The sequence below is a fragment of the Carica papaya genome, chromosome 1, assembly GCF_054855325.1.
Source record: "Carica papaya isolate Zhongbai chromosome 1, ASM5485532v1, whole genome shotgun sequence".
Taxonomy (NCBI): domain Eukaryota; kingdom Viridiplantae; phylum Streptophyta; class Magnoliopsida; order Brassicales; family Caricaceae; genus Carica; species Carica papaya.
In genome coordinates this window covers 23,706,265-23,838,264 of record NC_142309.1, presented here as the reverse complement: position 1 = coordinate 23,838,264, position 132,000 = coordinate 23,706,265, and the positions used below count along the sequence as shown (strand labels likewise).

General features: G+C 36.1%; 3 protein-coding genes and 1 long non-coding RNA gene across 8 annotated transcripts; 1 reads left to right on the top strand and 3 right to left on the bottom strand.

The window, feature by feature from the left end:
* The first annotated feature begins 64,416 nt into the window (after positions 1-64,416).
* LOC110816782 (uncharacterized) lies at positions 64,417-84,460 on the top strand. The gene is made up of 5 exons (XR_015821010.1): positions 64,417-64,949; positions 65,150-65,342; positions 72,231-72,292; positions 77,200-77,270; positions 84,043-84,460. It is a non-coding gene; the product is annotated as an uncharacterized LOC110816782 (long non-coding RNA).
* Positions 84,461-88,193: 3,733 nt separating this feature from the next.
* Positions 88,194-89,252, bottom strand: LOC110819592 (uncharacterized). Its single transcript, XM_022048835.2, has 2 exons — positions 89,029-89,252; positions 88,194-88,858 (listed from the first exon to the last, which is right to left on the bottom strand). Exons 1-2 carry the CDS (start codon positions 89,136-89,138, stop codon positions 88,321-88,323), a joined length of 648 nt encoding a protein of 215 aa, XP_021904527.1. The 5' UTR covers positions 89,139-89,252; the 3' UTR covers positions 88,194-88,320.
* A 2,890-nt stretch (positions 89,253-92,142) lies between these two features.
* Positions 92,143-115,401, bottom strand: ASG2 (transducin family protein / WD-40 repeat family protein). 3 transcript variants are annotated; one of them, XM_022048848.2, is made up of 21 exons: positions 115,031-115,092; positions 114,730-114,792; positions 112,228-112,288; positions 103,184-103,261; positions 102,360-102,494; positions 102,150-102,257; positions 101,868-101,996; positions 100,062-100,177; positions 99,868-99,985; positions 98,905-99,010; positions 98,554-98,696; positions 98,286-98,456; positions 98,098-98,208; positions 96,908-97,019; positions 95,638-95,990; positions 94,619-94,709; positions 94,108-94,203; positions 93,961-94,031; positions 93,760-93,884; positions 93,104-93,246; positions 92,143-92,468 (listed from the first exon to the last, which is right to left on the bottom strand). In XM_022048848.2, exons 3-20 carry the CDS (start codon positions 112,249-112,251, stop codon positions 93,135-93,137), a joined length of 2,199 nt encoding a protein of 732 aa, XP_021904540.2. In that variant the 5' UTR covers positions 112,252-112,288; positions 114,730-114,792; positions 115,031-115,092; the 3' UTR covers positions 92,143-92,468; positions 93,104-93,134. The 3 variants fall into 3 exon arrangements, with proteins under 3 accessions (XP_021904540.2, XP_088077751.1, XP_021904549.2); XM_088221625.1 differs by lacking the exon at positions 112,228-112,288 and having other exon boundaries at positions 93,104-93,180; positions 115,031-115,401; XM_022048857.2 differs by lacking the exon at positions 112,228-112,288 and having other exon boundaries at positions 115,031-115,399.
* A 9,476-nt stretch (positions 115,402-124,877) lies between these two features.
* On the bottom strand, positions 124,878-128,173 carry LOC110825464 (transcription factor bHLH145). 3 transcript variants are annotated; one of them, XM_088221622.1, is made up of 4 exons: positions 128,018-128,173; positions 127,182-127,748; positions 126,829-126,964; positions 124,878-126,731 (listed from the first exon to the last, which is right to left on the bottom strand). In XM_088221622.1, the coding sequence occupies exon 4, from the start codon at positions 126,712-126,714 to the stop codon at positions 125,632-125,634; it is 1,083 nt and encodes a 360-aa protein (XP_088077748.1). In that variant the 5' UTR covers positions 126,715-126,731; positions 126,829-126,964; positions 127,182-127,748; positions 128,018-128,173; the 3' UTR covers positions 124,878-125,631. The 3 variants fall into 3 exon arrangements, with proteins under 3 accessions (XP_088077748.1, XP_088077749.1, XP_088077750.1); XM_088221623.1 differs by having other exon boundaries at positions 127,182-127,788; positions 128,018-128,170; XM_088221624.1 differs by lacking the exon at positions 126,829-126,964.
* Between the last annotated feature and the right edge of the window lie 3,827 nt (positions 128,174-132,000).

Below are 132,000 nucleotides of genomic sequence, written 5' to 3'. Positions count from 1 at the left end.
CAGTTTAAATGTATTATGGTATCTGGTTTATTTATTCTATGATTTTGAATGCATGTATCACTGCTTACTTCACCACTATTTGATTTTGGGAATCTAAGATATGCTTGCTTTGTTGGATACACATTACTTATTTATGTATTCATGTTTGAGTTGGTAATGGAGACTAAGGGCAAATAGGAATGGGATGAGATTTGATAAATGGATAAGATGACAGCTTCACTAGGTATCTTGAGAGATGATGAATGGACTGGGTTCATAGGGAACCCTACCGTGAACGTTGTCTCATACCAGACGGGGTATGGAGACTTGGTCTTTTGGCGCCCATACCAGACGGGGTATGGGGACGGCTCGCTTCACCCTTATACCGGACGGGGTATTGAGGTTTATTATTTTGACGCTCATACCGGATTAGGTATGGGGACGACCCTGAAATTAAGTTCGTTAAGGGGAATGGTTCACGTGTAGCGGGGACCCCTATGGATCCCCATGGATACTAGTAGGCTAATAAAAAAAAGGACAATTATTGTTTGATGCTTTGAATATAAAAGTATGATATGTGCTATGTTACAGATTATATATGAATTCATAATATTTATAATGTTATTGTTTCCATAGGTTGTTTTTAGAAATCTCACTGCGGTAAGTGGATGGTAAATGGTTTGATTATTGATAAATGAATTTGTTTAAAATTTGTGTTTCATTGGTCGTTTTTGGTTTTATACCAACCTTTGCTTCTGTGACGATGATATAGTGTGATGTCCTTAATGGGCTAGTGTAGCTCATTCCTTATTTAACCATTTCAGATCAGGAGGACCTAGTTCCTGAGCCCGATCCACAAGAAGACGGCGAGTAGATGCTAGATACCTTATAGTTCTTTTATTTTTCTCATTTCTCATATTTCTTTTAAAGAACTTATTCCATAATATTGTTTAGTACTTTTAAGTTATTGTGTAAGGGATGTTAACCTTAATCTTTTATTTCGCTTCTACACTCAAATTATTATATGTATTTCCTTTTGAATTTTCGGGGCCGTTACACAATAAGTCTTTTCATTCAACGACATTAATTTACGTATACTTTTTCTTTTATTTACTATTTAATCACTAATGACACGTACGCCTGTATCTCAAACAACTCAAGAGTACGAAATTCATATTTCAGAATACATACGTGAATAAACTCATAAATAAAAAGAGTAAAATAGAGTATTAGAATAATAATTTCAAACGTCACAATATGATGAATAAACAATAAAACGAATGAATCAAGGCGAAATTAAATATAGTAGGACGTGATAATAAAATGGAATGGAATAGGATACAATGACTCAATATGCATGATTAATATATTGATTATAGATAGATATAAAGCAAGAATAATGGGAAACATATTATGCTAACTAAGAAGACATAGATTAAGGCAAAATAGAGTGAGGTAAATTAAAATAGAATAAGATAAATAAATAGACAAACTAAAGTGATTGTAGAAATAACTAACACAATTAAACTAGTGATGAATATAGATAGATCGATTACTATATCCATCAACAATCTGTATTTAATTAATCAGGAGGATCCCCAAACCATTTATAATTTTTTATTTATTATTGATTTAGCTTTAATTTAATAGAAACATGAAAAAAGATGAGGGATTCTTACACTGGGTCGGTGTCCAGGACACTGCCTTTCTCACTACAATTCTCAACGGTTCCCGGTTCTTAGGTTTCTTGGATTTTTCTGGTAAGATTAAAAATGTACATCAAAACAACATAAAATATGCAAGGAATGGCCAAAAAGAGGCAAAAAATCTCACTAGGGATCAGGTTGGGGTTCCAGTGTGGCGGCGCTACTGTGCCCCGCCACCTAGTCCTCCTTCTCCGGCACTACTACCTCTCGACTGAACCAATTTTGGCCGGTTCTTGGTAAAAATTTGTTTAAATCGTGGCTAGGAGGGTGTTCTATGGAGGAAAGAGGAAAATTTTAGCCTTACCGGGTGGTTTTCAATCTCCAATGCGGCGATACAACTGTGATCCGCCGCCTCTCTCTCTCCGGTTACGGTTATCCTTGATTTTTCCTGCATTAGAGTTAGTTTAGATGACTTAGAGTAAGAAAATAAGGAGAAGGGGAAGAAAAATTGTGCTTATCGGCGCGTTTTGGGTCTTTGGCACGGTGGCGTCGATGTCCCTTCGGCGGCCGAGCTTCTCCTCCAGTTGCCCTTCTTTTTCTTCTCCGATTAGTGTGTCGACTAGGGTTTGAGAGTCAACTGAAGAGAGGTTTAAATACCTTTCTTCGATCGATTTGATTCGTTCAACCTAGGAGACATGAAGGCATGCGGGCCGTTCGATCGCGCTTGTTTAGGGAATCCATATGGGTCGTTGAATCGAGCCTATTTAGGAAATCGATCTAATACATCTGCGTGCACGGGAGTGGTCCTAAGCCATCCAATCAATCTGACACGCAAATTACCAGCGTGGAGACCGTGTTGATGCGACACATCCCGATTCACTGTGCTGCTTATGTGGCCATCCTATGTAGCCCGTTTCTTTTAATTTATAAAGTGACCTCACTTTTTTTAGTTTTCTTTCAAGTGTGCTCCTTTTTATTTACACATTGACATTGATTCCTGAAATTTGGTTCAAAAATGTCCAAAATGCATATTTTTTCTTTAATAATTATTTTTGCACATTTTTAATAATAAAAAAATATCAACTATTATTATTTAAGAAAATTTAAATTTTTACTACCACAAAATTAATTATTTCAAACCCAAAATGTTACATTTTATCTACCATAAAATATTTTTTTTATTTAAAAATATAATAAATTTATTTACACTTGATCCAGTTTAACCACTTAGATTCAATCAACTTATTAATTAATTAAATTATTAATTTTATTTAATTAAATATTATAAATTAACTCCCGGTAATTATTAATGTACAAAAAGGAAAGTAGCTTACTCATGCTAAAAGATTAACTAGATATTTTACTGTAATATCTTTTATCAATTCCATGCAAATTCAAACTTGTAATTATATATGTAGTGAATCAAAGTCAAACAATTATTTACTATACATATGATTATATTAAAGTGGGAACATATATGGTTAAATTATAGAAGGTTTAACGGGTTAAGGATAATTTTAATGAAGTGGACCTTTTACCACCTACTTTCTGCCATGTTAGGTTACCTAATTTTTTCACTAATATTATACTACTTCAAACCTTTTTTTTTTTTTTGAAAGAACAAATAAAGTTTAGATACAATTTTAATATGATGTAATTACTCAAATTAAAAAAATTTAATCGTTCAAAAATAGTTCTTTTGTCCATTAATATAATAAATTTATCGAGATTATAAGTTAATTATTATAATCATATTAATGCATTAATAAATTAAATTATTAATTTCATATAATCATACATTATAGACTTATCATTATTAGCATATAATACATTTATTAAATAATAAATTTTATATTTTTAGTAAAATTTGAACTCATAATTTTTAAATAAAATATAAAAAATTTATGTTATGTTGTTCTACTTCTTCTGTAATACCCAGGCCGAAAATTGACTCGGAATAATTTTTTTATTAATTTATTTATAAAATAATTATGTTAAAATAATAATTTAATTTATTATATTTTAATTTTATTGAATTTTTGAGAAAAAATGAATTAAGGACGAAATTGAAAACAATCTTGAGAAAAAAGGGTGAAAATTCAAAATTAGGAGGTATTTTTGAAAGATAAATTAGAAACATGGGGTCAAATACAAATAGAGAAAATTCGGCCACATGGGACAGTCCAGTCAGCAGCTACGACGAACTAGGGCGCGTTGCATGGCAAAACACGCTGACATCGGTGTCACGCAAGCAATCTGCGTGCCCAGCGATCCGACGACCCAGGATTGGTCTTGCATGCATGGACGACCCAGATATATTTTTTCTTTAGACTTGATCGGACGGACAAGATCAAATATGATGAACAGACAAGATTCAACCACACCATCAGCCTAAATGAAAAATGATCAAATAGTTTTTCTTGCTCCACGTCAACGTAAATGAATGACACGGATCGAAGGTGAGAGGAGTATTTAAACTCCTCTTCGCAAGGGAACCCAAAGCCGTTAGACCCCGCCGAAGAAGAAGGCCGACTGCAGATCGCCGCCGCACCAGAATCACCGTCGATCGCCAAAAAAGGTAAAATCTCCCCTTACTAGCTCGAAATTCGATTCTGAGCCTCCTATGGCCATATCGGAGTAAGAGGAACGACAGGTGAGCCGAAAACTGCGGGTAAAGCCTAGCAGAGCCACCGTGGCAAAAACTCTAAAATCCTTCTGATGAACCCCTTTCCGTTTTTCGTTTCACGCAATTCTTTGATCATTATGTTCACCCTTCCTTTCTATGTAGATTAGCTGAAGAAGAGTCTTTAGCCGCGAAGGAGAACACGCAGAGTCGCCACACCTGGAGGACCCCCCTGTTAGTAGGTTCGATTTTAAGTTTTTTAGTTTTTCTGGCCAACCGAGGCTTTCTAATGTATTTTTTCACAGGGATGCATATAAAACTGGCCAAAATTGGCTAGGTCAAGGCAAACCACCATTCACGGCATCGAAGCACAACGCCGACACTATGTTGGAACCCTAAAATTGGTCGAAAAGAGTTTTTAACATCGATTTTGAGTTTGTTTTGAGTATTTTTAGGCGTGTGATGAGTATTTTGAATTTTTAAAGAAAAAATTTAAGAAATCTGGGACCCATTAGGAGGCATAGTGGACAGTTTAGTATTTCAAAATACCGATCCAAGTAATGATCTCTCACCATATTTCTTATTACGGTAAATGGAGGCTTAATAATTGATAATTGTGTGTTTTGTAAAAACCAGAAAAACCCTAACAATAATTACAGGTCATTAGTGAAGCTGAAAAATTGGTCAGTGTACGTTTGCCCTAGGTTTGTATGTATTGTATATTTATTTTCTTGTACTGCCTAACTTGCTTATTGTTCTGCTGCATGATTTAGGTTATCACATTTAATTAATTTTTCGTTATTAATTGCCTGATTGTAATTCTTATATGATTGACTGAGTTGAAAATAAAGGCCCTTAGTACATTTCTTGATTATTAAAGTATGAAATTGTATTGTTTACATAAATGTCGTTAATTAATTTATGAATATGATATGAGAGGTTGGTATGCGCTTAGTGTTTATTTTTTTTAATGAAGATCTTTATGGGAAAGATTTACTGGGTATCCTAGAAAATGACGAACGGGTCCGGTACATAAGGAACCCTATCGTGAACGTTACCTTAGTCGGATGGGGTTGGGAAGTCCCATATCGGAAGATTTTGGGGAGATATGGTTTATCCTCATACTGGACGAGGTATCAAGATGATGGAATATTCGGCACCCATTACTGGATGGGGTATGGGGACGGCCTGTAACGACCCCAGAAATTTTAAAAGAAATAAATTATAAATTTAATGCGGAAGCGAAATAAATAGTTAGGGTTTACATTCCTTACACAATTATCGAAAGTACTAAATAGGGTTTTCGAGAATGACTGTTTTAAAAGAAATAACGAAAAATCCAAGAAATAAATGAAAAATAGATAACTGGGCATCCTACTCGCAACCCTCTTGTGAATCGGACTCTAAATCCTGGTTCTCTTGATATGAAATGGTTAATGGAAGAATGAGCTACACTAGGCCAGTAAGAATATCACGCTACTCACCGACACATAAATGAAGGTTGGTAGAAATCATAAAAATAACTAATGGAGCTCTTAATTAAGTAAAATCATTTATTATAAATGAAATTATTTACCGTCTACTTACCGAAGCGAGATTTATAAAAACAACCTATAGAGTCAGTAATATAACATATATCATAACTTCATATGCAATCGGTTGGAATACTAATTTTCTCTTTTATCACCTTACTGGTATCTATGAGGGTCTATTGGGATGTCCCCACCACACGTAACCATTTCCTTTAATATTTTTAATTAACAGGCCGTCCCCATACCTTTTTCGGTATGAGTGCTAAATTACTAAACATCGATATCTCATCCGGTATGAGTGCCAAATTACCAAACCTCGATACCCCGTTTGGGATGAGGCAATGTTCACGGTAGGGTTCCCTATGTACCCGGTCCATCCACCATCTCCCAAGATATCTAGTAAGACTGCTATTTCATCCATTCACTTAATCAAATAATCTCCTGTTTACCTTTAATTTCCAGTTTTTCAATTCAATCGTAATCACATAAATCAAGCAATACATGCATTCAAACTATAAAATCAATCAATCAGATAATATCATGCATTCAAACTGTAAAAATCAATCAACATGATCAACAATAAATAACTTCCAGTTCTGACTCCATTAGTAACCTGTAATTAATTATGCATATTTTCTAAATTACACAAAATACCGTATTATCATTAATTAGACTTCGATTCTATAATAGAGAATAAGGTGAGAGATTCTTACTCAAATTGATGTTCGAAATGCTAAACTCTTTACTGCGCATACCGGCAGTCCCCAGGTTCTCTAAATTTTTCTTTAGGGATTAAATCGCGCTTTAAGTACCTAGAAATATCACAAAAAATCTAAAATCAGTGTTAGGAACCCCTTTTTGGTCAATTTTAGAATTCTAGCATGACGGCTCCGCCGTGCTCCGACAATGACACCGTCACCTGCAGTGACAGTTTGCCTTGATCGGTCGTTTTCGACCGAATTTGGCTGGTTTTGTACCAATCCCTGGAAGAAAATACGTTAACGGGTTTCAGTTAACTGAAAAAATTGAAAAATCGAAACTCACTGGCGACAGGTTTTTCTAATGCGGCAGCTTCACCGATTCACCTTCGCAGTTTGGTGTTTTACATCGGTCAACCTGTAGAGAAGGAAAGAATAATTATAATGGTGGAAGAATTACACAGAATGAGAATCGAGAAGGGCCTCATAGGAGGTAATTTTTGTAATTTCTCATGGCAGCGTCGCTGGGCTTTGCCTGCGGTTTTTGGCCAATCTACCAGTCCTTTTGGTCCAATTTAGCGACAGGGGTGTTTAAAATCGAATTTTGAGTAAAATTTTTTATCTCTTTTGGCGGTCGAAAGTGGTTCTGGCGCGGTGGTAGCGGTGGTCGGCCTCCTTCCTGGTGGCTGGGTCTTCTTCTCGGGCGGGGGGGAGGGGGGAGGGGTCTGGCGGTTAGAGTTAGGGTTTGGTGTAAAGAGAGTTATTTATATCCGTCCTCTTATAATCTATACCGTCCATCGCGTTTGATCTGAACCGTCCAATCACGATTAAATAGAGAGTGAATCTGGATTGTTTATTGCGATTAAATTTGACCGTTCGATCGTGTCTGGGGAGGGAATGGATCCAGACTGTCCGTGCGCGCGGGAACGAATCTAGACCGTCCAATCACAGGCATGCAAATCGCTAGCATGGCCTCCCGTGTGGCATTGCGTCAGCATCCCTTGCCACGTAACGCGCTCTGATTCGTCGGGTTTGCTGACTAGGCGTCCTACGTGGCATAATTTTTTTAAATTACGTTTCGATCTCCAGTTTCTGAATTTTCTTTCAAAAATACCCTTAGAATCCAAATTTTCACCCCTTTTTTTTGAAATTATTTTCAATTTCATCCTTCGTTTAATTTTCTTTATTTTTATACTAATTTATAATTTATAAAATTAAAAATTAAATTTTATACATTAAATAAAAAATTCAAAAATTATATTTATACACTAATTTAAAACATTTTAAAATTAATTAAGGGTATTACAACTCTCCCTATCTTAAAAAAAAAATTAGTCTCTCAAATTTGTCCCTCTCCCACTCAATCAAAGAATTGGGGATATTGGGCTCTGAAGTCTGATTCTAGCTCCCATATGGCCTCTCCCGTTGTGTGATTCTTTCATAGGACCTTAACAAAGAAAATTTTCTAGTTATGGAGTGCTCTGCTCTTTCGGTCCATAATGCTGACCAGTACTTTATCGCAGGACAGATCCTCTTGGAGTGAAAGAGGCTCGTGAGCCAAGACGTGGTCCAGGTTGTACTTGAGTAGCATGGATATGTAAAATACATTATGGACCCTGAAACGTTTTGGAGGCAGTGCCAGTTTGTAGGTGGTGGTGCCAATTCTGTCTAAGATTTCAAATGCCCTAATAAATCGAGGATTTAGTTTCCCCCTCTTGTCAAACCTACGAATTCTCTTGAAAGGAGTGACCTTAAGGAACACTCAATCACCTTTCTCAAATTCCAAATCTCTCCTCCAAGTGTCTGCATAACTCTTCTACCTGCTCTGAGTCGTTTGAATATTCTTCCTAATCTTAACTATTTTAGCTGTAGTCTCCTCTATGAGATCTGGGTCGAACAGTTTCCTATTACCCACTTCTTCTCAACATATTGGCAATCTACATGGGCAGCCACACAACCCCTCGTACGGAGCCATGCCAATACTTTCTTGGTAGCTTTTATTATAGGTGAACTCTATCAGGGGTAGATGGTCATCTCAATGGCCTCCGAAGTCAAGAACACAAGCTCAGAACATATCCTCAAGTTTGCGGATCGTCCTTTCTAACTATCATCGGTCTAAGAGTGAAATGCAGTACTAAGGGACAGTTTTGTTCTCATGGCTTGCTGAAAGGTAGACCAGAACTGAGAAGTGAACCTGGGGTCCCTGTCGGACACTACTGTCATTGGTGCTCTATGTAATCTGACTAGCTATTGGATATACATTCTTCCTAACTTATCTAAGGGGTTGGTCATCCTGATGGCCAAGAAGTGGGAAGACTTGGTAAGCTGGTCAACAATTACCCAGTTGGCATCATGTCCTGAGCATGCCCTAAGCAATCCTATCACGAAATCCATTGTGATATATTCCCATTTCTACTCCATAATTAGTAATGGTTGAAGTAGCCCGCTTGGGCATTGATGCTATGCCTTGACCTGCTGATATACCAAACACTTAGAAACAAAGTCACCCACATCTCTTTTTATCTCGTTCCACCAGAATCGGGGTCGCATACTTTGATACGTCTTGGTGCTTCCGGGATGCATGACAAACTTTGAGTTATGGGCATTTGTCATGATGTTCCTTTTTAACTTACTGTCACCTGGAACACACACTCTGTCCTGAAATCTAAGCAACTCATCGACAGAGACTCGAAATTCTGGATTAACTCCTTATTTTGCATCTTTTTTGAAAGTTGCTAAGGTAGAATCGACAGACTGAGCTTCTCTTATTCTTTGGATCAACTTAGGTTGAACAGTCAGGTGGGCCAAATATGTGACTCTCTTCATGTCCTAAAGTCGTACCTGTTGTGCGGCCCCTATTACCCTACATTCTGAAACCATTAAGTGAGCTAATGTGCCTGTATTTTTCCTACTGAGTGCATCGGCTACCACGTTTTCCTTACCCAGGTGATATAGGATGTTGCAATCATAGTCCTTGAGGAGTTCTATCCACATTCTTTGATGCATATTGAGATGTTTTTGAGTGAATATGTGTTTCAAGCTCTTATGGTTAGTATAGATTTGAAAGGTATCCCCATAAAAGTAATGGTGCCAAGTCTTTAAGGCATAGATAATTGCGGCAAGTTCTAAATCATGGGTGGAAGAATTTTTCTCATGACTCTTCAACTACCTGGACCCATAGGCTATGACCTTTCCATGCTGCATTAAAACACAACCCAACCCTAGATAGGAGATATCACTATAAAATGTATATCCACTCGATCTATTCGGTAAGGCCAACATAGGTGCAATAGTCAACCATTTCTTTAGTTTTGAGAAACTTCTTTCACAGTCCTCGTTCCACTCAAACTTGACATTCTTCTTTGTGAGCCGAGTCAGAGGAGCGGCTAGACTAGAAAATCCTTCCACAAACCTGTCATCCCCAGGAAGCTACGAATTTCCTTGACCGAGGTCAGTTTTTTTCAACTGAGCATGGCTTCAACTTTTTTGGGGTTCACTAACACTCCATCCTTTGATATGATATGCTTTAGGAAACTAGTCTGCTCAAGGCAGAACCCACACTTACTCAACTTTGTATACAACCTCTTCTATTTGAGAACCTACAAAATCTGAGTCAGATGGTGAACGTGTTCCTCTCTATTTTTTTGAATAAACCAAGATATCATCTATGAACACAATGATGAATTGATCCAGGAATTGTCTAAAAACACTATTCATCAAATCCATGAAGATGGCTGGAGCATTAGTTAGTTCAAATGACATGACCAACAACTCATAGTGTTTGTACCAGGTTCGAAAGGCTGTTTTGGGAATGTCTTCTACCCTGATCTTTACCTGATGGTAACCTGAACGCATGTCTATCTTGGAGAGAACCTGGGCACCCTGCAACTAATTAAAAAGGTCATCGATCCTGGGAAGGGGGTACTTGTTCTTGATCATGACCCTATTCAGACCTCTGTAGTTAATATATAATCTCAACGTCCCATCTCCTTTTCTTGCAAATGTGAGTCCGATACCACAAGAAAACACACTATATCAGATGAATCCACTGTCCTGTAATTCATTGATCTGTTTTCTCAATTCCTCAATCTCAACACGACTCATGCGGTAAGGAGCAACCGAAATAAACTGGGTGCCTGGCTGAAGGTTTACGGTGAATTCGACTTCTCTGTCCACTAGTAGTACAGGTAGTTCATCTGGGAATACATCTGGAAGTCTTAGACTACTGGAATCTCTTGAATACAATTTTTTTCTTGGGTTTGCCTAGTTAGAGAAAACAGCCGGGTTAAAGTACTTGATAATAAGAAAATTTGTCATGGAGAAAAAAATGTTAAAGAATTTTATTAATTTGTAAATAACTCCTCATTAGGAGGGTTGAATACAACCTTCTTACGAAAACCTTCGTACGAAAACAATCTATGATGGCGTGATACGCCATTAGCTAGTTCATTCTTAAAATTACATCAAAGTCTCCCATGTCAATTTCTATTAGGTCCACACTCAAATTTTTATTTACTATATCTATGACACAGACTCTCTATATAACATCTCCCAGTAGTGTCATACTCCCAAGAGTAGACATAAACAATACATAATCAAGTTTTTCAGGTAATATATTTAATTTTGATGCAAAAACATGTGAAACAAATGAATACGAGGCACTAGTATCAATCAAAACATGTGCAAGATGGTTACAAATAGTGTACGTACCCTTAACCACGTCTGGGTTGGCTTCTATATCCTGCTGAGTGAGGTTGTAAGCCCTGCCCTGGATAGGAGGTTTGTCTTGGTTCTGATTCTTCGGGCACTCCCTTACATAATATTGGGCTCTATCACATATGCGACAAGTGTTGTTAAGGCGATAGTAGGTTTTGGTCTCCATTATCCTTGCCACAGTGCTGACAGGTCCTACCGTATCCTGTTGCTGGAACCTGAGGGGGAGCCTGAATCATCGGTCTAGGTCTCTTGTTTTATTGAACAGGTGTAGTAGGTGCTGGTCTGCAGTGTGGAGCCAATGGCCTAAGGTTCCCTACTGCTGGAGGGAAAATATGAAGGTTCCTCTCCATTAATTGTGCATTGGCTAGAATAGTCGAGTAAGTACTGAGCTTGAACACATACAACTGCTATCTGATCTCAGGACGGAGACCCCACTCGAACTTTCTTGCATTCCCGCCTTCATCCATCATGCTCTCAGGGGAATACCAGCCCAACTCTAGGAACTTTCGAGCATATTCTGATACACTTATGTCCTTCTGGACCAAGTGACTGGAACAGGCAGGGTAGCCAGCTTGAGTTGCCACCAGCGGCCTACCTCTCCCACCAGCATGTAATTAAGGGTATTACACGGCCAATTAATTGATAAATTTAGATATCTGGTTCACGTGTAGAGGGACATCCTTATGGATCTCTAGGGGTACTAGTAAGTAGGTAAGAAAGGAAAATTGTCATTTTTTGTTCACTTATGCGTGAAATTGAAAAGCTGTATACATATTTGTCTTCATATATTGATTTGTGGAAAACTCATGACGGTAAGTATGAAATAAATGGTTTTCTTCATGATAAACGAATTTACTTAAATTAAGAGCTCCATTAGTTGTTCTGTGATTTTTACCGACCTTTATTTTCCGTATAAGTGATTAGTATGATATTCTTACTGGACTAGTTTAGCTCATTATTCTATTAACCATTTTAGATAAAAAGAATCAGGATCCAAATCCCGAACAGTAAAATGATTATGAGTAGTTTACCTCTCGGACTCTTTCAAGAGCTGGTGGAGGTTAACCCCTATGACATTTATGTATTTGCTTTAAATCATTTATTTGCTTTTTTTTACGAGTCACTGCAGTAGAGACATTTCTGTAACCTTATTGGGCATTCTAATTTACCGTGTAAAGAATGTAAATCCTAACATTATTATTCCCTTCTGCATTTAAATTATAAATTCATTTTCTTCAAGGTTTGGGATCTTTACATCTTCAACTTGAATTGGTTAAAATTATTAATGTACACTTAATACACATGTGGCTCAAAATCTAAAAGTTACAATACACATACAGACACATATATAAAATATGTAATATCTTTTATATATGAAAATCAAATAATGAAAGTTAGGTTAAAGCCTATAATGATGCACCCAATAATTTATATATGAATTAAAAATTTAATTATTGCCAATTGTAAAAGAATTCATCGTCCTAAATTAACAGGCGAATTCTTTCTTGTTAGAAAGTCTACATCATGGACCACACTCCGTCTACTAGGGTAATGACAAGAGCATACTTAATTAAATCATATAAACTCGAGTTAAGTAAAATAACTTAACTTTATTAATTATAATAGAGTCGCAGAACCGTTACATCTCTTAAATGTAAAATATAAACATATGTACGAGACTTTAAATTTTCTTACTTATATTACTAAATAAAAGTATGAAATAATAACCTTAATATCAGAGTCTATGTAATATCCGGACTCGAAAATTTGTCCAGGATTAATTTTAAAAAAGATATTTTTATAAATTAATTTAATTTAATTTTATTAATTTATTAAAAAAACAGATTGAGGATGTAATCGAAAATAATTTTGGAAAAAAGAGTTAAAAATTTGAGTTCGATGGGTGTTTTTTTTTAAAAAATTGGAAACAGAGATCAAAGTGCAAAAGAAAAAAATTCGGCCACGTAGGACGGTCCAGGATCGATCTCGCATGCGTGACTATCTCGAATTTGTTCCCTCCTTAGGCGTGATCGAACGGACGAGATCAATCACGATAATCGGTCCTGATCGACGCAGGATGGGTATAAATACTTCATGTCACATGGGAACCCAAACCGTAGCCACCAACCCCCACCGAAGAAGAAGAAGCAGGTGCCGGAGAAGGAGGCCGACCACCGACTGCCGCTACTGGCCGCCAAAAAAAGTAAAAATTCCCCCTACTCCCTCAAAATTCATTTTTAAGCATCCATGTGACAAAATCAGAGCAAGAGAGACGGCGAGGAGCCGAAAACCATGGGCAAAGCCTGGCAGAGCTACCACAACCAAAATCTAAACATCCCTATGATGAGCCCCTTCTCACTTCCCGTTTCACGTGATTTTTCAATCATTATTTTCACCATGTTTTTTTGTAGCTTGGCCGAAGAAAGAATTCCATCAGCGAAGGAGGACTGGCAGAGCGGCCGCACTCGGAGTTCCCCCCCACCAGTAGTTCGATTTTCATGATTTTCTAGCCAATCAAGTTCCGATAACGTATTTTTCTACAGGGATACATGCAAAATTAGTCAAAATTATCTAAGTTGAGGCAAACCACCGCCATGAGCGATGAAGTCGACGCCATCGTACTGGAATTCTAAAATTGGCCGGAAAGAGTTTTGGACACCGATTTTAGATTTTTAGAGTATTTTTAAGTATATGACGAGTGTTTTGGATTTTCATAGGAAAAATTTAGGAAATCTGGAACCCGTTGGGAGGCGTAGTAGACAATGCGACGTCTATAAAAATCGATCCAGACAAGGATCCCTCACCTTATTCTCCGTTATAGTAAATTGAGGTTCAACGATGTATAATTTCATATTTTTATGAAAAATTAGAGAACCTTAAAAGTAATTACAGGTCACTAGTGGAGATGGAATCGGTTAGTTCACGATTGTCCTGATTTCTTGTTTATTTTTCTGTACCGCTCTATTTGCTTGTTATTATATGGTGTATGTTTTTAAAATATATTTTCTATAGCCTTATCAATTTATCCGATTTATTCGGTTATATACCGTCAGTATAAATATAGTTTAATTGATCTATAAATATAATATGAGATATTAGTGTGCGTGGTTAGTTATTTTATTGATGAGAATCTTTATGTGGAAGACTTACTAGGTACTTAGGAAAAGGTAAACGTGGCTGGTATATAGGGAACCTAATTGTGAACTTTACCTCAGTCGAACGAGATTGGGAAGTATCTTACCGGGAAGTTTTGGGAGATTTCACCATCATACCAGATGGAATATTGATGCAATAGAATGTTTGGCACCCATTACCGGACAGGGTATGGGGATGGCCAGTTAATTGTTTAAATTTGATATTAGGTTCGTGAGTAGGGGGACATCCTTATGAAACCCCAGGGGTACTTGTAAGCAGGTAAGAAAGAAAAATTATCGTTTCTTGTTCTCTTATGCATAAAAATAAAAAGTAGTATGAATATGGGTCTTTATAGATTATTTTTGAAAAACTTGTTACTATAAGTACAGAATAAACGATTTTCTTTGTATTGAATGAATTTACTCAAATTAAGGGCTCCATTAGTTATTTTATGATTTTTACCAATCTTTAGTTTTCTGTATCTGTGATTAGTGTGATATTCTTATTGGACTAGTATAGCTCACCATTTCATTAACCATTTCAGATAAAAAAAACTAAGATCTAGATCCCAATCAGCAAGAGAGTTGTGAGTAGTTCACTACTCGAACTCCCTTCAAGTGTTACTGAAGGTTGTCCTAAGAGGCTTATTTATTCTTTCTTCTTTTTATTTCCTTAATTACCGTATATCTTTTAGTAAGGATATTCCTGTAACCCTATTGAGCATTCTAAATTATTGTGTAAGGAATATAAATCCTAATTTATTAATCGATTTCACATTTAAATAATAAATTCATTTCCTTTAAAGATTTCGGATCTTTATAGTCTAACTTCAGAAATTTCTTCCGTATCACCACTCAATTTGCAGTGCTACATTCAGTATCTGGAGGGTGATATGGGTGATATAATGTAAAGGCCGAAGGCTCAATTTAATGAATATATCAAATTAGTAAAATAATCGCGGAAACAATTAAGAGTTTAGGATTTACATTTCTTGTAGAGTAAATCAGAATGCCTAATAAGGTTACAAAAATGTCCCTTTAACAAAGTTAAAATGACATAAATAAAAAAATAACTAAAATCCTATAGGGTTAACCTCTGCTGGGCAACTCTGGTGGGATGCGGGAGATAATTTTTAGTGGCAACCTTCTTGCTGTTCAGGATCTTGATCTTGGTCTTCTTGATCTGAAATAGTTAAATAAAAGATATTAGTTACACTAGTTTAGTAAGAATGTCAACACTTAAAACCAATGCAGAAAACCAAATGTTTGTAAAAATTACAAAACAACCAATTGAGCTATTTTTCTTTTTTTTTTTTAAGGTAAAATCATTTAATTTAAAAAAAAATGTAAGTTCCACACTCATATTTTAAGTTCTTCAATTTGACTTGTGAAGACAATAATCAAGATAACAATTCATTATACATTCTAAGAAATAATAATAGTCACGTTTTATCTTTTTACCTACCTATCAATACCTCTGAGGGTTTATAGGAGTTCCCCCTAGATATGGACCGAATATCCAATTTATTAATTAACCAATCGTCTCCATACTCTATATGGTAGGGTGTGTCATATGTACTACCGCCTCAATACTTTTTCTCGTATGAGGGTGAATAAATACTTTCCAACCCCTTCCGGTATGAGATTTTTCAGTCCCGTTCGACTGAGATAATATTTAGGTAGGATTGTCCTATACACCAGGTCCGTACACCCTTTTTCATGATATTCGGTAAGCCTTTACATACATGTTCACATCATCACCAGCCGCCAATCACACATAACCACCTCATTCCATATTTATAGAATAATAGAACAACAATTAAATCGACAATATAAATCGATACTTTAACAATTAAGAAAAACAACGTGATTAGGGCATTTATTTCAAATCAATCAATAGATAGGGATATGGTTAAATAATCAATAAACAAGAGGAAAAATAAACCTATGAATTAAAGTGCATGCAGTAAGTAACAATAACAATCTAGCAATGAACAATATAAATAAATAAGTAATTCGTATTGACCGATTACCGGCTCTACTAGTAGCTTGTATTAATTAATTAAGAGTTTCTAATATTCACAAATTATACCGTTTTTATTTATTAAACTTTAATTAATCGTAACAGAAGAAAAGGGTGAGAGATTCTTACTCCGGTTAGTATTTGAAACATCATAATTTTCACTGCGCTTCTTGGCGGTTCTTGGTTTCATGAGTATTTTATGCGAAAATTGAAAACACGTGTCATGTATTCTAAAATACTCTAAGAAGACCAAAATAAACATTTTTTAAATTTTCTCGACTAGTTTAGGGTTCCGGTAGGGTGCTGCCGCCGTGCTCTGGTGCCGGCTCCACTGCACACAGTGGTGTTTCCTCTTGGTTTTGGCTGGTTTTACACGTAATCCTATAAAAAAAGGGTTGGGCAGCCTCTGTTGGCCGAAAATATAGAAAAAATCGAAACTTTACCTGCGGGGAGTTTTACAGTGTGACAGCTCCGCCGTTTCTCTCTCGCAGTTAGAGGTTCTATTTGGTCAACCTACACTAGAAAAGGATTAAGAGCACAATGGTAGAAAAAATTGAAGGGAACAGGAAACAGAAAATAGCTCACCAGAGCAGTTTTTGGGTCGCGGTCGCGGCGGCTCGGCTAAGCTCTACTCTCAATTTTCGTCTTCATTTTTAGCTTTTTGGCTCCAATATGGGTGTAGGGAGGCTTGAAATCAAATTTCGAACGAAAAGATGTGTGGCAGCGACGACGGTCGATCTCTTTTCGGCCGCCTTTCTTCTTTTTCTCTGGTGAGGGTTAGTGCAGCTAGGGTTAGGGTTCCCTAGGATGTGACACTTAAATAACCCCCCCCCCCGAGTGTCGATCTTGGGCCGTCCGTGGAGGGACACATGACCCTCTTCCATATGTTAGATCGCTCTTATTGGGGAATAAATATGGACTGCACGATCGAATTAAATCTGACCGTTCGTGCGCGCGGGAGCAGATTTGGGCTATTGGATCTTTTGGCACACAGATCACTTACGTGGCTTTTCGTGTGGATGCATATCCATGTGCTTGCCACGCGGCGCACGATGACTGACCACGTTGCTGATGCGGCGGTCCACATGGACAAAGTTTCATTATTTTTACTTTTATCCTAATTTTTTAAATTTTTTTTCAAATAAGTCTTCCTTTATTTCTACTTTGGTCTTGATTTTTGAAAATATTTTCGAATGCATCCAAAATACAAGTTTCTTCAAAAATTCAATAAAAAATTAAATTAAAAATTTAAAATTTATTTCATTATTATTTATTAAATTATCTCATGCCTAAATTTCAGGCTCCAGTGTTACAACTCTCCTCCCCTTAAGAAAAAATTTGGTCGATTAAATTTTTTGCTCTTTCACTAGTCAAACAGTTGAGGGTACTAGGCCTTGAAGTCTTATTCTAGCTTCGAAGTAGCGTCGTCCTTCGAGTGATTTTGCCATAAGACATTGAGAAAAAAAAAATTCTCTACTGTAAAATACTACACTTTTCCAGTCCAAAACACTTACCAGTATCTCCTCGTAAAATAGATCCTCATGTAGTGGAAGTGGCTCATAAAACAAGACATATAAAGAGTCTGGATTATACTTGCGTAGCATGGACTCTAGATAGCTCTAGAGGTAGTGCTAGTATGTAGGCGGATGTACTAACCCTATCTAAAATCTCAAACGGTCCGATGAACTGGGGGTTTAATTTTTCCCTATTTCTAAACCTTTTGATATTCTTAAAGGGGGTGGTATTAAGGAATACTCGGTCACCCTCTTCAAATTCTAAATCTCTCATTCAGTTGTCTACATAACAATTACCCATATTGCATTATGTCCCGAGCGTGCTCTAGGCAACCCTGTCATAAAATCCATAGTAATATGTTCCCACTTCCACTTTGAAATTGGTAATGGCTGAAATAGCCCGCTTGAGCGTTTGTACTTTACCTTAACCTGTTGACATACAAGACACTTGGAGACGAAATCGACAATTTTCTTTTTCATCTCGCTCCACCAGAATCGGGATCGCATACTTTGATATATCTTAGTACTTTCGGGATGCATAGTGAACTTTGAGTAGTGAGCCTCTATCATGATATCTCTTTTAGTTCACCGTCATTTGAAACACATACCCTATCCTTGAACCCAAACAATCTATCGGTAAAGACTCAAAATTTCTTATTTATACCCTATTATGTATCTTTTTTGAGAGCTACTAGAGTGAGATCAGTTAGTTGGACTTCCTTTATTCTCTGAATCAATTTGGGTTAGACAACTATATGGGCCAGACATGTGGTCCTCTTAAAGTTCTGAAACTATATCTGTTGCGTAACCTTTATTACCATGTATTTAGAAATTATTATGTGAGCCAACATACCTGCACTTTTTCTATTGAGAGCGTCAGCCAACACATTACCCTTGCCTGAGTGATACAAGATTTTACAATCGTAGTCCTTGAGGAGCTCTATCTAACGCCTTTAATACATGTTGAGATCCTTTTGGGTGAATATATATTTTAAACTCTTATGGTCTCTATAAATCTCAAACATCTCCCTATACAAGTAGTGATGCTGGGTCTTCAAGGCGTGGATATTAGTGACAAGTTTCATGTAGGGCCCAATAATTTTTAAATTTTATTTATTTATTTATTATTATTAATTTTATTTTTATTTATTTTATTTTAATTTAATTTAATAAAAATAAAAATAAGAATAATTGTAAAATTGGGTAAAAATATTATTTGAATTTAATTGAAATTGATTTTAGAAAAAAAGGGGTGAAAATTTGGATTCTGGGGGTATTTTTGAAAAGAAAATCGGAAACCGGAGGTCAAAACACAATTTAAAAAAATTGTGCCCCGTCAGCGCCACGTCAGCAGCCACGTCAACAGCCCAGTCAGTAGCCCTGGCCAACCAGGACCCGCCGCATGGCAAGACCACGTCGACCCGGGAACGGGCCACGTGGGCAATCCACGTGCGCGCGATCGGACGACCCAGATGCGTCCCCGCGCGCACGGACGACCCAGATTAAGCGTGCGCACGGACGGCCCAGATTTAATCAAACTGGACGGCTGTGATCAAAAGGCAAAAGGGTATAAATAGAACCCCCACACTTGACCACAAAAAACCCTAGCCGCCTGCCCTCGCCGGAGAAGACGAACCAGACGCCGGAGGAGCTGGCCGCCGCCACCCGCCGCTGCACTGGGGAGTTTTTCGATCGCCGATCGAGGTAAGTTTCATACCCCCAGCTCGTTTTTCAATGCTGAGTTTTCCTGTGGCCAAATCGGAGCCAAAATCCTGGCCAAATGATCGCAAAACACAGCCAAAACCCAGCGGCGTCGCCGTGCTGAAATTGCGATATTGGCCGAAAGGGGCCCTCGGTCTAATTTGAGATTTTTTGGGACACGTGCAGGTACCAATAGTACGTTTCAGTTCCCCGAAAAAAATTCAAGAAAATTAGGGATAGCCTGCAGGCGCACTGTAGAGCCGTATTCGGACCCCGAAACAAGTAAGGACCCCTCACCCTATTTCCTATCACAGTATTAAAGTTCAATAAATGATAAAACAGTATTTCATGAATCAACAGATGTGTGAAATTGTTTAAGGTCGCTAATGGAGCCCGAGTCTGGTGTGTTTGTCTGTTAGCCGTTGTTTGACATATTTTACAGTTTTAAATACAGTATGAGGTCTGATGTTTTCATTTCATAGTTTCGTGTGCATATATTACTGTTTTATTGATTATGAGTTGAATGACTGAGAACCCGATGTTGTATGTTGTCTTGTTTGACATAAATTACTGGTTTGCTTGTTTGTGTGTGATTTGCTGATGCTGACTGAGGAAAAAGGGGAATAAAAGGTTATGTAAATTGATAATTGTATAATGTGGTCAGCCTAACTAGATATCCTGGGAGATGGTGGACGGACTGGGTCCGTAGGGAACCCTACCGGGATTGTGGTCTCTCATACCGGACGGGGTATGGGGACGGCCCTGGAATCTGATTACAAGTGTTAAGGGTTCACGGGTAGCGGGACCCCTATGGATCCCCATGGATACTAGTAGGCTAGTAAATGAGGAAAAATATGTTGTGTAATGATTGAATTGCAAAGGTGTGATAAGTATTATGTTATACAGCTCATATGATTTCATGATAATGATAATGTTACTGCTTTCGTATATTGTTTTATGAATTTCACCGAGGTAAGTGGATAGTAAAGGTTTTTATGTTAATAAACGAGTTTATTGTAAATTATGCTCCATTGGTCCTTTTGTGTTTTCTACCCACCTTTACCTCCGTGACGGTGAGATAGTGTGATGTCTTTACTGGGCTGGTGTAGCTCATTCCTTTTTTAATCATTTTAGATCAGGAAGACATTGTTGCCGAGCCCGTTCCGCAGGAAGACGGCGAAGGGGACGCCTGAAGACTCCGTAGTTATATTTATAGCTTTTATTTTCGAGTTTCTCTTTTAGTTAGTTGTTCTTTTATACTTTGAGCACTTTTTGGTTTTAGTGTAAGGGATGTTAATCAAATTTTTATTCCGCTTCCGCATTTGACTTTTTTAATACACATATTTCATTTAAAAATTTCGGGGTTATTACAGTTGGTATCAGAGCCGCATTTCCTCGGACCCATCCCTTACACAATAGTGCCTTAGAGAAATGCTCACTGATAGATCGTTACTCAACTATTCTTTGTGAATGCAGGTACACGAAAATGAGGAAAGGAAGGGCCCCACTAAACCGAACGGCCCAAGATAATTCGCTTCGAGAGGATTTAGACAGACTATATGAGATGGTGGAAGCTCTCGTAGCTGCCCATCAAAGGCGAGAGGAGAGAAGGGAGTTACCCAGACCTCCTCCGCTATCGCAGGTTGAGCCCCCGCTACAGCAGGCTGATCCCGAGCCACCCCGGCAGGAGCCTGCTCCTCCACAGTACCACCCGGCACCACAGCTGCAATACGACCTGGTACCACAGCCACGGTACCACCAGGTACCGCCACAGCACATTCTAGTACCCCCACCCCATAGCAGGTGCCACCTTAGGGTCCCCCAGTTCACCCTCAGCCGGCCCCAGTCCCTCTACCTCAGGACCCCGCTCCTTCCTTGATCGACCCCGACTTCATAGAGAGGTACAGAAGACTGAACCCTTCTATTTTTGCAGGGGGATCCTCTTTTGAAGAGGCCCAATACTGGCTGGCAGAGACTGAGAGAGCTTTCAAGACCTTGGGAGTAGTTCCTGAGCAGAGGGCTGCCATTGCCTCCTACATGTTGGTAGGGGAAGCAGTACGCTGGTGGGAGCTCAAGCGGACCACCCTGCCTACACCAGCTACTTGAGAGCAGTTCTTAGCGGCCTTCCACGCAGAGTATCTCCCTAAACACATCCAACACCTAAAGGAAATGGAGTTTGCTCAATTGGTCCAGGAAAACATGATAGTGTAGGAGTATGCCCGTAAGTTCCTGGAGCTGGGCCGACATGCCCCGGAGATATTGATGGATGAGGGCCGAAAGGTCAAGAAATTCCAGTGGGGTCTCCGTCCGGAGATCAGACAGCACTTACTGGTAATGGAGCTCAAGACATATTCAGCAGTCCTGGCAAAGGCGCAGATCATAGAAAGGAGCTTCGACACCCACCCTCAGCTAGCGGGGAGTTCCCGACCCTCAACCCCGCTCCGCAGGCCAGCACCTACCGCGCCTATCCAACCCAGTAAGAGGCCCAGACCCGCCATCCAGGCCCCTCCTCAGGCTACGGGGGCAGCACGTGGGAAGATCTGCCAACACTGCGGCAGGGATCACGAGGACCGACCCTGCTACCGCCTCAGCAACACCTGTCACATATGCGGCAGTGCCCAGCACTATGCAAGGGAATGCCCGAGGAACCAGAATCAAAGAAGGCCTCCAATCCAGGGCAGAGTTTACAACCTTACCCAGAAGGATGCCGACGCAGACCCGGACGTGGTACATGGTATGTATACTATCTCTGGCCACATTGCTCATGTTTTGTTTGACACTGGTGCATCACATTCTTTTGTTTCACATGTTCTTGCTTTTAAAATTTGTGTATTACCTGATAGACTTGATTCATTATTGCTTGTATCTACCGCTGGGGGGAGACATTGCTAGGAGAGGTTATCTACAGGGCATGTGCCGTGGAGATAGCGGATAGGAAACTGAGGGTAGACTTGATAGGGTTAGACACGGGGGATTTTGATGTAATCCTAGGAATGGATTGGCTAGCGGCGTGCCACGCCACCATAGACTGCTTTAACAAAAAGGTTGTATTTAATCCTCCCAATGAGGAGCCATTTACAAGTTAATAAAATCATTTAGTATTGATTTTCCCTGATGGTAAGTTTTCTTAATTCCCAGTGCTTTAATCTTGTATTTTCTCTAACTAGGTAAACCCAAGAAAGAAGTTTGTATCCAAGAGATTCCAGTAGTCCGAGACTTTCCAGACGTATTCCTGGATGAACTGCCCGGTCTACCAGTGGACAGAGAGGTCGAGTTCACCATAGACTTACAGCCAGGTACCCAACCCATCTCGGTTGCTCCTTACCGAATGAGCCGCATTGAGATGGAAGAACTAAGGAAACAGATCACTGAGTTACAAGACGGTGGTTTCATTAGACACAGCGTTTCCCCTTGGGGTGCTGGAGTTACTTTTGCAAGGAAGGGAGATGGAACGTTGAGACTGTGCATTGATTACAGATGGATAAACAAGGTAACAATTAAGAACAAATATCCTCTTCCCCGGATTGATGACCTTTTCGATCAGTTGCAGGGTGCACAGGTCTTTTCTAAAATAGATCTACGATCAGGCTACCATTAAGTAAAGATAAGAACAGAAGACATCCCCAAGACGGCATTCCGAACCAGGTATGGACACTACGAGTTCCTGGTCATGTCGTTTGGGCTAACCAATGCCCCGGCCATCTTTATGGATCTAATGAACAGGATCTTCAGAGAGTTCTTGGATCAATTTGTCATCGTGTTCATCGATGATATCTTAGTCTACTCAAAAAGTAAAGAAGAACATGTTCATCATCTTGCCTAAGTCCTACAGGTCCTTAAGGAAAAGAAGTTGTATGCAAAGTTGAGCAAGTGTGGATTCTGGCTTGAGCAAACCGCCTTCCTGGGACATGTTATATCGAAGGAAGGGGTATCAGTGAACCCCGAAAAGGTTGAAGCGGTACTTGGTTGGGAAAGACTGACAACAGTTAAGAAAATTCGTAGCTTTCTGGGGATGGCAGGTTATTACCGCTGGTTCGTCGAAGGGTTCTCTAGCCTAGCAGCTCCTCTAACCCGACTCACAAAGAAGAATGCAAAGTTTGAATGGAATGAGGACTGCGAAATGAGTTTTTCAGAATTGAAGAAGCGACTGACTACTGCACCCGTGCTGGCTCTACCAAGTGGATCAGGAGGGTATACAGTTTATAGTGATGCCTCATATCTGGGCATGGGTTGTGTCCTGATGCAGCATGGAAAGGTTATAGCATATGGGTCCAGACAGCTAAAGAATCATGAGAAGAACTATCCTACCCATGACTTGGAGCTTGCCGCAACCATACACGCCTTGAAAACCTGGCGCCATTATTTGTATGGAGAGACCTTTCAGATCTATACCGATCATAAGAGTTTGAAGCACATCTTCACTCAGAAGGATCTCAACATGCGTCAGAGAAGGTGGATGGAACTCCTCAAAGACTATGATTGTGATATCCTATACCATCCAGGTAAGGGCAACGTAGTAGCCGATGCCTTCAGCAGGAAAAGTGCAGGCACCCTAGCCCATTTGATGGTTTCAGAATGCAGGTCAATTGGGGCCACGCAGCAGGTTCAACTGCTAGATCTGAAGAGGGCCACATGTTTGGGCCACCTAGCAGTCCAACCCGAGTTAATCCAAAGAATAAAGGAAGCCCAGTCAGTCGACCCCGCCCTAGTAACCCGTAAGAAGGATGCAGAACAGGGAGTGAGCTCAGAATTCCAGATCTCTGCCGACAGATTGATTCGTTTCAAGGACAGAGTGTGTGTCCCAGACGACAGTGAGTTAAAAAGAGACATCATGACGGAGTCCCATAGTTCAAAGTTTGCCATGCATCCGGGAAGTACCAAAATGTACCAAACTATACGACCTCGGTTCTGGTGGAATGGGATGAAGAGAGATATAGCTGACTTTGTATCTAAGTGCTTGGTATGTCAACAGGTCAAAGCAGAACATCAGTGCCCAGGTGGGTTACTTCAGCCTTTACCGATTCCAGAGTGGAAGTGGGAACATATCACCATGGACTTCGTATCGGGACTACCCAAGGCACGATCAGGACATGATACTATATGGGTAATTGTTGACCGACTCACTAAGTCTTCCCACTTCCTGGCCATCAGAATGACTGATTCGTTGGACAAGTTGGCAAGAATGTATATCCGGGAGATAGTTAGATTGCATGGAGTCCCAGTGACAGTGGTATCCGACAGGGACCCCAGATTCACTTCTCGGTTTTGGAATAGCTTCCAGCAAGCTATGGGAACAAAGCTGTCTCTTAGTACTGCATTCCACCCCCAAACTGATGGACAATCGGAGAGGACAATTCGTACGCTTGAGGATATGCTCCGAGCTTGTGTCCTTGACTCCGGGGGCCATTGGGATGACCATCTACTCCTGATAGAGTTTGCCTACAACAACAGCTACCAAGCAAGTATCGGCATGGCTCCATATGAGGCGCTATATGGGCGCCCGTGCAGGTCACCGATTTGTTGGGAGGAAGTAGACGATAGAAGATTGTTCGGCCCGGAGTTGGTAGAGGAGACCACGTCCAAGATAGTTAAAATCAAGAAGAACATTCAGACAGCTGAGAGTAGGCAGAAGAGTTATGCAGATACCCGGAGGAGAGACCTAACGTTTGAGAAAGGCGACCGTGTGTTTCTTAAGGTCACTCCTTTCAAGGGAATTAGTAGGTTCGGCAGGAGGGGAAAATTAAACCCCAGATATATTGGACCCTTTGAAATCTTAGACAAGATTGGTACCGCTGCCTACAGACTAGCACTGCCTCCCGAGCTCTCCCGAGTTCACAACGTGTTTCACGTATCTATGCTACGTAAATACAACCCGGACCCTTCTCATGTCTTGACTCATGAACTGCTTCCACTCCAAGAGGACTTGTCTTATGAAGAAGTACCGGTCGGTATCACGGACCGAGAGAACAGAATACTCCGCAACCGAAAAATATCATTTGTAAAGGTCGTGTGGCAGAACCACACGTCCAGGGAGGCTACTTGGGAACTGGAATCAGAATTTAGAGCCCAGTATCCCCATTTATTCGACCAAGAGTAAGAGGCAAATTTGGGGGACCAAATTTCTTTAAGGGGGGGAGAGTTGTAACGCCCAAAAATTTTTAAAATTTTTATTTATTTATTATTATTAATTTTATTATTATTTATTTTATTTTAATTTAATTTAATAAAAATAAAAATAAGAATAATTGTAAAATTGGGTAAAAATATTATTTGGATTTAATTGAAATTGATTTTGGGAAAAAGGGGTGAAAATTTGGATTCTGGGGGTATTTTTGAAAAGAAAATCAGAAACCGGGGGTCAAAACGTAATTTAGAAAAATTGTGCCCCGTCAGCGCCACGTCAGCAGCCACGTCAGCGGCCCAGTCAGCAGCCCTGGCCAACCAGGACCCGTCGCATGGCAAGACCACGTCGACCCGGGAACATGCCACGTGGGCGATCCGCGTGCGCGCGATCGGACGGCCCAGATGCGTCCCCGCGCGCACGGACGGCCCAGTTTAAGCGTGCGCACGGACGGCCCAGATTTAATCAAAATGGACGGCTGTGATCAAAAGACAAAAGGGTATAAATAGAATCCCCACACCTGACCACAAAAAACCCTAGCCGCCTGCCCTCGCCGGAGAAGACGAACCAGACGTTGGAGGAGCCGGCTGCCGCCACCCGCCGCCGCACCGGGGAGTTTTCCGACCGCTGATCGAGGTAAATTTCATTCTCCCGACTCCTTTTTCAATGCTGAGTTTTCCTGTGGCCAAATCAGAGCCAAAATTTTGGCCAATCGGCCGGAAAACACAGCCGAAACCCAGCGGCGCCGCCGCGCCCCTCCTTGTTTTTTGCCTCCGATGAGGCCCTTCCCGGCCTCCGTTTGATACAATTTTTATATCACCGTGATCACCATTCTTTTCCCTACAGGTTGATCGGAGCCAAATCACCAAAACACGAACCTCGCCGGAGAGCCGCTGCACCCGAGAGCACCGCCGCCGGTAAGCTTCGGTTTTTCGTAATTTTTTGGCCCCTCGAGGGCCCTAGGGTTGTTTTATCACAGGGATCGATGCAAGTGTGGCCGAATTCAGCCGAAAACGACCGAAAACGGCCAACCCGAGGCGAATCGCCGACGTAAGCGGCGGCGCCGTCGCCGGAGCACGGCCGAGCCGCCGTGCCGGAATTGCGATATTGGTCGAAAGGGGCCCTGGGTCTAATTTGGGATTTTTTGGGACACGTACAGGTATTAGTAGTGAGTTTCAGTTCCCCGAGAAAAATTTAGGGAAATTAGGGACAGCCTGCAGGCGCACTGTAGAGCCGTATTCGGACCCCGAAACAAGTAAGGACCTCTCACCCTATTTCCTATCACGGTATTAAAGTTCAATAAATGATAAAACGATATTTCATGAATCAACAGATGTGTGAAATTATTTAAGGTCACTAATAGAGCCCGAGTCTGGTGTGTTTGTCTGTTAGCCGTTGTTTGGCCTATTTTACGGTTTTAAATACAGTATGAGGTCTGATGTTTTCATTTCATAGTTTTGTGTGCATATATCACTGTTTTATTGATTATGGGTTGAATGACTGAGAACCCGATGTTGTATGTTGTCTTGTTTGGCATAAATTACTGGTTTGGTTGTTTGTGTGTGATTTGATGATGTTGACTGAGGAAAAAGGAGAATAAAAGGTTATGTAAATTGATAATTGTATAATGTGGTCAGCCTGACTAGATATCCTGAGAGATGGTGGACGGACCGGGTCCGTAGGGAACCCTACCGGGATTATGGTCTCTCATACCGGACGGGGTATGGGGACGGCCCATTTCACCCTCATACCGGACGGGGTATGGGGACAGCCCTGGAATCTGATTACAAGTGTTAAGGGTTCACGGGTGCGGGACCCCTATGGATCCCCATGGATACTAGTAGGCTGGTAAATGAGGAAAAATATGTTGTGTAATGATTGAATTGCAAAGGTGTGATAAGTATTATGTTATACAGCTCATATGATTTCATGATAATGATAATGTTACTGCTTTCGTATATTGTTTTATGAATTTCATCGAGGTAAGTGGATAGTAAAGGTTTTTATGTTAATAAACGAGTTTATTGTAAATTATGCTCCATTGGTCTTTTTGTGTTTTCTACCCACCTTTACCTCCGTGACGGTGAGATAGTGTGATGTCTTTACTGGGCTGGTGTAGCTCATTCCTTATTTAATCATTTCAGATCAGGAAGACATTGTTCCCGAGCCCGTTCCGCAGGAAGACGGCGAAGGGGACGTCTGAAGACTCCGTAGTTATATTTATAGCTTTTATTTTTGAGTTTCTCTTTTAGTTAGTTGTTCTTTTATACTTTGAGCACGTTTTTGGTTTTAGTGTAAGGGATGTTAATCAAATTTTTATTCCGCTTCCGCATTTGATTTTTTTAATACACATATTTCATTTAAAAATTTCAGGGTTGTTACATTTTAAGTCGTGGTTGAGATAATTTTTTTCATGATTTTTCAACTGCCTAGACCCACAAGTTATGAATTTTTCGTGCTACATTAGAACGTAATATAATCCTAGGTAAGAAACATAATTGTATACTGTATATCCATCTGTCCCACTTGGCAGAGCTAAAACTGGCATGGTAGTCAGTTGCTTCTTGAGATCTGTAAAGCTCCTTTCACATTTATCATTCTACTCAAACTTGACATTCTTCTTCGTAAGTTAGGTCAGGGGGTAACTAGGCTTGAAAATCATTCTATAATCCTACAGTAATAGCCCGCTATACCTAAAAAGCTTCAAACTTCCTTAACCGAAGTTAATTTCTCCCAACCTATTACTGCCTCAACCTTTTTGGGATTCACTGACACACCATTCTTTGATATTATATGCACTAGGAAAGTAGTTTGCTCAAAGCAAAACTCACACTTATTCAGTTTTGCATATAGTTTCTTTTCCCTGAGAACTTGTAAAACCTGAGTCAGGTGCTGAACATATTCCTCTATGCTCTTTGAATAGATCAGGATATCATTAATAAATACTATGACGAATTGATCCAAGAACTACCTGAAGACCCTGTTTATCAAATCCATAAAAATGGTAGGTGCATTAGTTAACCCGAATGACATGATGAGGAACTCATAGTGCCCCTACCGAGTTTTGAAAGTTGTCTTGGGGATGTCCTTCGCCTTGATTTTTACCTAATGGTAACCCGAACGCAAGTCAATCTTAGAGAAAACTTGAGCACCCTGTAACTAATTGAAAAGATCATTGATATTGAGAAAAAGGTACTTGTTCTTGATTGTTACCCTATTCAATCATCTGTAGTCAATACACAACCTTAAGGACCCATCATATTTTCTTGCAAACGTGACTCCAGCACCCTAAGGAGATATACTGTATTGGATAAATCCACTATCCTAAAATTATTTAATATATTTTCTCAGTTCTTCAATCTCAATACGACTCATACGGTAAAAGGCAATTGAAGATCTATGATAAATTCAATTTCTCTATCCACTGGAAATCCTACTAGTTTATCAGAAAATACGTCCGAAAAATCTTGGATCATAGGAGTCTCTTGAATGCAAATTTTTTTCTTAGACTTACTTAAAGTAAAAAAGAACAACTGAGTTAAAGTATCATATAAACAATGCAGTTACCACAAGAAAATAATATCTAAAACTTTTATTAATTTGTGAAGGACTCTTCATTGGGAAGATTAAATATAAGCTTCTTATGAAAATAATCTACAGCAGCGTGATGCGCTACTAACTAATTCATTCTCAGATTATCAAAATCTCTCGTGTCTAGTGTTATCAGGTATATACTCAATTTTCTACTTACTAGTTCTACAATACAAGGTTTGTATATGACATTTCCTAATAGTGTCCCATTCCTGGGTATGGACACAAACAACATAAAATCAAGACTTTCAGGTAATACATTCAATTTTTTTAAAAAAACATGTGAAACAAAAGAATGTGAAGCACCAGTATCAATTAAAATATGTACAAGGTAATTACAGATAGTGTATGTACCCTGTATCATGTCTGGGTTGACTTCAACATCCTATTAGGTGAGGGTATAAGCTCTACCCTGGATTGGAGGTCTCTGTCTAATTCTAATTCTGCAGACATTTTCTCGCGTAGTGTTGGGTACTTTCACATAGATGACATGTGTTGTTGAGACGATAGCAAGGTCAGTCTCCATGGTCCTTGTCACAGTGCTGACAAGTCTTGCTGCGTCCTGTTGTCGGGGCCTGAGGAGGAGATTGAGTTGCAGGGCTAGGTCTCTTGTTTTGCTGAATTGGTGTAGTAGGTGTTGGCTTGTGATGTGGAAGTGTGGCCCTAGAATTACCCACTATTGGATGAAAAATGTGGAGGTTCTTTTCTATTAGCTGTGTCTTGCCCAGAACTTCTGAATAAGTGCTGAGCTCGAATACATATAGTTGTTGTTTGATCTCAGGATGGAGGCCCCACTCAAACTTCTTTATTTTTCTGCCTTCGTCTATCATGCTATCAAGAGAATATCGACCCAACTCCAGATATTTTTAGGCAGACTCAGACACAGTTACATCACTTTGGACTAGGTGTGCAAACTTTATCTCTTTTAAATGTCAAAGGTGTTATGGAAGGTATTCTGCATTAAAAACTACCAAGAACTGTTCCTAGGTTACCATAATGGGTAGGGTGTCCTGCTTCAGTTGCCACCAACGACCTGTCTCACCTACGAGCATGTATGATATCTTGTATCTTTCAATGTAGTTTAGATTCATCACGGATGGAACTAAGTCCTGTTAAAGAGGAATTGAATTATGCTGAGAAGGGACCGGGTGACACTATGGTGGCACCTAGTTATATGGTGGGGGCACTGAGTTGTATTGTGGCGGTGCCATATGATATGATGGAGGATTAGGGTTGTATCGTGGTGGCACTGAATCTTCCCGTTATAGGGGTGGCTCATACTGTGGCAGTGGTGGAGGGTCAGGTAGCTCCCTCCTTTCTTCCCTATTTTGCTGGGCAAAGATGAGTCTCTCTATCATCTTGAAGAGCCAATCGACATCCTCTCGAAGCAACCCATCTCAGGCTGCTCTGTTTAGTGGGGGCCTTCCTCTCCTTATGTCTTTGTGCCTGCATTCACAAGGAATGGTTGAGTGCCGGGTTGTATTGAATGATTCTAACCTTTATGTAAGGAATAGTTCCAAGGAATACGGCTCTAATACTTACTATAAAGGCCTAAGGCTAAATGAAAATGAATATATTGAATTAGTAAAATAATAGCGGAAACAATTAAGAGTTTAGGATTTACATGTTTTACATAGTAAATCAGGCTGCCCAATAGAATTACAGAAATATTCCTTTAAGGAAGTTAAAATGATGAAAATAAAAAGAAAATAACTAAAATCTTATAGGATTAACCTTTACTGGGCACCACTGGTGGGATGAGGGAGGCAACTTTTAGTTGCAACCTTCTTACTGTTCAACATTTGAATCTTAGTCTTTTTAATATAAAATGGTTAAATAAGGGGAAGGAGCTACACTAGTATAGTAAATATGTCAACACTTAACACTAATACAAAAAACTAAAGGTTTGTAAAAATTACAAAACAACTAATGGAGCCTTTTTTTTTTTCTTTTTATTGCTAAAATAATTTAATTTAAACAAACATAAGTTCTATACTCACCTTTTAAGTTCTCTAATTTGACTTATGAAGATAATAATCAAGATAAAAATTCACTATACATTTTAAGGAATAATAATAGTCACACTTTACCTTTTTACCTACCTATCGGTACTTCTGGGAGTCCATAGAGATTACTCCTACACGCGAACCCAATATCCAATTTATTAATTAAGTGACCATCCCCATACCCCGTCCGGTAATGAGTGCCAAACATACCACCGCCTCAATACCCCGTCTGATATGAGGATAAACAAATACTTCTCAACTCCTTTTGGTATGAGACTTCTCAGCCCTGTTCGATTGAGGTAATGTCCATGGTAGGGTTGCCCTATGCACCTGGTCCGTACACCATTTTTCATGATATCCGGTAAGCCTTTACACACATGTTCACATCATCAACCAGCCACCAATCACACACAACCACCTCATTCCATATTTACAGAACCATAGAAAAATAATTAAATAGGCAATACAAATTGATACTTTAACAATTAGGAAAAAAAAAATGTGATTAGTACATTTATTTCAAATCAATCAACAGATAGAGATACAGTTAAGTAATCAATAAACGAGAGGGCAAATAAACATATGAATTAAAGTGAACACGGTAAGCAACAATCACAATCTAGCAATGAACACTATATTTAAAATAAGCAATTCGTGTTGACCGATTACCGACTCTACTAGTGACCTATATTTAATTAATTAACGGTTTCTAATATTCACAAATTATGTCGTTATTATTTATTAAACTTTAATTAACCATAATAGGAGAAAAGAGTGAGAGATTCTTACTCTGGGTCGGTGTTCGAAACACTGCCTTTTTTCACTGCACTTCCTAATAGTTCTCAGGTTTCCTGAGTTTTTTTTGTAGAAATAAAAAACACATGTCACATATTCTAAAATACCATAAAAAGGCTAAAATAAATATTTTTTAATTTTCTGGCCAGTTTAGGATTCTGGCACAGCGCCGCCCATGGCGGTGTTTCCTCTTGGCCTGGGAATTTCTGACTGATTTTGGCCAGTTTTACATAAAAACTTATAAAAAAACTAGGTTAGCCAGCCTCTGATGGTCAGAAAAGGGAAAAAACTAAAACTTTACAACATGAGGTTTTCTGGTGTGGTGGCTCTGCCATTCCTTTCTTGGGGCTGGGGGTTTTCTTCAATCGACCTACACCAGAAAAGGATTAGGAGTACAATAGTAGAAAAATAAAAGGGAACAAGAAATGAAAAATGGCTCACTGGAGCAGTTTTTGGGTCGCGGCTGCGCTAGTCTGGCCGAGCTCTGCTATCAGTTTTTGGCTTTCTTTTTGGCTTTTTGGCTCTGATATGGGGGTGGGGAGGCTTGAAATCAAATTTCAAATGAAAGGGAGGAAAATTTATCTCTTGGGCGTTGGCGGTGGCTCCAGTGTAGCAACGACAACGGTCGGTCTCTTTTCGGGCGCCTTTTTTCTTCTTTTTTGGCTGGGGCAAGTGTGGCTAGGGTTAAGGTTTCCTAGGATGAGATGTTTAAATACCCCTTGTGTTGATCTGGGCTGTCCGTGCAGGGACACGTGACCCTCTCCTATATGTTGGATCACTCTTATTTGAAGAACAAATCTGGACCGCACGATCGGATTAAATTTAACTGTTTGATCATGCCTGAAGAGGGAACAAATCTAGATCATTCGTGTGCGTAGGAGGAGATCTGGGTCGTTGGATCTGCTGGCACGCGGATCACCTGTGTGGCTTCCCGCGTGGACGTGTGGCCACGTGTCTACCACGCGGTGCACGACGACCGGCTGTGCTGTTGGTATGGCGGTCCATGTGGTCGAAGTTTGATTATTTTTATTTTTACCCCAATTTTCCAGATTTCTTTTCAAATATGTTCTCCTTTATATCTACTTTATCCTTGATTTTTTAAAACATTTTCAAATGCATCCAAAATACAATTTTCTTCAAAAATTCAACAAAAAATTAAAATTAATTTTTTTTAATTTATTTTATTATTATTATTAAATTATCCCGAACCTAAATTTCGGACTCGTGTGTTACAAATAAAATATCCCAATAAGTGATATTATGAAATCATAACATAGTACATGAAATATATAGTTTCTTTACATATAACAAAACATATATCGTATAATCTTTCCAAACAGATACGAATCAGAAGACAAATGCACAAATCAGAAAAACATATTCGTGTTGTATACTTTATCACTATTATGGAGGATCAATCAGTTACTATACATTATGTGTAGGTATAAATACTTATCACTGATTTTCCATATACCTGAACACGGAACGACATACATGAGTATCTTGAAACACTGCTATCCCCGAACACGGAACGGTTAGGGCACGCAGATAAGACTGTTTCTCTATATACCCAAACAAGAATGGTTATGTATGGGTACATACTTATCACTTTGCTAGTACACCTGAATACGGAACAGTTATGTACAACCAGATTGAAGCCTAACATAATGCAGGTGCTTCTAGAATAACTTCTTTCCATAATGAGTGATGCACACATATTAAAATCATAGTTCTAAAACACAAAGCGAAATAACACTTATATCGAAGTAAAACTTTAACAAATACTTACTTAACAAATATGTAAGATAAATTAAACACTTGCATATTTTTATATTAAAAATGCGTGAAATAATTCAAAACTACATAGACTATGAATCCATAATATCTACTTACCTTAGGTCCTTAGTAGTCGTAATCTTAATTCCAGAAAAATTTCGACTTTATTTATGACATTTTTATCTCAAAAATTTGTCAGAGTTTTAGGATGATTTTTGGTCATTTTCTTGATTCAAAAATATTCAACTCAATACTCAAAAACTAATTCCAAAAATCAAAGAGAAACTGAACTTGAAAACTTAAGAAAAGACTTACCTTTTTAACGGTTTATAACCTCCTTTTGATCGTGAGTATTCCTCCTCTTCTATTCTTCTTCCTCAGCTCTCATAAATTTAGCAGAGTTTTACAAAGATTTTTATCTAAAACTTCAAAGTACTCTAAAAAATCACATATTTCGTATTCTCTCTTCTTCTTTTACCTATATGTTTCTCACTATTTTTCTCTCATTCGAAATGTCTCTTCCTCCATTCTCCCATCCCCTATTTATAGGAGTGGGAAGTCACGAGAGAATGGTTATCACTATTTCGTCATATAATTTTATCTAAAATTTACCACATTTCATCATGTTATTTTACCTAAAAGGTTATCGCTTTTCATATGTCATTTTATCTAAAAGACCTTTTCACATGCTACTTTATCTAAAAGGTTATCACTTTTCACATGTCATTTAATGTAAAAGTTGTTACTTTTTTTGATGTCACTACATCTAAAAGTGACAACTTTTCACATGTTATTTAATTTAAAAGTTTTCATTTTTTATTATATCATTTTATCTAATAGTTACCATTTTTCATTATACCATTTTATTTAAAAGGTTTCCACATTTTTTCATGTCTCTTCATGATTATTCTAACTCTTTCATTCTTATCAATCATTTTACTGTTTGATTTTAAATTATGTTCTTAACCTTATTATATATCTTCAAACACATATAAAAATTAAATTAAATATATTAAATATAAAAAATTAACTCGATAAGATTTTCAAGCAATCACAGTCTAAGACTTCAAATTGATATCATATTAGTATATATCTATATATATATATATATATTGTGTAGTTACGGGGGATAATGCATGTTTTCCTCCTAGTCTACTTAACAAATGGTGATCAATATTATGTCAAAGACTAGTGTAATTTTTAGGGGTTTAAACTTTATTTTAATTTAAATTAAAAATAATAAGTACAAGTATAATCGATAATATTTAGTTAAATAATTATTAAGAAATAGATAAAGTGGAGAATTATTTCTCGAGGGAGATGGAGAATTATTTACGGCTTAACAAATGTGATAAAACTTGGTTTCGGCTTATGGGTTGATAGTATTTTTGGTGTTTTTATTTATTTTTTCTGCTTCCTCATATAAAAAAATATGTAATATTATTTTACTTGCAAACTAATAAAATTATTTTAAAATAAAAACAGTGATGTGAGGTAGGACTAAAATTAAAAAATTAAAATAATTTATTACAGATATTTTCTTCTGTTGTTACGTAATTTAAATAAAATGATTTAATTATTCTTTAAATTATTATAAAAGACAAACCATACAAAAAATCTCATAATTCTATAAATTTAAAGCAAAAAACTTGAAGATAAATCTTCCGTAATATAGTTGTAATGTGACCAATTACAAATTTCTTACATGGGCATTCACGATCCCCCATATATATATATATGTATGTATATATTATATTTATGATAAACCAATATGTAACTTGTAATTTTGGATCAACTCAATCAAATTTGATTTTCAAAGAAATAAAAATTGATTTCACTTGTAAGAGAATTAAAGAGAACCAATTTCATTGATGGGTCAACAAATAATCAACACACTAAAATTAGACACAATTATTGTAGGTCGACTGACTGTCCTTGGCTAGTTGCCTCAAAAGTATGCAACTACAGCATTTTTATGTTCACATATATAATATACACACACACACACACACACATGTTCTTTCTCTCTCTCTCTCTCTCTCTCTCTCTATCTATATATATATATATATATATATATTAATATCCACAAAACAATCATTCCAAACTTTCTGCATCACTTGATTCAATTACTTTTTTTTTCTTTCTAAAAAGTAAATAGCTTCAATCATTTTTCGGTCTAATAAATGATAAATATGACAAACGGGAAAATAATAAATGGCATTATATTATGTATATAGTTTGGCCCCATAACCTAAAGCTTCAAAGAATCTTGCATGATGAGGCATTATGTTCCTTTTAGGCACTTTGCTACTTGCATGCATATATAATAATAACAATCACATTATATATAATGGCGCTAGACTGAAAAAAGTACGGCGTCGTTTTTGTATTATATAACAAATCTAATGCAGTAAAACATAATCTGGCCATATATATATGTATGTATATATAGTATACATGTATATATAATATATATCTAAACCATACATTGAAAAGTATAAATGTGCTTAATTTTGAGAAGAAACTATATATATAGTCCGAATAATCAATGATTGGGCAAAAGCCCAAATAAGCAAAGAGAAAAGGGTTTGGAAATTCAAGTTCTATAGAAAAGATGGGCTTTGTTAAGCCTCAAACAATCAGTGTATAAATAAGTTTGTTTATAAGCATTTAAGGATTACTAAAAGCTCCTAAAAGTTATGACATTTTAAGGGGGGAAAAATAATTTTGATGGAATTCGATTTGTATATTATTTCAATTTTACCAATTTAAATTTATCTTTCGGGTCAATTTTCATTCTCTGAAAATAATTTTCTTTTAATTTTAGTTAAGTTAAATATAATAAATAAATTTAAAAGGTAAATAGAATATATATGCATACATAATTTACTATTACTATTCCCCATTCAACTAATGAGTGTGTATCCGGAATATTTTGGCTCTTGGGTGACTTGATCAGACGAAAAAATCACTTGAAAATGCAAAATTATGTTTTCCAAGGAAAAGAATGTAAATATATATATATATATATATATAGTAAATTTACACACTAATTAATTAGATAATACACATGTAATAATTATAACATAATAAAAATAATATTTAAATAAAAATACATACTAAAGTATAATTTGACTCAAATAATAATTTTTTTTTTTTTTTGCAGTTTTATCAATTTGTGCATTATTAAATTTTTTTGTTATTTTTAAACGACAAATTTGGACAATAGATTATCTATTAGATTAGAGTTAAAAAAAAAATAAGAATTTTAAATAATTGATTTTTACTAAAAATCTTTACTATCATACTACACCTTTTTATCTTATGAAGTTAAAGTAACTTAGTATATTTAAACATAATAAACGTATAGAATATGAAATTAAATATTATAAATTAATTACTGTTAATATATATTATAGTTATAACTAATAAATTTTATATATTTATAAATATTTAAATTTATAATTTTAAAATAGAATATAAAAATTTTAATACATATAATAGGCTTATAACGATGATTTATGTGCTTTTGTGTACAAATCATGTGCATTTAAAAAAAAAAAAAACACATATATAAGAAGAATTTTTGGCACCTATTCTTGCAAAGAAATGGTTGCCGCACTCTACGTGATTCAATAGCGAGCTTAATTCTTTTTTAAAAGATGTCAAAAATATGACAGTCCAATTTATATTAAAAGAGGTATTCACAATTTATAAATAGAGCATACTGAAATTTTTTTATTATTTATTGATTTTTTAAAAAATAAAATTTGATATATTTATTAATAAATTATACATGTATATTAGTTATGATACAATAAAAAATAACTTAAACGATGTTAAACAAAATTATCATCTAATTAAAATTTATAATTTTGTAATCATATTATAAATATTATTAACTCATAATACACTATATATTGATAATTAAATGAATACAAATAGTGCTTTATAGAATAGTAAGTAAAAATTCGATTTTATTAAATTAAACATTATAAGTCGATTACTTTTAACATATATCACCGATAAATTTTAAATATTCATAGATATTTAAATTTATAATCTTAAAATAGAATATAAATTTTTTTAATATATATAATAGGCTAATAACCATGATTTATGTACCTTTGAATACAAATAATATGCATTTCTAAAAAAAAAAAAACCACATATATAAGAAGCATTCCTAATATCTCTTATTGCAAAGAAATGATTGCTGCACATATATATGATTCAACATCGAGTTTAATTCTCTTTCAAAAGATGTCAAAAATATGACAGTTTAACTTATAGTAATAGAGGTATTCACAAATTTATAAATAGATCATACTGAAATTTTTTTAATTATTTATTAAGTTTTTTTAAAAGTAAAAGTTGGTATATTTAGTAATAAATTATACATGTATATTAGTTATAATACAATAAAAAATAACTTAAACAAAGTTAAACAAAATTATTATTCTATTCAAATTTATAATTTTTAATCATATTATAGGTATTATTAAATCATAATATACTATATATTGATAATCTAAATGAATACAAATAGTACTTCACATAATAGTACGTAACAATTCGATCTTATTAAATTAAATACTATATATAATATCCGGGTCCGAAAAATAGTCCGAGATAATTTTTTCTTATTAAATTATTTTATTAGAATAATTATTTTATTTTTTTTTATTTTTATTTAATTAAAATTTTGAGAAAAATTGAATTAAGGATGGGATTGAAAGTAATTTTGAGAAAAATGGGTGAAAATTTGAATTTGGAGGGTATTTTTGAAAGAAAAATTAGAAATATAGGGTCAAAGTATAAAAAAAATCGACCACTTGGGATAACCCAGTCAGCAACCCCGACAAAACAAAGTACGTCATGTGTCAAAATATGATGACGTTAGCGTCATGCGAGAGCCCATGCGAGCGATATGCGTGCCCAATGATCCAATGGTTCTGGTTCGATCCTGCGTGTGTGAATGGCTCAAATTCGTTCCCTCCTTAGACGCAATAAGGTAGATAAGATCAATCGCGATAAACGACCTAGATTCACCCACATAATCCGCCTAAACAAGCAAAGATCGGACAACCCTTATCCCTCCACATCGATACAAATAGATGGTCTAGATCGACGCAAGATGTGTTATATACCTCACATCGCAGGGGAACCCAAATCCCTACCTGCCAGCTCCCGCTAAAGAAGAAAAATCAGGCGCCGAAGAAGAAAGCCGATAGCCGACCACCGTCGCACCGGAGCCATCGTCGACCGTAAAAAAAGGTAAAATTTTCTCATACCCGCTCGGAATTCTATTTCGAGCCTCCCTGTGGCCATATTGGAGCAAGCGAGACAATAGATGAGCTGAAAATTGCAAGCAAAGCCTGGCGGAGCCGCTGCGGTCAAAACTTAAAAATCTCTCTGATGAGCCCCTTCCTGCTTTTCATTTCATACGATTTTTCGATCATTGTGTTCATCGTCCTTTTTTATGCAAGTTAGCCGAAGAAGGAACCCCAGCTGTGAAGGACGACTGGCAGAGCCACCGCACCAGGAGACCCCCTGCCGGTAAGTTTGGTTTTTTTTTTTTTAAATTTTTTGACCAACCGAGACCCCTAACGTGTTTTTCTGCAGGGATACATGTAAAACAGGCCAAAACAGGCCAAAATTGGCCAAAAACAGTCAGGCCGAGGCGAACCGCCGCCATGGTCGACAGAGCCAGCGTTGGAACACGGTGGCGGTGCCGTGTCGGAACCCCAAAATTGCCTGAAAATAGTTTTGGACACCGATTTTAGTTTTTTGAGTATTTTTAAGTATGTGACGAGTGTTTTGGATTCCGCAGAAAAAATTTAGGAAACTCGGGCAACATCTCAAAACACTGATTCGGGTAAGGATTCTTCACCCTATTTTCTGTGGCTGTAAATTGAGGATTAATGATGTATAATTCTGTATTTTTGTGAAAATTTAAAAAACTCTAAAAATAATTACATGCCACTAGTAGAGTCAGAATTAGTTAGCTCGCAATTGTCCTGATTTCTTATTTATTTTCCTATACTATCCTACTTGCTTGTTATTATATTGTGCATTTTCTTAATTTACAGTTTATATGGTCTTATTGATTTATCTGATTTATTCGGTGATCTATTTACTCGATCCTTATTATGATAAGCTCTATTGTTTGCATAAATATCGTCTAATTGATCTATAAATATAATATGAGATATTGGTATGCATTTGTTGGTTGTTTTGTTGATGAGAATATTTATGTGAAAGACTTACTGGGTACTCAGGGAAAGGATAGACGGGACCGGTATATAGGGAAGCCTACTGTGAACATTACCTCATTCTAACAGGGCTGGAAAGTCCCTTATTGAGGAGGTTTGGGAGTTATAGTTCACCTTCATACCGGACGGGGTATCGAGATGATGGAATATTTGATGTCCATCACCGGACGGAGTATGAGGACGACTAGTTAATTATTAAAATTAGATCCCTCATACTAGACAGGGTATCGAAGCGATGGAATATTTGACGTCCATTACTGGATGGAGTATGGGGATGATAAGTTAATTATTAAAATTAGATATTAGATTCACGAGTAGGAAGACATCCCTGTGGACCCCTAGGGGTACTAATAAGCAAGTGAGAAAGAAAAATTATTGTCTCTTGTTCTTTTATGTGTGAAAATAAAAATTGATATGGATATGGGTCTTCATAATTTTTTTTAAAACTCATAACAGTAAGTATCAAACAAATGTCTTTAAGTTAAATGTATTTAATTAAAGCAAGAGCTCTATTAGTTGTTTTTCTGATTTTTACCAATATTTAGTTTTTCGTATATGTGATTAGTGTGATATTATTACTGGGCTAGTATCAAACAAACGTCTTTAAGTTAAATGTATTTAATTAAAGCAAGAGCTCTATTAGTTATTTTTCTGATTTTTACCAATATTTAATTTTTCGTATATGTGATTAGTGTGATATTCTTACTGAGCTAGTATAGGTCACCCTTTCATTAACCATTTCAGATCAAGAAGACTAAGATCCAGATCCCGATCAACAAGAGAGTTATGAGTACTTCACCACCCGGACTCTCTTTAAGTGCTAGTGAAAGTTGTCATAGAATGCTTATTTTTTTGCTTTTTTTAATTATCGTTTGTCTTTTAGAAGGGACATTTCTGTAGCCCTATTGGGCATTCTAAATTATTGTGTGAGGAATGTAAACTCTAAATCTATTATTCGCTTTCATATTTAAATTCTAAATTCATTTTGTAACATGCTAAACCCTAATGTCAGTGGGTACGGATGTTAGCACAATACTTCCAACTAGTGGAACAGATAAATATTAAATATACAGTGGAACTACACTTTAATACATATTTTTTGTGATAGAATAATTATTTATTTATAAATAATTGATGTATCTAAATTAATTTACAGTATTAAAATAAAAGCTAATAAAGTTTTTCTTCACCATCTTCCATTGATCTTGAACTTGTTCCTCGTCTCTTTTAACCTGGATGGGAGTAAATTGAGGTTAGTTTCACGAGGTCAGTAAGAAAAAAGATTCTATAACGGAGACTTATGTACATACATTCACACAATATATAAAATATAATAATTTTTATCATCAAAGAAAATGTCAAACAAGTATCACAATCAAAATACACAAAAAAATAAATCATCACATAAAATATATTCTAATCCTCACTCTTTTAACCTTTTTTATTCTCATTTTAAATCACACTCAAGGATTCACAAATTCCTCAAACCAAAACAGATTTACTCACACACATATATCACTCCACTCGAATTTATAATTTCACATTATTTAGTCTTTTAAAGCTTAATTAGGCTACCCTCGCGCAATGCCCGTTATATTGTTATGGAGGAGAGGCGAAATTGATCCCCCCATCACATGGATAACACACACACAAAATCTTACATTGGCCATAACAATTACGTTTGCTAGGTGACCCACTCACAAATACCTATCCACGTCTGGAATAAGTTTCAAAATCTATCCATGTGCAGGTTCACCATACCTGCTGAACTTAAGCCACACACGCACCCTCCCCTCTTCGATTCACGACTAACGAATTAAGTGTCTTATTTACTCTTCACAGTTTTCGTATGATTGCCTTCTTAGTGGCTTATTCAATCTATTTCTCTAACCAACTTACACTTCTCAATTTCTTTGGTGTTTGTTTTGTAGATTTATTTAACTTATTTAGTTTCTTATTTAAAAATTTAAAATCTATATTAATTTAAGGTCTTAACTTCTACACATAATATATGATATCATCACGCACATCAGAACTATACATTTTAAAACACTTTCTAAAACATCCTGTACCAGATCACACAACTAGCACAAGATACTCAAATTCTTTGCGCAACTGTACCAGATCACACAACAAGTACAATGCACCGTATATCTGCACAAGATCACACAACTAGTGCAGTGTACCCAAATTTCATATGTACACACACTCGTTATACATTTCACATGTATAACATATGTATACACATATTAATACACACATATATATATATATTACAATGTAGATATGTATCTTCACTATATGTCTCAAATAGAATATATATTTATATTCACACACACACAATTTCTACATATACATACGCACACGTTCATACTTAAACATGTACGCACAATCACACACAACATATCATATATATATTTATTCACATATCAGTTATGTTCTTATCAATTCATATCTCATTTATCGTATATTTTTTTATATATACACAACATAAACACAAATAAATACAAATTAAACATACTAATTATATTCCTAGTATATTACACATACATTTAAACATTCACACACAATGCACAATACATATACACATTTACACAAACATATAATTTATGTCTTCGTACGGAATACACATAATTCTCACCTATAGTGTGATTAGAAAAGCTTTGGAAATCCTTTCTAACTCGACCTATGGTCTTCTTGAAAATTCGAATACCATTTGGATAATTTTTGTCATTTATAATAGAAACACGTATATTAAATTATGAATAATTTTGAAAAATATATTATGCGAAATTAGGAATGAATTTTACCTTCAGACATGCAGTCCCGGTTGCTAGTGCCACCACGTGTCATTATATGCGTGTCACCGAAAATTTCAGGCGTTGATGATTGAATCAGCGCGCGTTGTCACATGCGGCGCACCAAAATCATATTTTGTCGCCACCCCTCTATTGGGTAATCTGAATCATTGTGTAAGGTATGTAAACCCTAACTATTTATTTCGTTTTCGCATTAAATTTATAATTTATCTCCTTGGAGTTCATGGACCTTTATAGTTAGAATCAGAGCCGCGTTCTTCGAAACCATTCTTTACACAAAATCCTTAGGAAATACCAAAAACCATGAATTATCACAACTGTTCCTTATGAAATGCAGGTACAGATATATGAGAAAAGGAAGACCCCCATTAAACCGAGCAGCCCGGAAGGGTTCACTTCAAGAGGATTTCAACCGGCTGGAGAGACTCATCGCTGCTCAGCAGGCCCGGGAGAAAAGGAGGGAGCTACATGACCCTCCCCCACTGCCACAGGTTAAGCCACCCTGGTATGACCCTGCTCCTCCATATTACCATCCAGTACTACCACAGTATGATATGGTGCCCCAGTCACAGTACCACCCGGTACACCATAGTATAGCCCGGTGCCCCAACCGTATCATCCAGCACCACCACAGTACAATCCGATGCCTTCACTGTATCATTTAGTACCACCACAAGGCCATCCAGTCCATCCTCAGCACAATCCAGTCCATCTTCCACAGGACCTAGTTCCTCCCATGATGGACCGAGGCTACATTGAGAGGTATAAAAGACCAAATCTATTTACTTTTATAGGGGCATCATCCTTTAAAGAGGTCGAGTATTGACTGGCTGAGACAGAGAAGATCTTCACGACTCTTTCGGTGATTCCTGAATAGAGGGTCATACTGTCCACCTACATGCTGGTGAAAGAGGCAGGCTGCTGGTGGCAACTCAAACAGGCCACCCTGCCAATTTCAGCCACTTGGGAATAATTTTTGACAGCCTTTAATGCAGAGTACCTTCTAGAGCATTTCCGACATCTAAAAAAATAGAGTTTGCACACCTGGTCCAGGGTGACATGACTATATCAGAATATGCTCAAAAGTTTATAAAGCTGGGTCGGTATTCCCCTAAGAGTATGATGGATGAAGGCAGGAAAATAAGAAAATTCGAGTGGGGTCTCCGTTCTGAGATCAGAAAGCAACTGTATGTGTTTGATCTCAGTACGTACTCAACTGTTTTGGCCAAGGCACAACTAGTAGAGATGAACCTTCGCATTTTCCTTATAGCAGCAGGGAACCTCAGGCTCTCGGTTTCACACTGCAGACCAGCACCTACTGCATTGTTTAACAGAATAAGAGACCTAGGTCGATGACTCAAGCTCCCCCTCAGATTCTAATAACAGGATGCGATAGGATTTGCCAGCACTGTGGTAGGGAGCATAGGGACCGACCCTGCTATCGCCTCAACAATCTTACTGCATATGTGGGAGTGCCTGAGAAACCAGAACCAGGCCAGACCTTCTATCCAGGGTAGGGCTTACAACCTCACTCAGCAAGATGCAGAAGCCGACCCAAACATGGTACAAGACAAACTTAAGAAAGAAATTTATCTTCAAGAGATTCTGGTAGTTCGAGACTTTTTGGATGTGTTCTTGGATGAACTACCTGTCAATGGACTGAAAAGTCAAATTCACCATAGACCTTCAACAAGGCACCCAACCCATTTCGGTTGTTCCTTACTGAATGGGTCGCAATAAGATGGAGGAGTTGAGGAAATAGATAAATGAATTATAGGATAGTGGATTCATCCGCCATAGTGTGTCTCATTAGAGTGCTAGAGTCACATTTGTAAGAAATGGAGAAGGGAGATTGAGGTTATGTATCAACTACAGAGGTTTGAACAGGGTCATGATCAAGAACAAGTACTCCCTCCCCAGGATCGATGACCTTTTTGATTAGTTACAGGGTGCCTAAGTCTTCTCTAAGATAGACTTGCATTCAAGTTACCATAAAGTAAAGATCAATGTAGAAAACATTCTCAAAACAGCTTTTCGAACCAGGTACAGATACTATGAGTTTTTGGTCATGCCATTTGGACTAATCAACGCACCAGCCATCTTCATGGATTTGATGAACAGGGTTTTCAGACAATTCTAGGATCAGTTTGTCATTGTATTCATCGATGATATCTTGATATATTCAAAAAGCAGAGATGAACACGCTCACCATCTGACTCAGATTTTGCAAATTCTTAGAGAGAAGTTGTATGCAAAGTTGAGTAAGTGTGGGTTCTAGCTCAAGCATACTACCTTTATAGGGCACATCATATCAAAGGATAGAGTATCAGTAAACTCCGAAAAAGTTGAGGCAGTGGTTGGCTGGGAAAAATTGACATCGGTCAAGGAGATCTGTAGCTTTCTGGGAATGACAGGTTATTATCGCAGGTTTGTGGAAGGGTTTTCTAGCCTACTTGCTCATCTGACTTGGCTTACAAAGAAGAATATCAAGTTTGAATGAAATGAGGACTGTGAAAGAAGTTTTTTAGAACTAAAGAAATGGTTGACTACTGCACTTGTAATGGCCTTGCCGAACAGGTTGGGTGAATATACAGTTTATAGTGATGCCTCCTACCTAGGGTTGGGTTGTGTTCTAATGCAGCATGGGAATGTCATAACCTATGGCTCCAAACAGTCAAAAAGTCATGAGAAAAACTACCCCACCCATGATTTAGAACTTGTTGTGATTATCCACGCCATGAAGACTTAGCACCATTACTTTTATGGGGAGACCATTCATATTTATACTGACCATAAGAGCTTGAAACATATTTTCACTCAAAAGGATCTCAACATGCATCAAAGAAGATGGATAGAACTCCTCAAGGACTATGATTGCAACATCTTATTTCACCCGGGTAAGGGCAACGTGGTGGCCGATGCACTCAGTAAAAAAAGTGCAGGTATATTAGCTCACTTGATGGTTTCAGAATACAGGATAATAAAAGCCACACAGCAGGTCCGACTGCAGGACCTGAAGAGAGTCACCTATTTGACCCACCTAACTGTTTAACCCGAGTTGATCTAGAGAATAAAGGAAGCTCAGTTCGCCGATTCCATCCTAGCAGCCCTCAAGAAAGATGCAGAAGAGGGAGTAAATTCAGAATTTTGAGTCTCTACCGATGGGTTGCTTAGATTTCAGGACAGAGTGTGTGTTTCAGGTGACAGTGAGTTAAAAAAAGACATTGTGACAGAGCCCCATAGCTCAAAGTTTGTCATGCATCCTGGAAATACTAAGATGTATCAAAGTATGCGATCCCAATTTTGGTGAAACGAGATGAAAAGAGATGTGGCCTACTTTGTTTCCAAGTGTTTGGTATGTCAGCAAATCAAGGCAGAACATCAACACCCAAGCGGGCTACTTCGGCCATTACCAATTCCAGAGTGGAAGTGGGAACATATCACAATGGATTTCGTGCAGGATTGCCTAGGGCACGCTCAGGACATGATGCCATCTGGGTAATTATTGACTGGCTCACCAAGTCTTCCTACTTCTTAGCCATCAAGATGACCGACCCCTTAGACAGGTTAGGAGGAATGTATATCCAGGAGATAGTTAGGTTACATGGAGTACTAGTGACAGTAGTGTTCGACAGGGACCTCGACCCCAGGTTCACTTCTCGGTTTTGGTCTAGTTTCTAACAAGCTATGGGAACGAATTTGTCCCTTAGTACTGCATTCTACCCTCAGACCAATGGACAATTAGAAATGACGATCCGCACACTAGAGGATATGCTCCAAGCTTGTGTTCTTGACTTTGGGGGCCATTGGGATGATCACTTACCCCTAATAGAGTTCGCCTACAACAACAGCTACCAAGCAAGTATTGGCATAGCTCCGTACGAGGTATTGTATGACCATCCCTGCAGATCGTCGATCTGTTGGGAAGAAGTGGGTAATAGAAAATTATTCAGCCCAGATCTTATAGATGAGACTACAGCCAAAATAGTTAAGATTAGGAAGAACATTCAAACAGGTCCGAGCAGGTAGAAGAGTTATGCAGACACTTGGAGGAGAGATTTAGAATTTGAGAAAGATGATCGGGTTTTCCTTAAGGTTCTTCATTTTAAGAAAATTAGTAGGTTCGACAAGAGGGGGAAACTAAATCCCTGATTTATTGGGCCATTTGAAATTTTAGATAGAATTAGCACCGCCGCCTACAGACTGGCACTGCCTCCAGAACTTTTCAGTGTCCATAATGTGTTTCATATGTTCATACTACACAAGTACAACTCAGACCCCTCTCACATCTTGGCTCACGAGCCTCTTTCACTCAAGGAGGATCTGTCCTACGAGGAAATACCGGTCAGTATTGTGGACCGAAAGAGCAGAGTACTCCGTAACCAAAAAATTCCCTTTGTTAAGGTTCTATGGCAAAATCACACATTGGGAGAGGCCACATGGGAGCTATAATCAAACTTCAGAGCTCAATATCCCCGACTATTTGATTGAGTGAGAGAGAGACAAATTTGAGAGACCAAATTTCTTTTAAGGGAGAGAGAGTTTTAATACCCTTAATTAATTTTAATGTAATTAAAATTAATGTATAAATTTAATTTTTTAGTTTTTAAATTTTTATTTAATGTAAAAATAAAAAAAAATTAATTGGAGGATGAAATTGAAAATAATTTTGGGAAAAAGGCGTGAAATTTTAGGTTCTGAGAGTGTTTTTAAAAGAAAAATCGAAAACTGGAGGTCAAAACGCAATTTAGAAAAATTGTGCCACGTAGGACGCCCAGTTAGCAGCCCCGGCGAATCGGAGCACGCCGCGTGGCAGGCACGCTAATGCGGTGCCACACGGGAGGCCACGCTGACAATCCGCGTGCCTGCGATCGGACGGTCTGAATCCATTCCCTTATCAGACGTGATCAGACGGTCACGATTAAACGGTCTATATTAAATCGCGATAAATAGTCCAGATTCACTTCCTATTTAAAGGCGATCGGATGATCTATATCAAATGTGATGGACGGTCCAGATTAAAAGGAGAGAGATATAGATAACCCTCTTCACACCAAACTCTAACCCTAACCGCTAGACCCCTCCCCCCTCCCCCCCCCCCCCCCCCCCCCCCCCGCCGACAGGAGAAAAAAGCCATTTGCTGAGAAATGAGTCGACCGCCGCCTGTTGCCATGCTAGAACTGCCTCTGATCGCCAAAAGAGGTAAAATTTTCTTCATTCACTCGAAATTCAATTTTAAACACCCCCATGGCCAAATCGGAGTAAAAGGACTGGTAGATGAGTCGAAAACTACAGGTAAAGCCCGGCGGCACTACCGCGGAAAAAAACAAAAACTGCCTCCGATGAGGCCCTTCTCGATTCCTGTTTCGTATAATTTTTTCACCATTGTAATTACCATCCTTTTTTCTACAGGTTGACTGAAGCAAAACATCCAACTACAAAGGTGAGTCGGCGGAGCCGTCGCACTAGAGAACCCTGTCGCATGTAAGCTTCAATTTTTTTGATTTTTTTCGGCTAACTGAGGCCTCTTAACATATTTTTTCATAGGGATTGGTATAAAATCGGCCAACTCGAGACAAACTGCCGCCCGGAGCATGGCGGAGCCACTGTGCCGAAATTCTAGAGTTGGCCAAAAAGGGTTTCTAATACTGATTTTTGGGTTTTTTGGGGGTATTTCTAGGTGCTTGAAGCGTGTTTTAATCCTTGAAGGAAAATTTAGGGAACCCAGGGACCGCCAGTAGGCATAGTAAAAAATTTAGCGTTTGGACACTAATTCGAGTAAGAATCCCTCATCTTATTCCCTGTTATGGAATTGAAGTTTAATTTTAAATAATATGGTATTTTGTGAAACTTAAAAAATATTCGTAATTAATTACATATTACTAATGGAATCGGAACCAGTTACTTATTATTGTTTGCTATGTTTAACTGATTGTCTAATTTTACAGTTTTCGAATGCATGATAATACACTGAAATTGGTATGATGATGTGATTGTGTTTTCTTGATGCATGTATTACTTATTTTATGTGATTGCAGTTAAATTGAGAAACTGGAAATTAAAGATAAACAGAAAATTATTTGATTAACTGGATAGATGAACGACAGCCTTATTGGATATTCTAGGAGATAGTGGACGGACTTGGTACATAGGGAATCCTACCGTGAACGTTACCTCATACCGACGGGGTATCGAGGATTGATAATTTGGTGCTCATACCGAACAGGGTATGGAGACGGTCTGTTTCACCTTTATACCAGACAGAAAATTAAAGGATTGTATCTTTTGGCGCCCATACCGGACGGGGTATGGGGATGGCTCGTTATTTAAAAATGTTGAATAAGTTCATGCGTAGTGGGGACATCCCTATGAACCCCCATGGATACCAGTAGGCTGATAAAAGAGAAAGTCGTTGTTCTGACTAATTGAATATAATATTTTAATATTATTTATGTTATTGACTTTATAAGTTGGTTTTTTGTAAATCTCGCTATGGTAAGTATGCGGTAAATGATTTTATTGATGAAAAATGAATTTATTTAAATTGAGAGCTCCGTTAGTTATTTTTATGATTTCTACCAACCTTCATTTCTGTGTCGGTGAGTAGCGTGATATTCTTACTAGGCTAGTGTAGCTTATTCTTTTATTAACTATTTCATATCAAGAGGACTAAGATTCATAGCCCGATCCACAAGAGGGTTGCGAGTAGGATGCCTAGTTGTTTATTTTTCATTTATTTCTTTGATTTTTGGTTATTTCTTTTAAAAGGGTCATTCCAGTAGCCCTATTGGGTTATCTGAATTATTATGTAAGGAATGTAAACTCTAACTATTTATTTTACTTCTATACTAAATTTATAATTTATCTCATTTGGAGTTCACAGGTCATTACATACACTCGTCGGGGGTCCATGAGTTATCTACAAACACTACCTAATAGTGCAACCATGGACATCGACTTTTTCCATCAACAACGATACGATGACCTTTGTGGTAGCATGGGTGAAACTCCTTGGGCTTCCACTTGGATGGGAATTTATCTCCCAGTCGGTACATTAGCTCCCAATGGGAAAGTATTTCTCGCTCCCGAAAAATTTTCTCTCAGTTAGGAGATTTCTCCCCCCCGCCCCTTAGGAACTACTTTCTTATCTTAAAGGAAATTAAATGTTTTTTTTTCCTAAGAGCTTGACTGCTGTCATTTGACTCTACAGGGTCAATAAAAGGTTAAGGCTCTTATAGTTTTCCTTAAAACCTGTGAAGTTCGACGACGGTGGTTGGTTAAGTATCATTGTCTGTTAACTTCATAGTGAACCCTTAATTGGTTGAGTTCTAAGTTTGCCAGAAAATAACTTATGTGTTTTTTATCACTAGGTTTGTGGAATACAATTTTCCTATTTTCTATTTGAAAAATGTTTCAAAGAAAGTCCAAAGCATTTCTTAAGTGTCATTCTCCTAAATTCTATTGGTCTTACGCCTCCTAAGGTTCTTATGCCTCCTAAGGTTCTTATGCCTCCTAAGGTTCTTATGCTTCATGTTCGAGGAACGTATGCTCTGATACCACCTGTAACATTTCAAATCTCAATGTCGGTGGGTACAAACGTTAGCACAATATTTTTAACTAGTGGAATAGATAAATATTAAATATGCAGCGGAACTACACTTTAATACACATCTCTTGTGACATAATAATTATTCGTTTATAAATAATTAAGGCATTTAAATTAATTTATAATATTAAAATAAAAGCTAATAAGGTTTTTCTTCACCATCTTCTATTGATCTTGAAGTTGTTCCTTATCTCCTTTGACCTGGATGGGGGTGAATTGGGGTGAGCTTCACGAGGTCAATGAAAAAAAAAATTCTATAACGGAGACTTACGTACATACATTCACGTAACTTATAAAATATAATAATTTTTATCATCAAAGAAAATGTCAAACAAGTATCACAATCAAAATACACAACAAAATAAATCATCACACGTAACATATTCTAATCCTCACTCTTTTAACCTTTCTTGTTCTCCTTTCAAATCATACTCATGGATTCACAGATTTCTCAAATCAAAATGGGTTTACTCACACACACATATCACTCTACTTAGATTTATAATTTCACATTATTTAGTCTTTTAAAGCTTAATTAGGTTACCATCATGCAATGGCCGTAATATTGTTATCGAGGAGAGGTGAAATGGATCCCCCCATCGCATGGATATCACACATACAAAATCTTACATTGGCCACAACAGTTACGTTTGCTAGGTGACCCACTCACAAACACCTATCCACGTCTGGAATAGGTTTCAAACTCTATCTATGTGCAGATTCACCATACCCGCTGAACTTCAGCCACACACGCACCCTCGCCTCCTTGATTCATAATTAACGAATTAAGTGTCTTATTTACTCTTTACAGTTTTCGTATGATTGCTTTCCTAGTGGCTTATTCAATCTATTTCTTTAACTAACTTACACTTCTCAATTTCTTTGGTGTTTGTTTTGTAGATTTATTTAACTTATTTAGTTTCTTATTTAAAAATCTAAAATCTATATTAATTTAAGGTCTTAACTTCTACACACAATTAAATACAAACATACACACAATATACGATATCATCACGCACATCAAAACTATACATTTCAAAACACTTTTTGAACCATCCTGTACCAGATCATACAGCCAGCACAGGATATTCAGATTCCTCGCGCAATTGTACCAGATTGCACAAGTACAGTGCATCGTACATCTGCACCAGATCACACAGCTAGTTTAGTGTACCCAAATTTCATACATACACACACTGGTTATATATTTCACATGTATAAAATATGTACACACACACATATATATATATATATATATATTATAATGCAGACATATATCTTCACTACATGTCTCAAACAAAATATATATTTATATTCACACACACAATTTTTATCAATTCTGTTCATATCAATTATGTTCTTATCAATTCATATCACATTCATCGTATATTTTTATATATATACACACACATGCGTAACAACATATATATATATATATACACTACATAAACACAAACAAATAAAAATTAGACATACTAATTATATTCCTATTATATTACACATACATTTAAACATTCACACACAATGCATTATACATATACACATTTACATAAATATATAATTTATGTCTCCGTACGGAATACACATAATTCTTATCTATTGTGTGATTAGGAAAGCTTTGGAATCCTTTCTACCTCGGTTTACAGTACTCTTGAAAATCCGAATACTATTTGGATCATTTTCCTCATTTATAATAGAAACACATATATTAAATTATGAATAATTTTGAAAACTATATTACGCGAAATTATGAATGAATTTTACTTTCGGACATGCGGTCCCGGTCGCTAGCGCCACCATGCGTCATCATATGTGTGTCACAAAAAATGTTAGGTGCTGATGATCAAATCAGTGTGCATTGTCACATGCGGCGCACCAACATCATATTTGGTTGCCACCCCTCCATTTTTCTTCCATAATTTATTTATTTCTCTTTTTTTTCGTCCTTTTTTTTCTTTTGTTTATTTTTTTCTTTCTCTTTTTTTTTCTTCATTTTTCCCTTCTTTTTCTTTTTTTTTTCTTTTTTTTTCTTTTCTTCTTCCTTCTTCTTCCACATGGCTTTTCCCTCTTCTCTTCTTCTTCTCTCCCTTTTATTTTTCATTTCTTCTTCTTCTTTCTTTTCCTTTCTTCTTCTTCTCTCTCTACCCAACATGATTCTTCTCTTTCTTCTTCTCCTTCTTCTTTTCTGCCTTTTTTTCTTTTCTTTCTTCTTCTTCCCCACAGTTGCTTTCTCTCTCCACCACCACATATGCCATGGCTGTCGTGCCTCATTTCTTTTCTCTCTCAGCTGCTGTGTCGCGTAACATGGCGAGACCCTTCTCTCTTGGTCATCGATACCGCTCGACCTTCTCTCCTCTTATTGTCGCATCTATCTCTTCTCGATCTCTCATCTATTTCTTTTTTTTTTGTTATTTAATTACATTTATATATTTACCACTGCTTGGATATTACACATTTTATTTAAGGTTTCGGGAATTTACAGTTGGTATCAGAACCGCGTTCCTTGAAACTATTCCTTACACAGACTTAAAAACACCGAATACAAACTATCGTTTAACTCTTCCTTGTGAAATGGAGAGTACCTCCCAGAGCACCTCCAACATTTAAAGGAAATGAATTTTGCACATCTAGTCTAAGGTGATATGACTGTGTCGGGGTATGCCCGAATGTTTCTAGAGTTGGACCGATATTCCCTTGAGAGCATGATGGATGAAGATAAGAAGTTAAGGAAGTTCGAGTGGGGCCTCCGTCCTGATATTAGACAATAACTATATGTGTAACGGCCCCAGAAATTCAAAATGAAATATATATAATAATTTGAGTGCCGAAGCGAAATAAAAGATTTAGGTTAATATCCCTTACACAATAACTTAAAAGTACTAAACAATATCAAAGAATAAGTTCTCTGAAAGAAATACTAGAAAGGAAAGAAGTATAAAGAAAACTATAAGACATCTAGCATCTACTCGTCGTCTTCTTGTAGATCAGGCTCGGGAATCAAATCCTCCTTATCTAAAATAGTTAAATAAGGAATGAGCTACACTAGCCCAATAAGGACATCACACTATTTATCATCACGGAAGCAAAGGTTGGTAGAAAATTAAAATAACCAATGGAGCAGTAGATTTAAACAAATTCATTTATCAATAATCAAACCATTTACTGTCCACTTACCGCAGTGAGATTTATAAAAATAACCTATGGAAATAATAATATTATAAATATCATGAATTCATATATAATCTGTAATATATCACATATAAATACTTCTATATTCAAATTATTAAACAACAATTGTCCTTTTTTATCAGCCTACTAGTATCTATGGGGATCCATAGGGGTCCCCGCTACACATGAACCATTCTCCTTAACAAACCTAATTCCTGGACCGTCCCCATACCCCGTCCGGTATGAGCGTCAAAATAATAAATCTCAATACCCCGTTCGGTATAAGGGTGAAGCGGGCCGTCCCCATACCCCATTCGGTATGAGCGCCAAAATAATAAAGTCTCCATACCCCGTCCAGTATGAGACAACATTCCCAGTAGGATTTCCTATGGACCAGGTCCGTCCACCATCTCCCAAGATATCTAGTGAGACTGTCTTCTTATCCATTTATCAATTCACACCCCTTTCCTATTTTTTTTTCTTAGTCTCCATTACCCATTCAAATATGAATATTTAAACAAGCAACGAGCATCCAACAAGGCAAACATATCTTAGATTCACAAAATCAAGCAGTAGTGAAGTAAACAGTGATTCATGCATTCAAAACTATAGAATAAATAAACCAGATACCATAATGCATTTAAACTGTAAAATAAATCAAACAGGAACTGACAAAGAAATATGTCTGATTCGAGCTCCATTAGCAATTGTAATTAATTATGTATATCTATTTAATTTGTACAAAATACAGTTTTATTATTTATTCAGACTTTAATCCCATGATAGGAAATAGGGTGAGGGGTCTTTACCTGATTCGACATCGAAAGCTGAATTTTCACTGCGCCTACAAGCAGTCCTTGTATTCCCTAAATTTTTTTTCAGGAACTGAAACGTGCTTACGGTACCTACACATGTCCCAAAAAACTCAAAAAATCAGACCCAAAGCCTACTTGGCCAATTTCGGAATTTCGGCACAGTGGCTCCGCCGTGCTCCGGCGGCGATCCGCCTCGGGTTGGCTGTTTCTGGCCATTTTCAGTCGAATTCAGCCAAACTTGCATTGGTTCCTGTGAGAAAACACCCCTAGGGCCCTCGATGGGCCGAAAAAACACAGAAAACTGAAACTTACCGGCGGTGGGGCTCTCCAGTGTGGTGGCCCCTCCAGCTCAAGCCGCGGTTTGGTGTTTTGCTCCGGTTAACCTGTAGAGGAGGAAACGGTGGTCACAATGGTGGAAAAATTACATTGAACGGGAATCGGGAAGGGCCTCATTGGAGGCAAAAATCGAGACAACTCGCGGCGGCACCGCTGGGCTTCGATGGCTTTTTCCAACCAATTGGCCTGTGTTTTCGCTCCGATTTGGCCATAGGTGGGTTTAGAATCGAATTCTGAGCCAATGGGAGAATTTTTACCTCATTTGGCGGCCGAAAATTGCTCCAGTGCGGTGACGAGTGGCGTCGGTTGGCTCCCCGGCAGCTAGGCTGTCTTCTCCGATGATGGGCTCTAGCGGCTAGGGTTAGGGTTTGGGTGCGGATGAGATTATTTATAACCATCCACTTTTAATCTGAGTCGTCCATCGCGATTCAATCTGTACCGTCCGATCACGATTAAATAATAAATGAATCTAGACCGTTCATTGCGATACAATCTAGACCGTCCGTGCGTTCAATCTGGGCCGTCTGTCCACGTGCAATTTGGGTCGTCCGTGTGCGCGGGAACAAATCTCAGCCGTTCGATCGCGCGCACGCAGATCGCCCACGTGTCTCCCTTCTGCGTGGCCTCCTGCATCAGCATCTCTGCCACGTGACGTGTCCTGGTTGGCCGGGGCTGCTAACCGGGCAGCTAACGTGGCATAATTTTTCTAAATTACATTTTGACCCCCTGGTTTTCAATTTTTCATTCAAAAATACTCCAGAACCCAAAATTTCACCCATTTTTCCCAAAATTATTTTTAATTAAATCCCTAAATAATTTTTACCCCTTTTTATTATTATTATTATTATTATTATTATTTTCATTAAAATAAATTAAACTAAATTAAATTCAATATATTATTACATAATTAATCATTATATTCATATAATATAAAAAATAAAAAATAAAAAGTAAAATTAAGGAAAAAAGAAAGGGTTGGGGTGTTACAATATGTATTCGAGCTCAGTATTTGCTCATCCATTTTGGTCAAGGTATAACTAGTGAAGAGGAACTTTCGCATCTTTCCTCCAGTAGTGGAAAATCCAAGACCCCCAGTTTCACACCCCATACCAGCACCCATTGTACCGGTTCAGTAGAACAAGAGGACTATGCTAGTGACTCAGGCTCCTCCTCATGCTCCGGTAACAAGATGCGGTAAGATTTGCCAGCACTGTGGTAAAGATCATGAGGACCGCTGCTATTGTTTTAATAATACTTGTTGCATATGTGGGAGTGTCCAACACTATGTGAGAGAGTGCCCGTGAAATCAGAACCAGGTCATACCTCCTATCTAGAGCTGAGATTACAACCTCACTCAGCAGGATGCTGAAGCCAACCCGGACATGATACAGGGTAAATTTAAGAAAGAAGTTCGCATTCAAGAGATCTCAGTAGTCCGAAACTTTCCGGATGTGTTTTCTGATGAACTACTCCGACTGCTAGTGGACAAAAAAGTTGAGTTCACCATAGATCTTCAATCTGACACTACGCCTATCTTAGTTGTCCCTTACTGCATGAATCAAGTTGAGATGGAAGAAGTAAGGAAATAAATCAATGAATTACAGAATTACGGATTCATCAGCTATAATGTATATCCTTGGGGTACTAAAGTCACATTTGTAAGAAAAGGGGATAGGATGTTAAGATTATGTATTGACTATAAGGGATTGAACAGGGTTACGATCAAGAACAAGTACCCTCTCCCCAGAATTGATGATCTTTTTGACCAGTTGCAGGGTGCTCGGGTCTTCTTCAAAATAAACTTGTGTTCTAGTTACCATCAGGTAAAGATAAAGGCAGATGACATTCTCAAAACAATATTCAGAACTAGGTATGGACATTATGAGTTTCTAATCATGCCATTTGGACTAATCAACGCACAAGCTATTTTTATGAACTTGATGAATAGAGTTTTCAGACACTTTCTGGATCAGTTCGTCATTGTATTTATCGATGATGTTCTGCTCTATTTAAAGAGTAGAAAAGAACATGTTCACCACCAGACTCAAGTCTTGTAGGTTCTTAGAAAGAAGAAACTGTATGTAAAATTGAGTAACTGTAGGTTCTGCCTCGAGCAGACTACCTTTCTAGGGCACATTATATTAAGAGATGGAGTATCAATAAATTTTAAAAAAGTTAATGTAGTACTTGGTTGGGAGAAATTGACCTCGGTAAAGGAGATTCGTAGATTTTTAAAAATGGTAGGTTATTACCGCAAGTTTGTAGAAGGATTTTCTAACCTAGTCGCTCTTTTGACCCAGCTCACAAAGAATAACGTTAAGTTTGAATGGAACGAGAATTGCGAAAGGAGTTTTACGAAGCTTAAGAAGTGGTTGACTACTGCACCCGTGTTAACTTTACTGAGTGGGATGGGTAGATATACAGTGTATAGTGGTGCCTTCTACTTGGGGTTGGGTTGTGTTTTGATGCAGCATGGCTAGGTCATAGCCTATGGTTCTAGACAGTTGAAGAGTCACGAGACCTGGAGCCACTACCTGTATGAAGAGAGTTTTGAGATTTATACCGACCATAAGAGCTTGAAACACATATTCACTCAGAAGGATTTCACCATGCATCAGAGGCATTGGATAGAGCTCCTCAAGGTCTACGACTACAAAATTTTATATCACCCAAGTAAGGGCAATGTGGTAGCTGACGTGCTTAGCAAAAAAAATACAAGTATGTTAACTCATCTAATAGTTTCTGAATGTAGGGTAATAGGGACCGCACAATATATGCGACTTCAAGACTTGAAGAGAGTTACATGCTTCGCCCACCTGACTGTTCAACCCAAATTGATCTAGAGAATAAAAGAAGCCAATCAACCGATTCCACCATAGCAACTCTTAAGAAGGATGCAAAACGAGTAAATTCAGAATTTTAAGTTTCTGCCGATGGGGTGCTCATGTTTCAAGATAGGGCGTGTGTTATAGATGATAGTGAACTAAAGAGGGACATCATGACAGAGGCTCACAGCTCAAAGTTTGTCATACATCCCGAAAATACTAAAATATATCAAAGTATGTGACCCCAGTTTTGATGGAACAGGATGAAGAAAGAGATAGCTGACTTTGTCTCCAAGTGTTTAGTATGTCAACAGGTTAAGACAGAGCATCAACGTCCGGTGGGCTACTTCAGCCATTACCGATTCTGGAGTAGAAGTGGGAATATATCACAATGGACTTTATGATTGGGTTGCCTAAGGCCTGCTCAGAACATGATGTTATTTGGGTGATTGTCGACTGGCTCACCAAGTCCTCCAACTTCTTGGCTATCAAGATGACCAACCCTTTGGACAAGTTAGCAAGAATATATATCCGGGAGATAGTCAGGTTACATGGAATTCTGGTAATAGTGGTATCTGATAAAGACCTCAAGTTCACCTCTCGATTTTTGTTTAGTTTTCAACAAGCGATGGGAACGAAATTGTCCTTTAGTACTGCATTCCACCCTAAAATTGAACGACAATCAGAGAGGATGATTCGCACACTAGAAGATATGCTTTGAGCTTGTGTTCTAAACTTCAGGGGCTATTGGGATGATTATCTACCTTTGATAGAGTTCACCTACAATAAACGCTACCAAGCAAGTATCGACATAGCCTCCATACAAAGCACTGTATGGTCGCCCCTGCACATCACCGATCTGTTGGGAAAAAGTGGGTGATAGAAAGTTGTTCGGTCAAGATCTTGTAGAGGAGATTATAGCCAAGATAGTTAAAATTAGGAATAATATTCAGACAGTTTAAAGTAGGCAGAAGAGTTATGCAGACACCTAGAGGAGGCATTTAGAATTTAAAAATAGTAATCGAGTGTTTCTTAAGGTCACCCCTTTCAAGAGGATCAGTAAGTTTGGCAAGAGGAAAAAATTAAATCCCCAGTTCATCAGGCCATTTAAGATTTTAGACTGAATTGGTATGACTGTCTACAGACTGACACTACCTCTAAAGCAATCCATGATTCATAATTTGTTCCATGTATCCATGCTATACAAATATAACTCAGATCCCTCACACATCCTGTCCCATGCACCTCTTTCACTCAAGGATGATCTATTCTATGAGGAGGTACTAGTAGGCATGGTAGACTAGAAGAGCAGAGTACTTCGCAATCGAGAAATTCCCTTCGTCAAGGTCCTATGATAGAACCATACGCAAGAAGAGAGCCACTTGGAATTTGGAATCAAGCTTCAAGGTCCAGTACCCTCAGCTGTTCGACTGAGTGAGAGAGTGACTAATTTAAGGGATCAAATTTTTTTAAGGGGGGAGAGTTATAATATCTAGGCCCAAAAAGTGATATGAGATAATTTCTTCTTATTAAAATAATTATTTAATTTAATTTATTTTTATTTAATTAACATTTTGAGAAAAAATAAATTAGGGACGAGATTGAAAATAATTTTCGAAAAAGTGATGAAAAATTGAGTTCGAATGGTGTTTTTGAAAGAAAAATTAGAAACAAGAGGTCAAAGTGTAAAAAGAGAAAATTTGACCACATGAGACAACCCAGTCAGCAGCCCCGATGAATTGGGGCATGCCATGTGTAAAAACACGCTAATATCGGTGCCACGCGGGAGGCCACGAAAGCAATCCACATGCTCAGTGATCCAATGGCCCTGGTCGATACTACGCACGTGAATGGCTTATATTCGTTCTCTCCTTAAGCGCGATCGGACAGACGAGGTCAATCACGATGAACAATCCAGATTCTCCCATGCAATCGACCTAAATAGGCAAAGATCAGACGGCTCTCCTCACTCCACGTCGACATGAATAGACAGTCCAGATCGACGCAAGATGGGTATAAATACCTCGCATCACAGGGGAACCCAAACCCTTGCCACCAGCTCTTACCGGAGAAGAAGAACCAGGCGCCAAATAAGAAGGTCGACCGCCAACCGCCGCTGACCGCCAAAAAAGGTAAAATTTTCCCTTAATCGATTGAAATTTGATTCCGAGTTTTCCTAAGGCCATATCAGAGCAATAGGGATGGTGGGTGAGCTTAAAACTGCGAACAAAGTGCGGCAGATCAAGGTGAACTGCCGCTATGGACGACAGAGCCGACATCGCTGTGTCGGAACTCCAAAATTGACCATAAAGAGTTTTGGACACCGATTTTGAATTTTGAAGGTATTTTTAGGTGCGTGACGAGTGTTTTGGATTCTGTAGTACAAATTCAGAAAACTCGATACCCGTTAGGAGGCGTAGTAAACAAAGTGATGTCTCAAAACATTGATTCGGGTAAAGATCTCTCACCCTATTCTCCGTTGCGGTAAATTGAGGCTTAATGATGTATAATTTTGTATTTTGGTAAAAATTTTAAAAATCCTAAAAATAATTACAGGTCACTAGTGGAGTCAGAACCGGTTAGTTCACAATTATTCTAATTTCTTATTTAGTTTTTTGTATTGTCATACTTGCTTGTTATCATATTGTGCATGTTCTTAATTTATAGTTTCTATGGTCTTATCGATTTATCTAGTTTATTCGGTTATCTGGTTACTCGATCCCTTGTTATGATAAACTACATCATCTGTATAAATGTCGTCTAATTAATCTGTAATATAATATGATATATTGACATGTGTTTGTTGGTTGTTTTGTTGATGAGAATATTTATTTGTTTTTTTTTTAATTACCGTTTGTCTTTTAGAATGGACATTCTTGTAGCTCTATTGAGCATTCTAAATTATTGTGTAAGGAATGTAAACTCTAACTCTATTATTCGCTTCCTTATTTAAATTATAAATTTATTTTCTTTAAGGTTCCAGGTCTTTATATTATAAGTTGATTACTATTAGCATATATTATAGATATAAACTGATAAATTTTAAATATTCATAAATTGTAACACCCCAAGCTCGGAATTTAGGCTCGGGATGACTAAATTTACATTAATAATAATTTTAGAAATTTTTAATTTTAATTTTTTTAGAATTTTTAAAGAAATATGCATTTTAGATGTATTTGAAAATAATTTTCAAAAATCAAAGACAAACTAGAAATAAGGAATGATCTATTTGAAATGAAAATTTAAAAACTGGGGTAAAAGTGTAAAAATAAAAAAATGGTCATGTAGGACAACCATATCAGCAGCACGACTAGTCGTCGTACGACATGTGGCAAACACGCAAATATGCATTCAACATGGGAGGCTACACAGATAATCCACGTGCCAACTAATCCAACAGTCCAGATTCACTCCTATGTGCACGAACAACCCAAATCCATTTCTCCTTCAAGTGCGATCGAACAGTCCACGTGCCTTCAATCGAAAGGCTCTAATTCGCTTCCCAAATAAGCTGGATCTGGTGGTGGAGATTGGACCACGCAGCCCTGAAAGAACGACTCAGATCGAAAGCGGAGAGGTATTTAAACCTCTCTACCCAGACCCTCAAAACTTTAGCCGCCAAGGAGGACTAGAGAAGAAGAAAAAGGGCTGCCGAAAAGCGAACTAGTCACCAGAGAAGAAGACCAACCACCGTAGTCGTTGCACTATTGACCAAATCGATGCCAAAAGGTGGGTTCTTTCTTCTCGTTTTTATGTTTTTAGAATTTAAACCACCCCAAACCTTTATCGACACTGAAAAATCAATAGAGAAGTAAAAAATGGAGGGTAGAGCTTGGTCGCGCCGCCGCACCCAAAACTGAAAAACCCCTCTGATGAGCCGAATCCTCTTCCCGTTCCCTTCCGTTTTTCAACCATTAGTTATCTAGCATATTTCGATGCAGGACAACCGAAGGAGAACCACGATTGCATGGGAGGGACAGCAGCGCCGTCGCACCGAAAACCCTAAACCGCTGGTAAGTTTCGATTTTCCTCATTTTTCAACCAATAGAGGCCACCTAACCTCAAATTTCACAGGTTTTCGCCCAGGGCCAGCCGAACCCAGCCTGACCGATATGAGGAACCACTGTAGGTGGCAAAGCCAACTCCATCATGCCGAAATCTGTTAAACTGGCCCCTTGGAGAATTTTGACATTTTTTGGCCTTTTTTTTTGCATATTTTCATTATATTTAATGTATGTTTTAGTTTTCATAGAAAAATCCAAGAAATTGGATATCCCTTGATTTCTGCCATTATGATTGGTTAAATAAATAATGAACAAACAATTTTAAATGTTTGAGATCTCTCGATTAATTTAAGTATAGGTCCTCGATGAAGCTAGTAACCGGTCAGTATATACTTGTCTCTATCTCATCTGTATTGCCTATTTGTTGTTCTTTTGCTTTAATTTCCTATTGTTACTTCATGCACTTTAATTTATTGATTTTAATTGCTTTTTTGTTTATTTAGTTTACTTAACTTTTTTCATCCTTACCCGTTAATTCAGTTTGAAACAAATATCTTAATTATGTTCTTTTGAATCATTAGGTCTTAATTTTTATCTCCTACTAAATGATCGTTCTATTTTTCTGTGATTATGAAATGAGATTGTTGTACGTATTTAGTGGCTAGATGGTAATGGGAACTTGTATGTGTATGCAACGTTATGAAAATTAAAGGGGCTTACCTGGTATCTTGAGAAATAGTAGACGAACCTGGTACATAGGGTAAACTCTACTATGGATATTACCCTCAGTCGAATGGGGTTGAGAAGTTCCATACTATAAGGAGTTGAGAATTATTTTGATTACACTCATATTGGACGGGGTATTGAGACGGTTGTATATTTGGTTGCCATTACCGGACGGGTTATGGAGACGACCAGTTGATTAAGAGAATGGATACTCGGTCACATGTAGTGAGAACCCCCTATGGATCCCCATCAGCATCGGTAAATAAGTAAAAATGTAAAGTTTGATTGCTGCTGGTCTGTTAGAATATATGATGTGTATTGTTATTCTAGTTATTTTCTTCATAAATGGTATATGGAAACTTAAAGGTGAGTAATTAATAGATGTTTTCAAGTGAAATGAATTTACTTAAATCAAAAAATAATCTTCATTAGTTATTTTATAATTTCTACAAACCTTTGATTTTTCCGTATTGGTAGTAAAATATTGATATTCTTACTGATTTAGTGTAATTCACCTCATTATCAAATTAAACATATTAATTATATTTCTATTATACTACACATATATTTAAATATTCACACATATACACATTTACATAAACATATAATTTATATTTTCGTACGAAATACACATAATTCTTACTTACAGTGTGATCAGAAAAGCTTTTAGAATCATTTCTAATTTGTTCTATGATCCTCTCAAAAATTCGAATACTGTTTGGATAATTTTTTTCGTTTATAATAGAAAATATATATATTAAATTATGAATAATTTTAGAAACTATATTACATAAAATTAAGAAATAATTTTACTTTCAGACACGCGATCCTGATCGTCAATATTATCACGTATCATCACACGTATATCACCAAAAATATCAAGCACTGATGATTGAATCAGTGCGTGTTGTCGTATGCGGCGCACCTCATATTGGTCGCCACACTTCCATTTTATTTTCCTTCATTTTTTTTCATTTTTCTTTTTTTCACCTTTTTTTCTTCTTTTTCTTCTTTTTCTTCCTTTTCTTTTCTTTTCTTTCATTTTTTTTCTGCTTTTTTTTTTCTTCTTCTTCCTCCTTTCCCGCAGCTCCTCTTCTTTTTTTTTTTCTTTTTCTTCCTCCTTTCCTGCAACTCTTTTTTTTTTCTTTCTTCTTTCTTTTTTCTTTTTTCTTCTTCTTTCTTTTTCCTTTCGTCTTCTTTCTTCTTTCTTCTTTCTTCTCTTTCTCTCTCTACCCACCGCGTGTCTTCTCTCTCTCTAATCGATGGCGATTCCTCTCCTCTTTCTTTCTCCTTCGATTGCTGCGTCGCGCAACACCATGCGACCCTTCTCTCTTTCTCGTCGATGCCGCTTGGCCCTCTCTCTTCTTTATCTATTTTTTTTTCTTCGTTTCTTTTCTTTTTCTGTTACTTAATTATATATATGTACACACATATATATATATATTATATGACGTGTTTTCTTCTTCTAGGTTCTTTTTTTTTTCTTTCTTTCTTTAATTTTTTTTTTTGTTAGTTATATACATGTACATATATATATTTCATAGATTTTTTTTTACCTAAATGGGTATTATATAAATAAAAATAATATTTAAATAAAAACATATATTAAAGTATAGTCTGACTCAAATAATAGATTTTTCTTTTGTAATTTTATCAATTTGTGCATTATTAATTTTTTTGCTATTTTTTTAAATGGCAAAATTGGACAATAGATTATCCATTAAATTAGAGTTAAAAAAATATAAAAATAAGAATTTTAAATAATTGATTTTTACTAAAAATCTTTACTGTCATACTAAACTTCTTATCTTATGAAGTTAAAATAACTTAATATATTTAAACATAGTAAAACGTATAGAATAAAAAATTAATCATACTTAACCCAAAATTAAGCTTTTCCCAGTAAAACGATAATGTCTCTTGCGGCGCATTTATTGTTGCCTGAAAATTTTCTTTTTAAGTATTATTGTTATTATTATATTTTTTTTACCCCCTCCCCAACTCATTATAAAAATTGCCAGAAAACAGAATTGAAACTGAATAGCAAAAAAAGCTACTTACATAGAGAAAGATTTTCAAGAATAAATCCAAGAATCTTCCCAAGCTTCAATGGCAGCCTACAAAATTCATTTCGGCAACGGGAAGTCGATTATTCAACAATTAACCTAAGAACAGAAACATGTATTGGGTAATAACGTCATCTTCGAGTTTTCAATCACCAATTGCGTGAGCAGAACACAGAGCTTTAACGCCAGCAACGAGTTACTAACAGTGGGTGGGAGATACAAATTGGAGACCTTTCCTTTCACCACCAATTTTCAAGGATCTTCAGAATTGCGTGAATTGATGAAGGCTTACTTGATTAAGAACCTTGATTTGCAGATAGATTCTAACGGGCATTTTAAGACTGCCAACGGAGTCGACATCTTCTTTAAGATTGAGGGCCATCTTGGAGATCAGGAATTTAATGTCGTCTCCATCAACACTTTCATCTATTTTCTTGATACGTACTTAAAGGTTTTAATATTGCACTTTTAGTCTACCGATGAATATGAAAACATAGTCGTGATTTCAATAAATTGCCTAATAGTCAGATACTATAACTATGCAGACATGGCAGATCCTTCTTTGTAGTAGGAATTGAATCCCATCAGCTTGCATGCTACAAATTTGTTCTATGCCTACAATTCACAGCTTGCCCTTGACTCTCATTACAGGTTAAGGAGGCAGTACGAGTTTGCTTCTATGATGGAGGGGAACTGGTGCATAGAGTCCCCAAGAGTTTGTCCATTTTGCGGCAGAGTAATTTGCCGATACACATTTCTCGCTAAGCTGCAATGCGCGCATTGTCTTCATCCTGTGTGCATGATTCGGTGGTTCAACATGAACCGCTGCTGCCCGGCCTATCGTGTACATTATTCTTGATCTTTATTTTAGTCTTTTCAAGCTAATTGTGCAGATACTCTGTTTCAGTACTGCAGTTTGAATTGTTTAAATTTCTTGGATGGATATATCTTCGTGGGGTTTCTCTTTTTTTCGTATAAAATGATTGGTTTCCTTGAATGATTGATTGAATTTTACAAGACAAGATTCACATATGATGAGTATTTTCCTGTGCAGATACTCTGTTTAAGTACTGCAATTTGAATTGTTTAAATTTCTTGGATGGATATATCTTCGTGGGTTTTCTTTTTTTTTTTTTTCTCTCCGTATAAAATGATTGGTTTCCTTGAATGATTGGTTGAATTACAAGATTCACATATGATGAGTATTTTCCTTTTTTTTTTTAGACGAAGATGATATGAACCATTAGTTGTTGTAGTTCATTGTGAAGTTTTTCTGATAATGGGAAAATAGATTTATGATGTGATAGTTTTGACTTTATAATTTTCTGGATCATGTTTGTTTTCTGTGAAGATTTGCTTACATGAGAATAAGTCATTTGTATTAGGAAATGAAGTTGTTTGTTGAGAAAATAGATAGTCTCTCTGTCTAGTATCAGCTTCGATTCTAGTCAGCATAATGAACTTAAAACATATATTTGAACATGTATGTGAGTAAATGTATACAACCACACATACACACACACACACACACACACACATATATCTCTACTGTATGTGTACTGTTTATATTCATGCATGCATATTGTACCGAATAACTAATACTGTCAAAGCAATATTTGTTGTTGTGTATGGTTTATTCTCTTACAGGAAATGGCATCATTAATTTGTCTCTGCATATATGCAGCTAAATATATCCATTGTGGTGTTTTTATTCATGTATGTGTATTGTATGCCAGAAATGGAATATATGGACTACTGTATTTGTGGTGTTTATTCTAATGATGTCGAACCAATTTTTAGTGGTGATAAAGTTAATTTTTTACAAAACGCTACGATTTGTTAACCTGTTATGCCAAGCACCTCAAAACTCTAACCGTTTTAACTTTTGTAATCGATTAAAAAACCCTAATGCTGAGTCTTGATTTTGCTTTAATGGAGAAGGAGAGGCGCCGCCTTGCCCGAAAGAGCACCAATCCACAAAAAAAGTCAAGATACGGCTGGAGGAGAGTCACCCTCTGATACTTGGTGATGAGCTGACGATGGAGGAAGTGATGGCAGTTGAAGATATGGTAACAGATGGAGTGTCGCTCTGTCTGGAAGTGAGCCATTCAAGGAAGAATGAGACGACTTGGCTTGGTGCTACCAGCTATGCGTTTGCGGCAAACAAACACATTCTGGATAGAGCGCTGGTGGAAAGAGAATCCGGAATAGGTGCAGTGGTGCCCTACTTTGGTGCGACCCGAGCAGTGACCCAACTCGCGACTCGGCTAAACTCGACATAGGTTATGGTTGCTGAAGACAAACAGATGTTGGAAGTAATGATGGCTGGTGGCGATTCGAAAGCTAAGGTAAGTGTGCCTTGTTCTGGTGCGGCTCCATTTGAGATTCTGTTCCGGGCCTGAAAAAGCACCATCTAAAGATAAACACATGGCTGATGTTGTGATAAGGGAGAGGATCTATGGAAGAAACGGGGAGATTATGATCCTTAGTCATATGGCTAGTGAGCAACCGCAAACCCAACACCTAGTGAAATCTCTTTTCCCGTAGGGGGCACCAACGGTGAAAACTTCTTTTAAAGATAAAATTATCAATAGTCCTCAAGCTGCAAATAATTAGGATGAAATTGAGATCAGGGACGGGGATGTTAAGTTTGACATGGAGAATGGAATATTGAGAAATAATTTTTCTAATCAGGTACACAATCTCCTAGTGCAGACTATGAAACTTATAGTAATAATTTGGTTGCTTGAAAAACCGATTGGGTACAAAGCACTCTGGGCTAAACTCCACAACCTGTGGAAGCCTAGGAATTGGCTACACCTTATTGACCTTGATAATGATTACTATATGGTCAAACTCCAGTCAACAGAGGACTGTCTACACGTTCTTATGGATGACCCTTGGGTTATATACAACCATTACCTCATGATGCAGCCTTGGTCCCCTAGCTTTTCCACTGCAAACCTAGATGTTACGAATGTTGTGGCCTGGGTCCATTTTCTCGGTCGTCCTATCCACTACTACCATAAGAGCATGCTTAGAACTATCTCCAAGGTGATTGGAAAGGTGTTTCGCATTGATTACAATACAGAATCCACTGAACAAGGAAAGTTTGCCCGATTGGCAGTTGGTATTGACCTGACCAAATCGCTCATTTTTAAGTTCATGCTTGATGGGCGCCTTCAAAGGGTGAAGTATGAGGGTTTGCCAACCATATGCTTTGACTGTAGAGCATATAGGCACCTTAAAGATCAGTGTAAGAATAACATTGAGCCTGTGACTGATTCAACCGGAAGCGAAAGCACAGCTCTCGATGAACAAAAAAAATGTAGCAATACCAGAGGAGATTTATAGTCCTTGGATGCAGGTCTAACGCAGGGAAGGAAAACAGAAAGAAAGGACCCCAGTTTGCTTATCAAAGGCACAAAGACTACAAGAGAAAACAATAAGAATATGTCAAGGTTTAGTATGCTCGCTGACATGGAGGGAGCTTTAGAAAGACCAAATTGGCTGGTGGTGAAAAATCTTAAATAGGTGGGGGCATCAAATAGAAAGCATCCCCTGAGGAATAAAGGAAAGGCACCGGTAGTGGGAGGTAATGGTCTAGGTATGATCGATGTCTTACCTGAAATCATGAACTCTACCATGTCGGTCAATACAACGTCCACCATTAGACATATGATGCCCATGAATAGTAGGGCTGGAGAAACTAAAGGGACAAATGGACGCATCAGCCCATGTGGCGTAGGGAGAACCCTTAATGAGAAGCTTGTAATAAGTCAGATTATTACTAAACTAGAACCTTCCAGGAATACTATAATAATAATTGAGGATAAGGCAGACCAAGACCACGAGCACAATCGGGTCCCTCGCCCTCGCCCTATGTCACCAATGCTCTCTTTGAGGGATCGCTCCAGCAAAGCAAACAAACCACCGGATATACTTGGTATTAGCAAAGGCATAAAAGTCAACAAGACTTTTAAAAGACAAATCAAGGCCAAAAAAGTGGACGAAGCACTTACAACCACTTCATCTGCTATGATCAGCCCCTTTATGTCGAAACTCTTAAGAGTTTGCCAATAAGGACGTAAGTCTCATGTCATGCGCAGTTGATGCCCTTCAGAATGAACAAGCATAGTTTTCCTCTTGAGCTTTAGCTTTTTTCCATCTTTTTAATTATTTTATGAATTGCTCATTTTTTGTGTGAAATTGTCAGGGTGTAGCAAAAAGGGGCTTACAACGTGTCTTTAAGTCCTTTTTTAATATCAACAACCCTGCGTTTTGTTGGAGCATAGGACGGCGGGTGAGAAAGCAGATAAAGTAATTAAGACCCTGGGTTTCGATTATTCTCACAGAGTTGAGGCAGTCGACTTTTCGGGTGGCATTTGAATGATGTAAAAATAGTCTATCTAGGTCAATGTTAAATATAATCACCACTAGTTTATCCATTTCAGGATTAGTAGGAATGATGGATAGGAGGACTTCTCTATCTCTATCGTCTATGAAACTCTGAATTCCCAGAAGCGCAAAGACCTTTGGGTCGGAGCTCACTGTAATTGGCCAACACAATGATTACCCATGGCTCCTAGCTGGGGATTTTAATGCCATATTAGAGGTGACTGACAGAAAAGGAGGAATGACTAAATGATCTAAAAGTTGCACCCTCTTTAATCACTTCATTAATGTCAATTCCTTGCAGTAGCTTGATTATATTGGTCTGGACTTTACATGGCGATGTGGGACCTTATTTTAAAGCCTTGATAGATCTTTTTACAACCAGAGATGGTGCAACCAGTTTTGGGAGGCTATTGTTCATCATCTTCCTAAAATGCAATCGGATCATAAGCATCTCTTAATCATCCCTACACCTGTCATACCCCCAATAAGGACCCCAAACATTTTCGATTTTTAGCTGAGTGGTTGTCTCACCCTGATTTTCCTAACTTGGTTAGGAGAAATTGACACAACCATCTCCCCATTTAGGATAACATTAATAGTTTCAACGAGTCTGTGCAGGATTTGAACAAGAATGTGTTTGGCGATATCACTAAAAGAAAAGACTTCTTTTGGCAAGACTAAATGGGATCCAACGGGCACTGGAAATACACCATTCTGGTAGGCTTCAAGAATTAGAGAGATCCTTGGCTAAGGAATTATAGGAGGTGTTACTACAAGAAGAAATGCTCTGAAAGCAGAAATCTCATTGTAATTGGATTTCCTTCGGGGACAGAAACACTAAATACTTTCATGCTCAAACCATCTCTAAAAAATAGAAGAATAGAATTAGTATGCTAAAAGATGAGAATGGAAATTGGAGCACCGATGAAGAACAACTTCGAAGGATGGCTGCCACATTTTTTTAGCACCTATACACGATAGACGAGAGACCTATACCTCAGTACCCTATTAGGGGCTTATTTCTAAAGTTAACGACTGCTATGGTTGTTTAGTTAGACTATAGGGTGACGGACCAAGAAATTTGTGATACTTTGTTTAGCATACACGCGTTGAAGGCCCCTGGTGTAGATGGTTTCTATGCAGCCTTCTTCCAAAACCAATGGGAGATTGTGGGTGATTCAGTCTGTGTGATGATCATGGATATTTTTTAAGGCGAATAGCTACCTGCCTTGATTAACAAGACTCCTATCACTCTCATTCCTAAAGTTGTAAGACCATAAACTATTAAAGAATTTTGTCCGATCAGTTTATTGATAGTTCTATATAAAATTGTTACTAAACTCATCGCGAATAAACTCAAGAGCCTTATGCTTTTCTTGATTGGCCCTACTTAAACTACCTTCATTGTTGGGCATAGTATCACTAATAACATTATTATTTCTCAAAAAGTGGTCTACTCAATGCGAAATTTATGGGGGAAAGATAAATAGATGGCCATTAAGGTGGTAAAAAAAGTATATGATCGCATCCAACGGGAGTATATAGAGGATACCCTTATTGATGTTGGTTTCCCTACTAACTTTATTAGAGTAATTGTGCATTGTATCTTCTCTTGTTTCATGTAATTGATGTGAAATGGTTGTCTCACCCATGAATTCCGAGCTACTAAAGGCATTCAACAAGGAGACCACTTTCACCCTACATATTTGTGTTATGCATGGAAAGACTATCTCATTGCATCAATAGTTTAGTAAGAAATGGTACATGGAAGCCGATTTGTTTTGATAAGAAGGGCTCTGCCTTTTCACACATCTTTTTTGTGAATAACCTAGTGATCCTTGGGAAAGCTGATGATGACCAGGATCGGGTATAAAAATGGCTTTAGATGATTTTTTTGCTAGTTCGGGTCACAAAATGAGTGTGAATAAAACACTTATCTTCTTTTCTCACAACATTAACATAGGTGAGGCTAGTCGTGTTAGCAAGAATTTTGGATTCCCATACTCTAATAACCTTGGTAAATATTTGGGCATTCCATTGATATATGATAGAGTCAACAAAGATACTTATCACTACATCCTTGAGAAAATTAACCAGAAGTTATCTGGCTGGAATGTTAACCTCTTCTCTTTTGCAAGATATTTAACTTTGGCCAAGTTCGTTCTTATGACTATCCCTACCTACGCTATGCAGACCATGACCTTACCCAAGACCTTATGTGATCATATTGAAGCAGTGGTCAGGAAGTTTGTTAGGGGCCAGGTTAATGGTAACAAGAAGGTCAACCTTGTTAGTTAGGATGACATGTGCATACTTTGTAATGCTAGGGGAAGTGGTCTTCGATCCATCCATAAGTAAAACCAAGCTTTCTTGATGAAACTGGGCTTTGCAATTGTGGCTAAACCCAACCTCGTTTGGGTCTAGACTCTCACCCATAAGTACAATGACCTGGCTTGTCGGGGAGCTATAAACCTACTGAGGCGACCTCCCATCTTTGGCGCAACCTTAACCATCTTTGGACGGACCTTTGTGTGGGCATCAAATGATCTATCAGTTCTGGAAAAAATGTTAAGTTCTAAGAAGACTGTTGGTTAGGGGATCTGAGGCCGTTTAAGCTTCTAGCCTTTGTGCCTATTGGGGAACATGACCTCTATAAAAATGTCAGGTATTATGTGGCACTGTCTGGCCAATGGGATTGGGAGGTCCTACACCAGGTGTTGCCGATGGGTACGTTGCTCCAGATGGTAGCAATGTCGATTTCTAAAGATGATAACATTCTGGATTCGTGCTATTGAGGTATGATGAGCTCTGGGTGCTCCTCGATTAGCTCGACTTACACCCTTATGGAAAGCAAATAGGAACTGGAGAGATATTTGGCGTTGGCCAGGTGCCCAGTAGGTTCGCACTTTTCTTTGGTTGGATGCTAAGGGAAAGTTGTTGACGAATTGGGAGCGATACCGACATCACATAACCCCTACTATGGAATGCAGTAGGTGTGGCGAACATGTTAAAGATGCGGATCACGTCCTCTATGAGTGTAGCATTGATAAGCTGTTGCGGTTGAAAATCATTCTCGTCGAAGCCCAATCAACCTTTTTCAGTGTTGCAGTGCAGGATTGGTTAATATTGAATCTAAAAAATAGTTGGCCCTGGTGCAAGACATTCTAGGATTGGAGAGTGACTTTTGGTCTTACTTACTAAATTTTGTGGAATCATATAAATAAATTTATTTTTTAAGAGAGTGACAACAGTATCAAGGAGCTTGCTAATGAAATTTTTCTCATGACTGATTATATTTTTATGGCTACTAATATGAATCTCTTTTTTTTTCCAGGTATGATGCACAAATCTGAAGAGCTTATTACTTGGCAAAAACCACCCAGAGGATGGCTGAAGGTGAACATTGATGGTTTTTATTTTGCTACAACTAATCTCTCATGCTGTGATGGACTTATCAGAGACGATGATGGTATTTGTCTAAGAAGCTTTAGTAGGAAAATTGGTAGTTATTCTGTATTATAGGTCAAACTTTGGGGAGCCTATGATGACCTTCAACTCGCTTGGAATGTCAGATTTCGCAACATCATCCTTGAAAGGGATAGCTCTCTAGTTATGGAATTACTCACTAAGGAGGATTACGATACTAATGTGCTTACTGTTCTTGTACATGCGGTCAAGCATTTGTTGTTGCAGGATTAGCATGTCTGAATTCAATATATCTATCGTGAAGGGAACAAATGTGTTGACTGGTTGGCAAATGCTATTTTCTTTCTTTAGATGTGTTTTCCTCCACATCCTCAAGTGTCGGATGATCTCCAACAACTCCTCAGTGATGATATCATGAGCGTCTCTTGGCACAAGATGTGCATGACGACTTCTTAACTTTCTTATATTTTGACTATTTTTATAATAAAAAAAAATTAATTTTTTTACAAGAAATGGAATAATTTATTACGTATGTCTGAATTTAATGTTGATGTATTCACTTGTATACATTAAAAATACCTATTTTTTACCATGTGAATTTTTAGGAAAATTAAAATAAAAATAAAAAAAAATTTCAAAATTGAGTGTGGATTAGGTCTTGACCTTGTGACCGGACAAAACCTTTGTCTGTGGCCAAGAAAGAAAGTCTGCCTTTTGCATTGCCATTCTAGCGTTGCTAGCCCACGAAATCCCGGGATTAGGAAGTAAACATTTGACTGTCTTTGATTGCTCAACTAATTACGGTCAGAAGCTTATAACTCTTTTTTTAATGAGCATATAACATATGTATATATATATATATAAATTATAAACAAGGCTGCAATCATCTTTTGCTTAATTGCGGTCAAACTTATTTAGACTCAAGTAATGTCTTTGTTTGTGTGTGGGATTTAATTGAAATTGATTTTGGAAAAAAGTGGTGAAATTTGGATTCTGTTGGTGTTTTTCAAAAGAAAATCGAAAATCGAGGGTCAAAACGTAATTTAGAAAAATAGCGCCACGTCAGCAGCCGCGTCAGCAGCCACGGCCAACCAGGACACGCCCCGTGGCAAGGACGCTGACGCGCGAAGCCACACGGGACGGAGACACGTGGGCGATCCGTGTGCGCACGATTGGACGGTCCAGATTCGTTCCCGCGCGCACAGACGGCGCAGATCAAGCAGCACTTATTGGTACTAGAGCTCAAGACATATTCAGCCGTTCTGGCAAAGGCGCAGATCGTGGAGAGGAGTTTCAACACTCTTTCTCAGTCAGCAGGGAGTCACAGACCCTCAGCTCCACCCCGCAGACCAACACCTACTGCGTCGGTCCAACAAAATAAGAGGCTCAAACCGGTGATCCAGGCTCCCCCTCAGGCTCCAAGGGCAGCATGTGGCAAGATCTGTCAGCACTGCGATAGGGACCACAGGGACCGACCATGCTATCACCTCAACAACACCTGTCGCATATGTGGTAGTGCCCAGCACTATGCGAGAGAGTGCCCAAGGAACTAGAACTAAGGAAGACCTCCTTTTCAGGGCAGAGTTTACAACCTCACACAACAGGATGCCGATGCCGACCCAGACGTGGTACAGGATATGTACACTATCTGTGACAATATTGCTCATGTTTTATTTGACACTAGTGCATCGCATTCATTTGTTTCACATATTTTTGCATCCAAACTTAATGTATCACCTGATAAACTTGATTCAATGTTGTTTGTGTCTACTATTGGGGGTGAAACACTATTAGAGAAAGTTGTCTACAGGACTTGTGCCGTGGAGATACCAAATAGGAAACTGAGTGTAGACCTAATAGGGTTAGACACGGGGGATTTTGATGTAATTTTAGGGATGGATTGGCTAGCGGTGTATCACGCCACCATAGATTGCTTTAACAAGAATGTTGTATTTAATCCTCCTAATGAGGAGCCATTTACAAATTAATAAAATCATTTGATACTTATTCCTTAATGGAAAGTTTTCTTAATTTTTAAGTACTTTAACCTTGCTATTTTCTCTAACTAGGCAAACCCAAGAAGAAAATTTGTATCCAAGAGATTCTAGTAGTCCGAGAATTTTCAGATGTGTTTCCGAACGAACTGCCTAGACTACCAGTGGACAGGGAAATTGAGTTCACTATAGACCTACAACCAGGCACCCAGCCCATTTCGGTTGCTCCTTACCGCATGAGTCGCGTTGAGATGGAAGAGCTGAGGAAACAGATCACTGAATTGCAAGACAGTGATTTTATTAGACACAGTGTGTCTCCTTGGAGTACCGAAGTCACGTTTTTCAGAAAGGGAGATGGAATGTTGAGACTGTGTATTGATTACAAAGGATTAAACAAGGTCACAATCAAGAACAAATATCCCCTTCCTAGAATTGACGACCTCTTCGATCAACTGCAGGGTGCGCAGGTCTTCTCCAAAATAGACCTGCGATCAGGTTACCATCAGGTGAAAATAAGAACAGAAGACATCCCCAAAACGGCCTTTCGAACCAGGTACGGACATTATGAGTTTCTGGTCATGCCATTTGGGCTAACCAACGCTCCAACCATCTTTATGAATCTAATGAACAGGGTCTTCAGAGAATTCTTGGATCAATTTGTTATTTTGTTCATCGATGATATCTTGGTATACTCAAAAAGCAGAGAAGAGCATGCTCACCATCTAGCCCAAGTTTTGTAGGTCCTCAAAAAAAAAGAAGTTATATGCAAAGTTGAGTAAGTGTGGATTCTGGTTTGAGCAGACCGCCTTCCTAGGACACATCATATCGAAGGAAGGAGTATCAGTGAATCCCGAAAAGGTTGAAGTGATACTTGGCTGGGAAAAGTTGACATCATTTAAGGAGATCTGTAGCTTCCTGGGAATGGGAGGTTATTACCGCAGGTTCGTCGAAGGATTATCTATTCTAGCAGCTCCCCTAACCCGACTCACAAAGAAGAATGCCAAGTTTGAGTGGAATAAGGACTGTGAGAGAAGTTTTTCAGAATTAAAGGAACAGCTGACCACTGCACCCGTACTAGCTTTACCGAGTGGATCGGGGGGATATACAGTTTACAGTGATACCTCCTATCTAGGCCTGGGTTGTGTCCTGATGCAGCATGGGAAGGTCATAGTCTATGGGTCCAGACAGTTAAAGAATCATGAAAAGAATTACCCCATCCATGACTTGGAACTTGTCGCAATCATACACGCCTTGAAAACCTAGCGCCATTATTTATACGGAGAGACCTTTTAGATCTATATCGATCATAAGAGTTTGAAACACATATTCACCCAAAAGGATCTCAACATGCGTCAGAGAAGATGGATGGAACTCCTTAAAGACTGATTGTGATATCTTGTATCATCCGAGTAAGGTCAACGTGGTGGCAGATGCCCTCAGCAGGAAAAGTGCAGGTATCTTAGCCCATTTAATGGTTTCAGAACGCATGCAAATTGGGGCCATACAACAGGTTCGGCTTCAAGACCTGAAGAGAGTCGTATGTTTGGGTCGTCTGACCGTCCAGCCCGAGTTAATACAGAGAATAAGGGAAGTCTAGTAAGTCGACTCCGTCCTGGTAGCCCGCAAGAATGATGCAGAACAGGGAGTGAGCTCAGAATTCTGAATCTCTACCGATGGGTTACTCCGGTTCTAGGACAGCGTGTGTGTCCCATACGACAGTGAGTTGAAGAGAGACATCATGACATAATCCCACAGCTCGAAGTTTGTCATACATCCCGGAAGCACCAAAATATACCAAAGCATGCAACCCCGATTTTGGTGGAATGGGATGAAGAGGGACATAGCTGACTTTGTATCTAAATGCTTGATATGTCAGCAGGTCAAGGCAGAGCATCAACACCCAGGCGTGTTACTTCAGCCCTTACTGATCCCAGAGTGGAAGTGGGAACATATCGTCATGGACTTCGTAACTGGATTACCCAATGCACGTTTAGGACATGACGCCATCTGGGTAATTATTGACCGGCTTACCAAGTCTTCCCACTTCCTAGCCATCAGGATGACTGATCCCTTAGACAAGTTGGCAAGAATGTATATCCGAGAAATAGTCAGATTGCATGGAGTTCCAGTGACAATGGTATCCGACAGGGACCCCAGGTTCACTTCTCAGTTTTAGAGTAACCTTCAGCAGGCCATGGGAACAAAGCTGTCTCTCAGTACTGCTTTCCATCCTCAAACTAATGGACAGTCAGAAAGGACAATCCGTATACTTGAGGGTATGCTTCGAGCTTGCGTCCTTGACTCTGGGGGCTATTGGGATGACCATCTACCCCTGATAGAATTTACCTACAACAACAGCTACCAAGTGAACATTGGCATGGCTCCGTATGAGGCGTTATATGGGCGCCCATGCAGATCACCGATTTGTTGGGAAGAAGTGGGCGACAAAAAATTGTTCGGCCCAAAGTTGGTGGAAGAGACCACGTCTAAAATAGTTAAAATCAGAAAGAACATTCAGACAGCTCAAAACAGGCAGAAGAGTTATGCGGACACCTGGAGGAGAGATTTAGCTTTTGAACAAGGCGATCGGGTGTTCCTTAAGGTCACTCTTTTCAAAGAAATTAGTAATGCCTCGGGTTTTCTCTTTTCCGACCAACAAAAGCCGCCTAACTCCTTTTTTGTCTTTTTTCGTGGAAAAATGGCCAAAACTGGCCAAAAACGGCCAGGCTGAGAAGAGACACCACTATGGGTAGCGGAGCCGGCACCGGGGCACGGTGGCAGCGCCATGCCAAAACCCTAAACCCACCAGAAAAATTAAAAATGCTTATTTTTGTCTTTTTGGTGTATTTTAGAATATGTGACGCGTGTTTTTTATTTTTGCAGAAAAAATTCAACAAACTCAAAACAGCCAGGAAGTGTAGTGAAAGAGGCAGTGTTTCAAACACCGATCCGAGGTAAGAATCTCTAACTTTTTTCTCCCGTTATGTTAAATTAAAGTTTAATAATTAATAACGGTGTATTTTTATAAAAATTAGAAATCCCTAATTAATTGAATACAGATCACCAGTAGGCCGGTAATTAGTCAGTGTGTAGTTGCCCTAACTGTATTGTCTGTTTATTCTTATACTGCCTAAATTGCTATTATTTATTGATTTTAATTGCTTTCTTGCTTATTGATTGCTTAGCTGTTATTCTTACCTGTTGACTGATTTGAAGTAAATAACATAATTCTATTTTTTTAATTGTTTTATTATCTGTTAACATATCGTACTGTCGATCTGTAAATATGAAATAATTGTGTATAATTGGTAGCTGGTTAATGACATGAATATGTGCACAAAATGCTTATAGAGTATCATGAAAAATGATGTACGAATCTAGTACATAGGGTAAACCCTACCGTGAACATTACCTCAGTCATACGGGGCTGAGAAGTCTCATACCGGAAGGGGTTATAAGGTATAGTTCAACCTCATACCGGATGGAGTATTGAAGCGGTAGTATGTTTGGCGTCCATTATCAAACGAGGTATAGGGACGGTCGATTAATTGATAAATTAGATATTATGTCCACTCATAGGGAGAACCCATATGAACCCCCAGAGGTACTGATGAAAAGATAAAAGGTAACGTTTATTATTATTATTCTTTAAAATGTGTAATAAATTTTTATTCTGATTATTGCTTTCATAGGTCGGTTTTAGAAATTCAAAAATGTGAGTATGAAACTAATTTTTTTTATATTAAATGAATTTATTTGAAAATGACAATGGCTCCATTAGTTGTTTTACAATTTTTACTAACCTTTCGTTTTCTGTATCGGTGTTAAGTGTTGATATTCTTACTTGACTAGTATACTCCATCCCTCTTATTTAACAATTTCATATCATGAAAACTAATATCCGAATCCTTAACCGCAAGAAGGTTGCGATTAAAAGTTGTCTCCTGTATCCCATCAAAGTTGCCTAGTGGAGGTTGACCCCATAAGATTTTAATTTTTTTCAGTTTCTATTATTTTAACTTCCTTAAAAGGGACATTCTCGTATCCCTATTGGATATCTTGATTTACTGTGTAAGAAAGTAAACCCTAAATTAATAATTGCTTCCGTTATTATTTTACTAATTTAATATCTTTATTTCTATTGAGTATTGGGCATTTACAGGAATTCTGTCCCTCGGGTGAGAGAAACCTTCCCCCAAAATAAGTAAAGAAAATTCTTCCAAATAAAAGTAAAAATGATACTTCATAAATAATGTCAGAGTGAAATTTTTGTTTTTAAACACTACTTATTATGGAGGAAAATGTGTACCCACTTATCTTATGAGTAGGGAGTGTGTATGCGTTCACTACGGTGATGGAGAGTGTTGTATTGACTCTGAAGAGCCAGTACATGGGAAAACATCCATGAGTAATTAAAAAATATGTACTTATCTGATGAATTATTAGTTGTATCAGTCTGATTATTTTTTAAAATACCATTCTAATAAATCACATCGGAAGCGCTTGTGCTTGTGATAAAACATTCTCAATAACAGTTTTCTACTCATATAGATCCTCCAAAGTTTTAACATGGTAGAGATAACCATATTATATCAAAAAAATACAAGACTAGAATGTTTGAAAAAAAAAACTAGGAGGTACTCTTTTTTTTATTTATTTATTAAGAGGATGTTCAACTCTGAGTTTTTCTCTGACTTACTAACTTCCCTAACTTTTGAACAAGCAACCACTAATAAAAAAAATTATTTCCATACGTGCATGCTCTTTCCTACAGGCCTCTTTGATGAAAGTAACTGCAGTTTGCTAATCTCATTCCACTATGTTCATACATTGTTGGATATAATCAAACTAGCATTTATTTTTTGTGGCCAACTTGATTTGCTTTAAAGCTGACTGAATTTCCAAGCTTGGGGATGTTGCGGTAAAGTTGAGCTTACTGGTGCTAAGTCTTATCTTATTTGTAACAATATTTCTATTAAGTGGAACTTGTAAACTAGTTTTTAGATAAATAAAATTGTATACGTAAATTTAAATACCTACTTAATACAGAGCAATAAAATGCACTGAGATAAGAAAGTTCAACCATTCATTTAAAAATGCTTTTTGGTTTGAATGCTTGGTTGGTATGCCTGTTTACCAACCTATGGAATTAGAAGTGCACGATTGAACTCCCCTCCTTGGTTTTGTATGCAACAACATTTTTGGTCCCAGCATTTTTAATTGCTTTCGTGTAAACGAGCCAACGGAAGATATGGTGTTGCATTTAGATTCGATAGGCTTCGCATAATTTTTACCCTTAAGCATAGTTAATATTAGTAATTCAAAATACCAGGTTGCAAGAGAATCAAATTAGAGCGAATGACAGATGCAGAAAACTTACTTTACAGGACCACTTAGTGAAGGAGAAGGAAATTATTATCCTGTGATTTATTTCATATGCGAATACTTTCTTTAAGTTATAAAGCTGTAATAAAAAACAAACTCGATTGAAAAAGAAAGTGGCTTCAATTACTTCCTTTATTTTCTGAGGAGTTGAATTAGTTAAACTCTTTCTTCTTCCACAATCAATTTTGGGTCGAACTAATAAACCAAGTAAAAAACTCCACTCTATAAGATAAATTTTCTTGGCCTACAAAGGGGAAAAAACAACTGCCACCCATGGAAGCTCCTTCCATGATTATAGGTAAATGTAGAAACTGCATAAAATTTTGTGTTCTTTCTTTTGTTCGCCTTTACTTGGTCATGTTGCATGAGTATGTTCCTGTAACACCCCGTTTTTTTTTTCTTAACGGTGTACGATAAAGCACTCATACAACACAATACCGAAATCCATATTATTCCATGCACAAGAGAAACTTATCCACCTTCCTTGTTCTAAATCAATTGTACATACATCTCCACTTCTACAACACATAGTAACACAATATCAAACATTCCTAGATATTCAATATCCAGACTAAACCATCCTTTCAAACTACTTTAAATCACAAACAAAACTTGTGCCCTATGGCACTACCGACGGGGCTCCGTTACTAGCAGCTCGGATCCCAATTCCGTCCTTACTCCACCTGTGAATGATGAGAAGTGAGTTCACATAACTCAATACGATAAAAATCAAGTTGTAAGTGTAATATGCAGTGACAAGAATTTCCAGAAATGTCTATATGCATTTATCCTACCCAACCCCAAACAACTCATAACCCCCTCCCTACACTAATTATCAAGGTCCTATTCCAAGGAAATAGCACGGCCAAACAACCACACCCACCCAACAATCATCCATTAACTCCCGTCACCACCATCGGCGACTCATACACTCTTCCCCCATCTCCCGACCTCACGAGGCCACACACACACACACACAACCACCTTCATTCCACGTCACCAATATCGGCGACTCATACCCATATCTCTACCTCTCGACCTAATAGGCCACGCACACACACAAACACCATTATTCCGCGTCACCAACATCGGCGACTCATACTCACTCCTCCACCTCTCGACCTAAAGAGGCCACACACACACACAAATACCATCGTCTCGCGTCACCAACATCGGCGACTCATACTCACTCCTCCAACTCTCGACCTCGTTGGGCCACGCACACACACAAACATTTCCACCTCCCGTCACCACCATCTGTGACTCATGCACCCTTCTACCCCTCTAGGCCTTGCTAGGCCACACTCACATACATATCCCTTCCCTGCTCCACCAACTTCGGCAACTCAACCCGCCCCTAACAACGGCCTCCAAATCTCTCATCCCAAACCGCATGCTCCCATCTCCCCTTATACCATGCTAGTCCCAAGCGTTCTAACTTGCTAACTCCTACTGATCACCATACTCCTCTTCTCCCATCCAATCCCCCTCAAATCCTGTTTCCTAGTCCCCTCTGCCGTACCTTCCAGGCCCCTTCCCTCTCCCACTGCCCCCTACCCGCTACCTCCCCCATCCTCCTGCCTCCTCCCGATTCCTATACACTTTTGCCTACCTAGGGCGATTAATCTCTCAACTTGCACCGTTTCACGCCACACACACGCCCTCACCACTGTGCATTTCGGGGAAACACATCGCCGCCTATTAGCGGCTCCCTCCACATCCCCACCCACGCACACACCACGCACACACCTCTTCTGTCCTCTCGAGTTTTTTATCCCACCCGCGCCCCCTAGATTGTCCTCTCACATCCTCCTCACTCTGTTCTACCCGCACCACCCCCATCCTTCCCCCACGATCCCCACACGCCTCCAACACCGCCATGCCTTCAATTTCCTCCCCGATCACCTCCGTGAGCGCGCGGGACAACCCCACGCTTACGGCCTACCTTCACTGCTCCACTCCGTCGCGCCATTGCCGACGCCGCAACCTGCAACAAAATTCTCTACACACACACACCACACCAAACAGCTCAAATTTTCACCGTACTTCCCGTTTCCATCTTCCTTCTTCCTGCCGGTCGCGTTGTCCGTCCACGGCCTTCTTCCCTCTCCCTTCTCGCTCCCCTCCGCCCCGACTCTCTCCTCTCTCCTTCTGGAACTTTCCTCTTCTTCTTCGTCTCCGCTGTCCTCCTTCCCTTCTCGTGTTGTCACAATCACTTCAGATGATGATTTGGCTATAGTTTATCAAGAAAATATGATCAATGTAGCCTATGATGATATTGTTTGGATTCTTGACATATGTTACATCAAGGAATGAATTATTCACATCTTATACTCTGGGTGATTTTGGGGTTTTAAATATGGATATCAAAGGTGATAAGCATTGGAACTATTTGTTTAGAGACCCAAAATAGAACAAAGTTAGAGCTAAAAAATGTTAGACATGCTTCAGACATTAGGTTGTATTTGATCTCCACTAGTAAACTTGATGATTATGGCTATTGCAGCACTTTTGATGATGGGCAATGTAAACTCAGTAAACGTTCCTTAGTTGTGGGTAGAGAAAAAAAGACTTCGAGTTTATATTGATCACAAACTTCAATCTCTACAGATCTTGTTAATGCAGTTAAATGTGATAGCTCCTTAGAATTATGGCACAAGAGACTTAGTCATATTAGTGAGAAGAGATTTAATTGTCTAGCTAACAAGAATTTATTTTTAGGATTAAAAGGTGCAAGGTTAGACAAGTGTACTTATTGCTGGGCTGGAAAACAAAAGAGGGTTTCTTTCAAACATCATTTTTCGTCTAAAAAAAATGATTTGCTTGAGTTGGTGCATCCTTTCCCGACCTCCTTTTATACTCTGTCAGCCTACCCCAAAACGACGTCGTTTTCCTACATCCCAAAACGACATCGTTTTTCTTTCTTTCAAAACGACGTCGTTTTTCCCCTCTCTAAAACGACGTCGTTTCCTACCTGATAGAAATTTATTTAATTATTATATTTTTATTTTTATTATTTTTTTTTTTTTAATTTTTTTTTTTTTCTTTCTAGTCTTTCTACTTTCTAGTCCTTACAGTTCCCCACACCCACCTTTACCATTCCTTGTTATGACAAGAACAAATATAAAGAAAGAGGGGGGAAAGAGAGAGAGTCTGAAAGAATAATCAATTCAGAATATTCAATAGAGCAGGGGAAAAAAAAACAAAAAGGCCGAGGAAGGCAGCCTGGGTGTCAAGGCTCGACCATCAGGAAAGAGCACCGTCAATAACTTTTTATCTGCCTTGACAACCACACTGGAAATCATCCAAAGATAGTACAAGATTAGTAAACCCCGAATTCCGTCATGAAACTGTAAAAAGGAAGCTTATAGCTTATAAAAAAGCAAGCCAACCTGCCTGAATCGTTGAGGTCAATTCCACCCAGGGTCAGATTCACTTTATTACCCTTCTGCGAAATAAAGCAGCCGAAGAATCATTGAAGGCAAATAAAGAGGAGAGGGCAAAACTGATATCTTTATGATAAAAATAAGCATCGTAAACAAATCAATAGTGCCACAGCTATATATTTTCTATTTTAGTTCGATCACGATATTCTAAAATAAAGATCCCCTAGAATCATCTTCATTTCTCTTCCAGAAAATTCTTTTTGGTAGCCATAACACTGGCATTCAACCCTCAACTAAAGCTCCAAGATGGGAGCATTTGCAATTATAGCTAATTTGAAGACATTAAATCAATTACATGTACATTGTGTGGTCTTTTATGTTTAAATTCACTCACCTGAAAGAATAATGAACAAACAAGCAAATGTCTGTACATGCTAAATTAGCAGATATATGGCTTTTCTAATGCTGATATAAGGCTTAGCAACATTTTTTTACACCTAAACTCCCAAATAGCAGTAAAATTCTATCATGAAAATCTTCTCTATTAACCCATAACCACTATTGGTATATCAATAATCTCTATTAAATAATAGAAAACGATAAAGTTAATGGCCAATACAGTTAAGAAAAAGTCAAATGGCTGATGCAATGAGAAAACATGCAGGATTAGAACTTGCACAAATAGAAATAGCTTTTTGTCCCAACAATGATGGTGGGGCAATGTTAACAGAATCGCTCAAAGATTTATAAAAATGTACATATATACCTTCATGATATAAGAATGCACAAAGATTTATAACAAAATTTAAATTATTTAAAATTCAATTTGTTTTCTCATTTCACGTTTTATCCACCTTGATGATATTTGGAAAGAATACAACAATAAGTTCCACTGATCTTTTTCTGGGTATATGTCTATCCATTATGTAACTAATTAAATAATATGTGCATGCAGTACCCAGCAAAAGGAATTATGTGGCAGATATTAAACAGTGATTTTGAAAACCACCACTGACTATCAATTCCTCGCCAAAGACAGACTTACACGGCATTCACTTACAACTCTCCAGGGTTGCTCGATAACGGATATGTACCCGTAACATGTAATTTATGACTGATTCAAATTCTAATTGGATCTTTTTCTTTTTCCAGATTATATCTGCATATTATAGGCGAAGTAGTTACGTTACTTTAAAAACTACGTAGTTTCTATGGGTTTTGGGTATATTGAGAAACTAAACTGGAAGCAATTAAAGTTTTGTAGCAGATCTAGATGAGCAGTGAGGCTCAAGAAGAAGAGGCTGAAGAGATGTCCAGTGGAGCACAGAGACAGACGTGAGAGTAGAAAGAGAGAGCTGTAAATCAGAAATGAAAGCTGTATAGTTATTAATAATATATTGGTATTCATACATACAAAAAGTAAATAAAATTAATTAGCTAACTAATTACAGCTAAATTCTTAATTATAAAATAATTAACAAGAGCTAACTGCTAACAATTTAATAGACTATGATTAATCTCTAACTATAATTTGCTAACAATGGTTGCTCTAATAAGGTAGACCATGCATGAAATTTTTCTTTTTTTTTTTCGTTTTCTTACTTGGATATGGAATTTTTTTGGTTCATCTGATCAATCACCATGCAAAAGCAATGAGTTCTTTTTCTTCTTTTTTTTTTTTTTTTTTTTTACCCTGTGGGTGGGGAAATAATTTTGTATGCGGTTGGATGATTTCCTAGTTGCGTTTATTGTGAAATATCTTTATGGTTATTAAAATTCTTTTTGGTGAATGTATAATAATTTTTTATATCGCTTAATCCACAGCAATAGAACATATAAAAATTGAAAATACAATAATACAACAATAATCTATTGTTTGTAAAAAAAAAAAGAAAAAGACTTAGAAACCAAGGCAATTAAGCACTTACGCAAGCACTAGATCCCGTACAGCCAGGTATTTGACATTCAACGAGGTGATTTCTTCTTTCCTCCGCGACCGGCTTTTGTCAGCAACTGCAAAACCTCAATTCCTCAATGGGTGGATGATGCATAGAAAGACAAGTAAGGAAAACAATAAGATAGAATAAAAACAATCAGTATGAGGATCGATTAAAAAAGAGATTTTGCTTTTATATAAAAATAATATAAGAGTCAGACATTCATCTGTTTGCATGATCATAGTAGAAACAAACTAATTAAGTCGATGCAAAGAAAAAATCTTTATGTCCGAAGAATAAATTATAAGAGTACATAAGAATTAATATTTCAAAAAGAACCCTCAATTTAAGGTGGCTCGTTCAGGGTGGATATACTTTTTTTTTTTATATATAAATAGAACTATATAAACTGGACATCATTCTGGTGACCATCAATTTTTTTAAGAAGAGAAGTGGCACTGAACTAAAGGCACCAGTTGAATGCCACCTATGTGTGTACTCCATTTTAATCCTATTATCAACTTTTGATATTTTTTTAAGATAGTATATTTTATTTAAAATACGAAATAAGAAAAAAAAAATTCAAAAAAATGACTTGCCTATTCCCCTAACTTGGAGCACCATACGCATCCTCACAGTGTATAACATCCTCGATAGCATATGGAATATGAGAATAACAAATCTAACTTAAGCAAATCACAGGAGTGATAATTATCATTCCTTTAAAAGCATGAACAGATTAAGTAGGTACTTTTTTTAAAATAAACAGATTAGTTAAGTAATTTTTAGTAAATTCGTCTGAAAATTACTCTTTAAAATCATTGACACTCTGTCAATAATATCATCAACTCTCCGCTCGAGATTAAATCTTCCTTGACCATTGGATATTGTCAAATATTTGAATTTGATACTATCATGGAAAAAGGCTATCAAGGCTTCAGTACAATATTTATCCTGAAGCACAATATATTCTAGATATATAAAGATCTCCACATCCATGTCAACCTATTTATAGCACAAAAATAATTATAATTAAACTTTGAAATCCTTAAGATATTCAGCCTATGCGGCCTGACACAACTATCACTGGCACAAAAATCCCGGTTGATAAGCTGTTTTACTAAACTTGTTATACAAGTAAATAGTCACTGCTATCTTCCTAAATGAAGAAACACATATGCTAAATCCTACATGCAATCCTTGACAAAGCAACAAGAAGTATTAAATCATCACCAAAGACTAAGCTAACATTTGATCAATTTTGAGAAGAAACTATATATATAGTCCGAATAATCAATGATTGGGCAAAAGCCCAAATAAGCAAAGAGAAAAGGGTTTGGAAATTCAAGTTCTATAGAAAAGATGGGCTTTGTTAAGCCTCAAACAATCAGTGTATAAATAAGTTTGTTTATAAGCATTTAAAGATTACTAAAAGCTCCTAAAAGTTATGACATTTTAAGGGGGGGAAAATAATTTTGATGGAATTCGATTTGTATATTATTTCAATTTTCATTCTCTGAAAATAATTTTCTTTTAATTTTAGTTAAGTTAAATATAATAAATAAATTTAAAAGGTAAATAGAATATATATGCATATATAATATACTATTACTATTCCCCCATTCAACTTATGCGTGTGTATCCGGAATATTTTGGCTCTTGGGTGACTTGATCAGACGAAAAACTCACTTGAAAATGCAAAATTATGTTATGAAGTTAAAGTAATTTAGTATATTTAAATATAGTAAAACGTATAGAATATGAAATTAATCATAATTAGACCCACTGAATTTGTGAATGTCATTTAAAATGCACTATACATAGTAATTATGTTGTACATTATTATATGTTGTAAACTTATTTTTTAAAAAAAATATATATTATGTTTTGAATCACTTGTGATTTTTTCAATTAAAAAAATTTAACATTCATACTATATTTTTATCTAAAAATATAATAAATTTTTTAAATTTTAATTTAACTAGTCATCAAATTTTATTAATATCTTAATAAATTAAATTTTTTATTCTATTAAATTAACGATGCACAATCTATATAAGTCTATAATTACTCACATCACATATGATATAATACAATACAGACAATATAATATGTGTGTGGAAAGAACTGAATATGGAGACGAAGTAAAAAAAACAAACGGACAAAGACAGAAAATAAAAACAAAAAAGAATTAATTAAATAAAAGACCTTATGAAATTGCGTGAAGAATGGATTTTGGTATTCTTCTGAATTGAAAGTGAAAAGAATAATTCATGGCGGAGAAAAAGCACCTCAAATATTAATTAATTATCTATCAATAATTAATTTTCTTTTAAATTTTATTGGTAATCAAACAGATTCTGATATTCCCCTTAATTTTTCGTGATTTTATACCTAATTATATTTAATATATAGAAGAATATGAATATTTCTTTTTTGGGTTCATTAATATAATTCCCATATTTTATTATAATATGTAGTTGCCTAGATACATATATATATATATATTCTCTTAAGATCTTACGATAATGCCACTCTGAAAGTAATCAATTATTATTATTATATATTGTAGTTGGGAAGAAGATTAGGGATTGACCTACAATTAGCACTCAAGGTAGTTGTAGCAACCGCGTATTTAAGATTAATATTGAACAATATATTATATATATATATATACTATCTAACAGTATATATATATATATATATTCATCTACGTTATAAGCATCCTAAGAAGTTACTTACCTGGCAAGTCTATTATATACTTTTTTTTTTAATCTTGTAAATGACTTTGATTTCTTAACGCGTACAACGTGTTGTGCAAACATATATATACATATATATATGTACACATACATATAGACGCGTATTTCTTGTCATATATATACATATATATATGTTTTTGTATATGTGTATGTGGATCTGTACTGATCAGCAGTCACAATGTGCTGCATGCAATGATGTTTTTAAACATGAGCATGACAAGACCATTATATATTGGGAATATATAATCACCTTCTTCTTCCAAATCTCATCTGGGTTCTATTCACTGAACCAATCTCCATCTAGTTACAGAATATTTATTTGATAAGAACCAAGATTCTGATAATATATATACCAATGTATACACTTATATATATAAACAATATCTTATATATGGCAAAAACTCAAGTAGGAGTACTAGTATAGCTAGTAGCGTATGTGTAATTCATCTTAAACATGATTAACATTTTGTTGATATGTATGTACAAATATCTATTCATATTAATTATATACATATGTATATATATATATATATTCTAGCTTGAGACCTCATCGAGAAGCTTATACCTTCTCACCTTATTCCTATAGACATGCTTGATGATGCCACCATTCGAAATCTCCTCCGACTTCGTCCTCCTAATGTTCATCTTCTCCTCTAAACGACCTCTCGTTATGATCCTCCTCCGTGTCGTCCCCGACGTCGCCAGCGACCTCTCCGGCGACGGCTTCTTTTTCTTAATGACGACATCCCCATTCAGCTGCTGCAACTGATCAGGTGCGCTTCGTTGGCTCTTCAGCCGCACTGGCTGAATATTCTGATCGCCATTAGGGTTACTGCCGTTTGTGATTTTGATCTTCTTGATTATCCTGTTCTTGATGGTCACATGATGATCGTGACCATGATGGTCATGGTGTTGATCTGATTCTCTGGGGCTGTTCTTGGTGGTGTTAGAGATTGAAGTTGGAGAAGTCGAAGAAGTCTGGGATTTCTCTTTTGAGTCTTCTTTCTGGATGATTAAACACCAGTTGCAGACATCATAAGATTCTGCTTTTGGGTACAGATTGCTGCAGTACCTGCAAATAGATAATCAATCTTGCTTAGCCGAACTTCAAAGAGAGATCGTAACAGTCCTTTAATGGAGATTAATTATAATCAAGACCCATATAATCAAAGATCGAGGATAACGAGAAAGAAAACCCACAAAGGAGAAATCAAAAAGATGGAAAATGATTGATGGGTGTACCTGTGTTGAGATCTAAATTGGCAGAGTTTGCACTGGAGAAGCTCGTAAGAGAGACCAGAATCTCCGCACATACAACACTCGGAAATGATACCCGTCTTGTTTGTCGCCATTTTTTCTCGTTTGAGTTCATGGATTGCACAGAGAGAGGGGGGGAGAGAGAGGGAGAGGGAGGGGTGATAAGAAGAAGGAGAAGGAATGGCAGAAAGCAAGAAAACATGGAGAAGGATTTATGTTAATATATATTTATTTTTAACACTAATTAATATATATTTATAGAAAAACGTATTATAAAAAATGTGGATATCATTTTCGTTGGTCCCGTCTCGTGTGTGAAAAGTAATAATAATATCGGGCAAGTGTGTAAATATATGCAGAGGATTCTTATTGCCTGAAAAAAAAATAATATTTCAAAAAGGAAAAAAGGTAAATAATTTATTAATTTGGATTTGTGGTTGGCTTTGTTGAATTTCGTTCATAACATTCTTTTTTTAGGTTATATCAAAGAAGTCTATCCATAAGGAGTTTGCTTTGACAAATTTGTATAAATTGGAAAGACAAAAGAATGTGGTAGATTATCATCACCTAATTTTCAAAAGACTCATTAATTGAAATAGAAAGTTATTAATAGTAAATATAGTAAGAAAATAAAATAGTGCATTATATATATATATATATATCATATACGATGGAAAAGAAATTATGAAGGGTAGTGAGAATATATAAAATAAATAATATATTATTTTTTCTAAATGACGAGTTTAAATTTTTGACAAAAATTACACGATAATAAGAGTAAAATTTTAATATAAACCTTAAAAATTTTGTCACTGATCATATGCTATGTTTAGAATAAATTAACTGAATTTAAAATATATTATTCTAATTTCATATATATTTATATTTTTGTTATTATAATATATATATATATAGATAGATATCGTTCTAAATATTCAGTATTTATTCACCCATTAAGAATATGTTAAAAATATATGATGTAAAAATTTTATTATGTTACCTTATTGTTTAAAAAGGTGTATCGTTACTTTTAAATAAATTTATATAAATAAAAAAACTTATTTAAATTTGTTCTTCATTTTTTTCCTCTTCCTTGGTGTAAATGGTTTGATAGATAAGAGAGCTCAATGGGTGGATCAAACTATAATTTATTCACGTCCTCATCATCAGCATATTTTTTCAAGTTTGATATATTCTTCCCTTTCTATTTTTGATTATATTACAAACTAGAATTTGTTTCTTTTAAAAAAATATATATTAAATATAAAAAATAAACAATACTATAATTTTTATTTTTGAATATTTTATTTAGACAGAGTAAAAAATATCATCTCTCCATATTTTTACTACCGTACACGGATTTAGATTGTTGTCTTTCCGAGAGAAGAATGAAATATCTCATTACTTTTTTTTTCTTGAACAGATAAACATTTTATTATTTTAAAACTACAAATAACAAAGTATTTTTTGAAGTTAAATTTCAGGATAAATTTAAAATTTATATAGAAATTGACAATTGTTTAATTCATAAGTATGACAGATCTCATAAATAATATTGTAAAAAATTGAGCACACAACTAAATAAATAAAAACATTATAGATTGAACACTTGGAAATTTTTCAAGAATTTCTTATTTGATCTGAGAGAACCCATCTTGGAGAAGAAGCTTCGTCGTAGACTAAGACTAGAAGGCATGGTCCTTAGTGGAACAAACAGTACAAAATGAATATTTCGGTGCCGTTTGAAAGAAGTATTATATATGTATATATATATATATGGGTATTATTATATGAAGGGACTGTAGAGGAATACCAAATCCACATGAAGAAATTGTTATGTGTTGACCTCCATCGAGATGTTGCGGTCAAATATTAGATGCTCTCCCACTTACGATAAGTTGAGGCAATTTCTTAATCAACCTTGACCCTACGACTACTACACGGTGGACGTTGACTCATCCCCTATATTAACCAGAAGTTTCTTTTATAAAATCATTTCCTTCACAAAAGCAGTCAGCAGATCTTAAATACAATACCTAATAAGTTTAAATCAAAATTAATTGATTTAGTTTAAATAACAAAATTTATTATATATTATAAATGTACGATGTGGTTACTCTCATATATATATATATATATATGTAGCAACTCATGTCATCATTCAGCTAAATAGAGATCACACAAATCGAACAAAACAAGGACCCACCCACCAAAATGGCTGTCATGTCATCATGCTGGGTCTTCAACTAATTTCAGCATGTTTTATTTAGCAGGTTCACGTTTGGTTCCACGGCTCCATAATGACACACACAGACAGATGTACATACATACGTGTTTGTAAAAAGTCGTATTTGATTTTCTCATATTTGTTCTGTTTTCCAATGGTCCCCATAATACCTCTTCCATGGATGTCATCTCACCACATCCTATCTATATCTCTCCAAGTAATCGCGTACAAGAATGTGCCATTCACAATTATAGTTCACATACAACCAAAAATAAATTATATATGCAATTATAAAAACACAACCAACCAAAAATAAATTATATATGCAATCCTAACATACAAGGATTTTTAGGAATGAAATAAAAATTGTTGAGCTTCTAAAAATTCGAATGGTAAAAATACTTTTTGAAGATACGAAAACAATGACTAAATTGATATGCTAGAAAATCATACATCAAACAGCCCATGAACTACATGTTTATCATTTTTTAAGAAAAATACGCCCTATTTCATAATTAAAATAAATGTAAATTTTTAATAATTTTTTAAAAAATATATATATATATTTATTCCAAACATAATCTTAATTTGTTCAAGCATAGCATCAAGAACAAAAAATGAGCTTTGATGTCACCAGACCTACAGAACCTGTTAATAAGACAATGAACTAGTGTTTGAACATGAAATACTCGAATGCTAGGCAAGGGCTTCCAAAAGGCAAATGAAAAGATTCCTTAGATCCAAATAATAAGATGGGACCATACGCTATCACCACCAAAGCTACAATCTTCTAAAATACTACAGCTCCCGAAAACAAAAATAAGCAATCATACATATAAAAAATAGGATAGACCAAACAAGGCCAAGACAAGTTTAAAGAAAACTCTGCATCGGAAATTTATACAAACTCTCATCAATGCTGCCAGATGAAGTCAAGAAAATATTTACATTCACGCGATTAACTGTACAGAAATATATTTAACAACATATTGACAATAAAAATCCCCTAAGATGGGTGAAGGATGGACAAACCTTTGAAAACTAAAATAACAAATGATTGCATACTACTTAAGCAGCTCTACAGGTGCCCGTACTTTATTCAATCATTACCTTATTGTTGCGAGGCACAACAAGCTTTAAATGATCATCTAATTTTCTACTGCCAAAAGCTGATTGTTGAACATCTGTAACAAACCTTCTGTGAAACCAGAAAAGAAAAAAGAATCAGCATTTAATAGCTCATAAGATCTGACACAAACACACACAGATTACTCGATTTAATATGACTTTAGTTTTGGCTCTTTTTTGCCCCATTCACAAGGCGAAACAAATTAGGGTATCTTACAAGCCAGACCAGCTGATGAATTGTGATATCCTTAAAGAATCATTGACAGTCTCAAACTGAATAAATCAATTGTATCAAAAGTTACTTTCGGTTTTCACATCATAAGTATCCCATCTTGGTGTTGACAGGTAATATAATTCCTGTAGATATTTTCTGCCATGGAGAAATAGCCGTGTAAAGGTATCATAGCTCTCGACAACTACTAACAACACTTCAAATACATAGTGACAAGTCAAAAATGTACTGAACTTTAATATCAAAAGAACTGAACTCAAATTCACTAGCTAATTTAGGTTGTATAGAATTTATAAAAAGACCCTGATTTTCCTTCCCTCCAAATTCTCCTCCTTAAATACCTCAGTCTTTTTCTAGTCACCAGGTCAATTAATATGCAAACTGTTATCAGGTTCTTTTCACAGAGGCCTTAAAACAAGTTCACTGCCACAACATTAAAACAGGATTACTCCTGTACAAAAGAACTCGATTACCTGTATGTATCTTTAGGAGGTAAGAAGCAATCTAGCTCTGTGTACACTCAAATGGATGCAAAGTTCCTTCAGAAAACCTACCAAAAAAAGAAGTTCCTTCAGAAAAATCACGCATCCGATATTGCTCCAGAAGTTCAAAAGGCCTGCAGAAAACCGCTGTATGATTACAATCTATATTACCAGAGCAAGTTCTTATAGCCCCACTAGAAGAGTTAATTGAAAAAAAAATCCACCACAACTTCTCAAAACTATCATTTTTATTTGCAATACTTGAACATAACAATCATCCAACATCTTTAGCAACAAAATCTTTTAGCCATAGTTGATGCTTGCAATAACATCCAACAGGATCAGCTAAGAAGAAAGAGTTCACGCCAGCAATGCCATGCAGGTAGACACAGTAGAATACTACCAGGGAAATGTCCAATAAAATAAAAATAAAAATTCTTGCTCCTCCCCTCCCCCCTCCCCAAAGCTAAGATATGCGTAGGATCCTCCTATAAATATTTGCCAGGATTCAAAAATGATATCTGACAATGGTAAAACTCAACACAGACCAATAAAGACAAGCCAAATCTTAGGGTCATGGTAAACCAGTGTTCCACATTGTAATATGCAAAATGCATATTTGTTTATAAAGGATATTGAAACCTTACAAGATAGCCTCACGATTACGGCATAGTTTACGTTGATTGGCTTCCATTGCTTCCAATGCATTGGCATCAGGTCCAGCTGCTCCACCAGCAACAAGTGATGGAACTGGAGCACTTGGAGTCCATATCTAAAAAGATTTACAAGTTGGCATTAAGAAATGGATCCTAAGTTATGGCAACGAAAGCTGAACCAATTAGACTCACCTTTATAGTGTTATCAATCCCACTAGTTGCCACAACACAGTCATATGGATGACATTGCACGCAGTTGACAACTGCAATGGGAAAGAGAAAGAAAATCAAGAAAAGCAAACAGGATGTCAATGTGCTTTGCAGAGGCAAAAACATTACCAGCTTCATCTCCAAGAAGCATTTTTATCAGCCTACCAGTCTTCTTTTCCCATATAAACCACCTACCATCATCACTCCCACTGGCAACATATTCACCTGGAAAGCAATTAGAACAAATTGTTACAGTGGTCTTAGGATTATGGCAAAGCGGAATGTCATGTTAAATTGCATCCCCAACAGATAAGTCTAACATGCTACAAGATGGATGACATGTAACATTGCATCACCAGCAGAAATAAATCTAAAATGCAAGAAAGGGAAGATGCATGTATGCAAAATGAACATGGAGCATATTGAACAAAGTATTACTTTTATTAGTATCATACTTCACTATTCTTCACTCATCAAAGAGGTAAAGAATTAATTGTATCTGATAAGGTCAGCAACATAATCCAAGAAATATAACATTTTGTTCAAAGTACACGTAGATTTAACTTGCTTTGATAACCCCAGTGATAAGGGTATTATATAATGTGACAAAAAAGAGAAAAAAGAAAAGACAGAAGGATACCTCCCCAACCAAGAAAACTGGCCTGTTTAATATCAGTTCCAACATTACAATGGCCAACATATCTTTGCTTCATATCAATAGCTGCCTCAGGCTAGAAGAGAAAGCAAGATAATTAAATGAAAAGATATAACAAATTGTGCAATATTTAAGGAAACAGAAGGAGAAATAATGGAGAAATAATTTACATTCCATATGATGGAGAAATAATTTGTACTGGATTTTCAAAATCCATTTCTAGCTAAGATTACGCCTTTAGTAGCTTTAGGATTTTATATTTAGTAGTAGATTAGGATTTTATGCAAACACATCATAGATACCTTACTAACTTTACTTTTGAGATCAAGTCTTTTGGAACAAATTATCATGAGACTTCTAGTAATACCTTGGTTGCTTGATGTTAAAGAATTCACCATCTCTACTGTGATGCTTAAAGGAACCCAGGTGTGACTCTTGGTTATCTTTCTAGTGCAAATCTCATGTGATATCTAAGAATTCCTAAATTTACCCTGAATTTTATACAGACAAATTAACCCAAATTTTTCCTATATCAATTAGTATTAGAGTTACTACAACCAAAAATTTCAAAAAACGAAAAAATGCCCAAACAGATCTTCATATTTGAGTGTAAAAAGTGTAAGAAAAAGCAAACCCTAAACTTAGTAGGGAAATTAGTCCTAATTTTTCCTACATCACTGAACTAGTGGTAAACTTCTTTAAGAGTCCATATTATTATTCTACCATTTTGGTACGGAAGCATATCTTTAAAAAGTATTGCCATTTTAGATATCAAGGTAAACCATCATTCCATCTGCAGAGCCAGTATTCAAAGGCTCTGAAAGCGAACAAAGGAAAACCAAGCCTTTTATCCTTATGCTATAAGATGAGCATTGGTCATAGCCATAGTTACAAGCGGGAGACGCAAAAAAATTTATTCAGACAACCAGACAATGCATGCAAAAAAAAGGTAAAAGAAATAAGAACTTGATATGCACATCTATTTAAAAAGATATGAATATAACCTGATAAGATGAAATTTTCTTTTGAGATGATGAAGGCACTGTTCCACATGAGCCATTAGTGCCACCCAATTCTCTAGCTGAGCCACCCTTTCGGTGAATTCGGAGATTTAAGCTGGCACGCAGTATGTTGGATTCAACATCATGCCCTTCATCACCTGATACTGAAGGTTCAAAATCCAACTCCACTTCCTCATCATAATCAGAATCTTCTATTTCGGATCTCAGTCCATCATGTGAAGCATCGCTATTAGCCTCTGACTGAAAGAGTATATCACTTAATGATAATACTGTTCCAATTCGATGCTCAAACCTTGCTGCCCCATCATTTGCCTTATTGCTCTTTTCAGATTCAGCTAATTTTGCAGTCATGCAAACAGATGCATAAAAAGATAATAGTTTAGCAAAACAATAGCTCTTTATAGACCATGAAAAAATTTCCCTAAAGTTACTATTAGAGGGCAAGAGAAAAAGACAAACAGAACACCAAAATAGATCCTACATAAAGCAATTTAGCTTTCTGTATAATGGACTTATGGAGAGAGAGAGAGAGAGCTCAAGAAGACTGAAAATTAGTTAATATGCATGCATCTATATGAAAGAGGCAATTCATCAAGATTGAAGAAGTATTATAACCAAAAAAATGAGTGAGAAGAGATATGATTAATGCTTCAGTGGGTAAGGTTTATAGCTATATGAGATAGCAGCCTCTCAATATCTAAGGCAGGAGAAAATGATGACTCTTAACGAATCATTTGTTAAGCAACTAATTTAGCCTCACTACTCAAATATCCCACAGCAAATTCTTTCATCTTTTTTCCCATTGGAGGTCCTACAATTTATTCAACAACCAACTTCCACTAACTCAGCATGCTAAACACATAAGATGATAACATTTGATTTATTTTGTCACAAGCTTAGCCTTACAATCATTAGACAACCAATAGATCTACAAAATCTGATAAAAACTGATTGTGTTTGATTCATATACATAAAGCACATGCATAATTCATAGACATAAAACATTTGACAATGCTCTACAGTAAGAAATAATAGAAATTTTTATCCAAAGCCACAAAGTACGAGCGATTTTAAGTACATTTCTTTGCTGCTAAAACCAGAGAATTTATACCTATATAAATACATTACCAAAAACAGAATCCAGACAGCATGTTGCCCACATATGAACAATGCAACCATAAATGGGAATACATGAATGTGACAATTCAATATGCACAATGAGTATTGACCAGAGATGAAAATAGAGAAGAACCTGCTGCAAGATTGCTTTTTATCCTTGCAACCTTCTCTGCTGCATCAGAATTGGAAGGTGCCAAAAGTTGTGCTGCAACTGCAAACTCTAGAGCTTCTTTACTTCTGCCCAACTGCAGAAAACAACCAAGGAGAAGCTGAAAAAAACCCTTGAAAGAAATGAAAGAACAGCATCAGAATCATCAACTCTGCCTTTACTCATGCAGTATCGCTGTGCATAATTAATTAAGCTAAAGCCTACAGCCGAAGAATATTGCTAAAATTGCATTAAGTATGCAAGACCTCATCAATGAGTTAAGTGAAAACTAAATGAAAGAGTCCCGATAAACTGCAAAAGTGGAATTATGTATCAGGTGCCTGACTTATTCACAGCTTGAATGAATCAATATTAGGATTATGAAAAAGAGAAGATGAAGAAGAAGACAGGGAAAAAGAGAGACAGGAGAAGAGAGGGTTTAGTAAGGAGAGAATGATAGAGAATGGTAAGAGATTTCTTTTAAACTTCGCCTATGTCCTTAAATCCCATTATCCTAAGAGCTGGTACAAACAGAAAGCAGAGAAATAAAAACAAATTTTAATTGTCTATTTTCCGTATGACACTGTTTTCAGGACCTGACAACAAGTAAACTGTGCGGGTTGGGGAGTGGGTAGACAGGAGTTAGGGAAGGATGCTCATATGGGTAAAGTAAAATTGCATTGGAATAGTATTTGTCATATTAGAGTCGTGCACAATGTTACCATTTCTCATATAAGTTAAGATTTCTAAAATGCCGGAAGTTGTATTTTTATTATCACTGTCAAATTTCACTGGTGAATGCACCCAGAGGTTTGATTACTTAGTAGCAAAAATAAACAAAAGAAATAACTCTAGGATTCGATTTTCTGGTTGATTAATCCCTTAAAACAAACTACAACTGAGCTATCCAACCTTTAACTATGAAGTTCCAGAGAAGCAGGAAATGTGTTCCTAAAAAACACAATTAATACAGCCTTATTTACATACAAAGACAACAGCATACAAAATATTTACATAAAATGTTACTCCTCCCAGAGAAGTATGTTTGCCATTTGTTATTATATATGAGTTCCAACTGAACCACCAAGAGGACATTAAAGCCAAGTGTTTAAACCCTTGGATGGGGATGTCAATGTGATCACTAAGTCCTGCTGCAAGTAATAATAAGATATTACCTGCTCTAATGCTTCAGACATGTAGTAATGAGCTCTAAAGGAAGAACTATCAATTCTCCGTGCATTGTAGCAGTCTCGTATAGCCATATGGGCATCATTTTTCCATTTCCTCTGGGAAAGAAAATGGTGCTTATGTTAAAAAAACGAAAAAGATCAACTAAAATTTCAAAAAATAGTTCCCAACAAACCTTAAGCAATAAGGCAGCACGTGTACAAAGAGATTCATGCCTTAATCCAGACCCAATGTTACCACCATGCCCATCCAAGACTTCGTTGCATGCCTCAATTGCATGGAATAAATCTATCCCCGCCTCTAAGGACCTCTTAGCAATTTCAACCAACACCCTGCACTTCTCAAGCTGTAAGGATCATGTTAGCTATCCATTTTTCAGTGGATGATCAACACACATAAATGAAGTACAAACAAGAAATGTGAATGTAAGAAAAGATGCACACCATAACATCATCAGTTGACCTGTGAAGAACATTTTGATATACACTAGAAGCTGGTGATTGACATTCCACACCACTGAGTACAGGAGAGAAACTCATAAGTTTCGAAACATCTCCAAGAGTATATTGCATGGCACCGGTACCATCTGCACAATAGAAAGAGATTACAGAATTAAAAATTATATAAAGCAGGCTTATAAACTAAATGTCTTAAACACTTAGGAAGGATTCATTACTAGAAAGAGATTACAGAATTAAAAATCATATAAAGCAGGCTTATCAAACCTTGATCCTTCTTCGCAAGTAATTAATTAACCCAATTAAATAGATTGTTAGATTTTGATGTAGACATACCGTGGTTAACATCCATAAGGTATGCATGCTCTGCGCCATAACTAAGCAGCACTTCTTCACTATTAGGACTAAAAGTAACATGAGTTAGGTGCAAGCCTGAACTCCCCTGGAAGGAAAAGGAGAAAAATTACTAACAGAAATTTCATTTAAGAGCTTCATTGCTAATTACAAACAACTTTAAGCACATGATTTTAATGTTCATGTTTGGCAACAAAGAAAAGAAAGTGCCAACTAGGTTCTTAAAAATGATTATATGAAGGTAGAAAATAGGCACCTCATTTCTAACTTTTAGGTTCTTATTTTTATTATCTAGTAAGTACCTTAACTACTCTCTTCATAAGATATTTGTAAGAAATATCTAGTAAATAAGGTATACAATAAAGTAATCTGGTAGATATTTGTAAGAAATGTATGCATTTTTTGCTAATTTTTACCAAACACAATTGCTTTTTTTGAAATTAGGATTTTATCCAAATGAATAATTTCTTATTTTTTAAATAAAATTTATTTGTTTTAAAAAATGTTAAGTATACTACTACTTTAATCACATTTCATTCAGCAATTCTAGACACCTTTCAAGATAGTTCCACATTTGAAGTAAATATTAGCAATGATTGCTCTTGAAAATATTTTTGAGAACACAATTGGCTTATCACGTAATTAAATAGAATAGAGTGATTTAACACTGACCCACTGAAGCATATATAAAAACAGACTCAATTTTCCTTCAAAAATTGAACAAATAGAGTTCTGTCATCTTTAAACAAAATTGAGGATGATCCAAATTTACATGAATTCCAATCATGATTAAATATACTATCCCCTCCAACCCCAAAATAAAGAAAAAAATAAAATATCAAATACACCCAAAAATTCTCAATTTTTTTAAGAAAGTTAGAGAGAGAGAGAGAAAGACAGGAGAAAATTTGTGCAGGAAGAGACAATATATGAATTGTAACTAACACGTTCTGAAAGATGCATCGGGCAGAAATAGTTAACACATGGAGGTGGAGATGTCCTTTTCTGGCAAGAGGTCAGCGGCGGCAACATTCTTCGATCATATAGGCGAGCAAATGCATCACTGGTTCATATTCAAGGTTAAGTAATGAAAAGTTGCTGCAGGGAAAACTTTCAACCAGCTAATATCTTCTACATACCTCCCACCAACTAGGAGCAAATGAGGCCGAGTAGAACTGATATCACAAGATTTTAGTGCAAGAAGATGCCTTGGGGGATCAGCAAGTGACCTTTTTGCTCCCGACCGAAAATCGAGCTGCCAATGATGAAGATTTTCAAGGATTTACTATCCAGGAGGAAACTTCAAAAACATATAATAAAGAATGTGGAAGATTATCACATAGTCAAACAAAATCTTAAAAGGCTAGTATTGGAAGATAACTTATGTTTATTTTTAGAAAAATTATCGAGTTAAATTAGACCAAGGCAAAAGGTCAGCCTGGCTCTATTCCAATACATACAACTTGAACAAGACCTGACGCTACATCAGTGGCACAAAGATCTTATAATAATTTAAAAGACCACCAGGATAGTAGCCCAAGCGGTAGGGTCCCTATTTTTCCCACAAAAGGTTATCGGCTCAAACTCACATGCAGGTAGTAAGCCATACTTCCAGCCCCTGCGGGTAGGTAACCTTTTTGCCTGCATCTCCATTGGACTGCGGTCACGGGCTTGTCCTAAAAGCAATAGCTATGACTCAAGCTGGACATTCCTCACAAGTAAGAACTCCTATGTTCACTCTCAAAGAGGACTGGCTATGCAAGTTAACCCATTCCACCCTTTTTTCACCAAAAAAAAATAATTTTAAAAGACTTTTAGAGTCTGTTTAGGAGGAAAGAAATGAAGGGGAAGAAAAAGAGAATATGGATCATTATTTATCATAGTAAATTATTAGTCTTCTAACAGAACTGGGAAATTCAATACGTTTCATCTCAATTAGTATTTTGTCATGAGAAAAATGACCTACTTTCTCTCCTCCACCCCCCCCCCCCCATCCCCTCTGGCTCCAAAAGGTGCTATACGATAATATCTCTATCTAGTAGACTCCTTATTAACAGAATTGAACATTATATATCTGTCCTACATTCATTTGTGATGGTACTCCTAGTATTTTGAAGACCATATCACAGGTCTTCCGCCTTGCAAATAAGGCATACCCTGTCTAGGTAGAATTTTGGAAATGATATCTTTATTCCCATGTCTTCCAACTACTTTATCACCTACTTTGATTTTAAGTTTGTGTAAATATATACACAAATTATTTCTGGAATATAACCAGAACCTTCCTTCTTTCTGGATCCATCTCATATCAATAACTCGACCTCTACCACTTACAGGTAATTTTAGAGAAGTTTTCTTTGAACTTCTGAACAGCCAATTTTCCCCATTCCATTCAGAACCTTAAATTGTTTCCAGGATCAACTTAACACATATGCAAACTTCTGAACTCTAATAACATCAGCCATCATGTGATCCATATCTGACATATAATCTGTTGGTTCTAAATTCTTCACCCTATGGCCAGCAGCCACAACGCATTTCTTGAGGTAACTACCCATAGGAAAGTTTTAAACTGTCCATAGCCTTCAAGCCGAACAAAAGAAAACAAGAACTAAAATCTCATTGAAAAGGAAAAGGCATACCTATTCAATATCCTTTACATTGTCTTACATACTATGACACAGACTAAGAGAAGCTTCTGTTCAAATTTAAGTTAACTAAACAAACACAGAAGCAAAACTTAAAAAGAAAATGGAAGCAACAACTCTACTCATGTAACACTGGACAAACAGAACCCTAGTTCATTTGAATAAGATGAAAAGTGGAGGGAAATAAAACATAAATATCTCTCACAGAATGCAAATAAAATATAAATTTTTGGAGTTGGGTGAAAACGAAAATATACGGACAGATGAACTAGAAAACAATCAACACGTGGTACTTACTAGAACATTACGGCATTCCTGGCGAGAAGATCCTGCAGGAGGGCAAGAAGTGCTCTCCCTAAAATCATGCTGTCTTAAAGTCCCATCTTCACTTGCACTCCAGACCACATTGGGGTTACCGACCTCAACCTGCAGGCAAAAAGACCAGGTAAAAATTGTGAGAATAACAGTGAAGCAAAAGAAACTTCTACATCCACTCAACAGAACAATTATGTAATTTTGAGTTTCACTTGCATCTATTTGACTCTATAAACCTGACATTTCAGCTATATAAGATCTTACAGCTAATTTTTTTACTCGTCTGGTGTGACATTGATACAACCCGGAAGGAGCTATAGCATTATCATCATGTCCTCTCCAACTTAAGTGGGATAAATTAAACAACCGCACCTGCCCAAAAAGAAAAACAATCAGAGGATGAGACTTTCAAATAGATTCAACTTCATCCAAGTAGAATCCATCATAAAGTAATGATTCATCATAGAATATTACTTCCGCATCCCCAGCTCCAGATACTACTAACTCATCAGAAGTTTCAGGGATAAACTTGGTACAAAATATGTTTGCAGAATGTCCTGTATCTATAGAATGCAAAAGCTTCCGACCAGAATAGCTCCAGATATTAATCTGCACGAGTTAAAGCCAACGTGATTTAACGTCAGGTACATGAAATAGCATTTACGAGTGAGCATGAGATAGAAAGAGAGAAGATGAATTAATATTTCTTTTTCTGGTGAAGTAGAAATTAAAAGGATGCCAAACACTGGCTTGATCCTATTATGTAGCAACCACACTAGAAATACCATCACAAACAAGTAACCTTCCTTAACACCTCTCCCAGCTCTAGGTATACTCCAGAAAAACTACATGAGAAAGGAATATGGCATAACCAAATGAAAAAGTTACAACAATCATACTTGGAACAAATCTAGAAATGAGGTAGAACTCATTTGCAAATCCACAAAAATTTCAACTAGGAGAATGTGTAAATTATACAAGGATGTATTGTTTCAATTTCATATGAGCTCGGTTTTTATTATTTTATGTAGTACTTTCATCATCTTCCAATTCAATTAAATTTGCATATGGATTTCACAGGATTTTGTATTTGTTCCGAACACAGCCTACAAGATCATTAAAAGTCTTCGATCTCACTTAGAAACAGCACCAGTTTAAGAAAATCATTTCAACAAGAACTCACTTGAAACAAACATACAAGGTCCATGCAACCTTAAAAATCAAAATCTCCCACCTATATCCAAGTCCTATTATGTAGGCATATACATGTCCAAATAGAGGATATAGATGTTCCATACCTGAGTGTCATCTGATCCAGATATCAGAAGTGAACCTTTTGAATTCCAGGCCATTGCATTGACACAGCCTTGATGGCCCTGTTAACATAAAAGCATAGGTAATGTTATACCATAAAAGCGTACATTCGAGGACAAGAGACACTTGAAGATGCTTATTAGGTAAAACCACCGACAATTTGCTAAACTCAAAAGTACTCATAAGCACCTGTTCATTAGCTTCTTACACGCACCACATAAAAAAACGATCCGATCTGCCCTGACTTTGATATATGGACTAAAAATGTTTTCTTAACATGTTCAATCACCATATTTATCCATATATATTTTTTAAATTTTTTACCAGAGTACTAGTTGGTTAAATTTCATTATAAACAATTCATCCAAACACAGCTGTTTATTTTCTAAAATAACACCTAAATACTTTAAACATCTTTCTTTCAAGAATGCCAAATGAGCCCCAACTAGCTTACTTTCTAAAAACACAAGAGATTGGGAGATTCCCTACAATTTAAAAGTAGACGGACCTTAAAAGAGTTTTACACGCTTATTTTGCATCAAATTAAAAAAGTTCTTTATAAGGAGAGAAAATAACATATATATACAATATATATATATACATAGAGAGAGAGAGAGAGAGTATAATACAAGAGAATGTATAAAATCATGAAAGAGTAATTTAGTAATTTTATGTGAATTTATTGTAAACAGCTAGGGATGTCCACTACCACAATATTCCTTTTTTCTTCATTCTATTAGGATATTTTTTGGGTGTCACGTGCCTATATAATGACACCATCTTTATTCTATAATACAAGAAAAATCAGAGAAGGAATTCTACTCCTCTCAAAAATCTTCATCTTCCTTCCCTAAAATCTTCATGGTATCAGAGCATCTCTGATCCAGAAGCTTCAATCCGACTAAGTCGAATCCTCATATGGCCGCGGATGAACAAAATTCATCTCCACCCGAAGTACTCTCGGGTGCTTATCTACCTACACCCATCAACACCGGACTGGTGGAACAGTCTTCATCGTTCATCACCGGCCACAAACTCAACAGTAACAACTATCTGCAATGGTCTTCCTCAGCACTGTTGTTCATCCGAGGAAAAGGACATGACGAATACTTGACTGACGAAATCACACCGCCACCAGCACACGACCAAAATTCGCAAGCTTGGAAGATTGAAAATAGTATGGTCATGTCATGGCTAGTAAACTCCATGATTCCTGAAATTAGAAAGAACTTCTTACTCTACGAGATTGCGCACGAAGTCTGGGAAGCTGCTCGAGAGTTCTACTCCAGTCAAGATAACACATCGATCATCTTCGAGATTGAATCCGCCCTCCATGAGCTGCGGCAAGGTGAGATGTCTATTACCCAGTATTATAATTCTCTCACTCATAATTGGCAGCAACTTGATGTCTTCGAAGAACACAAATGGAGTTGTTCGAAAGACGCAAAGAAATTCAAAACGATTGTTGAACAGAAGAGAATATTCAAGTTTCTAATGGGGCTAAACAAAACTCTAGATGACATAAGAGAACGAGTGTTAGGCACAAAGCCCTTATTGAGTATTCGAGAAGTTTTTTCTGAAATCCGCCGCGAGGAGAGCCGAAAAAAGGTGATGATGGGAGAAACCCAACTCGCTCAACTAAGTGAGAACGCCTCGGCACTAACCACTCGGGTCGCTCAACCGAGTGAGAACGCCTCGACACTCACCACACAGGGTCATTGATTTTCGAGGAAAGAGAGGACGGTCATGGTGTGAATTCTGCGAAAAAATCAGGTCATCTTCGTGAGAAATGCTAGAAGCTTCATGGAAAACCAGGAGAGAAGAAACTCATCATACCAGAAATTCATCACGAAAATCTAGTAACCTCAGACGATACATCAAACACTCAACCTGACAGCACTCCCTTCAGTCAAGAACAAATGGAGGCCTTCCTAAAGATGTTTTCACAAAAGGGTCTTCTCGATAATGCTTCAATTGCACAAAAAGGTAATTCCCTACTTGGTTTATCTGCCTATTCCACAAAAAGGCAAATGTAGATTGTGGATTCAAGGGCATCTGATCATATGACCAGAGATTGTTCACTGTTTCACCAATACAATGAGTGTAAGGAGGTATTTTCTATAAAAATTGCTGATGGAACAAGTTCTAGGGTGGCAGAAATTAGCTCAACTGATATATCACCATGTTTGACACTACATTTAGTTCTCTATGTACTCAATTTGAATTGCAATCTGTTATCTATGAGCAAACTATTTAGAGACCTGAACTGTATTGTTAAATTTGACATTGATCTTTTTATATTTCAGGACTTCCTCTCGGGGAGGACGATTGGTAGTGTTAGGTTGGAGTCAGGACTATACCTTCTACCAATTGAAACACCTCCTTCAAATAGACAAACTTCAAATGCAATATGTGCTAATTCAGTTTCTGTAGGATATTCAAATGATAACCACTCTATCATGTTATGGCATTACCGATTAGGACACCCAAACTTTTTCTATTTGAAACAATTGTTTCCTGCTTTGTTCAGAAATAAAAGTCTGCTTTCATTTCAGTGTGTATGGGGACCATCATGGGTAACATTACATTACTTGTTTAAAATGATTTGTATCCTTCATTGATGATCACACTAGAATTACATGTACTTATGAAAGAAAAATCTGAAATGGACCAAATATTCCACAAATTCAATACTATGAATCAAAACTAATTTCACACCACAATACAAGTGTTGAAATTAGACAATGCATGCAAAAATTTTGAATCCACTTTGGGAAAATACCTTTCTAATCAAGGGATTATCCACCAAAATTCATGTGTTTACACCCCACAGTAAAATGGTCTAACCGAAAGAAAAAATAGACATATCCTTAAAGTTGTTTGATCACTTATGTTTACTACACATGTTCCCAAACATCTTTGGGGAGAAGCTATCCTCACCGCCACCTACTTGATCGACAGGATGTCTTCCCGTATACTCAAACTTAAAACACCCTACAAAACTATCCTTTAAGCTTTCCCTAAATCTCACATTGTAACAACAGTCCCATTTAAGTCTTTGGCTGCTCTGCTTATGTTCACATCCATGCTCATCTCATGGGGAAACTAGAGCCAAGGGCTCTTAAATATGTATTTGATGGACACTCATCAAATCAGAAAGAATACAAATATTTTTTTCCAGGTATCCGTCGGTTTTACAACACTATGGATGTAGCATTTTTTGAAAACCAACCTTTTTATCCCACTTTTGATATTTATGGGGAGAATTTCACTAAGAAATATCAATTGTGGGATGTGATCACCCCTCTTCTACATATCTCTTTGACAAATGCACATTCTCCAACAACTGAACCGATCCCTAACACTACAAAAGAGTCAATTAAACCTACTGTCCCTGAAACTACAAAAGAGTCTGAACTTGTCACAGAAACTAATAGTACATTACTTGTAAAGAGTGAGTTACGTTTCTACACTAGAAGGAATAAGACTCAAGATGGTAAAGTATCTAAACCAACTACACATTGTCATGAATCAACTCCTGTACCAGACACTCAGAATACAACAGTTAATGAAATCTCTGACTCATCTACTGATATTGATACTGAGTTACCTATTGTTTTACAAAAAGGTGTTTGTTCTTGCACCATGCAACCCATACAGGATTATGTCTCATATGGTAAACTATCTTCAACATATCATGCACTTGTGAGTAAACTAGACAACAACACCATAGAACCAAAAACAGTTCATGAAGCACTCAAGTTTCCAATAAAAAGCTGTAATTCAAGAGGAAATCAAAGCACTTGAGAAGAATGGGACATGGGAGTTAACTGAACTGCATTCAGGAAAAACCCCAGTAGGATGCAAATGGATCTTCACTGCAAAGTATAATCCAGATGAAAGTGTGAATTGGTACAAAGCCCATCTTGTTGCTAAAGGTTTTAATCAATCATATGGAATTGATTATCAGGAGAAATTTGCCCCAGTTGCCAAGCACAACACTATCCGGGTACTATTCTCATTAGCATCAAACTTTGATTGGCCTCTTTATCAACTTGATGTAAAAAATATTTTTCTCAATGGCGATCTAAAAGAAGAAGTGTATATGGAAGTTCCATCAGGACTTGAAATGAACCCGCAAAAGATGTGTAAAGTAAAAAAGACACTTTATGGTCTCAAGCAGTCCCCAAGAACATGGCTTGATAGATTCACCATGACAGTGAAACATATGGGATATGAACAGTGATAGTCCAATCACACATTGTTTGTCAAACACAGTGTCACAAGCAAGACAGCTGTTCTGATTGTATGTGTTGATAATATTATCTTGACTGGTGATCATGTTGAAGAAATTCAGAGACTTAAAAGCTTTCTAGCCAAAAAGTTTGAAATTAAAGATCTAGGGATACTCAAGTATTTTCTTGAAATAGAAATAGCTCGGTTTAAAAAAGGAATCTCTGTATCACAACGGAAATATGTCTTGGATCTCCTGAAAGAGACATGTAAGCTTGGTTGTAAAACCACATAAACACCTATGAAGTCAAATGCTAAACTAGATCTCAAAACTGATCGTAAACCTGTTGATAGAGAAAGGTATCAAAGATTTATAGGCAAGCTTATCTACTTATCTCACACAAGACCTGACATCAATTATACAGTGAGTACTGTAAGCCAATTCATGTCTCAACCTACTGAAAAACACGAGTCCGGTATACTGGATTCTAAGATACCTAAAAATGACACCAAGATAAGGATTATTCTTTCAAAAAATAATGAATAGAGACATTGAAATCTTTACTTATGCAGACTGGGCAGGATCAGTAACTGATAGGAGATCCAGATCTGGTTATTGTACATATGTGTGGGGCAATATAATAATTTGGCGTAACAAGAAACAACTTGTTGTATCAAGAAGCAGTGCTGAAACTGAATTACGATCACTTATTCATGGGATATGTGAAGGAGTGTGGCTAAAAAAGATACTACTTGAACTAAGATTCTCAGTTCCTACCCCTATGAAACTCCGGTGTAATAATCAATCAACTATTAGCATCGCAAAAAATCCTATGTACCATGATAGAACCAAGCATGTTGAAATAGATTGACACTTCATCAGGGATAAAAATAAAGACCAGGCCATAATACTACTATATGTTCCAACCAGTCAACAAACTGCAGACATACTCACAAAAGCACTATCAAAAGGAGTGTTTAATAATATTATATGCAATATAGGATTACTCAATATCATTGTAATCTAAATTGAGAGGGAGTGTAGAAAGTCATGAAAATGTAGTTTGGTAATTTTGTGTGAATTTGTTGTGCACAGGTGGGGATGCCCGCTACCACAATATTCCTTTTTTCTTCATTCTGTTAGGATATTTTTCGGGTGTCAGATGCTTATATAATTGCACCCTCCTTATTCTGTAATGCAAGAAAAATCAGAGAAGGAATTCTTCTCCTCTCAAAAATCTTTATTTTCTTTCCCTAAAATCTTCAGAGGATAAAGTATGACTCTATGATAAAGAAAAACAATATATATGCTGAACCCACAGATTGAAACTCCTGGCAATGGATTTCAACAAAGAACTCAACACCTAACAGACTAAGAATGACATTGTAAAAGTTACGCTCATTCCTCAGCATCCAACTCCTCAAATGAGTGGATAACAAAAACTCCAAGGTAGAAGAAACAAAACCATATCTCCTTAGAGCCTGGAAAAAGCCGACACCATAATTGTCAAGCCACTTCTGTTATGTGCCCTCGCATTTTGACGTTTGATAAAACTTTTCTTTTTTGAAACAGACATCAGATAAAATATAACAAAAGATTTTTTTCTAAATAAAAGATAAAGCATAACAAAGGATGAAAAAGAGATAATTTCTAAGTGTTCATTCTATCATGTAGTCCATTGCTATTCTTACTTTGTTTTGGTGGTTGTCTTGTCATGTGTAGAATCTACTTATTGACAAGTATAATGGTAGTTTTTAAAAAAATTCCACTGGGAGTTTTTAATAGACTAAGTTAGAGTAAACTAGAATAGTACGTTAGAGTAAACTGAAATAAAGAAAGAACTCCTATCAACCCATTTGTTGACTAGAATATTTCGTTGCTCCATTAGTTAAGATATTTTTTTCTTTTATAATTTTTTCTATAATAGTGTAATTAATTAGTAGAATCAATCAGAATCTTTATAATAATGTAAATTTCTTTATTCATAAATAGAAATTCTGTATATATACTCCGATTGTACTATCACAAGTCATATGAGAAAACAAAGATATAAAAAATTTTCTCTCAAAAATTCTACATGATATCAGAGTCAAAATAAGGTTATTTTGGAATTTTAATTTTAAAGTTTTCTCTAAATCCTAAAATAGCACAACAGGTTAAGTTGGTACCCACTTATCAAGATATGCTCTCGTCACCACCTCAGACAGAGTTGTAGCCTCATCGCCAGCCTGTCCCCCGACTTCAGTGATTGTTTCCAGGGCGTGTGAGTCACATACACTGCCAAAAAACCCTACCCTACTCGAAAATTCATTGCACCGCTGCCAAAAAACCTTAATCGGGTTGGATCTGGCCTTATCGCACGCAATCCAGCCCAAATCGCGCCTCTCTGGACATGCCTTCACACAACTGTTGCGCATTTCGCGGACTAGCTTTTACCATGTTCCACCGTGCACAGAGATGACCCATCTAGTCCATCCGCACGCCGAGCTGTTATGATATGGCATGTCCGCGTGTTGAGCCAAGTTGCCTTTTGTCACCGCATCTGCCGCTACTTCCTTGCCAGACCAGTCTATTTCCGATCACCAAAACAGGCTTTGCAGCTTCGTTTCCTTTTCCAACCTAATTGTGCTACTCTCAACTCCGTTTGTGCTTACTAGAAAGTTTGTTCTATACCCTGTGAGATTAGCTACTGGTGTTGTCATTTCTCTGTTACTTTAAACCATGACATAAGTGAAAAGAATGGTTACTCCTAGTTTAGATAATTCTTCATTAACTATTGGTACATCATATATGGTAAAATTAGGTATTATTCTTCTCCCTAATATCTCCAATTTTAATACTTGCATTATAGATTCTAAAGTTAGCAAACACATGATAAACTCTTCTAAAGACTTCCTAACCCATTTTCCTTGTACTAAAAGAGAAAAGGTTTGTATGGTAGATGAATCATACACCTCTGTATCTAGAACAAGTTCCATTAATTGTATTCTCACCATTATTCTATTTTCAATTCTTCATGTGTTTAGTTTTCCTGACAGTCTTTTATCCATTAATGCTAGATCTGAATCGTAAAATTGAATTTTTTCTTCATTAGTGTATCCTTTAGGATCTTTAAACAGGGAAAAGAATTAACACTACCAGACTATAGGATAACTTATATGTCTTGAATAGAAATCAAAGTGTTATTGGGAATCAAGTCACCTTTGGAAATACGGAGGTCAATCAGAAAATTCTACGGTTGCATCAACAGTCGGGACATGTTTGTTTTTTTGCTTTAAAAAAATTATATTTCAGTTTGTTTAAAAGAATTTCCATAAATTTCTTATTTTGTGATGCATGTGAACTAACTAAACATGAGAATTCTTATCATATAAGTAACCATAGAAGTTCTACCTCTTTTATAACTATTCACTCTGATATTTGAGAACCTACTCATTATACATCTTTATCTTATCATAAATAATTTGTTATTTTTATTTACTGTTGTATTAAATTAACATGAATTTATCTGTTGAAAACAAAAAGTTATTTTCTCATGCTTTCAATCATTTCATAAAATAATATGCACACAACTCGATGCTAAAATTAAAATTCTAAGAACAGACAACAGTATAAAATATATGCATAGTGGATTATGTGCCTACTTGGAGTCCAATAGAATAATGTATCAAACAAGTTGTGTCTACATCAATGAACAAAACGATGTTGCTGAAAGGAAAAATACACACAATTGAAGTAGCTCAGTCTCTTACATTCACCATAAACCTGCCAAAAGTTATTGGGGAGATTCAGTTCTTTTAATTACTTATTTTATCAATAGAATGTCTTTGAGAATTCTTAACTTTATAAGTCATTTGAAGGTTTTGCAAAGAAAAAAATCATATACTATTCCTCCAAAAGTGTTAAAATGTGTTTATTTTGTCCATACTAGAAATGTGGGCAAATTGGAACTCAAAATTCTTAAATGTGTATTTGTTAGCTATTTCCCTGCTCAAAAAGGTTATAAGTGTTATCATCTTCCATCTACAAAATATTTTGTAACTATGGATGTTATTTTTAGTGAATCCGAGCATTTATTTCAATTCAAACCCAACACATCTTCAAGGGGGGTGAGAAGGAAGAGATTATCCTAGTTTGTTAACTCTTAACAGTCATATTTAATGAGAAAGTTCTAATTCGAAAGGTCTCATTCAAGAAAATAATGTCGGATGCCTGAATCAATCGAACTTGAAGAGGTATTCAAGGAAAAATAAGACTGAGAAAATTATCGTGAAGTCTGTCTCAGGTTAAGAATCTTCCTTAATTCCTGAAAATATTAGTGAGTTACCTTTATTTTATGATTCATCTAATGATATGGATAAACTCATTGTTCTTAGAGAATAAGTTAAGTAATGCACTAAGCACCTTATGTATAATTTTGTTTCTTATGACTCCCTATCTCCCTCTTATCCAACTTTTATCTTATCTGTTTTCAAAGTGTATATTCTATAAGATTAGAGAGAAACTCTACGAGATCCCAAATTGAAAAAAGTAATGATTGAAGAAATGAAAACTTTGGCAAACAAAGAAACCTGGGGGTTTCTTTCACCTCCACTAGAAAAAAAGATAATTGGTTACAAATGAATGTTTACTGTAAAATACAAAGCATATGAGTCCAATGAAAGGTACAAATGATACTTAAAGGGTTTACTTAAACCTATGGAGTAAACTATCATGAAACATTTGCACATGTCGCGAAAATGAATACAATCAAAATATTATTATTTTGAGTAGTCAACTTTAATTGGGACTTACAATAGTTTGAAAAATGACCTCCATCGAAACTTAGAGGAAGAAGCATACACGAAGATTCCCCCTAAATTTGAAAGTAAAAAAAAAACAAGTTGCTAAGCTAGAAAACCTTGTATTTTATTAACTTCAAAATTAATTAATACAATTGTGAATTAAAAACTTATTTATAGTTGCAAGCCATGTAAATAATAAGGAAAATAATTTCCTAATTAATGGTAAAAATTGCATAAAAAATTAAATATACACTAGCATAAGAAAATAATAAAATTAAGAGAATTACAACCCAAAATAAACTAGATATGATCTCCTTTTGTAGAAACCTTATTAATTAAGGAAGATTTCACTCAATTGTGGCTGATTAAAAGGAAAGAATTTAAATATATTTTCTTTTAGCATTTAAGGAGTTTTCCTCTTTTTTCAAATAACCTTGCGATTTAGGATCAATTTCCTTCCCTAACTGATTTCTCCCTCTTAAAAAAAATATATTTCGTGGGATTAGGAAAAAAAATCCAATGGGAGTTTTCTCTTTCCTTGCTCACATCAGAGAGGGTTATCAATGTTTACAAGCATATTTGAGGTGCATTAAATCTCATATTTCAGCTAAGTGGATGAGTTTATTAGAATGGTGGAGTAACACCACCTAACATTCTAGCTTGGAATAACTCCTCTCCAGCCTTACATGGCTACCCAGCTCACCATTCTGCAATAACCATTGAAACTGAATCAGCTGAAGCTCAAGTAGAATAATTCTTGGAAGAGAGGCAAAAGATGAGTCAAATGTTGCGCCATTAGTTGTTAAAAGTCCAAGACTGCATGAAGCAGTATACGGATTCAAGGAAAACTGAGAGAGTTCAATGAATAAAACCACATGTTGTTGAAACTCCAGCCTTCCAGGCAGAGTTCAGTAGCTAGCAGGCAAACCACTAAGCTCAGTGCCAGATTTTTTGCATACTTCAGAAAATCAGTCCAGAAGCATACAGGCTCCAGTTACCTGAAGGATCTCAGATACATCTGGTGTTTCATGTATATATGCTGAGAAATATATTCCAGGCAGGGAAAATTGTTATGTTGAGTAACCAGCACTTAGTCAAGAAGGCCAGTCGAAAGTAGAGCCTCTTAACATTCTGCAAAGGAGGAAGGTGCAAGAGGGAGGCAAGTTCGTGGAGCAGGTTCTTGTGCAATGGCTGAACTTGGCTCCTGACAAGGTCACATGGGAGAATGAGGCATTTCTGAAGCAATAATTTCCAGATATCACCAAGGAGACAAGGTCTCTTTAGAAGGTAGGGAATTGTCAGCTATGCTAAGAGAAAGAAGGATGAAAACAAGATAAAGGAGGTTGAGGAGTATAGCAGACAAGCGCCAGTGTCACTAGAGCTAAAGGAAGCCCTTATCTTGCTAATTTTAGTTTCCAACTGCGATTTCTGTTTTTTTTTATTGTATCCTCTTCCAGTTTCCTATTTTGTTTTCTGTTATTGATAGAATTGTTGAGCTAGTTATTCTGTTAGAAATTTTAGCTGACCTTACAGAATGATGAGTTCAAAGGGTGGAGGAATTGTTGTAGGGCATGTACTGAACTATCTGGAAATTTAAATGCAATCAGCAATCGTCAGTTCCTATCAATTCTACTTCTCAAAATTCTTCTTCTTCTTCTTCTTCTTCTTCTCAACTATCTTTTTCTTCCCTCTTTCCCAAAAAAAAATCACTAACTGAAACTACCCAATTATTGAATCAAGTCGGGGTTAATGAGTAAGAACCCTGACAATACACTTATTGAGTGTCATTTTTCATAAGAGAGTCAACTGGCTCTAAGTCTATTTCTCATTAAGTCTCCTATCCCTCAAATCATTTAATTCTATCATACCTCATCCCAATGGCCTTCCAGTGCATCCCGTGGTTCACTTTGAAAACTTGATCTAAGAGACTAAGACTATATCACCGTAGTCAGATATTTTCAAAAAAAAAATCACCACACTAAGATGATATTTGTCAAGAGTTCATGAGGTAATTATTCTCAGAAATCATTCTCCATGGACATCAGAGACATTTAACTAACTTGCTTCTGCAGCTAAACTTTGCAAGTCGCTATGGTTGACATATACAGCACAAGAATAATAAACAGAATCCTTAAGGTAATGCCACCAGAGATTAAAATTTGTTTAAATCTTAAATCCCATAAGAGCAGAAAATGATAGGCCGAAAAAAAAATCCCAGGAAACAGAGAGTTAATATCCACTATCAATAGGAAAACATAATTTATGAGAACAAAGAGATAAACCAACTTATGGTAGCTTGAAGTACACTAATCTCGATTGAGGTTTTACATAGGGACAAACAGCAAACCCATCGATTAGTAGGAAAGGCAATACCCTTAGCAATATCACGAGGATAAAAACGAAAGCAATGAGTCACAGTCTTTTGGCTTCGAGAAGCAAGGAGAAATGTAACACTATAAGATCAATCATAAAATGCATAACAATTAAGTACTGAAAAAAAAATCAAAATAACCTCTAATTCTCTCTCCAGTCTCAGCCTCCGCACGAGCGAAGAGTGCATTTGCAATCTGTGATCCTGATAAATCCGAAAAAGCCAAATGAGCTCCCATTAAATTCAGCTAAAGAACAAACAAGACACTAGATAGGAGACAGGGCATGTTATATCTTATCAAAAAATAATTACAAACGAAAATCATTGGTGATTATCTGATAACAAAAGAAAAAACAGAGATGACAGAACCGATAACATGAAAGGCAGATGGAACAAGATTATGTTCGATAACAAGTGAGAAAAAGAAAATCTGAAATATTACGCAGCGAGCATCTGTATGTCTGCTATCAACCAAATCGAAAATGTTGCCGTCATGAAAACTCAACGTCTCCATTGAAGAAACCTCGTCGAACACCTAAAACGAAGAATTTAAAAAAAAAAAAAAAAAACCTAAACTCGATCAATTCTGATAACAATTTGCAGCGACTGTGATTACCACCACCAGCTCTATCTGAGCAAAGTGGTAAAAACACTATATGCGTTTTTCCTTCTCAGTTGGAGTAAAGAGGAAAGTTTGTGTATGTATGTGTGTACATATAAACAAGGTTATAACAAAGCACGGGAACGCGATTTCTTGTGCGCTCTCCGCTTAAAATTTCTACAGGCTTCCTTCCCTCATAATTTGTATTTTACTAGAAGAAGAAAAGTGATGATGTGGTGTAACGGGGAGTTTGGGTTTCCAACGCTTAAGCCATGGGTAAGCACCGTTGATTAACAGTGAACGGTTCTTGATGCAGTGTTTGATGAATGAGCTGTGGACCCCACGGGTAAGATCGTTTGATCTTGTGGTATGTACATAACACGCCAGTTTTTTTAAAAAAAATTTAATTTTGCGGGCTGGGTTTTTAGGAAATCCGAGAAGACATGGGCTCTGGAGCCCGATCCATTGCGAAGGCCATCCCAACTTACATTATATGAGTATTTTCCTCCTATTTGTTTACAATTGGAAGGATTAAAATTTCAACATTTTGGCGGTGGGAGAAAGGAGATGAAAACAAAATCCATTGGTTAACTTGATCAAAAATGTGTCAACCCAAAAGTGAAGGTGGTGTGGGATTTCACGATTTTTACAGCTTTAATATAAAATGTTGGTGAAACAAGTCCATAAACTATTCAAATTCCTACTGTCGACAAAATTATTACAAGATAAATACTTTTAACATAGGGATTTTTATAATACACAATTGGGTTTCGCTCAAGTTACTCTTGGTGAAGTATTCTAGCCAGTTGGGAGCTGTTGAAGAATGAATTGCAGTAAAGGGTAGGTGATGGTCAAAATATTGATCTTTAGTTAGATAGTATGCTCTTTCCATAATTAAGAGTCTACCTCAATATCAATACATTAATTGTTATGGTCTAAAAAAGATGTTTGATTTGGTCAATCCATGTTCTCCTTTGATAGTAAGTTTATTTGTATTGGGTGCCACATAACACATTGTAAATATTCATTTAAGTTCGCATTTACACTATGATAATTTTATTTAACAATTATCTAAAAACGACCAATATACGATAAAAAAATGACTACTATAGAGTTTTACTTGATAAATAATAAAAAAATGATCAATCACCCTCCTTTATATTGGCGTTAGCTTTGAAGAAAATGTGGCGTGCTCTTTTGATAACAAATGTAACATCCGGAACTCAGAATATTTAAAACTTCGTTAATTAATGAAAAAAAAAATTATTTTCTTGTTTCATAATTTTAGGCACCCAAATTAATTAATTAAAAATCTTGATTCGCAAGAAATATAATGAAATAATTAAAATTGACCTTTTTTAAATTGATATGAATGACCAGGGGTCACTTTACAAAATCGAAGAGATGGCCATGTGGATGGTCAACTCAGTAACACGGCGAATTAGGCAACACGGTGTGATAGCTGCATTAGCGGACACTCCCATGTGAAACCCACATTGGCAATCCACGTGTTTGGACAATCGAACAACTTGCATTGATTCATACGAGCATGTATGACTTGATTACATCTTGCCAAAGCTTGAATAAACAGCCCCAATTCGATCACACAATGATCCAACGGTCCACATAATGGACGGCTCAGATATGCAAGGGTAAGCGATCTAACGACTAGGAATGTTTGTGAAGAAAAAAGTCAAAACGCCTTTAATGACCCCCGATCGAACAACTCCCCCTACACAATGCAAGCTTGATCATACGACCAAGGCTTATTGGGGGTGGTTATATAAGCCTCCCGTCCATCGGCCTTCAAACCTTAATCGACAAGGAGTGATCAAAAAAGGAAGAGAGGGACAAAGGATAAGGGAAATAGTCGACGAAGCGAGAAGGCATTGTTATGCTTGAACCACTAAACCAGCCTCAGTGGGCATTTTTCTTCTTTTTTCATTGTTAGTCTCCCTTCTATTATCGTTTTAATCAACATTTTTATGATTTTAATTAGAAAAACTGAGAACCTAAGAGTGAGATGCTCAGCCGTGACCGGTGGCTGTGAAAGATGGCGTTTTCGACTCTTGTTTCGAGATAAGAATTCCCCAATTCTTTTTTGCGCAATTATTTAATCGGAGTACAAACAAAAATAAAAATATCTAAATCGTGTGTTGTTTGTAGGATAATCCTATTATAGGTCGCTAATATAGCAAAAAAGTTTATTTATTTTTATTTATTTTTTCATATACCTTCAATGTATATTGATGTATAAATCATATCGTTACAGCCTATAGAGATTACTCTTGATGTATGTATTGTGAAATATATATACTGATGACAACGGTACTATAGGCATGACTGTGTGTGATGACTATGTGTGTGTGTTACGAGCTGGGTGTGTGAGTCATGAATCGTGTAGGTGACAGGTGGTGATATACTGTTATGTGTATGTGTAACAATGATTGGTGTGGGTAGTTGTGAATGAGAACAAAAACTAGGGTTATAATTAAATGGGGATTTTTTTGTTAGTAAAGATAAATCTTAAAACTTTGAGTAAGAGAGAATGTAATCATGAAGACGATTAAGTGATATGAAGCTAAATTAATAAGAAATTGGGAGTGGATGTGAATGATTGAAATATGAGAATTACGAATGCAATAAATATCGGGAACTAATAATACACATCTTGAATGTTACAATGAAAATAAACGAATAGGAAACACTTCATAACTTTTAAAATTGAAAAGAAAGGTAAATGAGTCGTCTAATAGCAAATAAGAAATTATGAGGAAGATAATATATAAAACTAGATGTTATAAATAAAGTTTAGCATTAATTAAGGGTGAGAACAGTAGTAAACCAATAAAGGAAAGATTAAAAATTAAAAGAGAATTTCAAAAAGAAAGTAAAAACTAAGAAGATTATTACAGAAAATGAATAACAAATAATTTGGAGTAAATTGAAATAGTCCTTTAAAGGATTAAGAAAAAATCCATTTAAGAAGTCTTAGAGAGGGAAGGCAGGCGTATGATACATGAGGTAAACCCTACTATGGATACGTGCGCAGTCGGATAGAGTTAGAAAGTTTCATACCAAATGGAGTTGGGAGATAGTTTAGTGACATTCATACCGAATGAGATGTGGAGACGACCACTAATTATAACACTCATTACTGGATGAGATATGTGGATATTCAATGATTGTTACAAAAATATTAAATATCCGCATGTAGAGAGGATCTTTATGGGCCTCAATGATTACGATGAAAATGATATCTCGCAGTGAAATTTAAAAAGTAAACAAAACCCTTATTATAAAATAAAATGGTAAAAGGACAATTGATTTATATGTGATTGATATGCATGACAATGATATATGAATGTGTTATGATGATAATCTGATATTGAGAGCGAGAATGTTTATTGAATAAAAATTAAGGGGAAGTTTAAAAGAGGAACGATAGGATCTACTAGGGATGGAACTTAAGAAGTAAAAAAATAGATGAAATAAGAGACTAAAATAGGTTTTAAAATAAAAATAAAAATTTATCAAAATAAATACCTCATCAGTGGTTTGATTATTTTATACAACACTTTGATGAGTTATTAAAGTTTTTTAGTTATTGTATTCTTACAGAGCTAATATAGCTCACTTAATTTATTGTTTACCTTTTAAATTAGGACAACCAAAACCCTGCTCATAAATAGTGAGGAATTTGTTATTTAAACAAAACTGAAGGATAAACTAGCAAGTATATATATCTGGCGGATAGTCAAGTTACATAGAGTGCTAGTGACAGTAGTATCCGACTGGGACCTCAGGTTCACTTCTCAGTTCTGGTCTAGTTTTCAGCAAGTCATGAGAATGAAAATGTCTCTTAGTACCGCATTCTACCCTCAGACCGCCGGACAATCAGAAAAGACGATCTGCACACTAGAGGATATACTCCGAGCTTGTGTTATTGACTTCAAGGGACATTGAAATAATCATCTACCTTTAATAGAGTTCGCCTACAATAACAACTACCAAGCAAGTATCGGCATGGCTCCGTACGAGACGTTATATGGTCGCCTATGTAGATCGCCAATCCGATGGAAAGATGTGGGTGATATAAAATTTTTCGGCCCAAATCTTGTGCAGGAGACTACAACCAAAATAGTTAAGATCAGGAAGAACATCCAGATGACTCATAGCAGATAAAAGAGTTATGCAGACAACTGGAGGAGGGATTTGGAATTTGAGAAAGGTGATCGAGTGTTCTTCAATATCACATCTTTTAAGAGAATTAGTAGGTTTGGAAATATGGAGAAACTAAATACCCGATTTATTGGGCTATTTGAGATATTATACAAAATTGGTATCGCCGCCTACACACTGGCACTACCTTCAAAACTATCCAGAGTCCATAATGTGTTTCATGTGTTCATGTTATGCAAGTATAATTCATACTCCTCTCACATCTTGGCCACGAGACCCTTTCACTCACGGAGGATCTGTTATATGATGAGGTACTAGTGGGCATTATAAATCGAAAGAGTAGATTACTACACAACCGGAGAAAAAGAACTATTCGTTGGAGAAGGGAGCCGACTGCCGACTGCCAAAAAAAAATAAAAATTCTCCTACCTACTCGGAATTCGATTCCGAGCTTGTGACCATGTCGAAGCAAAACAAACGGTGGGTCAGCTGAAAACTGTGGGCAAAGCCAGACAGCACCATCACGGGCAAAACACGCAACCTCCTCCGATGAGCCCCCTCCCGTTTTTCATTTCGTGCAATTTTTTTACCATTGTATTCATCGTTCTATTTTCTACAGGTTGAGTAAAGAAAAACTCACAACTGCAAAGGTGAGCTGGCAGAGCCGTCGCACCCGAAAAACTCCACTGTCAGTAGGTTTTTGTTTTCTTATTTTTTTTGGGCCAATCGAGACCTCTTATTGTATTTTTTGCAGGAATATGCATAAAGCCAACCGAAACTGGCTGAAAATGGCCATGTCAAGCCAAGGCAAACCGCCGCCACGGGTGGCGATGCCATCACCGGAGCACGATGGTGCCGTCACTGGAGCACAGCAGTGCCGCCGTGCTAGAACCCCGAAATTGGCTAGAAATGATTTTTTACACCTATTTTGGATTCTTATGATATTTTTAGGGTGACAAGTATTTTAGATTTTGCATGGATAATTCATGAAATCTGAGGACTGCTAGTTAGTGCAGTAGAAAGTTCAATATTTCGAACATCGAGTCGAGTAAGGATTCCTCACTCTTTTCTCCGTTATGAAAAATTAAGGTTTAATAACTAATAATTATGTATTTTTATAAAAAATTAGAGAATCTTAAAAATAATTACAGATCATTAGCAAAGCAGGAATCAGTTAGTTCATAGTCATTTTGATTTCTTATTTATTTTTATGTATTATCTATATTTGTTTACTATTATACTATGCGTAACTTAATTGATGGTTTTTAGGATCTTTTTTGTTATTTTGTTATTTGTTTCTCCTACATTACGTGCAAGTATTTCGATCATTATTTATTTGGTTATATTAAACTGTATTTTTGTTTAAGTGAACGGTGAGTATAAAATAAGATATAGTTATTGAATGGTTGATTGTTATGATGATGGAAATCTGTATGGAAAAAACTTACTGGATACCCAGAAAATGGCAGACGGGCCCGGTACATAGGGAACCTTATCGTAAACGTTACCTTAGTCGGACGGGGCTGAGAAATCCCTTACCAGTAAGGTTTGGGAGATATGGTTCACTTTCATACCGGACGGGGTATCGAAGTGGTGAAATGTTTGGTGCCCATTGCCAAACGGGATATGAGGATGACCGGTTAATTGTTTAATTGGATATTGACTTCACGAGTATGAGGACATCCCTATGGACCCTCAGAGATATCGGTAAGTGGGTAAAAATGTAAAATGATCATTTATTATCATCTTATACGTGATAAATAATAGGATATGAATATGAGCTTTCATAAGTTATTATCGGAAAAGACTTGTTACACAATGTGGAATAAATGACTTTCTTTATCGTAAATGAATTTACGTGAAATTAAGGGTTCTACTGATTGTTTTTCTGATTTTTACCAATCTTCAGTTTTCCGTATCTGTTATTAGTGTGATATTTTTACTGGGTTAATATAGTTCACACATTCATTAACTATTTTAGATCAAGAGAACTAATATCCAGATCTCGATCAATAAAGAGGTTGTGAAGGTCGTCTTAGTATTGTTTAGTTATTTGTCTTTTGTTCATTTCTTTGATTTTCGTTTGTTTTTTTGGAAGAAACATTATCAAGCCTATTATGTATTCTAAATGATTGTGTAAGTAATGTAAACCCTAATTTTATTATTTCGCTTCCATATTTATTTATGACTTTATTTTACTCGAGGTTCCGGGCCTCTACAATAAATGTATTCCTTATTTTCTGTTATTTATACAATAATGATTAAAAAGACAATTTTATTATTTGGTTTGTTGAACTGCCAAATTGTAATGTACTTACTATAAATGCAAATTAAATATTTTATTTTAATTATTACTTTATACTTTGAATTTATAGATAATTATAGAACATGAATATTTGTTATAATTTTTCAAAATTGTTTTTTTAATGAATTAAAACGCAACCCTCAATATAATTGAATGTTAAATTAAGTAAATGATTTTTCATGGGCCATAAAACAGCCCAATAGAGATCCTATATTTCTTACATGGGCCTGTCCCATAAAGTGTAGAACTGATATATATATATTTATATATATATATGTAATTTATAATTTTACCCCTGCATATTTTTAAATATAATTAGTAAATATGTATATATATTTTTTGCGATGGTCAGTAGTAGTGCTTCCATTTATGAGCTTTTTTTTTTCTACTGTTTTCTTTTTTTTTTTTTTTTTGAATTTTTGGGTAATTTCCCAAAATAAAAAAATTAAAGTAGTCTTTCTCTTAAGGAAATGAAAATTGCTCAATTAAAGAAATGGCACGTGATGCATTCTATCCCAATTCATGCATAATGGAATATATTCCCCTCACGGGTTTCTTCTTCTTCTTCTTCTTCTTCTTCTTCTTTTCCTAATTTGATTTTGAACAAATGAAAATAATTGTTGCCGACAATTGCACGTGTATCCATTGTTTCTTGGTATAATTTATTAAAAATTTAAACGTTGGTTTTATATACACAACGTGCAATTGAATCAAAATTATTTTTATTTTTAATATTAAAATAAATTATCAATTTAATTTGTAATATTTGAAATTAAGTCATAATATTACTTTATTACAAATTAATTTTAAACATTCATTTTTTTTATTTTCTAACAAAAAAAATAAAATAATTATATTATGATTAGATAAACGTTATAATTTGTAAGAAAAAATAATGAGATGTATTGTTTAGAAAAGGTTTGTCAAACTTTTTTACTTTGACAACAAAAATTACCACAAATAATTTATTGAAACAATGAAGTTGACAATACTTGAAAATTATATCAAATATATAAGACATTAAAACTCGTATATATACAATATGTATGCATCGGGTGACTATAGTTTAAGCCTATGGTATACAAGGATAAATAGACAGGGAGAAAAAGTTGAAAAGATAATATATATATATATATAAGAAAAGGCAAATAGGATGTGGTAGTCAAAAAGTTGGAAGAAGGCAAGTTAGGTCTCTCTCTATGTTTGGGTTTGGGCTGCAGCTGGCGTATTGTATTATATACCAAATCTTGTTTTCCTTGAAACATCGTTTTTGAAAAAACTTGTACTACTTATAATTGTCACCTTCAACTTTGTACGCAACTTTTATGGCTCTCCACTTTTTCTTCTTTTCTTTTTTTGTGTGGGTTTTTTCAAAGAAAATTATAAACGATAGTTGGAACGAGGGGTTTTTATTTATTTATTTATTTAAAAATATAATAAATTCATTTTAATTTAATCACTGATTTAATATAATTATAAAATTAAATTAAATTTTATAATTTTTAAATAAAATATAAATATATTAACTACTAAAATATGCCATGTTTAGTTTATATATATACATATATATATATATGTACATATATGAGTTTGGGACATGCATTATCCTCTTTCACACCATACAATAATATGCCATTCAACCATTTTGCATACCCTCCTTTATCATCGTGCACCTTTTACTTTTTCGCATGGTTTCAATCAAACCCTCTTTCTTTTTCAAAATTCTCTTTTTTCCCCTTACTTTCTTATTGTTGTGTACACGACTGAATTCGTGTGTGTGTGTGTGTGTGTATATATATATTTATTTATTTATAGTAAGATTTATTCGAAATTCGAGTGATATAAAAATATTAATTAACTTAAAAATTATCATATTAAATTATTCAAATTTTGATCTCATTAAAATACAAGTAATTAATTGTGTGCTCAAAAAATATAGATGGGTGAGATTACCCATGTGGGTAATTAATTAATTCCAAAAAAAACTTGTTCATAAATAATTAAACTCGAAGAGGAAGAGACTTCTTCCCTTTTTCCCAAGGAGACATTTTATTATTAACTTTTTGACATTTTTATGATATCACAGCATTAGGATTTTAGGCAGGTATCCTCCACCTTGTGAAAGGTTAACGTTACCTTTTCCCCACTTACGCATGCATTCATTAATTATTGATTTCTTTCTTTTACCTTTATTAATTTACCCAATGTAATTAAATATTTATTTATTTTTATAATAAGGTTTTTGATAATTTATTAAATTAATTTTCAGAGTTAAGTATTATACAATATTTTTACCACAATTTAATATTTAATATTTATATTTATTTTATAATAAAAATTTGAAAAAAAAAATAACTAATTAATTGATTAAATTAATAAATCAATAATAATATTATATTATAAAATTAGTTAAATTTTGCACATTAATTTAATTATGCACTCGAAAATTTACTCTTAGAAAACTCACTTAATATGGTTAAAAAAAAATATAAAGCATCTCTTAATAATTTTAGATTACATTAATAAATTAGTTCAATTTCAGATTTCATATAGAACATATTTAAATAGTAATTAAATTAGTAAAATAAATCTAATAAAAATAATCCGTCAGTAAAATTAAATATTTGTTTTTACTAGTGTATTGTTAGAATTGCAATAACTAAATTACTCTAAATTTCAGTAATATAATTATAATTATGGGCAAATAAACAGTTAAATTTGTTTAATTTAAGTAATTAAAATATATTAAAAATTTAGACATAATTTTTATTTTATTTAAAAAAAAAAATAAATAAATAAAGGTTCCCATATGTGTGTATATATATATATATATGTATGTATCCAAGCTAGCTTAATCATAATCATCACCATGGATGATGAATGGAGAAAGAAATTATTTGCTTCAAAATTTCAACAGCATGAGCAAATAAAAATTAACACATCGCTGTCTTTGGAATTATATACATTCGTGCATGCGACGTAAAAACACCACCCACCAATCAAACAAAACCACTAATTTACAAAAGCTAATTTTCTAACTTTTTATTTTTTATTTTTTTCTTTGATGTGTTAATTGATAACTTATAATATTTCAACTAAATTAAACTTCATCCTCGTGAGTTGTTACAATTTTTGTAAAATAAAATATTAACCAATAACACCAGCTTCAAAGAAATAACTTTAAACACAGACAGGAAAAAATAAAAATAAAAAACATGGGTCTTTACATTACACAGATCAGAGAGATTGAGAATACAACTTAAACTTAATGAAAACATAGAAAGGGAATGTTACGAGGAGATAAAACCAAATTACAAAGTGCTTGGGAGATGAACCAACGGGAAGATATAATGAGCGGGGCAATAATATGCTTCATCTACGGACCCCGCCTCTTCTCCTTCCTTTTGGCAAGTCGTTGCAGAACAGATTAGAAAATCTCTCAAAGCAAATTCTCTAATGGCAGATTGAAAAGGAAAGACATCACAAGAATTCCTAAAGGAAGAGAAAGTCAGAGTTGGGTCCCGATATACCCTCATTCTTTTCTTCCTGGGAGAAATATTCCTCTACACCCACCAGTTTCTGAATCACACCCTCCATTTACCAAGCCTTGAGTGCTATATTGTCTGTCTGCGTTTGTTTGTTCCAGCACGAATGATTCAAATGATTCTTCCTTCACCTCCCCTTATTTAGGCATTAATATATAACACACCCTTCTCCAGAGAGACTAGAGAGATTCGTATCACCAGCCAATGGCAGCTGGTTTCTCGATTCAAGCCACCGAAACAAGATTAGAGGAGTCTTTGAAGCTTCCTTGCTTTTCTTTCTCTCCTTTATTTTATCTTAAATATCACCTCCATTTTTACCATCAAGAGATTAATAGTTTGCTGAGAAAAGTACTAATACAGCTATACTAGCTAAGCAAAAGACTAGACTTTAATTATATACCCAAAGCAGGTCATAGAGCATTGAGTCCTAAAGCTTTGGCTTTGAGCTTCAAGGATTTCAAGTAATCAATGGCCTCGTCAAGAACCACCATGGGATCCTTGTCTTCTCCGTTGGGAATTATGCTACGCAGAACACTCACAGTTTCACGGATTTTCTCCCTTCTCAACCTCTTGTTTTCTGATGATAGCAAATCAATCTCCCGGTTGTGGTTGCCACAACTAGATTCTGCATCATCTTCATATTCAGCGCACTTACACGGATTCACTGAACTTGCAGTGTCCAGAAGCGAGGGTAAATCATGATCACCATGATCAAAAAGCTTTCGCTTTTTGCTCGGTCCAACATAACTTGACATTCCTCCTGTGCTCCCCTCAAACGAGCCCTGCTTACCATGAGCTGTCATCGTACTAGGCGAATGTCCAGTGCTTGTAACTTCATCATCTTCGGTATAATCACCATCACCATCTGAATCATCAGAGTAAAGTAATGCATTTAGCTCCTCTGTATCCTCCCTCATTTCACTTTCGACATCAGTTCCATGTATTCCATCAACTTCATCCATTGAATTCATTCCAATATCAATCTTCAATTCCTCTTTACTCTGAGGAACCTCCCTGTTCACACCAGGAAACTTAGGACCCAAAGGAGTAAAATGCTGATTGCGAGTCTCCACACCCGAACTAAATATCAACCTTGTTTGGCACCCAGACTGATCAAACACAAGGAATCTCTTCTGGGCGCATCCCGGCCCTCCCTTAGGCGCCATAGACTCACCAAAAACATCATTAGGAGACGCTTTGGATTGTTCCTTCAAAATTGGGGTTGAAGAAGGTATAAAGGCCTGTCGAAAGCGAGGCAAACAATAGAACCAGCCACGAAGATCATTTGCCAGGCCTTCACGGAATTGAGGGACTAGGGGACGTTCACAAACAGGAAAATTCCCATCAACAGAAATCAGATTAGTCCCACTGTTCATCAAACCCGGAACTTTATCCTGGCTAAGGGAATGAAATGGAGGACCGGGGGAATAAAGATCAGGGGATTGCAATTCCAGTCGATGCCAAGGAAACCGGGATCCAGAGTCCTCTCCCATCCACTTAAAACAAGAATCTGCAATGAAATTCAAGATGAAAACCCGATTCAATTCATCAATTTCAGTAATCATAAAGGGCCAAAAGGCAAAAACTCAAGAGATTTTGAAACATACCAGTAGAAAAGTAGCAGCTTAATCGTTTATACTTCCAAAAGTAATACAAAAAACTAAAAGCTCCAGCTTAACTCGAAAACAGAATCCGTAATCTAATCTACGTAACGGGCTTAAGCAAATGACGAAAGTATTCAGCCTGGCAAATACCCAAATGAACAAAATCAATTAAAAAAAAGGCAAATTTCTAACAAATTACCATGAAAAAAAAAAACTGAGGAATATCGAATCTACAGGAAAAAACAAAACGAATATATAAGATAATGAAACAGAGAATATATCAGACATAAGCCGTCTAATTCTTTTTGGTTTTGCTGGAAGAATAAATCTACATAAAGTTGTTGTTCATCACTAACCTGGCAATCTTGAAGTGGTTGAAAGCAAGCTATAACTCTAACTACAATGGTGGCGCTCCCTGCAATCCCATTTTCGTACTTCAATGCCCGAAATCTTGTTTGGCTCGCTGCTTGGCACACCATAACTACGTCCCCCAACCCTTCAAATACTATTAATGATAACAAATCTGAACAACACGATCCTCCACAGAGATAAATCAAAGAGGATGACCCAGAAAAGATATACCCAGAAGAAGACGACAATTACTGGAAAAAAAGAAAAGAGGTGGGTGAAACAAGAAGATGAGAAGGAAAAGAAATGGGGTCTTTTCTTGTTAACGTTCAGCTAATTTGACGAACGTAACAAGGAACAACGATGAAGAAAGTAGATCCCATGGAAAATTTTCAGGGTAACACGACCGAAGAGAAGGTTTCTGGTAGTTCTGTGATTATGAGAACAATTACAGAATCACACGACAGTAGAGATGCAAGGAGATGACTTTTCGAAACACGTCAACAGAGAGACTCAGCCACCACCGCATGCTGTTTCTTTTCCTCAGCGCAAACAGATCGCCAGTTCCAACCACTCTGCAAGTGTTTCTTAGATCAGCAAACAGGATAGCAGAAACTGAGAGTAGGAGAAAACGAAGTCATGTTCAGTAAGCAAATTATGAAAAGAAATAAAAAAAAAAAAAACCCGACTTTCTTACTAAAAACATATGAATGATATTGATTAGTCCAAGTAAAGCTAAAATTTCCAGCATTAACCACTCAAGTGACTCCAGAATCTAACAAAAATCAAGAAAAGTTTTAAACTTTTATCCATTTGAGAGATAATAGAGCTTAAAGAAACTCACCCAGAAAATCCAACCGCAAATTGGTCACAAATCTGTAAACCCCACAACACTACAGCAAAGACTCAAGATAAAAACAGTGACGGAGACGGAGAGACAGAGAGAAAAATAAAAGATAGAGAGTGAGCAGTCAAAATCTGAAACTTAGGTGTGTGCACGGAAGCTAAGGTTTTATAGAAAATTAATTGACGAAAATACCCCTGGCCAAACCCAAATTATTACACGAACAAATATTAAGGAAAAAGAAAATAAAAAGAAATGAAAGGAGAGTTTCATACGTGCGTGCGTGAGGAGTGCACGCAAGGTATAAGTGTACAATGATGAAACACAGTTTCTCACACCGTGTGGGGAGAGGGTTGTGTCATTTCTGTGATATGGCCCTGCGTCGGTGAGGTTATCATTACCTCTCGGGTTGGATATCGGGTTCGGGTCTTGTTGGGTGGGTGGGAGTTAAGCTTAAATCAATTATCTGGTTGACCACGTGGCATGGGCTGGAACCCAACTCGATGAAGTTAACTATGGTTAGGTTAGTTATTCTTTACTCCCAAATTAGCCTCGTGTTGTTTTGAAAATTACAGTTGGGGTTTAACTAATTTACGGATATTTCGGTTTAATTCCATGAGTTTTGGAAGTCTGATTGAACATCTCCTCCTCCTGTAATTAACCTTCTATTGCAGTATGAACAGGTTTCCTTGATCCAATATATTTTTAAATAAATGTATAAAACACCTTTTTTTTTTATCTTTTTTTTTTATCTTTAGTAAGTGTAAATTAAAAATATGAAAAAATAAGCTTTTGAAATATAACTTATATTATATGATGTATATAATATTTTTAATGAGTATATTTTATTAGTTTTATGTTTATTAATTTAATATTTTTAAAATAAAATATAATTTACTATTAATTACATCGTATTTATTATAAAGTAATTTGAGAACATTTATTTTTATATTAAATAGTAATTTAAATTTTAAGAGTATTAAATAAAATAAATAATTTATCATTATTCGGATGTGTGGTTAGTACATTTATTATTCTCTTCAAAATATAAGTTTGATTCTTAAATTGTGCCTTTTTTTGTCACGTTATAATATATATTATTTTACTTTTTTTTTCTATAAAAAAAAAAAAAAAAAAAAAAAAAAAAAGGGGGCATTGAACAATAACTTGAAGTTTATGAAAGTAAGCAGCGAGACAAGGGTAAGTATCCGATGTTAACCATGCACACGAATAATTTGTACATTGACCGTTCAAAGCTTAAATTTTATATGGCCCCACCTCATCAATCCTCTCCATCTGTATTCCTTTCACTTTTATAACTCCCACTCGGCCATTGCCTGTAAATTTATTACTTTACCATAATTTATAAATATATTTAAAATTAGTGTACAAAAGTTTAAAAATAAAATTTCAAAATTTATATTTTAAAAAATGAACTCATTTATTTTATAGAACAATTAATGTATATCTAATATGGATATTATAATTAAGAACATATATTACTTTCCTTAAAATGGGAAATTTATATATATATAAATCTGAGTTGTGTACATACATATATATATATGTATAATATTTATAATAATAATAATAATAAACAAATTATTATAAGCATGAAGTAGTAGTAATGGAGTACAATAATAATTTTTGGGTGATGTGATGCAGGGTCACTTCATGATCTCTATGTAGTGTTTAATATGATGATGACAATTATCTTAAGTTTCAAATACTTATAAGCACGCCTTCATTTTTCACACAATCTGGGTAAGAAAGATTTTTGTCTTTGCAGAAATCATTTACAATTAAATTTGTTTAGTAATATAAATAAATAAATACTATATTGTAATTATTACGCGTAGGTGTAGATAGTGAGAGAATTAAAAAAATATATATATCATATTCCCAAACGTGATGTTTTAATTTACAGAATTTGTTTCTGTTAGTATAATTTATTAAAATAAAAAATAAAAAATTATATATATAAATTTGTATTTAGGTAAAGTTAATTTAAGGTTTAAAGCTGGTAATTAAATAATAAAAGGTTGGGTTAGAAGTGCTAAGAGTGTGTAATTTAATTAATTAATTAATTTAAGTAAATAAAAAGGGATGAGGCAGAGAGGCCCATGATTTAATCACCTGAAAGAGATCTTTAGGAGGAGATAAGAAGATCCATTTGGGTCTCAATTATATATATATATATATCAGTATTTTTAATACTAATTAATAAATAAATAAATAAGTTTTGAATAATTAAAAATAAAATAAAAATAAAAAGAATAAATTCACGCCGTGTTGTTTGGAGTGGAGGGAACAATAACCACGCCCAATCAAGTTCATCTCTCTCCTTCCAATCCCATTGGGTCGTCCCTTTTTGTGGCACCTCACCCACTCTTCCTCCCACAATATGAGATGTAAAGCAAAACCATTCATCTCATTTGCCCTTCTTCTTTTCCACCTTGTGTGTGTGTGTGTATATATATATATATATACACACACACACACACACATAAAGGAAAATACCCATTACTTATTTATTTAAATTTATGCATATATACATATAGATGTAATTAAAAATATTTACTTTTACTTTTAATTTAATACATTATTTTTCTTTTGGCTTTTTGAGAGGGAACACTCTTGACACCTTTTCTTTAATATAATGTTTAAATGATCATACGAGCAACGACACGAGAATGGTGGTTGTGGATTGACCACTTTAAACTCTTTACACTTTATTTTTTTTTAGTAACTATTTTATGCTTAACTTGCTCGAGGCTTATTACTATTTTATACTAATACAATAATTATTTTGTTTATGAATATTCTAACATTATAAGGTTAACCCACCCATAATTATTAATTATTAATTATAATTAAATTTTAAAAATAAATATTGGATGATTCTGTGTAAGGCACCCACACATGCTCTTCACTATTAGCTTTGCTTAGTAGTGGACCATCCATATTCTAAAAAAAATATATATGTCACTTAGGGTAGTGTTTGTTATGCGAGAAAATTAAAAAAATAAAAAAATAAAAAATGTCTATTTTGTTCATCTAATTGTCTCTCGCCCTCTCTTTTCTTTTTGTAACTTTTATTTTTCTTTCTCTCCAAGCCACTCAAATTAAGATAATTAAAATGTATAATGATGAAAAGATAAAAGAAGAAAAAAGACGAATGCTTTTCTCTCTCTATCTTTCCCCCCTCTCTCTCTCTCTCTCTCTCTCTCTCTCACATTGTTTTCTCATATCAATTGATTCCTGTTATATACCATATATATGTATATGTTATATACCATATATATATATATATATGTATCATATACGTACTTACACAAGTGTTTTTCATGCTAAGGAAATTAATGTATAAGCTGATACCTAATATGGGATATTTTGTCTATATATATATATATTATTTCGTTAATCAAAATCATTAACATTAAAAGGTGAATAAATATATTCATGCGTAGGTCAAATAATATACCGATAATTAATATATAAGCATACATATATTTTTCTCTCTCTATGTATACAACATTGTCAACTAGGGTAATTTTTTCATGTCAACTAGCTTTCCTATATTGTATATGTATGTGTGTATATATATGTATATATTATATGCGTGGAAAAAGCAAATATATATAAATAGAAATAGCATAGGTTAATAAAAATGGTGTTGGGAACCCAGGTCAGCATTGCTTCAAGAAAAAGTGAATTCCTTTTCGCCACACTTTTAAAACATTTTCCTATTTTTTTCTGCCACTATTTTTTAAATTAATTAATTGATTAAAAAAGTAATAAAAATAAAACCCATCTTGTGTATTTAAAAATTAAAATTAAAAAGATCAAAATTTTAATTGGGTGTGAGTAAGTTGATATCATTAATGCATGAGGATGTGACATTTATCAATCTGGCATGAATTGACATTAGAATCGATACATGCATGTATATGATCTTATTGGGAAATATTAGCCTATATATA

Excerpts from the sequence above, each read along its gene's own strand:
- LOC110819592 (XM_022048835.2), bottom strand. The coding sequence starts at position 89,138 with ATGGCGACAAACAAGACGGGTATCATTTCCGAGTGTTGTATGTGCGGA. Across the intron at positions 88,859-89,028 it reads CAATTTAGATCTCAACACAG|GTACTGCAGCAATCTGTACC; the intron begins GTACACCCATCA and ends ATCTATTTGCAG.
- ASG2 (XM_022048857.2), bottom strand. The coding sequence starts at position 115,102 with ATGGAGACGTTGAGTTTTCATGACGGCAACATTTTCGATTTGGTTGAT. Across the intron at positions 97,020-98,097 it reads TGTCTGAAGCATTAGAGCAG|TTGGGCAGAAGTAAAGAAGC; the intron begins GTAATATCTTAT and ends TGTTTTCTGCAG. Across the intron at positions 93,885-93,960 it reads GGATTGATAACACTATAAAG|ATATGGACTCCAAGTGCTCC; the intron begins GTGAGTCTAATT and ends AAATCTTTTTAG.
- LOC110825464 (XM_088221622.1), bottom strand. The coding sequence starts at position 126,714 with ATGGGAGAGGACTCTGGATCCCGGTTTCCTTGGCATCGACTGGAATTG.